At 37.9% G+C, this 144,179-nt stretch overlaps 4 protein-coding genes across 8 annotated transcripts; 2 read left to right on the forward strand and 2 right to left on the reverse strand.

Moving 5' to 3' along the window:
* Window positions 1–12,452: 12,452 nt before the first annotated feature.
* Window positions 12,453–30,050, forward strand: LOC149819352 (3-isopropylmalate dehydratase large subunit, chloroplastic-like). 2 transcript variants are annotated; one of them, XM_089985514.1, is made up of 14 exons: window positions 12,453–12,723; window positions 12,829–12,999; window positions 14,069–14,221; window positions 14,352–14,420; window positions 14,513–14,629; window positions 15,507–15,581; window positions 15,752–15,829; window positions 15,975–16,070; window positions 16,417–16,466; window positions 16,575–16,629; window positions 16,764–16,895; window positions 17,582–17,629; window positions 17,703–17,861; window positions 29,642–30,050. In XM_089985514.1, the coding sequence occupies exons 1-14, from the start codon at window positions 12,580–12,582 to the stop codon at window positions 29,786–29,788; spliced, it is 1,494 nt and encodes a 497-aa protein (XP_089841640.1). In that variant the 5' UTR covers window positions 12,453–12,579; the 3' UTR covers window positions 29,789–30,050. The 2 variants fall into 2 exon arrangements, with proteins under 2 accessions (XP_089841640.1, XP_089841639.1); XM_089985513.1 differs by having other exon boundaries at window positions 12,453–12,999.
* Window positions 30,051–31,476: 1,426 nt separating this feature from the next.
* Window positions 31,477–74,841, reverse strand: LOC149819353 (FAD/NAD(P)-binding oxidoreductase family protein). Of its 3 annotated transcripts, none has more exons than XM_089985515.1 (10): window positions 74,750–74,841; window positions 74,304–74,421; window positions 73,047–73,146; window positions 50,608–50,748; window positions 50,036–50,094; window positions 34,631–34,698; window positions 34,473–34,524; window positions 33,724–33,942; window positions 32,938–33,537; window positions 31,477–31,936 (listed from the first exon to the last, which is right to left on the reverse strand). In XM_089985515.1, the coding sequence occupies exons 1-10, from the start codon at window positions 74,758–74,760 to the stop codon at window positions 31,721–31,723; spliced, it is 1,584 nt and encodes a 527-aa protein (XP_089841641.1). In that variant the 5' UTR covers window positions 74,761–74,841; the 3' UTR covers window positions 31,477–31,720. The 3 variants fall into 3 exon arrangements, with proteins under 3 accessions (XP_089841641.1, XP_089841642.1, XP_089841643.1); XM_089985516.1 differs by lacking the exon at window positions 74,750–74,841 and adding an exon at window positions 74,569–74,676; XM_089985517.1 differs by lacking the exon at window positions 74,750–74,841 and adding an exon at window positions 74,605–74,630.
* A 24,762-nt stretch (window positions 74,842–99,603) lies between these two features.
* On the reverse strand, window positions 99,604–103,741 carry LOC149819354 (uncharacterized). 2 transcript variants are annotated; one of them, XM_089985208.1, is made up of 4 exons: window positions 103,506–103,741; window positions 102,029–102,093; window positions 101,814–101,918; window positions 99,604–99,938 (listed from the first exon to the last, which is right to left on the reverse strand). In XM_089985208.1, the coding sequence occupies exons 1-4, from the start codon at window positions 103,693–103,695 to the stop codon at window positions 99,795–99,797; spliced, it is 504 nt and encodes a 167-aa protein (XP_089841334.1). In that variant the 5' UTR covers window positions 103,696–103,741; the 3' UTR covers window positions 99,604–99,794. The 2 variants fall into 2 exon arrangements, with proteins under 2 accessions (XP_089841334.1, XP_089841335.1); XM_089985209.1 differs by having other exon boundaries at window positions 102,029–102,090; window positions 103,506–103,739.
* Window positions 103,742–123,677: 19,936 nt separating this feature from the next.
* On the forward strand, window positions 123,678–129,467 carry HOT5 (GroES-like zinc-binding dehydrogenase family protein). The gene is made up of 9 exons (XM_089986046.1): window positions 123,678–123,960; window positions 125,100–125,236; window positions 126,437–126,483; window positions 126,588–126,913; window positions 127,941–128,023; window positions 128,110–128,185; window positions 128,488–128,645; window positions 128,730–128,891; window positions 129,009–129,467. The coding sequence occupies exons 1-9, from the start codon at window positions 123,927–123,929 to the stop codon at window positions 129,123–129,125; spliced, it is 1,140 nt and encodes a 379-aa protein (XP_089842172.1). The 5' UTR covers window positions 123,678–123,926; the 3' UTR covers window positions 129,126–129,467.
* The last annotated feature ends 14,712 nt before the right edge of the window (window positions 129,468–144,179 follow it).

The following is a 144,179-nucleotide window of genomic DNA, read 5'->3' on the forward strand; positions in this document are numbered from 1 at the left end:
AGACAACAGAGTAGACGTGAGTAGGCAATACACAAATAGGGCCTCGGTTGGCCAAGTTTGCAAAAAAATCAGGATAGATGGCTAAACCTAATTTAGTCATCCAATAGAGGAAAAAATATTATGGAAAGTAGGAAAAACGTAGGAATGCAGACAGGCCCTCAAACTGTTCATTCTGCGAAAATACCAAGATAGATGGCTAAACCAGTTTACTCGTTCAAAGATAACAATAATATTTTTAGGAGCAGTAAAAATACAGGAATGCAGACAGGCCTTCAGAATGCCCAGCCGACAAAAAAACCAAGATGGATGGCTAAACCTTGTTTAGTCATCCAAAAAAGCAAAAAAAAAAAAAGACTAAAATGTAGGTCTAGCTATGAAATTTTAAAGAAAAATTGTGTCCCATCATACAACAACAACAACAACAACTACGCCTTCATCCCAAAACAATTGGGGTCAGCGATATGAACCAAAAAAGAAATTCATTTTGGGTCTTCCACATGAATCCTTTTCCTCCAATCATTTCTATCCAACGCCATGTCCTCGGTGAGGTTCAAAGCATTCATATCCTTTCCTATCATCTCCATCCAAGTCTTCCTAGGCCTACCCCGACCTCTTTTAACAAATATATTTTCCCATTTCTCCAACCTTTTAACTGGAGCATCATTAGGCCTTCGCCGAATATGTCCAAACCACCGTAAACGATTCTCTCGCATCTTATTTTCAATGGGTGCAACACCTACCTTCTTACGTATCTCTTCGTTCCGAATCTTATCTTTTATTGTATTTCCACACATCCATCTAAGCATCCGCATCTCAGCTACACTCATTTTTTGAATATGATGTCTCTTGGCAGCCCAACATTCCGTACCATATAGTAAAGCGGGTCTAATAGTCGTCCTATAAAACTTTCCCTTCAACCGCAATGACATTCTACGATCGCACAACACTCCAGTAGCACTTTTCCATTTCATCCACCCAACCTTTATCCTATGATTTACATCTCCATCAATTTCTCCATACTTTTGAATGATGGATCCCAAATATTTGAAATAATCATTCACCGGTATATCTTGCTCACCAAGCTTCACTACACTCCCATCACTACTTCGTTGCTTACTAAACCGACATTCCATATATTCAGTCTTACTCTTACTCAACTTAAAACCTCTAGCTTCCAATGTCTGTCTCCATAATTCTAACTTAGCATTAACCCCAGCTCTAGACTCATCAATCAAAACAATATCATCAGCAAACAACATACACCACGGTACATTTTCTTGAATTGATCTCGTAAGCTCATCCATCACTATCGCAAATAGGAAAGGGCTTAAAGCAGATCCTTGATGTAACCCAACCGTTATCGAAAAATTGGTTGTCACCCTTCCACAAGTGCGGACATTGGTTACTACTCCTTCATACATATCTTTAATTATACTAATGTACTTGAGAGAAACACCTTTCTTCATCATTGTCCACCAGAGAACGTCCCTAGGTACTCTATCGTAGGCCTTCTCTAAATCAATAAAAACCATATGCAAATCTTTGTTCCTCTCTCTATATCTTTCAATAAGTTGTCTAAGAAGATGTATAGCTTCCATAGTTGATCTTCCAGGCATAAAACCAAATTGATTCTCCGATACCATGACAACCTTCCTCAACCTAGACTCAATCACCCTCTCCCAAAGTTTCATAGTATGACTCATGAGTTTTATACCACGATAGTTTGTGCAATCTTGTATATCACCCTTATTCTTATATAAAGGCACCAAAGTACTCTTCCTCCACTCATTAGGCATCTTATTTGTTCGCCAAATCAAGTTAAAAAGATTTGTCAACCATTCTAAACCTTTCTCTCCCAAGCATTTCCAAGCCTCGATAGGTATACCATCTGGGCCAACTGCCCTTCTTGATTTCATTTTCTTCAAAGCCTCTGCAATTTCTTTCTTTTGAATCTTGCGCATGAAGTCACGATTTATCTCATGAAAAGGAATGAAGAAGTCTCCAAGATCTTGAGCATGACTATCATTAAATAGCTTATCAAAATAATCTTTCCATCTCTCCTTAATCTCCTCATCTTTGACTAAAACCCTTTGTGTTTCATCTTTGATACATCTAACCATTCCCAAATCCCTCGATTTCCTATCTCTCATCTTTGCAAGCCTATAAATATCCTTCTCGCCCTCTTTGATATCCAACTTGTCATAAACCTCCTTATATACCTTATCTCTCGCGTTTCGAACTACTTTTTTAGCTTCCTTTTTTGCTATCATATAATTCTCCAAATTCTCATTATCACGACTCTTACTTAGATTTCTATAACACTCTCTTTTAACCTTAATAGCTAATTTGACATCCTCGTTCCACCATGATGTATCCTTACCTAGCGGTGCATCGCCTTTAAACTCACCCAATACCTCCTTAGCCACATTTCTCATACCACCCGCTATCTTATTCCACATTGATTCTGAATCCTCCTTGAGAGACCAATCAGCTTCCTTAACTACCTGCTCTACAAACATTCCTTGTTTAGCTCCTTTCAGTGCCTACCATTTAATTTTAGGATCTATCCTATGTCTATCCCTTTTGCGGCATTTTCTAATTCTAAGATCTAAAATTAAGACTCTATGTTATGTAGCTACACTTTCTCCCGGTATAACCTTACAATCGATGCAACAACCCCTATCTCTCTTTCTAAGTAGGAAAAAATCTATCTGACTCGTATTAACCCCACTTTTAAATGTTACTAGGTGAGACTCCCTCTTCCTAAACCAAGTGTTTGCTAAGATCATATCATAGGACAAACAAAAATCTAAAATCCTTTCTCCACTTTCATTTCTTTCTCCTATACCATAGCCTCCATGGATATTCTCAAATCCATCCCTACTAATGCCTACATGTCCATTAAGGTCACCGCCGATGAAAAGCTTTTCTCCATAAGATGTCTCTTGTACTACTCCATCTAAATCTTCCCAAAATTGATGCTTAATGGAATCATCTAAACCTACTTGAGGTGCATAAACACTAATAATATTAATAATATCCGTACCTAATACTAATTTAATAAGTAAAATTCTATCACCCTTCCTACGGACCTCAACTACATTATCTATAAACTGACGACTCATAACAATCCCTACTCCATTCCTATTCCTATTTATTCCTGTATACCAAATCTTATATCCCCAAGGTTCTATCACTTTAGCTTTCTCACCTACCCATTTGGTCTCTTGAAGACATAAAATATCAATCTTTCTCCTACACATAACATCTACTAACTCTACCAACTTACCAGTTAAAGACCCTATGTTCCAAGTGGCTAACCTAATTTTATGGTCTTGGACTAACTTCTTTACCCCCACCCGTCCAACAAAGTGAGGGAACCCTTGCCTATTTGACACCACACCCAGGCGCCGGTGTGACGCGTCGCTTCTGGGCGACGACCTAGCAACCCTTGCACATTTATCACTGCCTCCGGGCCTAGAGAGTACAGCGCGTCGCTCAGTAGGGAACGCCCCAACGAAATTCTCATATTGGTTCATTTTCATAGGATATGACAAAGTTTTTATGCTGGCTGTCACAGGCCTACCACAACCCTCCTCCTTTATCCGGGCTTGGGACCGGCAGTGTATAACTACACAGGCGGAGTTTAAACTATTAATAAAAATTGTGTCCCATCATGATCGCCAAAAACTATTAATAAAAAATTTTGAGACTTACCTTATAAATCACAAAAAATTCTTTTTGAAATATGTGGGGACATCGTTCAAACTTCAATCATCCTTCTCCAAAGGGAAGGTAAAGTCAGAGTACGCCTTTTGATTCTATAGCGCAACTCACACAATGGATAATGTAAATAAACAAACAAAAAATTGTGTAAGTATCTACTCTAAACTAATCCAATTCGCTGACAGATCATACTTTTGCATGGCAAGACATGACTGAATTTCCAAAGAAAACTCAATATAGGGATGACAGTGGACTGGGGTGGGGGCATGCGACAATCTCCACCCCCGCCCCGTCTCAAAGTCCAGCCTTCCATCTCCGTCTCCATCCTTGCACTGGTTTTGATTTTAACCTTCATCCCTGCCTTCATCCCCGTTTCATGTCCTCCATCCCCGGTCCAAGCAGAGCGAGGTGAGGCGGGGCCCCATTTTCCCTTGGTCCACTGGCATCCTTAAAGAAGGATTGGAGACATGGCAGGGTGGGGCAAGGCGGGGATCAGGACAAGGTGGGACAGGGAAAAGCGTAAGTCTATCTCCGCCTCTATCTCCGCACGAGTTTTGATTTTAACCTCCATCCCCGCCTTCATCTCTGTTTCATGTCCTCCATCCCTTGTCCAAACGTGGCGAGGCGGGGATGGAAATTGTGTTTTCATATACACTGATTCTAACCTTTGGTTCCATCCCATAGTTCTTCAGAGAAAGAGAGAGATAGGGGTATGACTAGAGGCTTTGACAAAGCTCCATCAAATGCACCCGTTTAGTCGGACCCGGTTCAGGATGCGTGTCACCTATTGGTTAGACTTTGGAGTTTTACAAAAGTTTGTAAAACGCTGCTTCACCTGATCCTAATCTTTGGTAGATGATGTGATGCATCGTCACTCTTCGTGTTGCACGAGGTATGAACTTGTGTGCGCTTCGTTCTTTTTCATTAATGAAGGTTGGGTGGATGAAATGGAAGAGTGCAACTGGAGTGTTGTGCGATCGTAGAATGCCATTGCGGTTGAAGGGAAAGTTTTATAGGACGACTATTAGGCCCACTTTACTATATAGTACGGAATGTTGGGCTGCCAAGAGACATCATATTCAAAAAATGAGTGTAGCTGAGATGCATATGCTAAGATGGATGTGTGGAAATACAATAAAAGATAAGATTCAGAACGAGGAGATACGTAAGAAGGTAGGCATTGCACCCATTGAAAATAAGATGAGAGAGAATCGTTTACGGTGGTTTGGACATATTCGACGAAGGCCTAATGATGCTCCAGTTAGAAGGATGGAGAAATAGGAAAATATATTAGTTAAAAGAGGTCGGGGTAGGCCTAGGAAGACATGGATGAAGGTGATAAGAAAGGATATGAATGCTTTGAACCTCACCGAGGACATGGCATTGGATAAAAATGAATGGAGGAGAAGGATTCATGTGTAAGACCCATAATGATTTTCTTTGTTGGTTCATATCGCCGACCCCAATTGTTTTAGGATGAAGGCGTAGTTGTTGTTGTTGTTGTTGTTGTTGTTGAAGGTGGTGTGCCCTAAGTATTTTAGGCTATTAAGAAATAGGGATACACCCTGACTTATGCGGACGAGGGCCTCAATGTGGAGTCATGATCTGGTGCAATTACATGGCGCGAAATTTGAGCAGCACATGATTGCCCTCCATCAGTCCTTAGCCCCAGGCCTGTTCCCAAAATAGAGGGTGATCAAGCGCTTAATGTACAAATATTGCACCTGATCTTTTCAGGTCAATTGCGCTACTTGGGTTCCCCATTTTGAAGATCATGTCATATGGGAAAAAAATAAATCTCTTTTGGTGCAGGGATTTTTAGTTTTCTACTGACATCTCTCTCTCTTTTTCTCTCTCTCTCTCTATATATATATATATATAACCGATGATAATGAACGTGTTTCTTCTCTAATGATCAAGTTTTATATTTATCAAACTTTACATGTCTGATTTTTATCATTCATTTTAATGAGCTATATGTTTTGGATTATGAATTTTAGATGTTTAAATGCATTTTTAAAAGCGTTAAAAATCATTGGCAGACAATACTTTATATTGTAAAGTTTTAAATGCATTGTGAGCCGTTCATTTTTCACGTTTTGACAAACATTATTGTATGTGTAAAGTCTTTGTATAAAGTATATTTCTTACTAAATAATTTATAAAGAATAAATATATGAAGTCCAATGATTGAAATGCTCAGGCATTGGAGAATGGGAGCCCGTGCAATTGTCATTGGTTGTATATTTTAGATTTTTCTTTGGTGGGATGGTTCTCTTTTCTTTATATATATATATATATATATATATATATAGAGAGAGAGAGAGAGAGAGAGAGAGGAATGTAGGTGCGAGTGTTTCAGGGTTTTTCATTTTATTTTTAAATTCTAATCATATAGACGTGATCTATGTACAGCAGCTCTTGCAGTATTCGATTTCGACACATGGGTGGGTTTTTACAAGGTTCTAAAAAACAATGGTTCAAAATCTTTTTAAATTTTTGAGGCTCTAAATATCATTTTTTTCTTCAAAAACACACGATGCAGGTGTGGATTCCTTGTAAATCGGTTATGCCCAATACATTTAATGTGTCCGAACTGCAAAAAAAAACACCGAAAGAGCATAAAAACCCATTAATCACGTATCATTATGCACCTACACTCTACTATATATATATATATATATATATATATATATATATATATATATATATATATATATATATATATATATATATATATATGAGAAATCTTTCAATAGTGAACACCAACAACTAAAAAAGTTTTTTTGAAATATCCTCAAATGGTAGAAGCTGTTACTCACTATGTGATTTCAAACTCTGGTCAGTTTTACTGGGTTATAAAGTCAAGATTTACTATTTTATAATAACAAACATTTTTTCTTCTACTCTTATGTACCTTTGGTTGATGGTGGGTACTCTGCAAATAAGATTAACTTTCTAAATATCATGAAAACTCGAATCTCATTAGGTCTCTTGAGACTTTTTAAAACGAAAGGCTAATGAGATTCATTTTCTCATAATGATACTTTTTAGGTTTGGTTGCTTTTGCAAAAAAAAAAAAAACAATTGAGATTCACTTTCTAAAGTATACAAGGAAGTGAAACTTATGTGATAAAACCAAACGTACCCTTAGGGCATGTTTGGTTAAATAACATGAGAATCACTCTCATTCAAATGAGAGAGTGATTCTTACAGGGGCTCAAATCTCGTGCACAACTAAACAAGGGATTTGGGCTCACGTGGATTCAAAATCATGTCAACCTTTGAGATTTTGAATCTCACGGGTAGGAGTGTGATTTCAAATCACATGTATTTCATGGATGAACGTTGATGCCAACGTTCATCTCTCGTCTTTTGCTCTCTCATATATGAAGAAGAATAAAGACGAATGGCTTCATGTGAACCTCCTATAGCTAAAAACTCATTTAAAGTCAAGACGTATGTCCGCAAATGTTTGTATGATATTCACAAATACGTGTTATGAATATCTTTACATTTACATACTTACCGACTAATTGCAGGTTCACATCATACATTTAAATGTCACGACCTTCGCGCAAATACCATGTAAATCTTCTTTAACTAAAACTTGCATAAAGTCTGATGTACGTTCGCAAATGTGTATGACATCCGTAAATATGTGTTGTGAATGCTTTTACAGGATTACATCACACATTTATGAACGTCACGAACTTCACGCAAATACTATATGAATCTTCTCAAACTAAACTCACATAAAGTTTGGACATACATCCACAAATGTGTATCCTGACTTTTACAAATATGTATTGTGGATGTCCTTACCTTTTCATATTTTTTATTGGTATATAGAGTCATTGCTTTTTTTTTCATTTTTTGTTTCTTATTATAACCCTTAACTTTTCCCTTTATAACTCTAACCATTTTTTCTCTCTCAATTTATGTAATCTACCCATGCTTTGTTTGTGTAAATGAATTTACCCATGCTTTGTTTGTGTAATCTACCAGTGTAAAACCCTAAACCCATCTTGCCCATCAGGGAGTAGCCCCCACAGCTCGGGATACTAACCACAGGTTTCAAGCTGGTGACATCTCTTCAAATTGGTGGCATTACCAGCCATCCCTCCTCCCTTCTTGATTTGTTTGTAGTTATGGTATGCTTTTTGTTAGCACATTTACAAGAACACTTTTTTTCCTTTTTTTTAAAGAAAAGAACAATTTAACGGTGCCTTCCTTAAACCTCATTCTTCAAATAGGGATGTTTTGTTTTGTTTTTTTTATGACGAGAAGCTCTTGTTGTGAACCAGGTCACTTAATGGGCCTGCCCCGTGCGAGGTCACCGACACCCAAGCCTTTACGGAGCCCACTAGTTAATGGCACCGGCACACCTGGAAGAAGTCGAACCTTGGATGAAAGGGTCATCAGCTTTTCTGCAGTCACGCTGCCACATGTGCGACCCGACAACTAAAAGTCAAGTTAGAGCACAGAGCATTACCAATTTCCCTTTGTTAGATGGCAACTTGGGATATGAAAAAATGGAAATTACTGGATAATTGTGGAAACAGGAAACCCTTCGTCCCACTCTCACTGGGTAGATGCCTTTAGCTAGTGGGTTCTGTAAAGGTTTGGGTGTTGGTGACTTCACCCATAGATTACGGGCTTCGGGTTTCGGGTTTCGGGCTTCAGCGGGAACTTCCTTAACAAAAAACATGTAGGCTCTGTTTGAGAGCATGTTATCGGAGTATTTGTAGTGTAATCGGAGACAGTTATCTAATGTGGCACTCATCTTACAGATTTAGCTATTGTTTTGGGAGAAAAAGTTAGTGGGAGTCGGCTTCAAAATACCCATTTGAACTTCTCTTAAAAAAAAAGAGGTATTTGCAACTCCTTTAATCACAAGGATTTTGATGGGTTTTGAATGATTAAAATTTTATCCCATTTACCTTAGTAAATCTTATATTCGTCTATTTTACCTCAATAAACAATAAGATTTTACCTTAGTAAATCTTAAATTTTATGTTATACATAAGTAATATATATATATATATATATATATAATATAATATATATACATTCATAATATATATATATATATATATATGTATACATAATATACATGAATACATATTATATATATACATAATGCATATGCATATATAATATATATGTGTATTTATAGTATAATATATATATATATACATAAAGGCTGCGCATAGGCCTAATTTATAAGCTCCAGTGTAGCCCAAATACTATTCTATGAGTTTTCAAACATGGTGAGGAATCAAAAATAGTTACCAGCCCAGCCTGAATCCTTAAACGAGTTGTTTATGCTTAAAAAAAAAAAAAAGAGTCCACAACTACTTTCAAATCAATTTCTCTTGAATTCTGGTAGATCTACTCTTTTAGACTCCTTGCATCTCCCTCCAACACAAATTCCCAAACAGAGGGGGTGTAAAGGCTTGGGTGTTGGTGACTCCACCTATAGATTACCGGCTTCAGCTTCCTTATCAAAAAACATGGAATTGGATAGGCTGAGAACAACTAAGTTATGGTCCGGCGGATACACGGCCGAACTATATCCACTCTCAAGGTTGAAAATATCCCATTTTTTCATCTAATGCACATACATAGTAAATCCCCAAACGACAGAAACTAGTGGTTGAATTGATCCTACTCAAAATCCAAACTCATTACATTTTTTACATGTAAATAGCTTGCTTTTTGTTTTATTTTTCCAAATCCAGTATTACTATTACCATATGTACTGGATTTGGATTCAACTTTCTTCGGATCTATGGTTTACATTTTGTACTCAGGATCCGAAAATATCTAACCCGAGTCCAAACCGTTTGCACCCTATCTACCAGCAACTCAAATTCGGATCCTATTAGGATCCAATCGAGTCCAGTAGAGACCGACCCATTGGCAGCCTCTAATGGGAGAGGTTGGCGGCTATGCTAAACCCTCTCTCTCGAGAGGGTGGTGTATGTTCCCCCCAGATGATTCACTGAATCACATGTCTGTGTTCGGGGCTTTGAATGAGCACCACGTATACAAGCACATGGGGCTCGTATTCCCGTGTATGTTGACATAACTTTGCATCGGACTCTAGTGTTGTTGCAAAGACTTAAGTACCCTTTCTTGTTATTCTTCTCATAAAGTGATGGTTTGAGAAAATGACAAAAATGCTCTTCATTCAAAAAAGAAAAAACAAACAGTTCAAAAAAAGGACAAACATGTCCTCCATCCAGAAAATCGAGGATGATGTTGACTCTTCAAAGTCTTCTTCTTTTTTCTCCGTTCAAAAAAAGGACAAACATGTCCTCCATCCAGAAAGTCGAGGATAGTGTTGACTCTTCAAAGTCTTCTTCTTCTTTCTCCGTTCAAAAAAAGGACAAACATGTCCTCCATCCAGAAAGTCGAGGATGATGTTGACTCTTCAAAGTCTTATTCTTCTTTCTCCGTAAAACACTGTAAAACTCTCTCTCTCTCTCTCTTTACAGAAGAAATCAAGGGAGGCAAAGAGTTCTCCCTGGAGAAGGCCATGAACATCAACCCTCTCACTCTCTCTCCCTTCTCTTTCTACTTCTGTGCACATCCAACAGACGATCCTACATTGCTCCATCAAACACCGACTGACCTGCACACTGACTGTAGCATCGTTCAACTTGAAGAGTTGTGGAGTCTGATTCAGAGTTTTTGCCCTTACAGGAGAAGGGTTTGGGGGCTCCTCCCAGCGTGGGTAGCATTGTTCAACTTGATTCATTGTGGAGCTTGATTTAGAGTTTTTGCCCTTACAGAATGGGGGTCCGGGGGCTCTCCCCGAGCGCGGGCCCCTTGCGGAGGGCTCGGGGGGCAGCGCCTTCAGGACCAATTTTTTTTGGGGGCTTCCAACAATAATTTGTAGTGTTATCGGGCTTTCCTACAGCGATTTGTAGTATTTTCGGGTCTCCAACGAGCCCCACAACGATTTATAGTGTTATCCGGCTTTTCAACAGCGATTTGTAGTGTCTTCCGCAAATCGCTATAGCGATTTATAGTGTTTTTGGATCTTACTATAGCGATTTTTTAGTGTCTTCCGCAAATCGTTATAGCGATTTATAGTGTTTTTGAATCTCACTATAGCGATTTGTAGTGTCTTCCGCAAATCGCTATAGCGATTTATAGTGTTTTTGAATCTCACTATAGCGATTTGTAGTGTCTTCCGCAAATCGCTATAGCGATTTATAGTGTTATTCAGTAAGCAAATCGCTGTAAATCGCTACCCGAATTAGGACCAACTTGTCAGGGCCATATCTCCTTAATCGGAGGTCATATTCCAAATCCGTAAAAAATGGTGTCTTCGTTATTTAGTCAAGTTTATTATTGTAAATTTTAAGCAATTTCTATTGTCATTTCATTCTCCATTTTAACTAAAAATAAGACCCTTATTATTTTGTGTTATTTGAGTTGCACAACACCATTCTCGCTTGACATCCACATCTTGATTCTGGCATGCTCCCTGTTGGATTTTCCATTGATTTCTTCCAACTTTGCTTGAAACAAACATATGTCTTTCTCACCACGACACCCTGTGCATTTTTTGACCACAACACCCGGGACCCGTGCTGAGGGGGAGCCCCCGGACCCCCCTCCTGTAAGGGCAAAAACTCTAAATCAGGCTCCACAACGAATCAAGTTGAACGATGCTACCCACGCTGGGAGGAGCCCCCAAACCCTTCTCGTGTAAGGGCAAAAACTCTGAATCGGGCTCCACAACGAATCAAGTTGAACGATGCTATCCACGTTGGGAGGAGCCCCCAAACGCTCCTCCTATAAGGGTAAAAACTCTGAATCAGACTCCACAACTCATCAAGTTAAGTGATGTTACCCACACTGGGAGGAGCCCTTAGACCCCCCTTCTGTAAGGGTAAAAACTCTGAATCAGACTCCATAACTCATCAAGTTGAATGATGTTACCCACGCTAGGAGGAGCCCTCAGACCCCCCCTTTTGTAAGGGTAAAAACTCTGAATCAGACTCCACAACTCTTCAAGTTGAATGATGCTACCCACGCTGGGAGGAGCCCTCAGACCTCTCTTTTCTGTAAGGATAAAAACTTTGAATCAGACTCCACAACTCTTCAAGTTGAATGATGCTACCCATGTTGGGAGGAGCCCCCAGACCTCTCTCCTGTAAGGGTAAAAACTCTGAATCAGGATCTACAACTCATTTAGTTGAATGATGCTACCCACGTTGGGATGAACCCCCAAACCCTCCTCCTGTAAGGGTAAAAACTCTGAATCAGGCTCCACAACAGTCAATGTGCAGGTCAGTCGGTGCTTAATGGAGCAATGTAAGATCTTCTGTTGGATGTGCATAGAAGCAGAAATAGAAGGGAGAGAGAGAATGAGAGGGTTGATGTTTATGGCCTCTTCCAGGGGAGATTTCTTTTTCAGATAATCCTGCAGTGCAGAGACTGGGTCTTAAATAATCATCTTCGGGACACTTACGTCTTTACAACCACTCATTTTCAAGAATCGTTATTTTTTTTCATCAATAGAAAAGAAGGTACTTAAGTCTTTGCAATCGCATCAAACTCCAACGCTAATTAATGCTGACAAACACACTTACTTACGTACCTGGTGCTTTTTGGGACCCCGAACATGAGATGTAGCTAACTGCCTTGTTCTAAAGAAATAACCTGCTTCTCTCTCTCTTGTTTTATAGAGAGAGAGCCGACCGAGATCAACTTGGGTTCCTCTGCCGTAGCATCAAAGTCTGCTTCCTTCGTCAAGGTTCTCTCTCTCTCTCAGCCTTCATTCTTCTAACCATCGAAATTGTTGCGTGTCCTTCGTTTCTTCCGCAGAGAGAAATGGACCTCTCAGCGCCCCTCTCCTCAACCCCCTCGTTTGGCTTCGGTGTAAAGATGGGTTGCAGCAGGAGAGTCGTAAGGCCCGTCCGTGCCGCCATTGCTCCACCACAACCTCAGCAGCGATCTCCTGCCGCCACCGGCTCGGTGAGATCGACGCTGGTCTTTCGATTATCGCCTGGTTTCATTCTTTTCTTGTTGGGGATCTTGTGTATTGATTGTTTCGATTGGTGGGGACTGGGGAGGGCTCAGGTTAAGCGGGAAATGACGACGACAGAGAAGATACTGGCGAGGGCGTCGGGGCGGGCGATGGTTGAACCTGGGGAGAACGTCTGGGTGAACGTCGACGTGCTGATGACCCACGACGTCTGCGGCCCGGCAACCTTCGGCATCTTCAAGAAGGAATTCGGCGAAAACGCAAGGGTACCTACGCTTCGTCGATAGGGAATTTCAGTTTCTGATCATTCCCATTGTAGTCGTTTTCATTGTTTGGTTGCTTTCTCTTTCGTTAGGACTTGTGGTTTTTGTTTTGGTAATACATGATCACCTTTGTTTCAATTAAACATGATCAAATGCTGAGATATCTGGCATTTCGCAAGAGTGGTTGTGCTTGTTCTGTCTCAATGGAATGAGTTAGTGAGAATAGATGACTCCCACTTGGATGAGTTGTGGATGGAAATATTGCCTGATGATATCTGCAATTTGTTCGAAGCAATCCTATGTCATTATGCATTTGCTTGCAAATATAAAGATGATCTGTGTATATTTTGTTGTTGCTTTCATCTTTATTCTGCTTTTCTTGTGTTGATTGAAACTCTAGCTGCACAATTAAATTAGCTTTGTTAATTAGTTTTTTCCATAAGGACGGGCAAACCACCCCCGAAGGGGTGTAAACCCGGGCGCACCCATCTACCCCAGGGAGCCACCGGCTTCGGCTTAGGCAAGGGGATAACACCCGCAGTAATCGAACCCCGACTGGCCATCTGACATAAGGCCCGTTCCAACTACGCTAACCCCTCGGTCTTAGCTGTGTTAATTAGTTGATATGCAACTTGATGCTGGCTAAGACCTTTTTTTATTTTTATGACGAAGAACCCTCACCGAGAACTGGGTCACTTAATGAGTCCACCCTCCTATTAGGTAAACCCGGGTGGGGTCTACGACCACCCTGCCTTAAGTAGCCTACCTTTGAAAGCTAAAAACACACCTGTGCGCTGGTAGGGCTCAATCGGGCCGTCTTCATCTCAATTCTCAACGCCCTCATACAAACACCATTGACCACACGGCCGACCCCTGCAGCAGTGGCTAAGACCCTTTTCTTGTCTTCATCTTTTTCTCCTTTCCTGTTTGTTCTTATTTTGTATGTTGTTTAGCTTGTGTTCTTTCTTGAGTATTGACAGTTCATGGAGTATAATATCTAAGTTTGTTTAGCCAGTGTTTTATTTTTTCACAAAATGTGATGATTAAATTCATACTCAACCTGCATTCTCAGGTATGGGACCATGAAAAAGTAGTCATCATACCGGATCACTATATCTTCACAAGCGATGAACGTGCAAATCGCAATTTGGATATATTGCGAGACTTCTGTTTAGAACAGAATATCAAGTACTTTTATGACATCAAGGATCGAGGGAATTTTCGGGTATTATTTTCTTTTTATCCAATTGATGTCTATGCTACTTGATAATGAGAATACATATTTTTTTATCTGTGTTTCTCATAAGATGCATTTTTGTCTTTGCTTTGTATATTACATGATCGCTTACTGACAGGCAAATCCAGATTACAGAGGTGTTTGTCATATCGCCCTTGCTGAAGAGGGCCACTGCAGGCCTGGAGAGGTGGTTTCTCTGTCTGCTGTATAATTCCTAATCTATGATTATTTAGAGCTCCTGTGTCATGGTCCCACTTGAGCATTTTAGTTTGCTTCCAGGTCCTGCTTGGAACAGATTCACATACATGCAATGCTGGGGCATTGGGTCAGTTTGCTACTGGTATTGGGATTACAGATGCTGGTTTTGTAATGGGCACTGGGAAGCTCCTTTTGAAGGTATATTCCAGTGTCTTATGGGTTTCAAATTACCAATTTGCCTTTATGTTTAATCTTGTTACAAGAATCATAAGTTTCTGTCTGGCTTTCTGTTTAAATTTAATGGTGTATAGATAGACCCCTCTGATTAAAACATTAGTGATCCCTTCAACATTCAAATCAGGGAAAGTGTTCCATCTCATTATCTGCATGATCATATACGCATGCCTCGGTCCATAGTTATCTGATTTTCTACTTTGGCCAGTTAATTGTGATCCAACACCCAGTCTTCTGAGTGTATCTAAATCTTTCCAGTTCAGATGAAACTATGCCAACATACCAGGGTCTTCGGGGCTTGCCAACCTGGTAACCATGCTTCAGTTAAACTTTTAGCCTTCATTGACTATAAAAGTTTCTTCCACACTATGTTATAAGTTACATGATTTTTTTATATTTTTTAAAGATACCAACCATAACCTACCCTAAGTGACATCTTATTGCACCTTGCTTTGCAACCATACTCACAAGTAGCTATGTTGTAAGTTGTTCACATTATTATTTTTTATTTTTTAAGGATACTAAGTTACTAACCATAACCTATCCCAAGTGACATCTTATTCCACCTTGACCTTGCCCTTGCAACCATACTCATAAGGGTAAATTTTGGCTGGATGAGCTTGAGAAGGTGCTAGTGGACTCAAACCAACTTGTCCTGGTTTTGCTCTTATACAAAAGGCCCCAAATAGGAGGTTTTTGCACCTGACAAGTCCAACACTACCTATTTCTACATTGGAAATGCCTACAGGGAAAAGAATTATGTCTGACTTGATCTGTTACCACACTCAAAAAAAATAAAAAATCAATTTGAACCCCAAACCTATTATGGAATAAATTGCAGGTACCACCAACGTTGAGGTTTGTCCTGGATGGAGAAAAGCCCAGCTTCCTGCTTGCCAAGGACCTGATTTTGCAGGTAACATTAATGTTTTTTTTTCTTTCATTTGTCTATGCCTAGTATACTTTTCTTATTTGATGATGAATTTCTGCTTCCTAGAATAGTCACCATAAATTCCACATAATGATTTTAGTTTTACATGCAGTTTGCTTTAAATTTTTTTCTAAGAGTTGACTTTTCACATGCAGATTATAGATGAAATCACAGTGGCAGGTGCAACATATAGGTCCATGGAATTCACTGGCACAGCTGTTGAAGCATTGACTGTAATTATCCTTCCAAGTACTTTTGTATAGCTATTGGTTACAGCAGCCTTTTGTGCACAAATACACGTGATGATGCTTCATGATCCATGCTTGGGTTTTGTTCTACATAATGAGTCCTTATGGAAATTTGCTTTCCCATTGAAAGATGGAAGAGCGGATGACCCTCTGCAACATGGTAATTGAAGCTGGGGGGAAGAATGGTGTTGTTCCTGCAGACCAAACTACATTTAACTACCTCAAGGTAATCTTTGGAGAATTCCTTCTGTGTATGAGCAGGATGAATACGTCATGCTTAGGAGGGTTCTAATATAGTAAAAAAAGTGTTTCTGTCTGACATTTATTTTTCTGGACAAAATCTTGGTCAATTTAAACAGATAAATTTTGATGCCTTTTTTGTTTCTGGGAGAAACCTTGGGAAAATTTAGTGGCCTTGCAGAAAGATTGGAATATCTATCATGATAAACAAATATGGGACCTTTTTAAGACTTTCTTTATAAAAAACTTGTTGAAAATGTCTCAACAGTTATAGGAGTATGGTTAATACTGTTGGAAATATCTAAAATTCATGTTCTATTTTTGTTGCTCAGGATAAGACTTCAAAGCAGTTTGAACCTGTTTATGGTGACGAAAATGCCAGGTACTAGATACAACTGACTTGCATACTCAAAATTTTATTTGTTATATATAAAATAATTAATGACCTTTTCAGAATCATAACTTCTATCTGATCTTTCTTAATCTGCAGATACCTTCATGAGTACAGATTTGATGTCTCGAAATTGAAACCCTTGGTTGCAAAGGTTATTTAGTCTTTTATCCATATGCTATAAACTCTCTTCTGTTTCCTATGAAAAAAAAGGATTATCTTGTGTTGTATCTCGTGCTTATGAATTTTGGATTCTTTGGACAAGAAATCTTCCCTTTCTCTTTGCAGCCACATTCTCCTGACAATCGTGCACTGGCAAGAGAGTGCAAACATGTCAAAATAGACAGAGTATATATTGGATCCTGTACTGGTGGCAAGACTGAAAACTTTATGGCTGCTGCAAAGGTTTTCTTGGCTTCTGTAAGTGGCAAAAGATTTGGTTATGGCTAGCCGTGGTCGGTTTGAACAAAGATACATTAATTCTATTACAACAATAGATGTATCAAGGAGATTTTGTCATTCTCCATTTCTTTTCTTCTTTCCAGCTTTTCTTTTCTTCTAATCTGTCCAGTTTTTTAATGGATTTTCTTTTTCCAGGACTTTTGCAGTAAGTAGTTACTTTTCCATTCCATGTGCTACTATGAACAACATCACAATAAAGCTTTGTGACACGTGTCATTTTCTACTCAATACTCCCATGCTTATTTCCCTTTTAGGTGCTGTTCTTTTGTTGTCATAATGTCTAAGGTTCATATCTTCTATTTAATAGAATCAACCTCTGAATCAAATGCACGCCTTTGCATTTTAATCTTAACTTGGAGCCATTTTAAACTGGGGAATACTGTTTTTTTAGTGGATTTGCTTAGTTCCCTGCCCCTGCTAGAATATTTGTGACAGTGGGAACCATAATGCATGTTTTGTTCATTTAGCAAGGCTTGAAACTCATGCCCCTTTGCAAGAACTTTGGTTCCCTTTTCACTCTTGGTATTTATTACATGGCGAATATGCTGATGCATGTAGAAATAATATATTTGTACTCTACACATTAGAAATCATTTTCGTATTATTTGTCCTCGTGGTTTAACCATGAAATGTTTTACAAATAGGGCAAAAAGGTTAATGTTCCAACTTTTCTTGTTCCTGCAACTCAAAAGGTTCTCTCTCTCTCTCTCTCTCTCTCTCTCTCTCCAAAAGCTGGTGTGTGTGCCTCTAATATGACACTTGCAGGTTTGGGTGGACATCTATGGCCTTGAAGTTCCAGGTTCCAGTGGTAAGACATGCTCCCAGATATTTGAGGAAGCTGGTTGTGATACTCCAGCTAGTCCTAATTGTGGTGCTTGCTTGGGTGGACCTCGAGATACTTATGCACGGATGAATGAACCCCAGGTCAGTCTTCTTGTTTTATGTAATCTGCAACTTTCCTTGGGTATGGGAGGAATGCATGTGCCTTTTTTTCACTTCTAATCTTGGTTATTTCTTCTTGATGCTGTAGTTGTTATTGATAGTGATAACGATCTTGTTATTATTGTTTGTTCTACCAAAAGGCAGATCCTGTCAATTCATCAAAAATGTTTAGAATCTAAATGGTTGAAATTTATAGACCATTCTGGACTTGTTCTTCCACATACAATCAGAGGCAAGTGTGCCTGTATAGGCTAGATGTTTAAGAAAAGATGAACCCTTAGTCAGGGACCAAAACAAGGGCCCCAAACAGGGTGGGCTGTTGATCCTCCTGCAGGTTTTTTGTTTTTTTTTTCTCTTCCTGACAAATGCGGACCCATTAGGTGATTTGGCTCATTAACATAGTTTATTATTGAGCTAAGTGGTTGAACATGTGAGTCGTTCATTAAATTCAGGGAGAGATCTTGGAACTGACTTCATCTTCTAGCTGAATCCAAAATTCAGTGGTGTATTTTTGCTAATATGTTCTGTTTGATTTGCTGCAAAGTCCTAGAGATGTATGCTTAGATCTCCTCTGCAGATGGATAGAAATGGACGTGCTTCCGTATATATTCCTCCCTTGCACATCATTTTGCATGTTATAATCTGTTGGAGCTGCAGTGGAATCTTTTTACTAATGGAGCTTCATCATGAAGGGTGTAATGAAATACTAGTGCAAAGAGCATCTTCACACAAACAAGAAGCCACTAATGGGCAAAATACAATAAGCCACAAAGAGTTAGGCACCAAACACATTAGAGAGAGAGCTTAAAAATATAAAGAACAATCTATTGAAATGCTCCTAGAAGCCTTGAGAATAAGGGGGAGAAAGACCCCCTTATTTATACACATTATGATATTAAAGGAGTTCCCAATAGAGCTGTTGGGAGCTCCCCAATGGTCACATTTGTGACCGTTGGGGAGGGTGTAATGAAACAATAGTGCACAATTACAATGCGAATGAGAGGCTACACAAGTGCACACGTATAAAATGATCTTTAATGGACCAACAACAATCTCACAAAAGAGACAAAAATATGACTTTCACAATAGAACAAGAGGCACAAAGCCTACAAGAAAAAAAAAGAAATGTATTTCTTACAAAATGCTTTAGAAAGCTTGCATATACAAAAGGGAGTGAGACTCTATTTATAGAGCTTCACTTAAGCATAAAGGGGGCAGTCCATCCGTTGTTGGACTGCCTCCAACGGTCATATTTATAACCATTGGGGGTAGTCCAATGACTAGTTGGATTGACTGCCCCCAATGGCTACAAGATATTGCAAGGTCAAAAAAGAAAAAATAAAAAGACTTCAATCTATAATGGATTGTGTTAAAAATACTTTACATGAAATGATCATAATGCCCTTGATATACATAGTGGGTATATACATAATATTTTAATACTCCTCAAACTTACGGTGAAATCATCGAAAGTTTGTTAAGAAGATACAAGAATCTTGGCAGTGGAAGAGCTTTGGTGAAAAAATCTGCAATCTAAAACTCGTACTGAACATAGGGCAAAGTAATTGTCCCCTTCAAATACTCTTTGCGAACGTAGTGACAATCCATCTCAATATGTTTTGTTTGCTCATGAAATGCGTGATTACTGGTTATATATATGAAACTTTTGTTATCGCAGCATAGTTTTGAAGGTTCTGAAACATCAACACCCATATCTGAAAGTAGTGCTCTCATCCACACGACCTCGGTGGTTGTTGTAACCATTGCCCTATACTCAGCTTTCGTGAAGGATAAGGACACTTTCTATTATTTTTTGCATCGCCAAGAGATGAGGGAATCACCTACAAACATATAAAAAACAGTAATTGAGTGATGGTTATTGGGATCTCCTCCCAAGATAGAATCAATATAAGCAATAAGATTTAAAGATGATGAAGAGGATAAGAATAACTCTTTAAATATAGTTTTCTTGATGTATCAAACTATTCTTAATATTGTTTACGTGTGAACCGATATGGGTGCATGTTGAAATTGACTTGCATTGTGTATTGCATGTGTAATGTCTGGTTTGGTAATAGATAAATACATTAATGATCTGATAAGTTGCCTATAAAGAGTTGAATCATCTAATAACACTCCGTCTTCAGCTTTCATTTTTCCATTTATCACTTCAGGAGTATCGACATACTTTGTGTCAGTGATTCCCGAACGTGCAACAATATCAACTGCAAACTTGATTTGAGACAATATGTACCCTCTTGGCAAATAGTCTACTTCAATTCTTAAAAAATAACTCAAAAAACCAAGGTCAGTCATATCAAAAGAATTTTTAAGCATAATTTTGATTTCTTCAATTTTCTTATGATCATTTTCAGTGATGATCATATCATCAACATACAAAAGAAGAAGAATAAGTGAGTTACATGTAAATCTTACAAAAAGAGCAGTGTCAGTCTAACAAGATTTAAAACCAAAATTCAATACAGTACTACTAAACCGATCATACCATGCTTTAGGAGCTTGTTTAAGCCCATATAAAGTCTTTTGAAGACGAATAAGCATACCATTTTCAATAGTCAAACCAGGGATAGGATCCATGTACACTTTTTCATTTGAATTTTTGTTTAAGAATGTATTCTTAACGTGTAACTGATATATAGGTCATTTTCTAATAAATGCTACTGCAACTAGAGCCCTAACTGTGGTCATATAGGCTACTGAGCAAATGTTTCCTCATAATCTATTCCATATTCCTGAGAGTATCCTTTTGCAACTAATCTTGCTTTATATTTTTCTAGAGACTCGTCACTTTTTGTTTTGATTTTCAAAACTCATCTACACCCTATAGTCTTATTTCTCTTGGGGAGAGGTTGAATTGCTCAGGTATGATTCTTGTATAATGCATCTAATTTTATCTTTATAGCTTCAACCCACTCTTTTATGTTTTTAACTTCATTGTAGTTAGATGGTTTATGATATGAATGAATAGCTAGAAGACATGCCCTATAGTTTGGAGAAAAAAGATTCATAAGAAACAAATCTACTTGAAGGCCTATGTATTTGTTCAGATCTTCTAACTCTAGTTTCTTCAATATTTGTTGATTGATTATATCTTTCAAAAGCACATGGATGCTCCCCATTATCTCGTCTAGAATATTGTAAGAGATCATGAGATAGCTCTCTTTCTTCACTAGTCATTAATATACTCGAAATTTCCAATGTCATTATCATTAATAATTTCATTATTTGATTTAGGTAACAAATCAAATAAGAAGGCATACTCGGATTCTTCCTTAGTTTTTTTCAAAATCAAATCCATTTTCATTTTCAAGAAAAGTTACATTTTTAGAAACATAAAGTTTGTCATTTGTTTGATCATAACATCGATAACCTTTCTTATTTTGGCATATCCAAGAGAAACACATTTTATAGCTTTAGGAGAGAGTTTGTTATATTTTTCAAGAAGCACAAAACATTTACACAGAAGATTTATTTTTCAATATTTAAGAAGGCATTCTATTTATTAGGTGTGGTAAGGGCGACTTTGGCATAAAAAAAATTGGAATTTCTTTTGAAATAAGTGGAGTCCTAGTAGTTTCAATAATGTGACAATGCTTTCTTTCAAAAATATCATTTTGTTGAGGGGTCCTAAGACAAGATTGTTAGTGTACAATACCATGAGTTTTTAAATATGATTAAAATTCATTTGAAAGAAACTCTCCTCTTGAGTCGGAGCGAAAAACTTTAATATTTGTTTTAAATTGATTTTTAACAAGATTATGAAAAATTTTAAAACACGAAAAGACTTTGGATTTGAGTTTGAGGAAGTAAATCTAAGTATGTCTACTAAAATCATATATGAATGTAACATAATATGAATATCCACCTTTTGACATAACGGGAGTAAAACCTCATACATCCGAATACATTAATTCAAAATTTTCATTAGACAAGGAGGTTCTAGATCCAAAAGGGGTCACTTGTATTTTTTCACATACAAAATCTTTATCTTTATAAAAAAAATCAAAAATGAAAAATAAGATAATTTGGATATGTTTGGGTATCCTAATCTTTTATGCCAAAAATCTAAATTAATGTCTTTGACATGATTACAAAAAGAATTTTTGGGTAAACATAAGGAATCCATATAATAAAGATTTCTTCTATGGCCTTGCCCAATCAGCTTTTCTGACTGAAGATCCTGCACTCAACAAGCCTTAGATGTGAAGAAAACTTTACATCCATAATAAAAAATTTAAGAAATTGAAAAAAGATTTAAATCTAATTTTGGAATAACCCTCACATTTGGAACAAAAGAGTTTTTTGAAATATTGTTGAGGTTTTCTATACTTTTGACTTTTAAAAAAGTACCAACGGTGGTTGATACACATGAAAAGTATGAATTAGTGTAATTGAATAATAGAGACTCATCATGAATCATGAAAAAAAAGCTCTCGAATCCAAAATCCAAGACTTACTCGGAGGAGAAGAGGAGGAGGAGATGGCAACACCAGATGTAGAAGGAGTGGCTTTAAGAATATGTGAGACGACCCTCACTATTTAGGCAATTGTCAAATCATTGAAGTTGCCCCCTTTCTTAGTTTCTTGAGGTTCTTCACTTAAGGCTGTCATTTTTTTAAATTTGGGACAATCCGGTCTTATATGCTCGGTTTCTTACATGACAAATGATTTTGCCTTTGTATCATCCTTTGTATCCTCCTCCATTATGTCTTTTCTTATTGAATTTTCTCTCAAAGTGAGGTGGTTTATATGTTTTTACAAAAAATTTGGGTCTTGCCACAGTAAGGACCTCATCATTAGACTTGTGCATTCCAAACCTTGTTTTCTCTTGACAAATTTGAGCAAGAGTCTCACTTGTAGAAGGAGTTGATGTCCTATGAAACAAAGAGGATCTAACTTGCTTAAATTTCGACCGGAGGCCATAAAGGAAAGAAAAAAAATCTCTTTTTATTTGAGATCTTCTCATTTCAATAGCCAAACCTTCTCATTTTGGTTCTAACATGGCTAGTTCATCCCAAATAGGGGATAAAATACTGTAAAAGTCCCTTACACTTTTATCTCCTTATTTTGCATTATGTATCTTGTCTTGAAGATAATATAGCCTAGCCATGTCTTTTTGGATGAAGGTACTCTTTAAAAAGATTCATGCATCACATGCTTTCTTAAACTTGATGATGTTGGTGGTGATTTTGAATTTCATGGTATTCATAAACCATGAGAGAATTTGAGCATTGCTCGCTTCTCAATCTTCCAATCTATGTCACGTGGGTGCGGGTGCGGGTACGGGTGCAACACGGGTGCGAAGCAATTTCAAAAATTTTGGACACAGGGACATGGCTATATATATATATATATATATAAGATTGAAAATTTTAAAGCAAAAATAAAAAAATAAATCTATTGAAGTAACAACACAAACTTACCACAATATAACACATAAAGAAGCTTGTGAGTGGGATAACAACAAAACTTATCATAAATCTGTCCAAATTAATTTTAATAAATGGATAAAAATAGACTCAGTCAAAGTTGACCGAGTCCAAAATGTGGATGAACTCGGCCCCAGTGCATTGACCGAGTCTGACACTTAGTTGACCGTGTTCGTGTCGGGGCGTGTCGACGCGGGTGCGTCAACCTTTTAGCCGAGTCCGTATGACTTAGTTTCCAATTTGTCTTGATCTCCTCTTCTAGTCAATTTGAGTTGTGGTTCATTAGTGGTGTCACTAACAAAACCCAAATTTTTTTTTCTTTGATGTGATTCTCTGTTATCGTCGCCTGCATCAAATAATTGTTTTCATTGAGCTTGTAGGAGATGGAGGAGGCAAAATCTCTCTCCCATAATGGTTACAAGAATTTTTAAGTAGAGTTGGAAGATGACCATGAGTTGAAGAGCACCACCATAAGTAGGATCCCAAGATAGCTTCTACTATTTAAAGAACCTGGTTCTGATACCATATAATGAAATGATAGTGCACAATTACAATGCCAATGAGAGGCTACACAAGGGCACAAGTATAAAATGGTCTCTAATGGACCAACAACAATCTCACAAAAGAGACAAAAATATGACTTTTACAATAGAACAAGAGGCACAAAGCCTATAAGAATTAAAAAATGAATTGTATTTCTCACAAAATGCTTTAGAACGCATGCATATACAAGAGGGAGTGAGCCTCACTTAAGCATAAAGGGGGCAGTCCAACGACTAGTTGGATTGACTGCGCCCAATGGCTACAAGATATTACAAGTTCAAAAAAGACAAAATAAAGAATATAAAAAGATTTTTCAGTCCCTAACGGAGTGTGCTAAAAATATTTACATGAGATGACCATAATGCCTTTTATATATGTATATTTATAAATATATGTATATCAATGGGTATATACATAATATTTTAACAGAGGTTCCCAAGAGCTCTATTGAGAAGACCCTCTTACCCCTAATCAAATAAGAAAAAGAAAAAATTAATAAAAAGATAAAAATTGTCCCTAGTGGACATGTCTATTTACATAGAGAGAGAAAGATTAAATTGCCCCTAGTGGGCATTACAAATGACATTCATATATATATATAAACACCCTCCCTCAAACTAACGATGAAATCACTATGAATTTGCTTAGGAGAAAGTAGAAACGAGGAGATGGCAAAGCTTTGGTAAAAAAATATGCAAGTTGATACTCTAAAGTGACGTATGGCAGTTGAATAGTGCTATGTAGAAATTCATCCCGAACATAATGACAGTCCATCTCAATGCCCTTTGTTTGTTCATAGAAGGTGTGGTTTCTAGCAATGTAGATGGCACTTTTGTTGTAGCAACACAACTTTGAAAGGAGAGAGATGATGACTCATATGTCTTTGAGCAGACTTCTTAACCGGATAAGTTCTGTTGTAGTAGGTCGTATACTCGACTTCGGTAGAAGACGATACATTTTGTTGTTTTTTACATCTCCAAGAAATTAATTATTCTCCAAGAAAATACAATAACCTATAGTAGAAATATGATCATTGGGGTTACTACCCCAATCAGAGTCTGTATAAGCAATTAAAATGAGAGATGAAAAAGAAGATAAGAATAGTGATTTTGTTAGTTTCCTTCGGATACCTGATAATTTGCATAATAGCAACCATGTAAATAGAAGTTGAGGCATTTTGAAATTGACTTGCAGTATGAACGGCATGAGCAATATCTGGCCTGGTAATAGATAAATTTGTTAGTGACCCAATCAATTAATGATAAGGAGTGGGATCTTCTAAAAGAGTTTCATCATCGACTCTCCTTTTAGCATTGATTACTTCTGTAGTCTCTATTTTCTTTTCGTCAGTTAAGCTAGACTTGGCAATAATATCTTATGCAAACTTCATTTGAGATACAACATATCCTCTAGGAGAATATGCAACTTCAATACATAAAAAATACCTTAAAAATTCAAGGTCAGATACATCAAAATTATTTTTAAGAATATTTTTAATAAACTCAATGCCTATTTTGTCATTCCCAGTGATAATCATATCATCAGCATATAACAACAAAATAGTTATGTGATCACCTGCATTTTTAACAAAAAGAGCAGTATCAATATAACAAGTAAATTCACTATCAAGAACAACTTTACTAAAATGGTCATACCAAGCTTTTGGAGCTTGTTTAAGACCATAAGGAGCTTTATTAAACTTATGGATTTTTCTTTCTTCAATCTCAAGACCCGACAGAGGATCCATGTAAACTTCTTTACAAAGGTTCTCATTTAAAAAGGTATTTTTGATATCTAATTGGTAAATAGGTCATTGTCTAATAGATAATGAAGTTATTAAAGTTCTTACACTAGTCATCCTAGCAACCGGAGCAAAAGTCTCATCCTAATCAATTTCATACTCTTGTGCATAACCTTTAGCAACTAACCTAGCTTTATATCTTTCTAATAACCCATCAGTTTTAATTTTGACTTTATAAACCCATCACCCAATAGCCTTTTCTTAAATAAAGATTTAGGAATTTTTAAGTGTTCTTTGTTGAGTGTTTTTAATTCTAGTGTCATAGCTTCTATCCAATGAGAATGTTGCTTAGCTTCTTCAAAGTTGGAAGGCTCATGATAGGGATGAATCATCATTAAACAAATTCTATAATTTGGAGAAAAAGAATCATAAGACAAACTTTTGAGGAGGTCTACTACTCCGAGAGGATCATCTAGGTAAGGATTCCTCTACTTCGTCCTCTAAGGAAAGATTTTGTGAATACATATCAAAAGTGTTTTGTTTATTTCCCTCACGCCGAGTATACACATGAATATCATTAGGATTCTCACTAGGAGAATCATCTATTTGATGAGAATGGTTACCATACACAATTTCATTATCACAAATTGTATCATTAGATTTTTTAGAATTATTTCTAGGTAAGAAGTCAAATCAGAAATAATAATCAACTTCTTCCTTGAGTTGATGTTAAAATCCATTTTGTTCTTCAAGAAAAGTCGCATTTCTTGAAACATAAAGTTTATCATTTTTAACATCATAGCACCTATATCCTTTTTTATTTTCACCATAACCAATAAAAGCACATTCAAGAGCTTTTGGTGAGAGTTTATCTTGTGCTTAAAAAAATACAAAACATTTGCAACCAAATATTTTTAATCTTTCGAAATCCGAAGATATTTTAAATAATCTTTCAAAGGGAGAAATATTTTTTAAAGATGAGGATAACATCCTATTTATAAGATATATTGCGGAAAGAACGACTTCGGCCCAAAAATTCTTTGAAACATTTTTAGAAATGACAAGAGTTATTGTGGTTTCAATAAGATGTCTATGCTTTCTTTCGGCAAGGTCATTTTGTTGAGGAGTTTTGGGACAAGATCTTTGATGAATAATGTTATTTTTTTTAAAATAATTTTGAAATTCTTTTGACATGTATTTTCCTTTAGAATCGGATCTAAAGATGGCTATATTATTTTGAAATTGATTTTGAATAAGGGTGTGAAATTCTTTAAAGATAGAAAAAATATCAAATTTATTTTTAAGTAAACCCAAGTGTATCTAGTGAAATCATCAATAAAAACAACATAATATGAGTATCCTCCTTTAGACATGACGGGTGTCAGTTTTCATACATCCGAATACACTAGCTCAAAAGGTCTTTTCAAAATGAAGTTATGTTGAAAAGATAGAGAATGCATTTTTTCAAGGATACAATCATTGCATGTAAATGCTTTTTCATTACAAAAATTCTCAAAAAGAAGAAAGAGATACATTTTAGAGAGACTATGATGACCAAGCCTTTTGTGCCAAGTGGCAACATCCTTAGTTTGAACATGATTGCAAAAAGACTTAAATGGTAATGACAAAAAAATCATATAGTATAGGTCTCTTCTTTTATGGCCTTGCCCAATCCGCTTCCCGGACAGGAGATCCTGTACATAGCAATTTGAAGATGAAAAAGAGATACTACAACCTAAATCGAAAATTTGAGAAACCAAAAAAAGATTCAAATTTAGAAATAATTCTAATTTTTGAAACAAAGAATTTTTTGTCATTGTTCAAAATTGTTTTAAGAGTTCTTATCCCTTTAATATCCAAGGATATATCATCGGTCGTAGAGACAAAAGATTTAAAAGAGTTAGTGTTTGGTTCAGATAAAAGAGATGCATTTGGTATCATATAAAAGGAAGCACCCGAATCAAGAATCCAAGAAGACATACCGAGAGTTGATGAAATTACAGCATTATAAGTAGGTCTGAAAAAGTTGTTTCTCACAAAGTGTTGAAATGCTTTTGCAAGTTGAGCAATGGTATCCTTGATGTCTCCATCATTTTTTTGATCTTCATTTGATGAGATATCTTTTATAGGACGACTATTAGACCCGCTTTACTATATGGTACAGAATGTTGGGCTGCAAAGAGACATCATATTCAAAAAATGAGTGTAGCTGAGATGCGGATGCTTAGATGGATGTGTGGAAATACAATAAAAGATAAGATTCGGAATGAGGAGATACGTAAGAAGGTAGGCGTTGTACCCATTGAAAATAAGATGCGAGAGAATCGTTTACGGTGGTTTGGACATATTCGGCGAAGGCCTAATGATGCTCCAGTTAGAAGGTTGGAGAAATGGGAACATATATTAGTTAAAAGAGGTCGGGGTAGGCCTAAGAAGACTTGGGTGGAGATGATAGGAAAGGATATGAATGCTTTGAACCTCACCAAGGACATGGCATTGGATAGAAATGATTGGAGGAAAAGGATTCATGTGGAAGACCCAAAATGAATTTCTTTTTTGGTTCATATCGCTGACCCCAATTGTTTTGGGATGAAGGCGTAGTAGTTGTTGTTGTTGTATTTGATGAGATATCTTCAATGGAAGCCACTTTTCTCTTAAACTTAGGACAATTGGGTCTAAGATGTCTCGGTTCATTACAATGATGACACACTATTTTTCTTCCACCACCATTGTTGTTATAGTTATTTTTTCAAAAATGTGAAGGTTTATATGTCCTCATATTGTTGCTCGATTTAGAAACCGCATGCACTTCATCAATATCCTTTTTTAGAGTCAAGCGAGTTTCTTCTTGTCATAGATCGGCAAGCATTTCACTCAGAAAAGTTGAAGCCTTGTGAAGTAGAGATCCTCTTAGTTGTTCAAATTCGAGTTCAAGCCTATGAATAAATTGAAAAAATCTCTTTTTCTATATTTGCTTTTGCCTCATGACAATAACACTTCCTTCCTATTGAGGTTTAAGGAGAGCAAATTCATCCCATAGAGGGGATAAAGTATTATAGTAATCTCTAATACTCATATCTCCTTGCGTGGTAGCTCACTTTTTCTTGCAAAAAAAATGCCTAGCAAGGTCTCTTTGATTTTACATACATTTCATGAAGAACCATGCTTCATTTGAATTTGGCAAGATTAGTACAAATTTTGAGCTTCACATTATTCATGAACCATGCCAAATTCACTTTTTCAATCTTCAACTTTGGATTGGTACTTTTGAATGGCCTTCGCCTTTTCTTCTTTACTCAAGGCTTTTTCTTCGTCTCTTTCCTTCTTGGTGAGCTTAAGTTGAGGTTCTGGAATCGTGCCACGTACATACCTCCAAAGTTTTTTACCTTTGAGGTTGTTCTTCATAGCGGCCGCCTAGGTCAATCTTTGCATCCTTCTCGATCATTGTGGAAGAGAAGAACGAGAGAATACAAGAACAAGTGTGCAAAATACAAGCACACAAAAAATAAAACAAACGAAAGCGAATGACATCTAAGTGCTCTGATACCATGTAATAAAACACTAGTGCAAATAGCAATGTCAGTGACAACAACGAATGCACAAGCACATAAACAAAAAGTCACTAATGGGCAAAATATAATAAGCCACAAAGGGTTAGGCACCAAACACACACAATGTGAGAGAGAGAGAGCTTAAAAATATAAAGAACAATGTATTGAAATGCTCCTAGAAGCTTTGAGAATAAGGGAGAGAAAGACCCCCTATTTATACACATTATGAGATTAAAGGGGGCTCCCATAGAGCTGTTGGGAGCTCCCCAATGGTCACATTTGTGACCGTTGGGGAAGGTCCCAACAGCTCTATTGGAAAGACCATCTTACCCCTAATCAAATGGGGAAAAAAATAAAAGAAAAGAAAGACAAAAAATGTCCCTCTATTTACATAGAGAGAAAAAGACTAAATTTCCCTTAATGGGCATTATATATATATATATAACAGGATAATGATGTGCTAATTTTGTTGAGCAGGTATGTGTATCTACCACTAACCGTAACTTCCCAGGAAGAATGGGGCACAAGGAAGGCCAAATTTACTTGGCTTCACCTTTCACAGCGGCAGCATCAGCATCAGCCTTGACTGGATATGTCACTGATCCTAGAGAGTTCTTGCAATGAGCACCAAGACTATCAGCTAGCCTTTGGAAAGTGGTGCTGAAGGCTAACTGCTTTGTGTGCACTTAATTTCGTCAAAATAGATTATTTTTTTGATAGGCAAGCTGAGGGTTGTTGAAGTACATTTATGAGGTGAAAAGTTGGTAAACTAAGTTTGCAACTGCAATTTGCATGTATGATTGTGTAGGCTGTGCTTGAAACATTGGAATGTCTTTTGGTGACAGCAGCTTGCTACATTCATTTATTTCAAAATGGAAATTTTTTTGATAGTTAGTGTTGGCAAATAATGAATTTTAATAAATTCACCATTACCATTGTCATGAAATTTGATAAATTTGATGCGATGAATCATGCGGAAGCCTGTAGATTAGAAAGATGCAGCAACCCTCTGCTGGTCCAGCTTTGAAGTGAGACCTGCCTGGAAAAAGGGATTTTAATTGTTTTTCTATTGTCTCTCTTTGAGCAAACATCCAGAGAGCATATGATTCTCTTCAAGCAAAACTCTGTGAGGGGGCATTTGTTTCATGCCCTTTCGTATGAAAGAGGGTTCAAACAAACATCTCCATAAGAAATATGTACTGGGTCCACAATAAATGGAAGAAAGCACCTTTCTATCAAAATTGGTTCGCACCACCCCCTATGGGGAAGCACTTTCCCTCCTAAGCATCTCTTTCAATGGAAAGTGGTTTCGCTTGGTGGGAGTGTAACAAACACCCCAAGATTCATTACTTTTTTTTAAGAGGAAATAAATGCACTATATCAAACTGCCACACTGCCTAATTGTGTCTGGCATAGATCTGACATCTGGAGATGAATCAAATTATCAAACCAAATGAACGATACTTTGTATGAGGAATCTGAGAATATTGTACTAATTCAGAAAATAGTACCAGTTCCCAGTTTAAATGTATTCACTAAAAAAAGTTGATCCCTTAGCAGAATTAGTTATCCTCGAACCCAAATTTTCAAGTTTCCAGACGTTTTTCTCCCCTTATGATGCACTCATGGACAAAATGCAATGACAATTTATAGCACTAGAAAGCCCAAATAAGGATATTATATCTCATGACATTAGTGTTAAGGATACAAGTGGGGTCAGTGTTCCAGAGCCAGTCCAACTTAGATCTAAAAATCATAAGATTGTGTACGGATAGCCCCCTTTTGAATATAAATCGGATGAAATACACAAATCAAGTCTTATGGGTCTAAACCCAATATAATTTATTAAAATCTGGTTAAAAGTAAGTCCAATTGGACCAGTTCTAGTCTAACTTGGGTCAAGAATCCCGGATGCTAAAACCATAGTACCACGACCAGATGGCCTCAGTGGCTTTTCGTTGTATCCCTGTATGGCTGGATCAGAGACAGAGAGAGAGAGAGAGAGCAAAAATGATTAGGGGCTGCTGCTGATGGTCGCTTAGAGAACAAGAGAGATGCCAATGACAATGGTGCTGGTTGCTCAGAGACAACAGGGACAATGAAGGTACTGATCACAAGGACAGGAACGACCCATGTGGTGATCGCCCACAGACTAAGAGGGACAACAATGGAGGTGGTAACTGGTAAGTAATCACTATCAGAGAATAGGAAATATGACGGCAATGATAGTGGCTACTTGCAATACTATTAGCACAAGTCTTCTTATGGGATGCTGGATGTTGTCAATTTACCTGTTGCATAAAAAGTGCAGATCACAAAATGAAATGGATAAATATTTCTATTTAAGTTAAATATTTCATGATTTTTATATGGAAACACATACATAAGGCTATTCTACAGAAAATGCATGGACGTACAAGGTAACAGAATTCAACTTTCCCAGCAAGACTTCTCTGCGCATTTTTTTTTACTATCAAACTGAAATAGCTCAGCATATGGAATATGGCAATGTAATTTAGTGAAACTCGCCTGGCAGCAGTATCAGTGACAATACAGTCAAAAGAATAAGGGCAATTTTCTCTCACCACTTGCAAATGAAATTATATTTCTTTTGAGAGGGCCAAAATGTTGAGCACTATGAAATGCAATGGCTCGAAGGATATTTACTGGCGCAATGTCAACTGAGAAAGCCCTCTGGAATCCATCCATGATTGCCATCATTGTGAGATTTGCGAACTTCCTTTCTTTTTCATATTTCTTCAATAAAGAAACCTGCATTGGTCAAGAAACGTCAATTATCTTTTTTTTTAGAGAGATAAAAAGACAATTATCTTAGCTACTTTTGATGAATATACCATGTGGATTGAGAGAACTAGGAAAAGAGTTCTTTTTTTATATTTAGCAAATACATATGTTAGGAATAGTGCCTCCATCTTGACTTGATGTTAGAGTAGGATTAGTAAATGTTCATTGTTTACTGTAAGCGATGTTACTCTTCCACTTTGTATGGCATCAAAACCATGTTGAGGGATCTTTTTTTTTACGGTTCTCAAGTCCTTTTTACATCTAGTCGCACCAGCTCCCTAAAATACTCTCTTAAACAAAACACGAATTGCCAATTAGTGACTTACAGGACTTCAACAAAAAAGTACGATGTCCATTTTTCCAATTGCCAATTAGTGACTAACAGCTCCCTGAAATCCTCTCCTAAATAAGTATTTTCTCTAAACAAGCAACAAAAAAGACCATTTTCCAAATTGTTGCTCCTAGTGTCCACACGTATGCTGTTTTCCTCACGTGTCTTATAGGCTAAATGTGTCTCCTCGTGATGACACGTGGTATGGCGATCAGGCCAGCACACTTAATAAGTGTGATGTCCGGAACCCCCTCTTTAATAGTGGGGGGATTGGGGGGGCAGCCACGTGATGAATATGTATCCACAAAATATGCAAGCTCGTTATTTTATTGCTATTGTCTTCCATATATATCTTGGAACACTTTTTTCTATCGAGTGAACCAATTATATTATTGTCCAAGAACATTTGTATATTACAGCAGACTACCAAAATATATTTACCATAATTCCAAAAGAGATTTTTGTCCTCCCCAAATGAAAACAGAAAAAGAAAATGCAACACAAATAGCAAGCAGACTCAAATATAATGACAAGGAGGTACTTCTAGAATAACATGAAGATGGTTACCAAGCATCAATCAATCAAATAGTACATTAACCAAAAATATTATAGAGGCAAGAAGATAAAGAGTTCATACCGCTCCAATGTCACTGCCTACCAAGATACCTTCAGCAATAACCTTTGACAGTGAATGTGCATCACCAAATCCCAAGTTAACCCCTTGACCAGCCAAAGGATGAATAGTATGAGCTGCATCACCAATAAGTGCTGATCTGTTTGATACATAATCATTGGCATGCATCAAAGATAAAGGAAATGACATCCTCTCAGTAACCAACTTATGAACTTCAGGTGGAACTTTAAAATCAGATAGTATTGATCCTGTCCCTCCAGTAAACCAAGAAAATCTATCCATGTTGATTTCAAAAGCACCAGAGCCCGGATATGGTCCATATCCATGAATTAATGCATTATTCACAGCTTTTACAAAATCATCCTCACTCATAGACTTGTGCATTGATGCTTCATAGGGAGTCATTGACCAAACAATATTGCTGAATCTGTCCCCTATTGGTAAAAGAGCTAGTGGGCCAGAAGGCAGAAACCTTTGCCACGCAGTGTCATTCTCGGTAGCATGTTCAACAGTACATATGACTGCATCCTGAGAATAGTTCCATCCAGTCGTTTTAAAACCAGCTACCTCTCTAACTCGTGACTTGGATCCATCAGCCCCAACCTAGAACAACATCAAGAAAAAATAATGCTCTTTGCAAATGCTAAAACTGACATGCAGGCATAAAGCCTCCTACAAAAATGCACAGAAAAACTAACAATGAACCAATTTTTTAATCACAACTAATGACATAAAGAACATATTCAAAAGAAACAGAGGGAAAATGTTGAGAGGGAGATTTAGTATTACCACCAACTTTGCATAAAGGCTACTCCCATCACTTAAATCCAATTTTGCCAAGTGCACTTGCTGCTTAAATTGCTGCATGTCTTCATGCCCTCTCTTTCCAGACAATTCATTCCTCTGGTCAGGATGGAAAGACTGTGTATCCTCCAAAGATGGAGGAGGAGACTGTGACACCATTGAGGTCAATTTGGCAGGGTATATTGTCCTTTGAAGACCCGAATTCTGGTGAGATTTGATTACATCAGAAAGGCATTATTAAATCAACTAAAAATCACTCAATCCAAAGAAAGAAAATTAGCTATAACAAATAAATAAAGTACAAGCATTATCAACTGCAAAAGGAAAAAGAACAAGAAACATCACAATTTCATGACATGAACATGATATGATGATCATTTTCTGTCTATATGCGTACATATTATGCTGATAAGTATTGCAAGTTGAACATGACTATGTGCCAGTAGTCATTTGGCAAAGAGCCGGCCAGGTAATTTATGATAATAGAATTCAAACCTAGATAGGCTAGATTATGACCGTATAATAATTATTACCCATATCCTTGCTTAGGGGTTAGACAAACAAAGTGTATGGTGAAAGCAAGACAGCTTTAGCAGTAGTTATAAGAAAACATTTTACTATATCCACATAGAGAGTAAATGATGATTATGAACTTCAAGAAGGCATCTCTAAAAACACTTATTCTGGCAGAAACACTCGCACAACCATTCAAGAAATAGTATCACAAGAAGTACCTGTAAACAAGACAAAAGAGAGCCAATAATCACCTTATTCTCCACTACACAACTGCAACATATGCCGAAAATCGAAACAAGCATCAAATTCAAAAGCCAAAACTAGCAAAAAACCCAATTTTTGCCATTGGATGAAGCAAAAGTCAAGGCATTCTTACCCCAATATTTCACTATCCACATCCCTTGCATTGTACCTGGTGTATCCCAATCCAGTGTAATCCCAAACCTGTATAAAGAGGAACTTAGAATAACAAAAGAAGTCCTGCCAAATCTCTTCATAGAAAGAATGAAAGAAAGACAAATACACCATGTAAAGGACAAGAAACTGAGTAAGACTGACAGAAACCACATAAATCAAATGCTAGCAAATAATTTAAAATTCCATCAGGATGACCCAGTGATCTGATGGAGCTTACCAGGTTAACCCACTTGCTTGACCAGGTCAGCATATATCCACCTTCATATTTTCAATTTCTTAGGTTTTGTTTTTTCTTTTGGATAATCAAGCTGGGATTAGGCAGACTCCGCAACATATATCAGGATTATGATAGAGTTTTATGTGTTTTATTTTCACGTAAACCTTAGTTGTCAATGTAAGACCCAAGATTTAAAAAAAATAAATAAATAAAAAATTATGTATCGGATCCAACCCGGATCCGGCTCCCAGCCCCCGTGGGCTATTTAAACCCCTGCAGGGGGGAGGGGGGTCTCTTTACGAAAAGAGGAAACCCCCCTTCACTCTCCCGTCTCTCTCCCCATCGACCTTCCGTCTCTCACTCTCTCTCTCTCCCTCTCCCTCTCCCTCTCCCTTCGTCGGAGCCGGAGCCCCCTTCGCCAGGAGCAGCCGAAGTTCAATTTGAAAAACCTCGTTTTGAATTTATATGGTTTCAATGATTGTACGAAGATTCAAATTCCAATTGGTCCTTCAAAATTCCAATGTTTACATTGTTAGAAAGTGAGTTGGAATACATTGGGTTCAATAATGAACCCATACTTATGCACGTGAAGTGCAAATATACCCATTAAAGGGAAACAACACAAGCACATAATGTGCTAACCCATAAAACCCATAAAAAGGGAAAAATATGACATAAAGTCATAAGTTGCATATCATTGAAGAAACAATGGACAAGGGGTAAAAACCCCATTACAATGGAGCATAAGCTCCCTCAAGAATACAAAATACAAAGGGGAAATCCCCTATTTATAAGCATGAAAAGGGACCACCTTGGGGGCTCCCAAAGGGGACGTTGGAGAGCCCCCAACGGTCACATTTGTGACCGTTGGGGGCTCCCAACGTCACTTTTGGGAGGCCCCCAATGTGGTACGAAACCCAAAAATATAAAAAACAAAAAATAAAAATAAAACAAAAATTACAATGCATATTCCAATTGGAATATGCGTAAAATGCTTATTTACAAGAATACCCTTGAGGGTATTTTAGAAAGATAAAATATATATATTTATATATATATATATAAATAGAGATATGTATACATATATATATATATATATATATATATATGTATACGTATCTTTATATATATATATATATATGTACAATTAAGGATCAACATATTTTAACACCCCCCTCAATCTTTGCGGGGAAACGAAAAGATTGAACAAAGGGCAAGACTCCAAGAGGCTCCGACAAGGATGCAATGGAACTTAAAAAGGTCTTCCTCCTATTGTCTTCAAATTTCCCGAACTATCCAAGGTACTTCTCTTTGTCCTATCTCCAAGATCCTGTGAAATAACAACAAAGAAACAAGTAAAACAAATCTTTGTACTTTTATTCAAATGGAACATTTCTAACTAGCACAGGTTAGAAGAGATGCAAATTATGCAAAAATGACCCTAAAGTTTCAAAATCATATATCATGTTTAAAACAAAATGAGCGGAAGCAAATTATGCAGAAATAAATTACAAGAATGCATAATGCATTCATAAGGTCCAACGTTGGACAAATATAACCCCATAATGGGAAATAACAAAATGGTCCACTAAGGGACACCACAATAAGCCTACGAAGAGGCATGATATACATAAACATTATTGAATGAGGGCCCAAAAAGGCCATAAAGAGCATATGCATATACTTATCATGAAATGAATTAATACTCAAAGAACTCATTAATGAAGTGCCAAACAAGAGAAACAAAGTCTCCAAGCATACTTTAGGCAAAATAAACCCAAGAGTTCACAAGGTTTTAAAATCATTTATGAAAGACATACTTAATACACATTTTGCATATAAGGGTGGCAAAAACCATAAGCACTTAATATATAGATTAAATGCTAAGAAATCAACTTGATATGCATATCAAAATTATGATTTGCTTGAAAAACACAAGTCATGAATGGAATTTTGCAAATTTCAACAATAGTTTATCCATTACAAACATCTTCCTCGTTAGTCCTCCAAAACCCATAAATCAAGTGTATAAGCTACTAAATCAAGAATATAAAGCCATTAAAGGCCAAAGACACACACAAAGGTATGGAAAAGAACCTTTTGTCTACATATAATAATACTTGAAATAAGTGCATCTACGACAAGAACAAGAGAATACATGCCAACATGGACTAAAAAGTATCTTTTGTCTACGTAAAAAAATACACTTAAAACCAAGTATGTTCAGCTACTAGAACAAGAGTAATAAGCCAACCATGGGCTAAAACATAATACATCTCTTGTCTACATATGATAGCACTTGAAATGAGTGAAATAAGCCAACCATGGGCATACATCTTAAGCGACTAGAACAAGGACACAAACGCCAACATAGGCTAAAAATCACACACCATGGTGTGAATCAACGTGCCTTGTCTACATATAAGATCACTCAAGACAAGTGTGTTCAGCTACTAGACCAAGAGAGCAAAAGCCAACAAAGGGCTAAAAACACACGAAGGTGTAATAAAATTCTTGTCTACATATGATGACACTTAGATAATGGGCATAAAAGGAAAAGACTTTTGAGGCAATAAACTTGTAATGAAAATAAACCTCGAATGAAACAATATTCCTTTTAAAAAAGAACTCATAATAACATTTTGGAATAAATGAAGTAAAACGTATCTTCAACAAGATACTACAACCGATAAAACAATATTCTTTAGAACAAATGTGTGAACATACACACCAAGAACACTTGTGAAAAAACACAAGAACACATGTGCACAACAAGCACAACATACAGAATCACAAATGTGCAAATGCACTTATAAAATTCATAAACAAATAAAAGGTTGGGCTATAATCCCAAACCATCTTGATTTTAAAAGTACCTTAAAACATTTAAGGTTTCAAATACCATATGTCCATCACATTTACATATAAGCATCCATAATATCAATGGCACAAGAGAAAAAATGAGTGTCACACTCATAATTAGAGATCAAATAACAAATCATTTTAGAGTCCCAAGGTGCCCATAACTCACCTCAACAACCATCTATAATATGGAAGGTGGACAATCTAAAAATGATACAACACGAGGTGCCCATAACTCACCTCGACAAACATCTCTAATATAACAATACTAAGGCCAAATAAATGATGCATTAAATAACATGTGATGGACAAACATAAATGCCACAAAAGGTCAATAAGCACATAAGGAATCATTTTCCAAATAAAAGTTTTTACAAAGAGGACCGATTAACAAATTGAATCAAAGGTCCAATATAATCCATCAAAACAATTTTGCATAAACACGAATTATGCTTAATCTTCAAAAGAAGTCTTGTACACCAAAAAAAGGCTTACTATGCAACATAACATGAAATATTAAGCAACATCATGTGTATGAACCGATTTGGAACAAACAAGCCTTAACTATGAAAGACATAAGGTGCAATTAAACGATGAAGTTGGTGAAAAAATAACAAACTTAGGCCAATATAGGCATTCTTAAAGATGGTGAAGTTCGAAAAACTTATGAAATCTACTATTGCAACTTAAAAATGATAAACAATCATGAAATCTTCATAAAAGAGTATATACTCACAAGAAGATTATAAGGACCGAAAGGCTCCTTAAGGAGAGTTTGAACAAAAAAACATATACAACTCCCAAAGAAGGAGAAAACTCCATTAAAGTGGAAGAAATCCCAACAAAATAGATTCATTAACAAAACCTTATGATAAATAAGATTGTACTATGGCTTAAATAAAAAGTAAACATTTATTGAGGAAAAATTTAACACTCTTAAGTTTTATCAAAAAAATGACTTAATAGATTATTACCTACTCCTAATGAAATAAGTACACAATAAACATTAGTGAAGACCATAACTTTTGTAATGAAATATGCGGAAAAGCAAAAGAGTGCATTAAGCACTTACAACATTCACTAATGAACAAACAAAAGGGAAAACACCAAAACCCACAAGAGACAATCACAACATAAAAATATAAATGTCTCTTATTGAAAAGAGAGAGAACTCTCTAAATGTTGAAAACATCCTTAAGAGTGTAAAGATGGAAAGAAAATCACCATATTCCATAAGACCATTTTAAAACTTAATTCAACCGGTATTATAAAAAAAAACTTTCTTAATTAAATGTTGCTCATATAAAACGGACACATAATATGGAATTTTTCATATATGCCAAACATTTTTCAAAAAACTACATTTCACAAGCATTTTAATCTTAACATACCTTTCTTTAAAGAATAAACATTCATATAAAGGTATTTTCATAAACAAGGTTAGGTTTAAAATGTAAATTCAAAGCTTTTACCGACCCATTAAAGCAAGTTTTGAGCAATCATATATCTAATTTTTCGCCAAACAAGTTATCATTTAAAGTTTTTCAAAGAAAAACATACGAAAACGATTCAATGGAGTAGCAAGTAACTCAAAAAAGACATAATGACAAAAAGCACACATAAAGAAAAGAACATATTACATTCTTCATACAATACTCAAAGAAATAGAATGCATACCGAATAACTATAAAAAAGACAATAGAGAGAAACGAATACTTCACCATTTTTCTTTAACAAATTCTTGAATACAACGCTTCCCGATGCACCAAAGAGCAACTCGATCTCAACCTTGCTCTGATACCATGTTAGAAAGTGAGTTGGAATACATTGGGTTCAATAATGAACCCATACTTATGCACGTGAAGTGCAAATATACCCATTAAAGGGAAACAACACAAGCACATAATGTGCTAACCCATAAAAAGGGAAAAATATGACATAAAGTCATAAGTTGCATATCATTGAAGAAACAATGGACAAGGGGTAAAAACCCCATTACAATGGAGCATAAGCTCCCTCAAGAATACAAAATACAAAGGGGAAATCCCCTATTTATAAGCATGAAAAGGGACCACCTTGGGGGCTCCCAAAGGGGACGTTGAAGAGCCCCCAACGGTCACATTTGTGACCGTTGGGGGCTCCCAACGTCACTTTTGGGAGGCCCCCAATGTGGTACGAAACCCAAAAATATAAAAAACAAAAAATAAAAATAAAACAAAAATTACAATGCATATTCCAATTGGAATATGCGTAAAATGCTTATTTACAAGAATACCCTTGAGGGTATTTTAGGAAGATAAAATATATATATTTATATATATATAAATAGAGATATGTATACATATATATATGTATACGTATCTTTATATATATATATAAATATATATATGTACAATTAAGGATCAACATATTTTAACATACATTGGTCCTTCAAAATTCCAATTTTCTCAAATTGGTCCTTCAAAATTCCAGTTTTACATAGGTCCTTCAAATTCCAATTGGTCCTTCAAAATTCCAATGTTTACATTGGTCTTTCAAAATTCCAATTTTTTCAAATTGGTCCTTCAAAATTCCAGTTTTACACTGGTCCTTCAAATTCCAATTGGTCTTTCAAAATTCCAATGTTTACATTGGTTTTTCAAAATTCCAATTTTCTCAAAATGGTCTTTCAAAATTTCAATGTTTACATTGGTCCTTCAAAATTCCAATTTTCTCAAATTGGTCCTTCAAAATTCCAATTTTACACTGGTCCTTCAAATTCCAATTGGTCCTTCAAAATTCCAATGTTTACATTGGTCCTTCAAAATTCCAATTTTCTCAAACTGGTCCTTCAAATTCCAGTTTTTACACTGGCCCTTCAAAATTCCAATATTTACATTGGTCCTTCAAAATTCCAATTTTCTCAAATTGGTCCTTCAAATTCCAGTTTAACACTGGTCCTTTACCAAAATCTTTTACCAAAAATCCTAGATCCAAACTCAATTCGAAAAACCTCGTTTTGAATTTATATGGTTTCAATGATTGTACGAAGATTCAAATCAATTGAGTAAAGGAAGGTTCGCCTGTAATGTGCCCAAGGTCCGTCGGCTTGTTATTTCAAATACCATTTTCCGCTGAACTACTATTTTAAAACTCTGAGAAAGGAAAGATTAAAAGGTTTTCAAATTTTTCTTAAAAAGTTACAAGTTCGGGATTTTGGGGCGTTACAGTCAAAAGTGTACGTTGGTGCCCCTATATAAGAATAAGGGTGATATACAAGATTGCACAAACTATCGTGGTATAAAACTCATGAGTCATACTATGAAATTTTGGGAGAGGGTGATTGAGTATAGGTTGAGGAAGGTTGTCATGATATCGGAGAATCAATTTGGTTTTATGCCTGGAAGATCAACTATCGAAGCTATACATCTTCTTAGACAACTTATTAAGAGATATAGAAAGAGGAACAAAGAGTTGCATATGGTTTTTATTGATTTGGAGAAGGCATATGATAGAGTACATAGGGATGTTCTCTGGTGGTCAATGATGAAGAAAGGCGTTTCTCTCAAGTACATTAGTATAATTAAAGATATGTACGACGGAGTAGTAACCAATGTCCGCACTTGTGGAGGGATGACAACCAATTTTCCTATAACGGTTGGGTTACATCAAGGATCTGCATTAAGCCCTTTCCTATTTGCTATAGTGATGGATGAGCTTACGAGATCAATTCAAGAAAATGTACTGTGGTGTATGTTGTTTGCTGATGATATTGTTTTGATTGATGAGACTAGAGCTGGGGTTAATGCTAAGTTAGAATTATGGAAACAGACATTGGAAGCCAGAGGTTTTAAGTTGAGTAAGAGTAAGACAGAATATATGAAATGTCGATTTAGTAAGCAACTAAGTAGTGATGGGAGTGTAGTGAAGCTTGGTAAGCGGGAAATACCGATGCATGATTGTTTCAAATATTTGGGATCTATCATTCAAAAGAATGGAGAAATTGATGGAGATGTAAATCATAGAATAAAAGTTGGGTGGATGAAATGGAAAAGTGCAACTGGAGTGTTGTGCGATCGTAGAATGCCATTGCAGTTGAAGAGAAAGTTTTATAGGACGACAATTAGGCCTGCTTTACTATATGGTACGGAATGTTGGGCTGCCAAGAGACATCATATTCAAAAAATGAGTGTAGCTGAGATGCGTATGCTTAGATGGATGTGTGGAAATACAATAAAAGATAAGATTCGAAACAAGGAGATACGTAAGAAGGTAGGCGCTGCATCCATTGAAAATAAGATGAGAGACAATCGTTTACGGTGGTTTTGACATATCCGGCGAAGGCCTAACGATGCTCCAGTTAGAAGGATGGAGAAATGGGAAAATATATTAGTTAAAAGAGGTCGGGATAGGCCTAAAAAGACTTGGATGGAGATGATAGGAAAGGATATGAATGCTTTGAACCTCACCGAGGACATGGCATTGGATAGAAATGATTGGAGGAGAAGGATTCATGTGGAAGACCCGAAATGATTTTCTTTTTTGGTTCATATCGCCGACCCCATTTTTTTGGGATGAAGACGTAGTTGTTGTTGTTGTTGTACAGTCAAAAGCGTTAGTCAGAACCTAGGAGAAAGACCCCTAACAGGACTAATGGAGGCCTAGGTAGGACTAGTTAGCCTCGACGAGACCAAAAACAAAAAAAAAATCATCAAGAAAAGCAAAAATATTACAATAAATAGTTAAATTTAATTGCAAACATATGTTTGTAACTATGGATGAAGTGTGAGATTCAATGTAACATGTCACAATATATATATATATATATATAGAGAGAGAGAGAGAGAGAATGGGGATTATCCTGCCCTTGTTTCATTAGGTCATTGTTAGGATCCTCCAAAAATCATAGTTTTTAGATGTTTATGCTCGATCTAAACTGTTAGATGTGTTTATGATTGTTGCTGAATAGAGAACATGTAATTGATTAAGCATCGTTATGCTCAAATGTATATTTCAAAGGGGTAAAAAAATCATCAATTAATATTGTACTAAAATTTCATGATAAAATGTTCACATTTTTACATCAAATCAATTTGAAACAAAGTTTGTTTATCAATAAATAAGTATTGATAAACACATTTCAAATTGAACATAAATTACCCAAAACTTTGATATTTGGAGGTTCTTAACGGAGGGGACAGGATGAACGCCGTTCTCATATATATATATATATATATATATATATATATATAACTGAAAAAACAGATTTTGTATATGTCAAAAACACATGCATACATGTAAACAACAAACATAAAAAAGAAGGAAAAAGAAAAAAAGGGAGAAAAAGGAAGAAAGGAAAAAAAAGATAGTGGAGGGGCAAGAGGAAGAAGAAGAAAAAAAATAGGAAGGAAAAAAAAAAGAAAAAGAGAAGGGGAAAAAAGAAGAAAAAGAAGAAGAGAAAGAGGATGAAAAAGAAAAGGCAGAGAGGTGAAAAGAGGAAGAAGAAAAAAAAATAAGGTAAAAAAGAAAAGAAAAAGAAAATGAGAGCAAAAAAAAAGGCTCTCGGGCGAGAGGAAGAAAAAAATGAAAAAAGAAAGAAAGAAAAAAGACAAAAGACAAAAAAAATAATAATCATATCCCTACGGCCTAAGCAGGATAACCTAGGTAGAGAAAGAGGGCCCTATGCCTAGACCCATAAGCCTAGGTGATGGCCTTGCACCTTGCTCGCCTAAGCGTCGCTTGTGACAACTAAGCCATAAACCTCATTTTTACTTGCATCAAGGTATAGAATTCTAGATCCTCTAATTATTATTATTTATTATTTTAGATTTGTAAATATTATTTTGCATTGATCTAGAATCTGTAATGAAACAAGGTACAATAGAACAATAGGGAAACAAACACAATGCCAACAAAGGGCTTTAATAAACTCACTTAAAGTTGGTCACTAATGGACCAAATACAATCCCAAAAGAGATAAAAATACCAAACAGCACAAGAGGCATACAAGCCTATAAGATGGGAAAAAACTCTAGAGAAAACCCTCAAATGCTTCTAAAAGCATTGAGGAATAACAAGGGAGTGAGGCTCCAACACATGGGAGGCAGTCCAGCTCTTTGGACTGCCTTCCAACAGTCATTGTTATGACTGTTGGGTGGCAGTCCAACGTCTAGTTGGACTGCTGCCCAACAGTCATATTTTGACTGTTGTGCCTAAGCTGTATAACAGTTTATTTATTTATTATAATGTTAAATTACATTTCAGTCCCTAGTGGATTGTACTATATGATAAAAGACAAAAATACCCTTATTGGGTATTTGGATACAATTTTATTTTTAACACTCCTCCTCAAACTTATGGGGAAATCACCGAAAGTTTGCTAAGAAGATACAAAAATTGAGGTAGTGGAAGAGCTTTGGTGAAAAAGTCTGCAATCTGAAATTCGGACTGGACATATGGCAATGTAATGGTCCCCTTCAAATATTCTTCGCGAACATAGTGACAATTCATCTCAAATGTGTTTTGTTCGCTCATGAAATGTGTGATTGTTGGCTATATAGATGGCACTTTTATTATCACAGCATAGCTTTGAAGGTTCTGAGACATCAACACCCATATCGGAAAGTAGTGCTCTCATCCACACAACTTTAGTGGTTGTGGTAGTCATTGCCCTGTACTCAGCTTCCGTAGAAGATAAAGACACTTTCTGTTGTTTTTTGCATCGCCAAGAAATGAGAGAATCACCTAAAAATACACAAAAAGCCAGTAGTTGAGTGACAGTTATTGGGATCTCCTCCCCAGTCAGAATCAGTGTAAGAATTAAGACTTAAAGATGAGGAAGAGGATAAGAATAGTCCTTTAGATATAGTTTTCTTGATATATCGAACTATTCTTAATATTGCACTCACGTGGACGGTTGTGGGCGCATGTTGAAATTGACTTGCAGAATGTACGGCATGCGCAATATCTAGCCTTGTAATGGACAGGTACATCAACGATCCAATAAGTTGTCGATAAGGGGTTGGATCATCTAATAATACTCCATCTTCAGCTCGCATTTTCGCATTTATTACTTCAGGAGTATCAGCATATTTTGTGTTCGTGATTCCTGAACGCTCAACAATATCAGCTGCAAACTTAATTTGAGATAAAATATATCCTCTTGGTGAGTAGGCTACTTCAATTCCTAAAAAGTATCTCAAAAAACCAAGATCAGTCATATCAAAAGATTTTTTAAACAAAATTTTAATATCTTCAATTTTCTTTTGATCATTCCCTGTGATGATCATATCATCAACATACAAAAGAAGAATGATCAATGAGGTACCTGTAGATCTCACAAAAAGAGCAGTGTCAGTGTAACAAGATTTAAATCCAAGTTTTAATATCGTACCACTGAACCGATCATACCATGCTTTAGGGGCTTGTTTAAGCCCGTATAGGGCTTTTTGAAGACGAAAGACCATGCCTTTTTCAATAGACAGACCAGGGGGAGGATCCATATATACTTCTTCATTTAAGTTTTCGTTCAAAAATGCATTTTTAACATCTAACTGATATATCGGCCATTTTCGAATGGATGCTAATAGCAACTAGAGTTCTAACTGTAGTCATACGAGCTACTGGGGCAAAGGTTTCTTCATAATCTATACCATATTCTTGAGAATATCCTTTTGCAACAAGTCTTGCTTTATATCTCTCAAGAGACCCGTCACTTTTTGTTTTAATTTTAAACACCCATCTACACCCTATTGTCTTCTTTCCGATAGGAAGAGGTTGAATTGCCCAAGTGTGAGCCTTGTGTAATGCATCTAATTCAATTTTCATGGCTTCAACCCATTCGTTTATATTTTTGGCCTCGTTATAGTTGGATGGTTCATGATAGGAATGAATGGCTAGAAGACATGCCCTGTAGTTTGGTAAGAAGGATTCATATGAGACAAACCTACTTGGAGGCCTATGTGTTCGTTTTGACCTTCTAACACTAGTTTCTTCAGTATTTGTTAATTGATTATATCTGTCAAGGGCACATGGATGCTCCCCATTATTTCGTCTAGAGTATTGAAGAAAATCTTGAGGTGGTTCACTACTTGAGTCATTAATAGACTCGAAGGTTTCAATATCATTACTAATACATTTATTGGGTAACAAATCAAATAAGAAAGCATACTCGGATTCTTTCTTAGGAACTTCAAAATCAAATCCACTGTCATTTTCTAGAAAGGTAACATTTCTAGAAACATAGAGTTTATCATTTGTTTTATCATAACAACGATATCCTTTTTTATTATCAGCATAACCAAGAAAAACACATTTTATGGCTTTAGGAGAGAGTTTGCTATATTTTTCAAGAAGCACGAAGCATTTACAATCAAATACCCTTAGCCTTTTTAAATCAGGAGAAATTTTAAAGAGTTTTTCAATAGGAGACTTGTTTTCCAAAGTTTGAGAAGGCATTCTATTTATCAGATAGACTGCGGTTAGGGCAGCTTCAGCCCAAAATTGCTTTGGAATTTCTTTTGAAATAAGTAGGGTTCTAGTAGTTTTAATGATATGACGATGTTTTCTTTCAGAAATCCCATTTTGTTGAGGTGTCCTAGGGCATGATTTTTGATGCACAATTCCATGATTTTTTAGATATAATTGAAATTCATTTGAAAGAAACTCTCCCCTAGAGTCGGAGCGGAAGACTTTAATATTTGTTTTAAATTGATTTTTAACTAGATTATGAAAGTTTTTAAAACATGAAAAAACTTCGGATTTGAGTTTTAGAAAGTAAATCCAAGTATGTCTACTAAAATCATCTATAAATGTAACATAGTACGAATAACCACCTTTTGACATAACAGGGGCGGGACCCCACACATCCGAATGCACTAATTCAAAAATTTTATGTGTCACAGAGGTTTTAGACCCAAAAGGTATCATTTGCATTTTTCCAAGTATACAATCTTCACATACAAAATTTTTATCTTACAAAATTTTTCCAAAAATGAAAAAAGAGATAATTTGGATATACTTGGGTGTCCTAATCTTTTATGCCAAAGATCTATATAAATGTCTTTGACATGATTACAAAACGAGTATTTTGGTAAACACAGGAAATCCATGTAGTAAAGGTCTCCTCGTCTATGGCCTTGCTCAATCAGCTTCCCTGACTGGAGATCCTGCACCCAACACGCCTTAGATGAGAAGAATACTTTACAACCATAATCAACAATTTGAGAGACCGAAAAAAAATTCAAATCAGTTTGGGAATGACTCTCACTTTTGGAACAAAGAATTTTTTTGAAATATCATCAAGGTTTCCTAAGCTTTTGACTTTTAAAGAGGTACCATCAACAGTTGACACACATGAAAAATATGATTTAGTGCAATCAGATAATAAAGACTCATTATGAGTCATGTGGAAAGAAGCACCTGAGTCTAGAATCCAAGAGGTCTTACCTGGAGGAGACGAGGAAGAGATGGCAGCTACGGATGTAGAAGGTGCAACCTTAAGAAGTTGTGAGACGGCTTCTGCTATTTGAGCAAGATTTAATTCATTGAAGCTGCCCCCTTTTCTTGATTCTTGAGGTTCTTCATTTAAGGCGGCCACCTTTTTAAATTTGGGACATTCCGGTCTTATATGTCCGGGTTCCTTACAATGATGACAAATAATTTTTCCTTTGTATCCTCCTCCATTGTGTCCTTCTCCATTGAACTTCTTCTCAAAGTGAGGTGGTTTATATGTTTTCACAAAATTTCTGGGCCTTGCCATGACAAAGACCTCATCATTAGACTTGTGCATTCCAAGTCTTGTCTCTTCTTGACAAATTTGAGCAAGGGCCTCACTTATAGAAGGAGAAGTGGTGCTATGAAGTAAGGAAGATCTTACTTTCTCAAATTCCGGTCGAAGGCCATAAAGAAAGGAGAAAAGATTTTCTCTTTCGATTTGGGTCCTTCTCATATCAATAGCCGAACCTTCCCATTTTGGTTCCAACATGACTAATTCATCCCAAATAGGAGATAAAATACCGTAAAAATCTCTTACACTTTTATCTCCTTGTTTTGAATTACGTACCTTATCTTGGAGATAATAAAGTCTAGCCATATCCTTTTGGATAAAAGTACTTCTTAGAAAGCTCCATACGTCACATGCCTTCTTGAATTTGATGATATTGGTGGCGATCTTGAACTCCATGGTATTCATAAACCATGAGAGTATTTGTGCATTGCTTGCCTCCCAATCTTCCAATTTATTTTGGAATTCTTCCAAGGCTTTTTCTTTTTCTTCTTCGGACAAGGCTTTGACTTGATCTCCTTCTCTTCTAGTCAATTTGAGTTGTGGTTCACTAGTAGAACCACTAACAAAACCCCACAATTTTTTTCCTTTGATATGATTCTCCATAGTCGTCGCCCATAATGAATACTTGAGTTTAGACTAGAGAAGATAGGAAATGATCAATGATCGAAGAACACTTCCTTCACGAGATTCTCCTTCTTTCAAGAACCTTGCTCTGATACCATGTAATGAAACAAGGTACAATAGAACAATAGGGAAACAAACACAATGCCAACAAAGGGCTTTAATAAACTCACTTAAAGTTGGTCACTAATGGACCAAATACAATCTCAAAAGAGATAAAAATACCAAATAGCACAAGAGGCATACAAGCCTATAAGATGGGAAAAAACTCTAGAGAAAACCCTCAAATGCTTCTAAAAGCATTGAGGAATAACAAGGGAGTGAGGCTCTATTTATAGAGCCTCACTCCAATACATGAGAGGCAGTCCAGCTCTTTGGACTGCCTTCCAACCGTCATTATTATGACTGTTGGGTGGCAGTCCAACGTCTAGTTGAACTGCTGCCCAACAGTCATATTTTGACTATTGTGCACAACAGTCATATTTTTGACTGTTGTGCCCAACAGTCATATTTTGACTGTTGTGTCTAAGCTGTATGACAGTTTATTTATTTATTATAATGTTAAATTATATTTCAGTCCCTAGTGGACTGTACTATATGATAAAAGACAAAAATACCCTTATTGGGTATTTGGATACAATTTTATTTTTAACAGAATCTAGATTAGTTAGAATTTAGTAACAATTGGGTTCTCATTTCATGATAGTTACACAAAGCATTGGACAGTCTATGCAAAGTAATTATTCGACCATGATGCTTGATATGGTAATTAGATAGTCAATATATGTGATGAATTTAAATTATGTGGTTCACTCTTTGATAGTTAGATATTGGTTACATTACTAAATGCCAAATATTACTCAAGGGTCTATCTGGAATCAGGATTCCAGATTTGAGATTCTCGGAATCCTAGATTATAAAGATGCCTTGTTTGGTACACATCTTCAATTTTGTCTGAAAGTTTAAAATTCTCTATAAGCCTTGACTAAAGATGATCATGGGTATGATGTAGATTGGATTATTAGCATCCAATTTTAGTTGGTGGTTGGCGTGTATCTAAGATGAAATACAAGTGAGGTTAGATCCTGGTTGGATAATATTACTCCAGGCAAAATGTGTGACATGAATATGATCTTGACAAGATTTCATCTTCCATGGAAATAGATATAAATGGAATTCAGCTTAGATTTGAATCACATGCATTGGTTTAAACTACCAGCAGCCTGAGAGGCCCATTCTAAAACTAATTTGGGTATGTAAAAGGCTAAAAGCAAACCTAATTTGGATCCACAAGCTATAATGCGAATTAGCAGCAGATCAGTTATCTAACCTTCATTCATTCACCATTGTAAAGGTATTTTTGAAAAATGGCTTTTTATGGCTGAAGAAGTACGATTGTCAATTAATTGGGTCTAGTCAGGACATAGACTTGTAGTAACAAATAGCAGCAAGAAATTGAATTATTAAAACAAATGTAAAATTCCTAATAAAATCACAATCATTTCAATTTTTCATGTTTCTCATATATTCTGATTTCCACATTTTTATATTTTATTTCTTTTATATTTGTGAATTTTTAACATTAAATATGAAGATATTTTCTTAAAGCTTTTTAATTTATCATGAAATTTCCCTTTTCTAGAAAATCCTAATGTCACGGTTGTGACCATGATTTGACTTTGTGGCACCAACCGAGCCTCATTCAGGTCCATCCCTTGGGTTTAAGTCGAGGTAGTTAGAACTTAGAACCAAACCTAGGTTGATCAAGCAAGACACAATTTTAGACCATAAGTACTTCTATGTCACAACAATGGAGATGCATAATTTCCAAATAAAAAAACCAATGAACTACTGTGAAGAAAGAAACTGAGTTAAAAGTAATTGTTGGAAACTTTTACCTGCATCTTATCAAAAAAAGCATGCCTGTGATACTGGATAAAATCCCAGGCACGAATATCTGTAATCAAGCATCCATACAGCTCAACATAAATAAAATGTTTAATCAAAGATAGGTACAGCTCAAGATAAATAAAATGGTTAAACAGAGATAGTCACTTCCATGTTTCCATCAATGAATTTGAAAAAGGCACTAGTAATAGCACTGCGAACACATTCATTGAAGAAACCATCCTAACAATAAATGATATGTTCCTGCTGTTCATGCAATGAGAGAAAATTTGCAGTGTATATCAACAATATAGTGAAACATTCAAAAGAAAATTAATGACATAACAGACTCAGCCTGATACACTTGTGATAACGATCATTCCTCCATTACATTGAGGTTTTCTCACAAAAAAGTTGTAGTTTAATATGCACAATCCTTGGAATTTTCTGCTTTCTCTGACTCATATAATAAACATGTCATGGGACATTTCTAAGTTAAATCAGCTAAAGAGAACAAGGTACATCTTTTAGGGCATTCACTGATTCACCACCAATAAATGAGAAAGAGGCATTAGCAACATACCCTTGAAAAAAGAGATCGTTGCAGGTGTCAATGTACTGACTCTTGGATCAGGAAGATCATTCTTTATAACAGGATTCCTTAACAGGAAAGGATTGCTATCAATGATCGCAATGCGCAAAGATTTTGTCAATGGCATGCTAGCTGCACACCAAGTTGACATAAAATGACAAAAAATATGATTAACAACAAATTATATATTCAAAAAAGAGATACTTCCACTATCTGCCACAAAAAAAGTAGAGAACAGAACAAAATTAGGAAGTAAATCGCTTCTACTATCTGCCACAAAAAAGTAGAGAACAGAATAAAATTAGGAAGCAAATCACTTCTACTATCTGCCACAAAAAAGTAGAGAACACAATAAAATTAGGAAGCAAATCATGTATGTGCACTCATGCCCAGACTGTGAACTCACACCTTCCCACACTTGCACACACACATAAAGGTTTTTGTCCTTATAATTCCATTGGCACCACTTATCTGTAGGAATGCCAAGGTGTATCACTAGTTTGAGATGGACTTTTGTGTATTTCAGATGTGATTTCAACACTAAGCTTCACTGAAATTAGTACTATTGGTTGACAACCAATATATTGCACCAGCAAGATATTTGAAAAGTTTCTAGGGACAAATAAATCTTGCTGAATCCTAACATCCGGTAAAGCCCATGGATATTGGGCACTTTCCTGCAATGTTCGTCACTCCACTTTTCTTTCAATCCCATATTGGTGAGGCCATTTGCTCACACTGGCAGCCAGAAAAGATGAATAGAAAGTAGAAAGCTGGTTACAGAAAAAGGCATTCTGATTGCCATAAATAGACTAGTCTTCCTAAACCCAAGCATTTTACCATATGAAAGATACCAGTTTGGGAGAAAATAATTTTCATGTGGCAAAGAAAAACAGGCGTAAATTACGCCTGAATACATCAAGTGCTACTACCAACATACATATGATGCAGCATACATGGAACATAATATACAATACAAACTAAAACAATGTAACAAGGATAAATTTGTGTTTCCTCTTCACCAATTAGTAGAATATCTCTAGTGCACAAAGGTTCCTTGAAACCCCTTTCACTTTGTTTGGAATTTCCCTGTGCAAAATCTATGAATATAAAACCATAAAAATGTCAAAAGTGTCAGATGTGCAATAAACTTTCACAGTTCGCATCTTGGTAACATCACATTTTATAGTGCATAAATTTATTACTAGATCTCTTAACTTAAGGATTTGATAATCGGCCCCATTGAAAGTGAAAATATAAATACTTGGTAAAGATATAAGATAGCAAAAACCAATAGACTAAGAGCAAGAAATTTCTTAATGTCCTATAGCCAACCAGCGTATTTCAATGGTCTTCTAAGTATACTCCTCCTTAGGCACCAATAATTTAAAGTCATGCTTCAGTTTCTTGTTCAGCCAATCTTAGTTTCATCATAAACATTTTTGCCTGGGTCTACGGATTGAGGTCAATAATCATGACTCATGAGCAGGTTTGTTACCTTAAAGGTTAAAGATTGTCAGTGATGTTGATGACCAGACCTTTGGGTTTAAGACCTGCAATCTCCTCATGAAACTCGAGGTGACTCTCAAGGTGGCAATTAATGCAAATGCATAATGACCAAAAGATAAAAATAAAAATAAAAGTAAATGCTCAAATCTTGAGCAGTATAAACAACCTATTTTTGAGGGGTTATAAGACTTATCTACATCTTGAAGGTGTTAGTATTAAATTATAGTGTTGTATCCATATATATATATATATATATATATTAGTAATGCTACGGTGCTCCAGGAGCACCTACTCCCACCTAGAATCATGTTTTGGATCATGTTTTTTGCATATAAAAATAAGTTTTTTAAGTCATGAAATTTAGGTACATTAAGAACCGCTGATTTTTAAGGATCTTAAATATGACTACTTTCTCATTGTAATAGGTTTGCCCATGTAGGAGCATTTTGTCTTTTTATATGAGTGTAATTAGTGCTGCCCATTAGGGTCTATTCCAAGGTTGTTAAATGCGATGAGGTGAAGCGAGGCGTTGAGCTTGTTATGAAGTGAGGCGTAAGCCTCGAGGCGTTGAAGCGTAAGCTTCATGATCAAAATAATAAAATATATAATATTAATAAAATAATGGAAATTTTAAATAAGAAGCCCATGTAGGAGCATTTTTGTCTTTTTATATGAGTGTAATTAGTGCTGCCCATTAGGGTCTCTTCCAAGGTTGTTAAATGTGATGAGGCGAAGCGAGGCGTTGAGCTTGTTATGAAGCGAGGCGTAAGCCTCGAGGCGTTGAAGCGTAAGCTTCATGATCAAAATAATAAAATATATAATATTAATAAAATAATGGAAATTTTAAATAAGAACTAATAAACGACAGTATAAAATAAATACTATTTTCCTATAATTAACTCGTATTATTCATTTTCTTATATGCATGCACATGTAAACCACAATTAAGTTAGACTCATAGTGCAAGATAAAACAAGTTATATCTACAATCATGAAATCATATTGAATACATGTAGGGCCATCTCCAAATTGACCTGTTCTAGAAATACCTTCTATGCACAAAATTTTTGTTGTAATAATAGAGTTCAAATGCACACTTAATATAAAATAAGTTAATTTCTCAACTATTATACAAAACATTCACAGAATCACAAATGAATAAATAAAATTAAAAATATCTCTTCAAATATTTAACAAAATGTAAACAAGATACCTCTTCAAGTCAAATAACATCAAATATTTAACAAGTCATAAGTGTTAAATGTCTCCTTAAAGGCAAATAACATAAAGTCGAATCTTTTCAACGTCACAAGTTTTAAATAATATCAAATATTTAACAAGTCATAAGCCTTAAACAATACCAAATATTTTCAACAAAATTGTCTTCACTAGAACTAGATAGCTCATCTTCATTTGAATCATCCATATATGGGATAGTTTCTTCTTCATCTTCAGTTTCTTCATTATCCGCACTCTCATTTTCTGAATCTTCTACTTGTTTTCTTTTACCTTCATTCCAAAATTGTCCAGGCAAATGCATATTCTTCGGTTCACATTTTTCCAAAGTTTTAGCTAATTAAATTGAAACATTAGATTACACTCCTAAATAGCTTTGCAGATAACATCATGAGACCAGTTTACATCTAATCCACAACTAAAAACACTACTAGACATCAACGACAATCAACCATGGTAGCACACAATCTAGAGAGCCTGCATATCAGCTATGCCTATACATAACTAATATGCCACTACATAAGCTATGATGTATTCAGAAATAAATAAAAAATAGATGGTTAAATCATAGAATACGATAATGTCATTTCATTTCCATCCTACATAGGCTGAAGTAATTCTCGACCAACCAAAAGCGTTATCTCAAGACTAATATACCACAGAAAACCTATGAGGCTATGACACTTTTCAAAACAAGCTCCTCTAGCATGCATATACAAATGTACAGAAAAAAATGCAATCTTTTTCATCATCAGAACTGACCACAATTTACATTGAGAAATTCCTTATGGTTTTATAGAATAATATAACAAGCTTTGTGTTCAAAGACTCCAGAACACAAACGTAAAGAGTAACATATTCTCTGTTTAGTGAAGTTGCATATTCAATGGCATATTTTATGATTCACACTTTACGCTGACATTTGATAGTACACAGTGTGATTTACTAACTAAATGTAGGCCAACCATGGAAATAAGCAACAAGTAATAAACTCGTATAAGAATAATAACGGACTGCTACTCATAGTAGTAACACTGATAATATATCTAGCAATAGCTCCATCTGGAGACTAAACACAACTTCATCTAATTAAAAATTAAAATAAAAAAGAAGAATGCAAAAGATAGGAAAAACATTACAAAAAATACAAGAGAATAAGTAAGATAATGCATCCATAAAGAAAAGACATTATAAAGGACGCAAAAGAGTGAGATTTACAAGAAATATGCCAATCAGATGACTAACCAAATGGAAATGTAACATATGCCTCAAGCAGAAATCATCAAACATGATGCGTACGCCTTAGAAGCGAAGCGCGCCTCAACGCGAGGCGTGCGCTTCACCCATGTGAAGCGTGCGCTTCGAGCGTGCAAACGCCTCGGTTCCTTGAGCTTGCGCTTCGTCTCTGAGGCGTACGCTTCAGGTACTGAGGCGTTCGCCTCTAACAACACGGGTTTGTTCTGTCATTGCATATATTTTTTGTTTTTTTATTTTCATGTAAGGGCATATTGGACTTTGTCCAATATAGCTGCGGGGATCTCCCCAATGGCTATAATTATAGTCGTTGGGAGCATCCCAATGGCTACAATGGAGTCCAATATGCCTATTTAAAGGGGGTTAAATCCCTTCTCTTGTTATGCTTTCTCGAGCATTGTTCAAGTGAATAAAGATTTATTATTTTTATGTTTTGTGCTGAAAATGCAGTAGGATCGAGGCAACGAGCACTAGAGGGGGGGTGAATAGTGCTTTTAAAAATTGTCTGCGGAATATTGACGGATTTTGCAATTTGTAAAGCAATCACACAAAGAACACAATAATTTATCATGGTTCGGTCTTTCCCGACCTACATTCAGTCCCCAAGAAAAACCAGCTTGAGATTTTCACTATCAACCTTGTGTAACTACAAGATTATACAGACCAAATCCGGTCCCACTTTCAGTAACACACCTACTGAAAGCAAACAACTCCTTTAAACCAAAGAATCCTTCCTTTACAGAAAATTGAAATAAGTAACAACTTATAATACAACTCTAAGCCCTTCTTATGAATGCAAATGAGATGCAATTGGCTTTTGAGGTTGTTGAAATACTCTACTCACAAATTCACTATCTCTCAAAAGAATTTGAGTGAAAAACTGTAGTGAAAAATATCACGTGAGTGAGAAAATGAATATGAGTGAAAAGCAAAGAGTAATTGATTCAAATTGATTGAATTACAGTGCTTTTGAGTGTGGAATGCACTCATATTTATAGTTGAAAGATTTCATACGTTGAGGGTATGAAAGGGTGTCAAAACAGTCCATTTTGAACGATCAAAACGTTTGAAAAATGAAAAAGCACGCATTTTTAAAGTTTCAGGAAAAACGGCAAAATTAGTCGACTGGAACAGTAGTTAGTCGACTGATAGTTAGTTATTAGTAGACTGACTGTTATCGTCGGTCGACTGATCTGTTTATCGAGCCGTTTGAAAATCTGAAGATTTGAAACTTAGTCGATTAGAGAAAAGTTAGTCGACTGATAATATCATTAGTAGACTGAAAAACCTTTTAGTCGACTGCTGCTAAAATCTTCTGAAAAACATACATTTTGTCCGGTCGACTGATAAAAGCATTAGTCGACTACTGCTAAAATTTCAGAAAACAGACATTTTGTCCGGTCGACTGATAAAATCATTAGTCGACTGCTGCTAAAATTTCCAGAAAACAGACATTTTGTCCAGTCGACTGATAAAACCTTTGGTCGACTAATTTGACAAAAATGACTTTTTAGAAAATATGGCGCGAAAGGATTAGTCGACTGGTGAGTCTATTGGTCGACTAATAAACACAAAAATTTAAGAAAAGAGTTTTCTAAAAAGATTTTCATGAAGGGTTCTTTTAGAAAAGTTTTTTTAAAGACTTTTTAAGTAAAATGCAACCTAAATATGCACTATAAGTAAGGCTCTTACAAGAATCTAAGACTTTTAATGAATTTAACATTTGCACACTAGTCTTCAAAGATTCTTCATCGAATTCTTCAATTTCCTCATTGCCTTAGCTGAAATGCAGTTGATTCACTTGCTTATCATCAAAGCCTTGTACTTAAAGTATCATGTACGGCTTCAGTGGCGTAACAATCTCCCCCTTTTTTATGATGACAAACTAATCAAAGATGGAGCATTTAGATGCATAGATGAAGATTTTACTCCCCCTATCAATATGCTGCAAAACATTAAAAGTTAGCATATGCAAAGCACATATATCAAATATTGATTGGTTTGCATTTCCATCATTACTTCATGCATTTTTAAAATTTTTCCATAAATGCAATTTTCAATGTTTTCTTATAATGTAATTTCCATGTCATAATGCAATATCAATTTCTATCTTTTTCTCTTAATTTCTCATTTCTCATGCAAGGTCTATCTTTTGCGCCTGCAATTTCCATGCATGTGTCTAATTCTATCTTTTTCTCTTAATTTCGCATTTCTCATGACAAGTCTATCTTTTTCTTTATTTCTTATGCAAAATTTTATCTTTTTCTCTCCCTTTGTCATAATAAAAAAGAGTAAGGGCAGAAAGAGCATAAGCAAAATGTAAATACAAGTTTAAAATATTACAACCCATAAAGTATCAAAGTTTAGTAAAGACAGAAAACAAAGATCAGAAAAGAGAGTTGAGCAAGTCCTTGATTGCAGTAATATCTTTCTAAATCGAATAAAGTTGTTGAGTCACATCTTCACGAAAAGTGTGTTGATGCAGCTCCAAAGCTTCCAGTCGCTGCAAAACTTCATCATTGTCTTGACTAGTAAAAAATTTCTTTCGTTTTGCTTGAGATGAAGGTGTCGCAGAATATGGTGAGGGTTCAGAAATTGATGGTTCAGTGGGATCAGATGGTTCAGTTTGATCAACATTTAAAGGAGGCAGATATTTGATTTTCATTAGTTATGGAACTTTGAAATGTCTGAAAATACGAGTTAGAAGACAACCATAAGGAAGAAATGGTTTTTGTTTCCACAAATTAGTAAAATACACGTTGGCCCAATTTACAGAAATATTTCCAAATAAGACATAAAGAGCCGTAAAGTAACATACGTAAAGAGTAACATATTCTTTGTTTAGTGAAGTTGCATATTCAATGGCATATTTTATGATTCACACTTTACGCTGACATTTGATAGTACACAGTGTGATTTACTAACTAAATGTAGGCCAACCATGGAAATAAGCAACAAGTAATAAACTCGTATAAGAATAATAACGGACTGCTACTCATAGTAGTAACATTGATAATATATCTAGCAATAGCTCCATCTGGAGACTAAACACAACTTCATCTAATTAAAAATTAAAATAAAATAAAAGAATGCAAAAGATAGAAAAAACATTACAAAAAATACAAGAGAATAAGTAAGATAATGCATCCATAAAGAAAAGACATTATAAAGGACGCAAAAGAGTGAGATTTACAAGAAATATGCTAATCAGATGACTAACCAAATGGAAATGTAACATATGCCTCAAGCAGAAATCATCAAACATGATGCATACGCCTTAGAAGCGAAGCGCGCCTCAACGCGAGGCGTGCGCTTCACCCATGTGAAGCGTGCGCTTCGAGCCTGCAAACGCCTCCCTACAGCGCCTCGGTTCCTTGAGCTTGCGCTTCGCCTCTGAGGCGTACGCTTCAGCTACTGAGGCGTTCGCCTCTAACAACACGGGTTTGTTCTGTCATTGCATATATTTTTTGTTTTTTTGTTTTTTTATTTTCATGTAAGGGCATATTGGACTTTGTCCAATATAGCTGCGGGGATCTCCCCAATGGCTATAATTATAGTCGTTGGGAGCATCCCAATGGCTACAATGGAGTCCAATATGCCTATTTAAAGGGGGTTAAATCCTTTCTCTTGTTATGCTTTCTCGAGCATTGTTCAAGTGAATAAAGATTTATTATTTTTATGTTTTGTGCTGAAAGTGCAGTAGGATCGAGGCAACGAGCACTAGAGGGGGGGTGAATAGTGCTTTTAAAAATTGTCTGCGGAATATTGACGGATTTTGCAATTTGCAAAGCAATCACACAAAGAACACAATAATTTATCCTGGTTCAGCCTTTCCCGACCTACATCCAGTCCCCAAGCAAAACCAGCTTGAGATTTCCACTATCAACCTTGTGTAACTACAAGATCATACAGACCAAATCCGGTCCCACTTTCAGTAACACACCTACTGAAAGCAAACAACTCCTTTAAACCAAAGAGTCCTTCCTTTACAGAAAATTGAAATAAGTAACAACTTATAATACAACTCTAAGCCCTTCTTATGAATGCAAATGAGATGCAATTGGCTTTTGAGGTTGTTGAAATACTCTACTCACGAATTCACTATCTTTCAAAGGAATTTGAGTGAAAAACTGTAGTGAAAAATATCACGTGAGTGAGAAAATGAATATGAGTGAAAAGCAAAGAGTAATTGATTCAAATTGATTGAATTACAGTGCTTTTGAGTGTGGAATGCACTCATATTTATAGTTGAAAGATTTCATACGTTGAGGGTATGAAAGGGTGTCAAAACAGTCCATTTTGAACGATCAAAACGTTTGAAAAATGAAAAAGCACGCATTTTTAAAGTTTCAGGAAAAACGGCAAAATTAGTCGACTGGAACAGTAGTTAGTCGACTGATAGTTAGTTATTAGTAGACTGACAGTTATCGTCGATCGACTGATCTGTTTATCGAGCCGTTTGAAAATCTGAAGATTTGAAACTTAGTCGACTAGAGAAAAGTTAGTCGACTGATAATATCATTAGTAGACTGAAAAACCTTTCAGTCGACTGCTGCTAAAATCTTCTGAAAAACATACATTTTGTCCGGTCGACTGATAAAAGCATTAGTCGACTACTGCTAAAATTCCAGAAAACAGACATTTTGTCCGGTCGACTGATAAAACCTTCGGTCGACTAATTTGACAAAAATGACTTTTTAGAAAATATGACGCGAAAGGATTAGTCGACTAATAAACACAAAAATTTAAGAAAAGAGTTTTCTAAAAAGATTTTCATGAAGGGTTCTTTTAGAAAAGTTTTTCTAAAGACTTTTTAAGTAAAATGCAACCTAAATATGCACTCTAAGTAAGGCTCTTACAAGAATCTACGACTTTTAATGAATTTAACATTTGCACACTAGTCTTCAAAGATTCCTCATCGAATTCTTCAATTTCTTCGTTGCCTTAGCTGAAATGCAGTTGATTCACTTGCTCATCATCAAAACCTTGTACTTGAAGTATCATGTACGGCTTCAGTGGCGTAACAATGTGCTTGTCCATAGTGGCTATTGTTTGCACTTTCGTGCTTTTGTAATTGTTTCTACCTAGTTCTTGTATTCTGCCTTGGTGGACTAGTGCATGTGCACACTTTGTTGTGTTCTTGTATGCCCTCACTGGGTACTCTCTTGTACTTCGGCTTGTTTGATTACATGGTATGAGAGCCATAGGCTCTTGGGATCGTGGAACTTCTCCAAAGATCGTGATTGCGGCAAAGAAGGGATCTTCTTCAAATTCTTGTTTTTTCTTTCAAGATGGGCAAAAAAGAATACATGACAATGATCGCATCCAACTATCTAATGTTGGTCACCGCTGTGGAGAGTCACTTTAAGGAAAAAAATGTGGGGGTATGTTAATGGTACTACATGTGAACCACAACTCATACCAAAAAAAATGGAGATCAAGTTAAAGCTTTTGATGATGATGAAAGAGAAAAAATGCTCAAGGAATACTATGTCAAGGTTGAAGACTGGGAAGCCGAGAATGCCTACATTTTTTTTGTTCCTAAATAGTATGAAACTCAAGATTGCCTCGATCATAGTGAAGTTTAAGAAGGCATGTGATGCATGGATTTTTTTAAAGAATATGTTCGTGCAAAAAGACTTGGCACGACAATATTTTCTTCAAGAGAAGATCCAGACTACAAAACAAGGTGATAAGAGTGATAGATTATTATGGAACTCTTTCACCTCTTTGGGTCAGATCATCTGCCTACGTCCACCATCACGGTACACTGTCCAAGGTCCGCTAGCAAGGCAGCGTCATCGACTACCAGGCAGACTTCGAGAGGTTGAGTAACCTCGTTACCAGTTGGTCCCAAAAATCATTGATTGGAACATTTATTGTGGGTCTCAAGCCAGACCTGTAGATCGAAGTTCAAGCCGCGAGACTCATCTCCTTGATGCAGAGTTTCAAATTGGCATATGTGGTCGAGAAAAAACCCTCTAGGATGAGCTCACGCTAAACCCGTACCAATGGGATGTCCAGCCAGATGTTCACGCCCCAAGTGAACTCGTCCCCTAGCAAAGGACTGTGTCCCGACCCACACGGGAGTCCGTCCCTCAGAGGCCAGCCGATCAGGCCATGGATCACCATCCACAACCAGGGCGTACGTCGAAAGCGCACCCTAAGGTTTAGGGAAAGTGGCTCTCACATGAGCACATGAAGGAATGTCGCAAGAAGGGTCTCTGCTATCACTACGACAAGGTATGGGTATGGGACCATAAGTGTAAGGTCTTGAATCTATACTTGTGCTATAATGAGGCCGAGGATGGCGAGACCATCGATGACGAGTTGTCTAATCCAGGTGATGATGTTCTAGAGGATGTTCCGAAGATTTCATACCACGCATTAGCTGGTGTGGAGGTACCGCAGACGATGAGAGTATCGAGTAGAATCAGTCGGTTATTCATCTCAATGTTGATAGACACTGGTTTAACGCACAAGTTCGTGTGTGCGCAAACGACAAAGAGGGCCAAGTGTACAACTTTCCCTCACCAGCCCTTCGAGGTGGTGGTTGGGAATGGCAACAAACTCAGATGCACTGCCCTTTGCCATGGTGTCCAGATGGAGATCCAAGGAACAATCCTGACCACAGACATGTACGTACTGATGATCAAGGGTGCAAATGTAGCGTTAGGGATGCAGTGGCTTCAGTCCTTGAGTTTTGTATGGTGGAACTTCAATGACATGATTATAGAGTTCGACTATGAAGGCCATCACGTGTCGATCTAAGCCCTTCCATGGAGACCTGCTTCTCTGGCTGAGTCTAAACCATGGTTGTCAGTCGAGGAAGCAAGAGCGGAAAGCGATACGGAAAGCGGAAGCGGGAAGCGAGGACTTTCAAAATTTTAGAAAGCGGAAAGTGTGGGATGACTTAGTAGTGAATCAAGAAGTGTCTCGGAAGCGAACCGGAAGCGACCTAGGAAGCGAGGGAGAAGCAAAAAAGAGAAAAAAATAAAAATACAAAAAAAAAATGAAAAAAAATGGGGGAAGCGAGGGGGAAGCGCGCTTCCCATAAAAGGGAAATGTGCTCCCCATAAAAGGGAAGTGTGCTTCCCAAAAAAAAAGTGTGCCTCCCAGTGCGTTTCGGAAGCGCGACGTTTCACGCTTCCAAAACACGCTTCGGGGAAGCGCACTTCCCCACTTACCTAGGCGTTTTCGATAACTCTGGTCTAAATAGCTCGCCATGGTGATTTGAAAGGGTGTATCACAGATATTCGTGATGATGGCAGTGGATGGGGTGCTCACGACCCTAGCAGATATGTGAAGCGATTTGGAAGCGTTGCTCCAAGAGTTTGGCACACTATTCGATGAGCCAAAGGGCCTTCCCCCATCTCGATCTCATGACCATGTGATCCCGACTGAGCCAAAGGCCAAGCCGGCTAATATTCGGCCCTACAAATATGCACACGCTCAGAAATTAGAGATTGAGCTCTCGGACGGGATCTTCAGAGCTAGCAAGAGTCTGTATTCTTCTCCGGTTTTGTTGAAGTACCGATCTTGGTGGTTCTTTATTGATTATCAAGTCCTTAATTAGATTACGATGAAAGACAAGTATCTGATCCCAGTGATCAATGAGTTGTTGGATGAACTGCTTGGGGTGCACTATTTTTCGAAGATGGATCTTAGATCCGACTACTACCAAATCTGAATGACCCCAGACGTTGTCCAGAAGACCGCGTTTCGGACTTATGACGACAACTACAAGATTTTGGTGATGTCGTTTGGTCTCACCAATGTTCCAGCAACTTTCTAGGGTCTGATGAATTACGTATTTCAACACTACCCTTGGTAGTTCATACTGGTCTTCTTCGACAACATTCTGAGTTATAACCCCTCTTGGGAAGACCATATGTGCCACCTGCGGATTGCCCTAGAGACTCTCGCGGAGTATTGGTTGTATGCCAAACGAGCCAAATGCAGTTTTGGCCAGTCTTGTGTCCATTACTTGGGGCACGTTATATCAAGCCAAGGCGTGGAGGTGGACCTCGATAAGATCGAGGCAATAAAGAGTTGGCCAGTGCCCCACGCTCAAGGGACTACGGGGATTCCTTGGCCTTACCAGGTACTACCGGAAGTTCGTACAGAGGTATGATCAGATCAACCACCCCTTGTCCGCTCAAATCACGCAAGGGACTGCGGGGATTCCTTGGCCTTACCGGGTACTACCAAAAGTTCATACAGGAGTATTCAAATTTATTCTAGAACTGTTGAAAATCTTCCATGTGCACTTGATAGGTATTCTCAAAACTAAAATCTTGAAGAAATTAGTGTTAGAAAATGCAGTAGAACTTGTAAACCCCGTGACAGGTTTGTGTCCTATGAGTTTTTTTCACCTAGATATAGAGCTTGTCTTATGTCTATCCGCTCATTTTATGAACCTTCAACCTACAATGAGGCTAAAGATATTCTCAAATGGGTTGATGCCATGAATCTAGAACTAAGAGCCCTTGAAAAGGCCAAGACTTGAGAAATTCAATTGTTACCTATAGGAAAAAAGACCATAGAATGTAGGTGCGTTTATAAAGTCAAGACCAAAGGGAATGGGATGGATCCTTAGAAAAATATAAAGCTAGGTTAGTGGCCAAAGGTTATTCCCAAGAATATGGTATTTATTATAAAGAGACCTTTGCTCTCGTAACTCGTATGACCAGTGACACTCATTGCCTTAGCATCCATTAGAAAGTGGCATATTTTCCAACTTAATGTCAAAAATGTTTTTTTAAATGGTGACCCAGTGTTGTAAAAAGTGTTGAGGCGTAGCGAGGTGCTCCACCAAAAACCAAGGTGAGGCGTAAAGCATAAGCCTCAAAATATTTTTTTGAAAACTTTAAAAAAATTATAAAAAAATATCTAAAAATACAAATAAATAAAGAAATGTTTTATTGATTAAATAACAACCAATAAGAAATAGAAAATCTCAAATAAGTACTAAAAAATATGAGATTAACATATAAAAGTAACTAAAAACTGATTATACAACTGGAAAATATATGAGATTAACCAAAAAAAAAGTTAAAATATACTAAGAAACTGATTACATAACTGAAATAACTGAAAAATATATGAGATTAACCTACAAAAGTTAAAATATATGAGATTATTCTAAAAAATATGAGATTAAAGAGTTACCAGTCGAGGAAGCGGGAGCGGGGAAGCGATACGGGAAGCGGAAGCGGGAAGCGAGGCACTTTCAAAATTTTAGGAAGCGGGAAGCGTGAAACTACTTATACCATGTAATAAACCCAAATATTAAAACAGAAAATTTTTTGAACTTCAAAGTACCACACAAATATTAAAACAGAAAACTTTTTGAACTTCAAAGTACCACTGCATGAGGACTCAGATCCCTACCAGTCATACAACTATACCATTAGATTTTGTGCAGCTTCCATATGAAATAAGAAAGATGACCAAATAAACTCAGTTAAAACACAAAATGTGAAATGCTTCTCAACCAATATACTGTTCTTTTCTTTCATGGGACTCACATAAGAATATAAATCACCATCGTATTGATAACACAAAAGATAAAGATCACCATGTTATTGCAACAGGAAAATGAAACAAATAGTCTCTAACAATCCCCTATTCCCTAAATGTACCTTCTAGAGAGAATGAAGGGATCAAAAATGCAACACAAACCTCTACTCACGAGTTGAACCTCACACAGGTCAGACACCAACCCTATATCACTTGAAAACTCTTCATCAACGCGAAATACGGGCCCACCATTTGGGGGAAACAATTTGGATGGGTCGAAATAGGTCTAAAGTCTAAACTCATTGACTGACCTTATTTCCCCACCTTAACGCCCTCTGAGTAGCCACACAAATCTCAGATTTTCAGAAAGTGCACCAAAATAAAATTAAGTTAGACAATGATGTCCCAAACCCTAGGTAGAGAATCGGATCTCCAAGGACCAAAACTTTCAGAAAATAAAACTGATAAGCTTTCCGTTTTCAGAAGATCAAGGTTACGGTTACAAGGCAACGGTAAGCTATAAGCAACCCAATAAATAATGATAAACATAGATAAAATAAATTGTTTCCAACAGCATGCACATGAATAAGCAATTCTGCAGAACTGACAAAGAGTGTAAAACATATTCTCATTTCGTCATGTTATTCATAACCTAAATGTCATATTGTATGACTGAAGAAGGATTGCTTGTTCCCTGGAAACGAAAGGGAGAACAGAGATGGAGGGAAGAGATGGAAAGAGAGAAGTCGTGGGAGATACAGAGAGAAGAGATGGAGGGAAGAGATGGAAAGAGAGAGGTCGTGGGAGATACAGAGAGAAGAGATGGAGAGAGGAGAGTACGTACCTGAATGGATTCATCGCCGTGGAGGTCGCCGGATGTCAGTGAAGGTCGCCGGATTCTGGGTTCCGCCGATCGGTTGCCAGAGAGACGAGAGAAGAAGGGAGGAGACTCGGATTGAGCTGCGTGAAAAAACCCTAAAGCCCTTTCGGGTTTTGTTTTCACGGGTTTTTCAAAATCTCTTTTTTGCCCTTTTTAAAAAACTCGTTCTTTTAATTTTTTTTGGAAAAAAAGTTTAAAAAAAAGACAAATATGTAAATTCGCCCCTTCGTACTCCTTTAATGGGGGTGCGCGTACCCCTTTAATGGGGTATGTGCACCCCATTAAAGGGGTATGCGCACCCCATTAAAGGGGTACACGCTTCCCATTTAAAATGTGCGCTTCCCCACGCGTTTCGGAAGTGCAACGTTTCGCGCTTTCGAAGTGCGACGTTTCGCGCTTTCAAAGCGCGACGTTTCGCGCTTTCGAAGCGCGTATCGGGGAAGCGCGCTTCTCCTTCTATAGGGGCGCTTCCGGTAACTCTTAACATATAAAAGTAACTAAAAATGATTACATAACTGGAAAATATATGAGATTAACCAACAAAAGATAAAATATACTAAGAAACTGATTACATAACTGAAAAATATATGAAATTAACCAACAAAAGTTAAAATATATGAGATTATTCTAAAAAATATGAGATTAACATATAAAAGTAACTAAAAAACTGATTACATAACTGGAAAATATATGAGATTATTCTAAAAAATATGAGATTAACATATAAAAGTAACTAAAAACTGATTACATAACTGGAAAATATATGAAATTAACCAACAAAAGTCAAAATATAATAAGAAACTGATTACATAACTGCAATAACTGAAAAATATATGAGATTAACCTACAAAAGTTAAAATATATGAGATTATTCTAAAACATATGAGATTAACATATAAAAGTAACTAAAAACTGATTACATAACTGGAAAATATATGAGATTAACCAACAAAAGTTAAAATATATTAAGAAACTAATTACATGACTGAAATAACTGAAAAATATATGAGATTAACCAACAAAAGTTAAAATATAGTAATATACTAAGAAACTGATTACATAACTGAAATAACTGAAAATATATGAGATTAACCTACAAAAATCTTGTTGATTATGTCTCAGAAATCTTGTTGTAAAAAAAAATGTTCTCTGAGGCACAAAGGGCCGTGCCTCAAGTCAATACTCATTTTTTATAACACTGTGGTGACCTAAATGGCCCAAAGGGAATTCGTGTAGTGGGGTGAGGCCTTGGTTGCTAGACGGGCAATCAATATTCAATTCCCATAGAAGTTGCCCCTCTGCACAAGCCAACATGTGGCATAGGCCCCAGGGGCAAGGATCCTAGCCTTGGAGTTTTATGTTGCCGTCACGACAACCGTAGGTATGGCAGGTTGAGTCAACGTGACCAAGACTTCGTGTCAGGTGCAGTTTCTTTGGGTTATAAATAAATAAAAAATGGTGACCTAAATGATGAAGTGTACATGGATCCTCCTCCTGACCTTAAGATCGAGCGAAGAAAAGTTCTTTGTTTAAGAAAAGCTTTATATAGGCTTAAAAAAGTCATCAAAGCTTGTTGTGATAGGTTCAACAATGTTATGTTAAACTTGGGTTATAGATCATGATATACTGACACTGCTCTTTTTGTTAATGATACGATACCGACATTGTTATTCTTTTGTTATACATAGATAGTATGATTATTACAGGGAGTGACAAAAAAGATGGTTGATGAAATTAAAACTATTCTCAAAAATCATTTTGATATGTTTGACCTTGGTTTTTTAAAATATTTTCTAGGTATCGAAGTGGCTTATTCACCTATAGGATATATCTTATCCCAAATGAAGTTGGTTGTAGGTATTTGTCAAATCTAGAATTTTTTATGATAAGAAGGTTGACATGCCGAAGGTCGTCAATGCAAAATTAATATTGAAAGATAGAACTCTTGAAGATCCAACTCCATACTGGCAACTGATTGAATCTTTGACCTACTTATCTGTTACAAGACCAAACATTGATCATGTTGTGCATTCAACCAGTCAGTTTTAACATGTAACAACTACGGTGCATATGAGTATCGTATTAAGAATTGTTAGATATATCAAAAATTTTATATCCAAAGGGTTATTGTTATCCTTCTCTGCTTCTTTATATTTAATTGCTTATATTAATGCATATTGAAGAGGTAATCCTAATAATAGAGTCTCAACTACTGTTTTTGTGTCTTTTTAAGAAACACACTTTATCTTGGAGGTGTAAGAAATAACATAATGTATTTTTATCATCAACTGAAGCTAAATAACGAGTCATGGCAATAACTATGAAAATTATCTAGCTGAGGAGTCTTCTCAAAAATATGAGTTTAATCATCTCTAGTCCTTCGAAGACGTGTTACGACAATAAAAGTGTTATCTACGTTACAAGCAACCGCACCTTCCACGAACAAACCAAGCATATAGAGATGAACTACCACAATGTCAGAGAAGAACACTCGAGAGAAACGATTGAGTTGCCCTATGTGACTTCAGAATGTCTGCTAACGAACTTTTTCACTAAGATCTTGCCTTTACCATGTTTTGTATCTCTTCTCGGCAAACTTTCGATGATCACACCGTAAGTTTGAGAGGAAGTGTTAAATTATAGTGTTGTACATATATATCAGTATATATATGTATATATAATTTATATATATGACTTTTTCTCATTGTAATAGGTTTGTCCATTTAGGGGCATTTTTTGTTTTTTTACATGATTGTAATTAGTATTGCCCATTATGGGCAATTTTGTCATTATATATTTTTTGTTTCTTGTCTTTTTTATTTTCATGTAAGGGCATATTGGATTTTGTTCAATATAGCTGTTGGGATCTCCCCAACGGCTATAATTATAGTTGTTGGGAGCATTCCAACGGCTACATTGGAGTCCAATGTGCCTAATTAAAGGGAGTTAAACCCCTTCTCTTGTTTTGCTTTCTTGAGCATTGTTCAAGTGAATAAAGATTTATTATTTTTATGTTTTGTGCTTGCCCATAGTGGCTATTGTTTGCACTTTTGTGCTTTTGTAATTGTTTTTACTTAGTTCTTTGTATTGTCCCTTGGTGGACTAGTGCATGTGCACACTTTATTGTGTTCTTGTATGCCCTTAGTGGGTCCTCTCTTGTACTTCCGCTTGTTTCATTAGAGTTAGTAATGTTAGAGCAAGGCCCTTCCTGTGAGGAAAAAACACATACATTACACTTAGCTTGAGGATGAAAAATACCCCTGAGAACCATGCAAAATGACAACTATGTACAGTTAGGTACAAATTTGCAACAATACTCCTATACAGTGTGTGTATATTAGTATGATTCTCAACATTTTGATATTCCACTTACACCTCCTTCACGTTCTGAAAATTGTGCAAAATCATACTGTAAGGATTTTCAATGTTTGGAAAGGTTCATAGGATTCTAGTGGCTTCAGTAAAACTAATAGACTTTTTCTCTTTGTGGAGCCTCTCAAACTACATATCACATTTATTGGTGAAGCTCATCATCAAGCATTTTGTCAATAGGATACCTGCCACTATGGAGCAACGATCTCATTGATTTAGTGAAAAAGTAATTTGGTCTTAGGGTTGTCTCCAATATAATGTAGATATATAGATAATGTAGTTGATGTCCGTAGGAAGGGTGATAGGATTTTACTTATTAAATCAGTATTAAGTACGGATATTATTAATATTATTAGTGTTTATGCACCTCAAGTAGGTTTAGATGATTCCATTAAGCGTCAATTTTGGGAAGATTTAGATGGAGTAGTACAAGGGATATCTTATGGAGAAGGCATTAGTAGGGATGGATTTGAGAGTATCCATGGAGGCTATGGTATAGGAGAAAGGATTTTAGATTTTGGTTTGTCCTTTTAGGAAGAGGGAGTCTCACCTAGTAACATTTAAAAGTCAGATAGATTTTTTCCTACTTAGAAAGAGAGATAGGGGTTGTTGCATCGATTGTAAGGTTATACCGGGAGAAAGTGTAGCTACATAACATAGAGTCTTAATTTTAGATCTTAGAATTAAAAAATGCCGCAAAAGGGATAGACATAGGATAGATCCTAGAATTAAATGGTGGGCACTGAAAGGAGCTAAACAAGGAATGTTTGTAGAGCAAGTAGTTAAGGAAGCTGATTGGTCTCTCGAGGAGGATTCAGAATCAATGTGGAATAAGATAGCGGGTGGTATGAGAAATGTGGCTAAGGAGGTATTGGGTGAGTTTAAAGGCGATGCACCGCTAGGTAAGGATACATCATGGTGGAACGAGGATGTCAAATTAGCTATTAAGGTTAAAAGAGAGTGTTATAGAAATCTAAGTAAGAGTCGTGATAATGAGAATTTGGAGAAGTATATGATAGCAAAGAAAGAAGCTAAAAAAGTAGTTCGAAACGCGAGAGCTAAGGTATATAAGGAGGTTTATGACAAGTTGGATACCAAAGAAGGCGAGAAGGATATTTATAGGCTTGCAAAGATGAGAGATAGGAAATCGAGGGATTTGGGAATGGTTAGATGTATCAAAGATGAAACACAAAGGGTTTTAGTCAAAGATGAGGAGATTAAGGAGAGATGGAAAGATTATTTTGATAAGCTATTTAATGATAGTCATGCTCAAGATCTTGGAGACTTCTTCATTCCTTTTCATGAGATAAATCGTGACTTCATGCGCAAGATTCAAAAGCAAGAAATTGCAGAGGCTTTGAAGAAAATGAAATCAAGAAGGGCAGTTGGCTCAGATGGTATACCTATCGAGGCTTGGAAATGCTTGGGAGAGAAAGGTTTAGAATGGTTGACAAATCTTTTTAACTTGATTTGGCGAACAAATAAAATGCCTAATGAGTGAAGGAAGAGTACTTTGGTGCCTTTATATAAGAATAAGGGTGATATACAAGATTGCACAAATTATCGTGGTATAAAACTCATGAGTCATACTATGAAACTTTGGGAGAGGGTGATTGAGTCTAGGTTGAGTAAGGTTGTCATGATATCGGAGAATCAATTTGGTTTTATGCCTGGAAGATCAACTATGGAAGCTATATATCTTCTTAGACAACTTATTGAAAGATATAGAGAGAGGAACAAAGATTTGCATATGGTTTTTATTGATTTGGAGAAGGCATACGATAGAGTACCTAGGGATGTTCTCTGGTGGACAATGATGAAGAAAGGTGTTTCTCTTAAGTACATTAATATAATTAAAGATATGTACGAAGGAGTAGTAACCAATGTCCGCACTTGTGGAGGGGTGACAACCAATTTTCCTATAACGGTTGGGTTACATCAAGGATCTGCATTAAGCCCTTTCCTATTTGTTATAGTGATGGATGAGCTTACAAGATCAATTCAAGAAAATGTGTTGTGGTGTATGTTGTTTGTTGATGATATTGTTTTGATTGATGAGTCTAGAGTTGGGGTTAATGCTAAGCTATGTCACAGGGATTCGGCTAGCAGGGTGCCGCACCCGCGTCGACGCGACTCGACGCGGGTGCGAGTGCGGGTGCGGCACCGGGTGCGGTCAACCCGATCCTGGGTGCGTTGACCGCACCCAGGATCATTTAGGTCCATTTTATTTTTTGGATTTTTTTTAAAAAAACTTTGCCCAAATGGGCTGCGATTTTTTTTTTTTTTAAATATGCTGACAGCAGCTGTCAGCTGCTGACAACAGCTGTCTGTCAGCTGCAGCAGCTGTTGTCTGTCAGCTGCAGCAGCTGCTGTCTGTCAGCTGCTGACAGCAGCTGTTCTGTCAGTAGCCGCTGTGAAATTTGAAAAAAACCCGCCGACCCCCTTTATATATATATATATATATATTACATTTTTGCCCCTGCAGCACCCCCGCACCCGGGTTTTTTGGAAGTGCCGAATCCCCGCGACCGCACCCGCACCCGCACCCGCACCCATGTGACGTAGATGCTAAGTTAGAATTATGGAGACAGACATTGGAAGCAAGAGGTTTTAAGTTGAGTAAGAGTAAGACAGAATATATGGAATGTCGGTTTAGTAAGCAACGAAGTAGTGATGGGAGTGTAGTGAAGCTTGGTGAGCAAGAAATATTGGTGGATGACTATTTCAAATATTTGGGATCTATCATACAAAAGAATGGAGAAATTGATGGAGATGTAAATCATAGAATAAAAGTTGGGTGGATGAAATGGAAAAGTGCAACTGGAGTGTTGTGCGATCGTAGAATGCCATTGCAGTTGAAGAGAAAGTTTTATAGGACGACAATTAGGCCTGCTTTACTATATGGTACGGAATGTTGGGCTGCCAAGAGACATCATATTCAAAAAATGAGTGTAGCTGAGATGCGTATGCTTAGATGGATGTGTGGAAATACAATAAAAGATAAGATTCGAAACAAGGAGATACGTAAGAAGGTAGGCGCTGCATCCATTGAAAATAAGATGAGAGACAATCGTTTACGGTGGTTTTGACATATCCGGCGAAGGCCTAACGATGCTCCAGTTAGAAGGATGGAGAAATGGGAAAATATATTAGTTAAAAGAGGTCGGGGTAGGCCTAAAAAGACTTGGATGGAGATGATAGGAAAGGATATGAATGCTTTGAACATCACCGAGGACATGGCATTGGATAGAAATGATTGAAGGAGAAGGATTCATGTGGAAGACCCAGAATGATTTTCTTTTTTGGTTCATATCGCCGACCCCAATTGTTTTGGGATGAAGGCGTAGTTGTTGTTGTTGTTGTTGTTGGTTGTCTCCAAGAGCAAGGCAAACTGAAGCTAAACTTCAGTAAAGGAGATGCATTTTATCTAGCAAATTCCCTCCCTGTAAAGGTGCTCAATTGATTATCTATTCAAGAGTGACGTTACTATATGGAGTTTTGTCCTTTGCATGGCAAGAGGATATGAGATTATGAGTTTCTTTTGTTATGATTGCTTATAGGGCATGGGCTACAAGGAGGAAGTTTTTGGTGATTCTGAGCTAGTAGTTCTTTTCATCCAATTTGTTTACATAGCTGGAGAGTATGCTCCCATTTGCAGTGATTTGTAGCCCCTAGTGAACGTAGTTCATAAAATGTTGAAGCAGAGTTACCGGAAGCGCCATAGGGAGTGGGGAAGCGCGCTTCCCCGAAACGCATTTCGAAAGTGCTTCCGAAACAAAAAAAAAAAGGGAAGTGTGCCTCCCCCTTTTTCATTTTTTTTTGTATTTTTATTTTAATTTTTATTTTTTTCTCTTTTTCGCTTCCCCCTCGCTTCTTAGGTCGCTTCCGGTTCGCTTTTTAGGTCACTTCCGAGACGATTTCTGATTCGCTTCTAAGTCGTCCCATGCTTCTCGCTTCCTAAAATTTTGAAAGTGCCTCGCTTCCCGCTTCCTTGACTGGCAACTCTTTGTTGAAGGCACCATCAAGATTTTACCATTGTCAAAGAAGCAAAGTACGGATTATCGTGGATTTTGGAGTGTGAGATTATATTCTGGACTGCTACTGAAACTTGATCATTGATCGGCTTGCCTTTTGATGCCTCGTTGCCTTCTATTCGGTTTTATTGTCAATTTCCTTTTTTCCTGCTTTAAAAAGATGTACTGTAAATAATTATTTGAAATGGTTATGTTCCAAGGTGTCAAATATTCTAAATCAGCAAAACTTCTTATGCTTCACATGCCAAAAAAAAAACAAATAAAAGAAAATTATGAAACTAAGAAAAAACTTCACTACTTCCAAACAACATCCTCATGACTAATGGAATATTCTGCTGTTCAAATTCAGTTGTGTCCCATTCCAAATGAGGAATCAGAGACATTTCTATGGTTGACACAGATTTTAAATAAGCAAGCAAACGCAAAAGTAAGAGACCAAAAAAACTTCACCTTCTCCACAATCCAGATAGCACAGACACAATTATCAAGGCAAACAGATAAGAAAAATACATTATAACCTGAGAAGATTTTATATAAATAACAAGAATGATTCGTACATAAGGGACCGAAAAGCAGAAACTAACTTGACACATCAAATGTCATAAACTAATAGTAATACATACAGATTGCACAGGCTAGAGCCAAGCCAACCATGCCACCTCCAACAATAGCAATGTCAAAAGAGTCAACATGATCTACACTGCATGGTCTTGGTCCTCCCTCCTGGACAGGAAGAGAAAAAGGCACAAATTATGATATAAACAGAAAGTAAAGGGATCACACAAGAGAAGAAATGACCAAAGATGAACAGCACTATAAATCTATGAAACAAGATGAACAAGCACAACCACTAACTAGTAAGATGTCTTCTACGGTTTCATTAGAGTATTGGAAACTGTGTAATGATTACCCTCCGTTCATTTACACAATAGATTTCTTCTTTCTCACTTTATCTTTGGATTCCTATCCAATGACCCTCCAGAACACGAGGAATAAAGAGCTCCTCTTCATGCATATTTATTTAGGTAAAGGTCGCAATTTTACAATCTCATTATCAGCAAAGAGGTCTTCATAAATTATGAAAGATTTATAAGACCAGTGCCAGAAATAGCTAAATGTTCCCCACTATAATTTCTATCTAGCAGTTGCTGCAAGACATGTTGTGAGAAAGTCTTACGCAAGCCTATATATTTCAGTCTTTCGCCCGGATGTGTTCATGCAGCACAACCAATTTTAGAGGGCACATGTGAAGACAAATCATTTAATCTTGCACACACTGGAGGGGCATTACATCCAAAAGAATAGTTATTGCAAGCATCATCACCAGTTACCATGTCAATGAACCAGCTTAACTTTTTTTCTTTTAGCTGAATTTGGCAATTCGATTTTGTGTAGCAACTTCAGATTATCAAAGTATAATTAAAATTACCACTTGAATGCCAAACGCATAATAGGAACCAGAAAACTTTTGTAGATACGTTTGATCATAGCTTCCATCCAAAGACGCACGCATGCACAAGTATATGGGTTTTACCGTATGGATATGGGTTATATCTGAATAAGCATGCAAGATACAGGAATTTTTGAGGTGAACTCCTGGCTTGATTGTCAAAAAGAAGCTTCTGGTTTTACCCACTTATCCAGGAATTTGATAAAAGTTGGGAAATTCCGTTGTGGAACAACTACGATATCGCGTGAATCGCAAACATCCCCAACTGTAATTTGGCACGACTTAGACTCAGAAATCTGGGTAAGTGATTCATACAAAACGGTCACCAAATTTGAAGATCAAACACAAGAACCAAATAATCAAGAAGACTAAAAGAGCACAATACCAAACAAAACAGCAGAAAAAACAGGTAGAAGTGATTCATCATTACATGATCATCTCGAGCTTGAGGAGCCGGACTCGGCCCGACGACAGCGCCATCCGACGTAAACGCCCTCTTCTGAACGTCCCAACCACGAATAGCTGCTACCAACCTTCTGGAGGCAAGCCTATACCAGACAAGTCGATGCATAAAGCATCAACACACCAAAGAGAAAAAATCAATCACAACCCAAATCGAAAAGGGGTCGACAATAAGACAGCCAACACACAAAAATCTAGACCCCAATTCGACAAAACAGAAGAACTGCACCGACTCGATTCCGTCGAGCAACGAGGGTACTCTCACGAACCCAAGTTATTGAACGGCCGGAAACCCGTCAAGAAGAGCACAGAACGCGTCGAATTTCCGGTCGTCCGGCGGAGATGAACCTCTGTTAAGCCGTGAAGGGTGCATCGAATGAATCGTAGAGGATGGTGCAGATTAAATTGGCGTACCTGCGCATCATCTCCACAAGCAGAATTTAGCAAACCAGAGAGAGAGAGAAGGGTTTTCTCCGCTGTAGCTATGCTCGACCTGGGGGTGTAAGTGGATCGGATTCGACCAGACATCTGATCCGGAACTTATTAATTAGATTGGGTAAGCCCAAGTGCAAAACTTGTCCAATAATGGGACAGCTCGTGCATGCATTATATGAAAATTGAGCAAGTTTTGGAGTTTATGTTCATTGATCCTGAAAATGGTATTACCCATTGTGGTCTGGTTCTCATGTTTTTTCCAAACCAATTTAATAAAGTTATTTTTATGAAGAAAAACCTCGACGAGAACCGGGTCACACTTAATGGACATGCTTCTTTGCAAGGTAAAACTTCTAGTTGAGGACGTGACCACCCAGCCTTACCAGAACAAGTTGAATTAGGGATGGCAGTGGATGGGGGAAAGCGGAGCCTCACAGATTAACAATGTTGTGGTATCGGCCATATATCATTTAGCCAATGATTCAGGTGAATCTGCCCATACTGATACTCAAGTGAATCGAAATAATTTTAAAATATTAAGTGCCGTGTGTTAAAATCATTAAAATAATATTAAATGTTTTTATATTTATTAAAAAACAGCCGATTCATGTATGAAGCGTATCCATTTTCTCTCAATACAATACTTATCGGCCGATACGGTATTTTTCAATGTGATAAAGTTACAGCCGATAAGCACTGACAACTTTGGGTGAGAACGAAGAATCACAGCTGAGAAAGTAAGAGTTTTGATTGTTGGTTGTAAAAGTAGAGGTTTTGATTGTTGTTCACAAGGTTAATGGTATCATCAATTTTTACAAAGTTCAAGGAAAACAGTTACATGTAGTAATCACAATCATGCGTAAACTTTACCAATGAGGGTTCAGCTTCTCTGGTAGGAGCGGCTGGTGCACGTCACCTTGTGTTGGGACGTCGCAAGTTCAAATCCCAATAATATCGTTGTATAATAGGGTGACTAACCTCAGCTTGCCTTTCAAAAAAACATAATTTATGCGTGCACTTTTCTCATGTTTTCACTAACCTACCAACTTTGACCTTGGCCTAGCGGTAAAGGCCTTATGACAAATATTGACTTTCAACAATTAGTCCAAGGTTCAATGCTTGGTATCCTCCTCTCATTTTTCACTTAGGAAAAGTATTGCAATTGTTGCAAACACTCAAGTGTGGCATGTCATACTGCCATGTCTCGCGTGCACGATCGTGGCACGATCGTGGCACGTGCGTGCTTGTGGTACAACCATGCAATCTTTTTCGTTTGTTTAAGCCTTTTATAGCCTTACCTAAACCCTGCATAGCTCACACGGGCCATGATAGCCTTTAAATAACTTGGGAGGAGACGTAGTGCTAAGAGTATTATGCCAACGAGTGCCCATGTTGTCTCCCCATGGCTAGGGGTATCCTCTTGAAATTTTTATGGTTTCTCAAGTGTTTTTGGGGTTTCTCCTATCCTTGGAGAGTCAGGACCCATAACACCTTTAGAGGAGGACTCGTTGGTAGGTAGAGCTCTCCTCAAAGGCTCATTCTTGTGCAGCCTCACATTGCCCCACAGTAAGTCTACTGTGCGGCCTCGTATGCCGCGCCTGTAAGTGCCGCTTGGCCAACTTATGAATAGAAGTTGCATTAGTTGGACATTGTGTCTTTGTCCCCTTTGGTTGCTTGCTTGGTGCCTTACCACACCACCTTGTTTGCTTGTTTATTTGCCTGCAGATTGTTCATGCTCCTTGGTGATTACTTGTTACACTGTTTGCCTTTGTAGCTTCGCGTGTGGTCGTCCCTCTCAAGATTTTTGTTTGCCCACGAGACTCTAGCTTCATTGGGGCTCCCAAGTACTGTGAGCACTAATTGGGCATCTGCTCCTACGTGATGACCCTCAATAACTGTCTCTCAAGTGTTGTGAGCATTGATTGGGCATCTGCTCCCATATGGTGGTCTTAAAGAGTTGCCTCCCAAGTACTATGAGCATTGATTGGGCATTTACTCCTATGTAGTGGCCCTCAATAACTGCCTCTCAAGTGTTGTGAGCATTGATTGAGCATCTACTCCCATACAGTGGTCTCAAATAGTTGCCTCACATGTGTCGCTTCTGCTCATCGGTGTCATCTCTTGATGCATTGCCTTGTGTTGCTCCGGGTCACTTTCACGTGCCGCTTTTGCTCCACATTCTTGCCTAGTCCGCGTCTTAGGTGTCACACGGTTCTTAGCAAAAAGGTTATGAAAATTGGTACCAAAGCCATCGTCCATTGACGCCATGTCCTCAGATGAAGGTTTCATCTCTGTCAAGCGAAGTAAGAAAAATGGTGCATCCTCTAGCTCCTCGGGAGTAACTCAAAGCTCACAACTCTTTCTGATACCTCCTCCTATAACTAGTCCTCTGAATCCCTCTATTGAGTTCATGACAGAGGCCTCACTCGAAGGTCGCATGACACACGTAGAAGCGACCATTGCTTGCATCGATGGTACTCTCAACGTGGTTGTAAGAACCATTACTAACATTGAGGAACAACATGAAATCTTGAAACATGATGTACAACCCAACCTCAATGCATTACAGGAGGTGTAAGCCAGAGTGACGGAACTTATGCCTATCCATAACTAAGAGAGTTACTCTCCATGCTCACTATTTGAGAACAAGTGAGTGATCTCATGTCGTTGCTTAAAGAAGTGTCCCAATTGCAGGGACGTGTCACCAAGGTGAAAGAGACGAATATCCATCTCTTTGCTATCATGGGTGCCTTCGAATGCCTCTTGCCAGGTGGAGTTGTTGTCCACCAAGAAGGTCACCAAAGAAAGCTCTCTGACCCTCAAAAGTATGATGTTGCTCATAATGTGAAAGAGTTTGAAAGCTTCGTTTGGGAAGTGAAACATTACATGAAAATGACTCAAATCTGAAATGACAAAGTTAAGATCGACATTGTTGTGTCGTTCTTCTCAAGTGACATCACTCTCTGGTGGTGCCGACGTAACAAAGACATTGACCGTGGGCTAACCAAGATTGATACTTGGGAAGACTTCAAAGCAGAGTTGACAAAAAAAAATTTGCCCACTAATGCAACGTTCGAGTCACATGCCAAGTTGATGGCCCTTCGATACACTGGCATTGTTCATGACCATGTTAAGGCTTTCACTAGCCTTATGTTAGAAATCGTTGATATGCCAGAAAATGATCGATTATTTCATTTCATACACGGCTTGCAGCCTTAGGCGAAGCAAGAGACCCAGAGGCAACGATTGCAGAGCTACAGAATGTGGCAGACGCCGTCACTACCGCATAGCAACTTATTGACTACCACAATAATGAACATTAGAATGAGAACAGCGGTAAGTTAAATGTGTACTGCTATCAACATAATGACAAATGTTCTCACGAGCACAAAAATGAGGATGGAGTGAAGCATGAGGGACCTAAACAGGATGCTAAGAAAGAGTTCTACCGACCTCCTCATAAGTATGATGATGGTCATCACTCTAAAGGCAAGTCCAATCACTCATAACGTCCACAATGCCCTAATTCTCATTGTCTTATTTATGATGCCATGCATTGAATGGTTGAGTGCCCTAAGTGCTTCGATCGCTGAGCCAATGTCAATGCAGCTTAGATCGAAGAAGGAGACCAAGATAAAGAACTGAAGATAAGGGGCCTTCAGATGCTGAATGCACTTCGAGGAGTCGTGCCTCCTCCTCAGCCTCCTGACAGCAAGGAACTAATATACATGGATGTATACATAATTGGCAAAACCACCAGGGTGATGGTGGACACTAGTGCTACTCACAACTTCATTTCTCCCAACGAAGCTAACTGGCTCGACCTCAAGGCTGAAAGAAAGGAAAGCATCATGAAAAGCAAAGGATGTGGCAATTCAAATTAGCACATGAAAAGGCTTCACCAACTTCTCAGTGTCGCCCCTCAATGACTTTAGGGCCATCCTCGAGATGGAGTTTATGCTTTCCCACAAGGTTGTTCCCATGTCATACTTGGACTCAGTAAGCATAATGATGGAGTCATCCTCCTGCATGGTCCCGACTTACTCCTCAAGTAGTGGCAAGATGCCTATGGTGTCAGCTCTACAATTGAAAAAAGGCCTCAAGAAGGGGGATGAGACCTTCTTAGTGGCCATTAAGAAAGAAACTTCGCATATACCAGAGGCAAACATCCCTCCATAACTGGTGCCCATCTTAAAGCAATCAGGCGATGTCATGCTCGTCGAACTTCAAAAGTGTCTCCCCCCCCCCGTCGTGAAGTCGACCATCAAATTGAGTTGGTTCCAGGCTCTAAGCCTCTTGTTGTTATACCCTACCACATGGCTCCTTCATAACTCAAAGAGTTGCATTGTCAGCTAGATGAGATGCTCGAAGTCGGCATCATCCATCCCTCCAAAGCTCCTTTTAGTGCTCCCATGTTCTTTCAGCTTAAGCACGATGGATCAAAATGACTATCTGTGGACTATCAGGCACTAAATAAGATTATTGTAAAGAACAAGTATTTGTTGTCTCTCATTGCAAACTTGTTTGACCAGATGAGAAGTGCATGTGTATTCTCGAACCTTGACCTTCAGTTCAGGTACTGGCAGGTTCGTATTTGATGTCTTCTTTTAAATCGTTGAAATTTTGAAAAGATTTTTATATGAAAAATATGTGAAAACCAGACATCAAATAATAAAAACTGGTTCTCACTAGTGGATGAGACCGGGTCGAACTCAGGAAACGGGAATATTTTGTATTCAAGTACACAAATCTAAACTAATCTTTATTGCCGAATTATTTGAAATGTAAAATGTTCAAGAAAAGTAAAACAACTAACTATTACAACAAATGAATACCCTTCGCAGAGGGCGTAAAGTGCAATATTTACAAACCCAATTAAAATTCTAAGTCTAAACTGAAAAGTAAAAATCTTCTATCTTCGTACTTCGTGTCACGTAGTCTCTTCTGCTCCAATCTCGTGCAATCCTGCACAAGTCAAACGAAACACGAGCAGTACCAGAGAAAGAAGAAATAGAATGTACTAAAATATACTACTAATCGCTAAGAATACGAAAGAAATCATTAAAGAAATCTAAATGACAATTTTAAATGCAAATGATATATATATTTTTTTTTATTGAGTCTAGCTAACTACTTGCAACTATTTTTAATATCAAAGAATCAATCAATCAACTAAGTAGCCTAATATCAAAATACTAAGTAATCTAAGTACTAAGTAATATCTAAAAAAAAATCAGCTTAATCCTTATCATCAGATAATTCGATATCTCAAACTGAATCCAGATATCCAATTAAATCGGTCCAGCATCATATCATTCTTGCCGGAAAAACAAATAGCAAAGTGATAATTCTGATAGACTGAAATTTTATTCAAAGTTCAACTATTTGATAAAATCAGAAATCAAAGTCAATCAGCTTTGGAAAACAGTAGTCAGATTCAAAAATCGGTAATTTCCCCCTTCATATGATATTCAGACATCCGATCAAATTTTAAAACAAAACATTTACTGTTATTTCCAACAGAAGTAATGTTTACCGGAAGATGTAATGAACAGTAGCCACCAGAAAAATGTAATTATTTCCGATTCTCAATCGTGAATGAGGAATATCAAAATCATTGAATCAGTTTATTTTCACTCAGCAAAATCATTCACCAAAAGAAAAATGCATCGACCAGCAATGGACACAACATCATATACGTTTACTTTCAGATGATAAAATTTGAAATCCACCGGAATAAATCTGCCGGATAGATATTACGGCAGATCAAGATTTATTTTATCGTGGAATTTCCAGTGTCTTGCAGATGATCCAGATGATCTGGATCCAGATAATCTCAGATGAACCAAAAACAGAACAATTAATTGATCCAGATCCAGATGATCTGGATCATCTATACTTGCGATGCTGTATGAAATCCGGCGATAGATTCAGATCAGAGTAAACCCAACGCATGGTTCCGTTGCTATGATGATGCACATTTTTTCTGTTGTTTTTTTCTTTTTGCGTTTTCTCTTTTTTTTAGTTTTAGTTTTTCACAGGAAATCAATATCAATTGAATATAAAGAAACAAATGAAGAAAATCTGAAGATGAAAGAAGAATAAGAATGAAGATCAGAGGAAGAAAAAGAAGAAGAAGAAGAAGAGGATGACGACTTACCGTGAACCGGAGGGGTTAGAGGAGAAGCTGGCCATCCACCTACACGCCGCCGCCGGACTGAAGTTCCACCACCACCGGCTGCCGGATATTGACAGAGAAAGAGGGAGAAGGAGAAGTTAGGGAAGAGGAGTAGCCACCGGCGATGGTGGAGGAAGTGAGAAGAGAGGGAAGAGAGGGAAAGAGGGGAAAGAGGGAATGGGTTTGGCGTACAGGGGAGACGCCTTATTTTTTTTGTTTTGGGGGTTTTAAAAACAAGCAAACCTTTCAAACCGGCTGGAACCGGTTTGAAACCGATTTTTTTTCAGTTTTTAAAAAAAACGCAAACCGGTTCCAGCTGGTTTTAGTTTTTTTTTAAATTCAAAAACCTTGTAAACCGGTTTATTAGAATTTTTTTCAAAAAGTTACAAACAAAACTTTATTTTTATTTTTATTTTTATTTTTAAAAAAAAACTAAAACTAAACTACTATGATTATAACAAAAACTAAAATATGTATAAAAATGTAAAATAAAACAATTTTTCATGCATTTTCTATTTTTAAATCATTTTAGCACATTTACTCGAAAACTAACATAAAATTGGGTTTTTGAAACATTATTTTATAAAATCATGCATATTTTAATGTTAATAAACCCTGAATTATATGCATGATCAAATACCCCCATGCTTATGTTTTGCTAGTCCTCGAGCAAACTAGAAAAATGCAAGAAATCAAACTATCACCTAACTCACTTTCGTAGAAATCACGGTTGCATTTAGCTTATGCAACAAGCCCTTTCAACCCCTAGGTTACCCCAGTGGACGAGTAAGGTCTCGTGAGGGTTTGCAGTGATGCTACCCACAAACATCTCTGTCATGTATGCATAATATTACACATCCTCACAATCAGTAGGTAATCAAAGACTTTATTTTCACAAATATTTCCTGTTATCTCAAAATCAAAATATAATTAGATTCTTTTATATACCACCACAGAAAAGAATTTCTTTCACTTTTCTAAATATCACAATTATTTATGTTTTATTCTTAGAAAATCCAATAAAAACATATTATTATTTACTTATCCTCACTCATATGTTTTCTGCACAAGTTTTCTCAATCATACTTCTAAGCACTGAACTTTTCTCTCTTTTTCAGCTCTTTTCTCGATTTTTTCATTTTTTTTTCACGCTTTTTCTTTTTGCGCACTTATTTTTCTCTTATAGCTTGCGTGTGGTCTGCTTTTATGTCTTGTGCAATGTCAATATCTTCTATATATTTTTTCAATGCATACCAAAAGATATCAACTAAGACATAAAAGTGACTTTCTTCGTTCACCCTTATAACATGAGAGTCAAACATTTCAACTTGTATCTGTTCTCAGTTACTTAGGATCACGAAGTTTTCCACTCTCCTTTACGAAAATGGACTTAAAAGTTTCAACTTACATCTAAGTTCCATCTACTAAGGATTGTGGAATTATCCAAACAACCTAACACATGCTTTTTCTCACTTTTTGAGCTCATTTTTTACGCTTTTGTTCATTTGCTTAGTTTTTCAAAAATAAAACTATGCATATTCATATTTATGATTCAAAATAAACTCTAACATGTATCTATCATCATTTCCTCGAAATCCGCATAAACAACCATAATTTTTAGATTTATGTCAGAAAAATTTTTCGTGGGGCTTAAAAATCCTCTAAAAACATCAGATTTGAAATAACATTCATATAAGTTCAAACTCTTTCTTTAAAAATCTACTTTTCATGAGATATATGTAAACATGTGCAAGAACGTAAACAGAAATATCAAGGTGTGCAAACTACACCCTCCCCCATGCTTGAATGACACTGTCCCAGTGGCACTCCCCCATGCTTATATGAAACTAAGTGAATGCACATGAGAGAAAATAAATGAGGGAAAAGAGTAGAATAACCTGACATGAATTAAAAATACACGTTCTATGAATGTAATGAATGCAATGTATACATGACAAAACATAAAACTCATGAATGAAACAAAAACAACATGAAAAACTCATGAAAAAGTAAAAACAAAATAAAATCTATAAATTCTAAGCAAATCTAATAATATACAAGATATGGGTTGTCTCCCATAAAGCGCTAAGTTTCACGTCCCCAGCCAGACGGATCCCTAGAAAAATTCTTCATCGTCCATGAGATCAATGGACATGAAGTCAGACTCAACCGGGCTATATGAAGAAAAGAGTGTCATCTGTGACACTACGCATTGTGTTTCCATCCCTTCTACCTCCAAATGTAGTATCATGACTCTCTTGACATGAAGAACGGAGATTAGTCTCATCTGAGAGACTGGTCAAGAATCGAGAGTCTAGGACCGACCGAGTATCAATGAATGCAACTTCAAACAAGTGGTGAATATGATCTGGCTTGACTTGGTCAAGCACCTTCTGCATCTGTACCTCTTGCTTACTAAAAACAATTGGTGATCCTACAGGCTGAGAAAATGGGGCTTTATATGATGATAATGCATGCTGTGAGTAAGGCCCCTTCTGTTGAGGTATCATGGTGATCGACTCGTTAGTAGAAATGATATGAGGTTCATGAGACGATTCCTGAGTGGAGTGACATGCCTTCCCATACTGAAGGGATGTAACAGATTTGACTTGCTCATGATGTGAATCGGTGGGTTGCAAGTCAAATGACATGGAATCCTCTCCCTTTGAGACAACAGACTGACTATGAAGGTTCCCCAGGCTTTGTCTACTCAATGTCTGAGCTAACTGTCCCATTTGAGTCTCTAGCTTGGCTATTGACTGCGTATGGGAACAAAGAGTAGCCTTGATATCAGAAAAGGCTTCTAACATCTTCTCTTGAAATGATGAACTTGGAATGGGCTCCTGAGGAGAAGGTAGACAATACTGGGGATGAACATGTGGAAATATAGGATGTGAGTAACCTTGTGAAGGGTTACTAGGTCTATACTGTGTCTGGGAGGGCTGATGGGATGGGGAAATAAACTGGTTTCGCCAACCTGAGTGATATGAGGATGTAAATGAATCGGGCATGGGTTTAGCGAAACCTTGGGCAACATTCACCTGCTCCTGAACGAATTCAGGATATAATGGTGCTGCCGGACAATCCGCAACACAGTGTGCAGGGCTAGCACATATCTCGCACACTCTTTCTACGGGTTTTCTCGAGGAATTGGCTAGGAATTGATCTAACTTCCTAGTCAACTGGTCAACCTTGGTACGCAATTCTAACTCGGACCCAACTTCGGAAATCCCTATTTTCCTAGGACCACTAGACAGAGATGTAGTCCTATCGAGCCGTGAAGACAAAGCATGATGCATCGTGTTTTCACTCAAGGTCTCGAATAGAGACCACGCCTCGTCCTCACTTTTTAGCATAAAAGTGCCCCCACAAGACGAATCTACCATTTGACGATGCTTTTCAGTAAGCCCGTCATAAAAATACTGCACCAACTGCCAACGAGGCACCTGGTGATGGGGACACTTGCGGAGAAGATCTTTCAATCTCTCCCAAGACTCGTGAAACTGTTCTCCCTCAATTTGAGAAAAACTGGTTATAGCTTTACGAAACTGGTTTGTCTTACCAATTGGGAAATATTTTTTTAAAAATTCTTTTTGCATTCCTTCCCAAGTAGTAATACTAACCGTTTCAAGAGATTTTAGCCAGTGCTTGGCTTTATCTTTGAGAGAGAACAGAAACAAAGTCAACCGCATAGCATCATCCCCAAAGTTATTGATTCGCACAGTCGAGCAAATCTTAAGGAATTCGTCGAGATGACGATATGGGTCTTCATTGCTAAGGCCATAAAACGAAGGTAACATTTGAATCACACTGGGCTTAATCTCAAAATGACTCGCTCTTACATCAGGTCTCGTGATGCAGGAGGTGAAAGTATACGTATTTGGCATGAAGTACTCCCTCAAAGGACGCATCAATTGATGATCGTCAGCCATTGCGTACACCTTGGAGTAGACCAGTGTAGCACACGTCCTAACTTTGGGTTTTCTACCTAACTAACGCACTAAGCGGCCAAACCACGCAAACCACAAAGCGAGTAAACTAAAAACAACAAAAACTAAACAAACACCACGCAGTTACACATAACAGAGATTATGCAAAGAAATATAAAATCTATGTGTACGGTACCAATCGTACACAGTCACCTCTAAGGGGATCCTAATAGGTGGGCTGTGCAGAAAAGTAAGCTCTTCTCTAAGATATGCACAAACGTGGTTCTAAACCTAAATGCAACACAAACACTAGGCAATAAAGTGAATACTAATATTACGCCGTTCCCCGGCAACGACGCCAAAAATTTGATGTCTTCTTTTAAATCATTGTAATTTTGAAAAGATTTTTATATGAAAAACATGTGAAAACCAGACATCAAATAATAAAAACTGGTTCTCACTAGTGGATGAGACCGGGTCGAACTCAGGGAACGGGAATATTTTGTATTCAAGTACACAAATCTAAACTAATCTTTATTGCCAAATTATTTGAAATGTAAAATGTTCAAGAAAAGTAAAACAACTAACTATTACAGCAAATGAATACCCTTCGCAGAGGGCGTAAAGTGCAATATTTACAAACCCAATTAAAATTCTAAGTCTAAACTGAAAAGTAAAAATCTTCTATCTTCGTACTTCGTGTCACGTAGTCTCTTCTGCTCCAATCTCGTGCAATCCTGCACAAGTCAAACGAAACACGAGCAGTACCAGAGAAAGAAGAAATAGAATATACTAAAATATACTACTAATCGCTAAGAATACGAAAGAAATCATTAAAGAAATCTAAATGACAATTTTAAATGCAAATGATATATATTTTTATTTTTATTGAGTCTAGCTAACTACTTGCAACTATTTTTAATATCAAAGAATCAATCAATCAACTAAGTAGCCTAATATCAAAATACTAAGTAATCTAAGTACTAAGTAATATCTAAAAAAAAAGCAGCTTAATCCTTATCATCAGATAATTCGATATCTCAAACTGAATCCAGATATCCAATTAAATCGGTCCAGCATCATATCATTCTTGCCGGAAAAACAAATAGCAAAGTGATAATTCTGATAGACTGAAATTTTATTCAAAGTTCAACTATTTGATAAAATCAGAAATCAAAGTCAATCAGCTTTGGAAAACAGTAGTCAGATTCAAAAATCGTTAATTTCCCCCTTCATATGATATTCAGACATCCGATCAAATTTTAAAACAAAACATTTACTGTTATTTCCAACAGAAGTAATGTTTACCGGAAGATGTAATGAACAATAGCCACCAGAAAAATGTAATTATTTCCGATTCTCAATCGTGAATGAGGAATATCAATATCATTGAATCCGTTTATTTTCACTCAGCTAAATCATTCACCAAAAGAAAAATGCATCGACCAGCAATGGACACAGCATCATATACGTTTACTTTCAGATGATAAAATTTGAAATCCACCGGAATAAATCTGCCAGATAGATATTACGGCAGATCAAGATTTATTTTATCGTGGAATTTCCAGTGTCTTGCAGATGATCCAGATGATCTGGATCCAGATAATCTCAGATGAACCAAAAACAGAACAATTAATTGATCCAGATCCAGATGATCTGGATCATCTATACTTGCGATGCTGTATGAAATCCGGCGATAGATTCAGATCAGAGTAAACCCAACGCATGGTTCCGTTGCTATGATGATGCATATTTTTTCTGTTGTTTTTTTCTTTTTGCGTTTTGTCTTTTTTTTAGTTTTAGTTTTTCACAGGAAATCAATATCAATTGAATATAAAGAAACAAATGAAGAAAATCTGAAGATGAAAGAAGAATAAGAATGAAGATCAGAGGAAGAAAAAGAAGAAGAAGAAGAAGAAAAGAGGATGACGACTTACCGTGAACCGGAGGGGTTAGAGGAGAAGCTGGCCATCCACCTACACGCCGCCGCCGGACTGAAGTTCCACCACCACAGGCTGCCGGATATTGACAGAGAAAGAGGGAGAAGGAGAAGTTAGGGAAGAGGAGTAGCCACCGACGATGGTGGAGGAAGTGAGAAGAGAGGGAAGAGAGGGAAAGAGGGGAAAGAGGGAATGGGTTTGGCGTATAGGGGAGACGCCTTATTTTTTCTGTTTTGGGGGTTTTAAAAACAAGCAAACCTTTCAAACCGGCTGGAACCGGTTTGAAACCGATTTTTTTTCAGTTTTTAAAAAAAACGCAAACCGGTTCTAGCCGGTTTTAGTTTTTTTTAAAATTCAAAAACCTTGTAAACCGGTTTATTAGAAAATTTTTCAAAAAGTTACAAACAAAACTTTATTTTTATTTTATTTTTATTTTTATTTAAAAAAAAACTAAAACTAAACTACTATGATTATAACAAAAACTAAAATATGTATAAAAATGTAAAATAAAACAATTTTTCATGCATTTTCTATTTTTAAATCATTTTAGCACATTTACTCGAAAACTAACATAAAATTGGGTTTTTGAAACATTATTTTATAAAATCATGCATATTTTAATGTTAATAAACCCTGAATTATATGCATGATCAGTATTGCCGAAGGAGATGAGCCAATGATGACTCGTGTGACTTGATATGATGCTTATGAATTTCTAATAATGTCTTTTGGCTTAACCAACGTGCCAACCACTACGCCAATAACATAGTTATCTAAAACAAGAGTCAGGAAGAGCATGCTTAACATCTATGCCTTGTCTTTCAGCTTCTATGAGACAATGTGAAAAAGGAGAAGTGCATGTTGGTCAAAGAAGAGATTGAGTTATTTGTGTGTTTTGTTGGCAAGGGTCAATTGTGCATGGACTCTTGAAAGATACAAGCCATCTAGAATTGGGATCCTTCCGCCAAGATTCATGACCTGCGGTCTTTCCTTGGCTTAGTCAACTACTAAGTCAACTACTAATGATGCTTCATCTTGGGGTACTCGCTCGCAGCCGCAGCATTCACTGACCTTACCAAAAAGGATCAGAAGTAAGTTTAGACAACAAAATGTCAGACCACCTTTGACAAGCTTAAAGCGATTGTCATAAGTGAGCCAATTTTACAGTTGTCGAACCACTTCAAACCATTTAAAGTGGGCACCAATGCCTCAGACTTCGCCATTGGGGGTGTTCTTATGCAGGAAGGCCACCCCATTGCCTTCAAGAGAAGGAAGCTAAATGACACAGAGCATCACTATACAGTGCATGAACTTGAAATGGCGACCATAATTCATTGCCTCAGGATATGCATCACTATCTGTTGGGATCTTCTTTCATGGTCTACATTGACAATGTGGCCACAAGCTATTTCTGGACTCAAAAGAAGTTGAGTCCCAAGCAGGCTCTATGGCAAGAGTTCCTTGCCGAATTCGACATGACGCTACTCTATAAGCTTGGAGTACCAATTATGTCGATGATGCACTATGCAGGAGGGGCGAGCCGGTGACCCTGAGTGAAGGAGAGCCCTCTCATGTTCAATTGACCAGTGGCCTCATTGATTGAATTCGTGAAGGAATGCACTATGACCCCATGGTATCTCAACTTCGTGATCTGATCAAGGTCGATAATACATCAAAGTACATCATCGAAGATGGTTTGATTTTGAAGAAGGGGCGAATCTTTGTTCCCAATTGAAACTCGCTGAGGAAGATGCTCATTAAAGAGTGCCATGATACCAAGTGGGCTGGACACAACAACCAACACCACAATCTTGCTCTCATCGAAAGGGCTTACTAGTGGCCACATATGCACAACGACATTAAGGAATATGTGAGGACTTGCCTCATATATGAGTAGGACAAGTCTAACAATAAGAAACCTGTGGGTTTCCTTCAGCCTTTGTCGATCCCCAACCGTCTATGGCAAAGCATCTCCATGGACTTTATCTTAGTGCTTTCAGTTGTTGACGAATTCAGCTCAATCTTCATAGTGGTGGACCGGTTCTCGAAACATGGTATCTTCATCTATGCTCCACCTACGTGCACCACATACCACATTTTTCAATTGTCAAGAATGTGGTCAAGTATTGAGGACTACCAGAGGATATAGTCAAGCGATCATGATCATCGCCTCACTGGCACGTTATGGGCTAAGGTGTTCAAGCTATTGGGGTTTGAACTCCATTTCTCCAATGCCCTCCATATGCAGATAAATGGGAAAACCGAGAGGATGAATATGCTGCTTGAAGATTATCTTAGGCACTTTGTCAGTGTCAATCAAAGTGACCAGGTGAAACCGCTAGATATTGCCCAGTTCAGATTCAACTTGCACAAAAGCAAATATACAGACTACAACCCCTTTGAACTCGCTACATGCTAGCAGCCCCTGACACCTTACACTGTAGATGTTCGCTATTCAGGCAAGACACCCCTTGGCCATCAGTTTGTTTGTGACTTGCAGGAAAGAACAGAACTTGCGAAGGAATTCTTGCAGAAGGCAGCTACAAGCATGAAGAAGTGGGTAGATCCTAAACGTCAACCTCTGGCTTTTGACGTTGGCGACCAAGTGATGGTCAAGTTCAACATGCAAATAACATGTGTCTTTTGGAATCTCCATAAGAGCCTTGTCTGCAAGTACGAAGACTCGTTCACTATTTTGAAGAAGGTTGGCAACCTTGCTTACAGGGTGGAACTGCCCACACATTTTCAATTGCATCTAGTCTTTCATGATAGTCAGCTCAAGCCTCATCATCCTAATGGTGAAAACCCTAGTAGAGGCCAGCCAACACATCCTTCGATGTCACTCCAGACCACTAACAATTGAGAAGTCGATTATATTCTCAACCATCACAAGAACTCACACAATGGCTATAGAGATTTTCTTGTCAAGTTGAAGGGCCTTTTTGAAGTTGAAACAACATGAGAGGACACCAGAAAGCTCTCCCAATTTCAATCAAAGATCAAAGAGTACCTTAATTGGCTTCAGTAGTCATCGAAGACGATGACGTTTTTTGGCAAGAGAGAATGTCACGCCCTGCGTGCATGACCATGGCATGTGTGTGCCATGGCACAACCATGCACTCTTTTTTTACTTGTTTAAGCTTTGTACAACCTTACTTAAAGCCCTGTGTATCTCACACGGGGCCATGATGGCATTTAAATAGATTAGGGGAAGACATGATGCCAAGAGTTTTGTGCCAACAAGTGCCCATATTGCCTTCCCATGGCTAGAGAGAACCTCTTGGAATTTTTATGGTTCTCCAAGTATTTTAGGGTTCATTCTCATTACTTTTTTCAAAGTGAGGGGCTTATAAGCCCTTGTGTGATTTACAAGCCTTGATATAGCAAGCACAAATTCTTCTTCTTTTGAAGATGATTTTTTCAACCTATTTTCCTCCCTAGTTAATTCTTCATGTGTTTCAACTATGGTAGGTACATCTCTTCTATGAAGAAGCGTTGATTTAGTCCCTTCAAATTTGGGTCTAAGCCCATTAACAAATTGGTAGAAATGTTCTGTTCTAATTTATTTTTCACCAAATTCTATGTCTTGGAGGAATGTCACTTTGGCTCTAGAAGAATTAATTCATCTTAAAGAAAAGAGGGCATTGCAATATTCCCTAATGCTCATCTTGGGTCATAGTTATTACCTTATTTTGCACTTTGCATATGTGAGCAATATCCTCGCGACTATACATATCTTTAAGATACTTCCATGCATCAATAGCAAAATCAAGTTTTGCTAGGCTAAAGCATTTTTTGATATCAACACTATTGATAAATCATCCAATTATATTGGAATGACCCATCCTCCATTCTTTTCATTTTTCTTATATTTAGTGATGATCCTAGACATCTCATTTCCTTGAAGAACCATTTTCTTTCTTTCTTCCATCTTGGTAAATATAAGTTTGGGCTCTCTTTCGGTGCCATCAAACAAACCCTATAGACCCTTTTTCCATATTTTATCTTTTACTATGGATGCCCACATCACATAATTATTATTATTGAGTCTCACGGGAATGATGATGACCACTTCTCTTTCATCCTCCATTTTTACAATAATAAGAGAGAGAGAGGGATATAGAGAGATAAGAGAAGAGAAAAGAAGGTAGCAAAAATTTTGTTAAAGAGAACTTTGATGGTGTGTTTTCCAATGAAATGATCTCACAAATCGATGCTCCACCAATCTCACAATCCTCCTCTTGGCCTTTCTGAATGAATCACAACCCAAGAGCACCAATACTCTGATACCATGTAATGAAATAAAAGCAAAAGCAAATGAAAACCTCTTGTGGGCTTACAAGAACACAACCAACCCACAAAGAAGCACTTATGAATCAATCCACACCACCCAAACAAAGGCCAAGAGAATACAATATAAATGCTTTTGTATTACAAAATGTTTGAGAAAGCATTGAGGAGTTACAAGGGGAGAACCTCTATTTATAACGAGGGAGAATGGGGCAGCCCAAATAGTTGTTGGGTTGGCTCCTAACGGTCACATTTGTGACCATTGGGAGCAGCTCAATAGCTAGTTGTTTGCAAAAGTTCATTGTGATTTATGGGGACCTGCCCCTGTTACTTCTCATCAAAAAATTAGATTTTATGTCATTTTTATTGATGAATATTCTCATTTTTCTTGGATATTTCCTTTAAGACATAAATCTAAGTTGTGCAACAAATTTATTGATTTTCATAAATGCGTTCAAACTCAGTTTGAAAAATAAATAAAGATTTTTCAAACCAATGAAGGGGCAAATTTGGGTGTTGCACTCGGGACTTATTTGAAGACAAATGAGATTGTCCACTATAAAAGTTGTTCAAAAACTCCATAACAAAATGGGATGGCTGAACGAAAGTATTGGCTCATCACCGAACTAGGGTTAACTATGCTCTTTCATGCTCAAATTTTGACTCATTTCTGAGTGGGAGCCTTCTTAATGACAATTTGGATCATAAATAGATTACCTATGCCTAGCTTATCTATAAAAACTCCTTATGAGAAGGTGTTTAGAAAGAAATCGAATTATACCAGTTTGAGAGTCTTTGGATGCCGCTGTTTTCCATATCTATGAGACTATGCTACAAATAAATTTGACCTAAAAACATTACCATGTGTCTTTTTGAGCTATAGTGATTATCACAAAGGCTACCAATGTCTTTACCTTCCTACTAGGCGTGTTTATACATCAAGACATATTGTCTTTGATGAAAATGTCTTCCCTTACCATAAGCCTAGCCTCCTCTTACGTACCAACCAACACAAAAGTGAGCTCATCAGTCTAAAAGAGTGGTCCACTCAGACCAAGTCCAACTTGCTTGAGTCTAATGACCCAAAGGATCCAAGAAACGTCACTTGTGAGTCATCTTATGACACTGCTATGCAACGTGAACCCACTCCACACGACTTGATCAATATTGTCTCCGAAGGTTCGCACTCTTGTGATCCCTCTCCTGCCAGCATTAGCCAGTCTACTGTTATCAGAGACAATGTTGACAACACCAATGCCAACTCTTCCTCTCGTATCCATCCTATGGTTACTCGTATGCAGAATGACATAATAAAGCCTATTAATCCGAATTATTTTATTGCTCTCTTTGTGTCGCTTGAACCCAAAGAGTTTCAAGGTTGAGCTTGCCCACAAGGGGTGACGTGATGCTATGCACGAGGAGATGCATGCTCTTCATATCAATGATACATGGGAACTTGTTCCTAAGGAGCCTGACATGCATATCATCGATGTAAATGAATTTATAAAACTAAACTCAAAAGTGATGGCTTTGTTGAACGACTAAAAGCTCATCTTGTTGCTAAGAAATTTGATCAAATCTCAGGTATTGACTTCCTGAAAACCTTCTCTCCCGTAATCAAGATTGCCACCTTACGTATTGTTCTCTCTCTTGCCTTGGCCTACAACTGAGATATTCGTTAATTGGATGTCAAGAATTCATTCTTACATGTCGTTTGAATGAAACTGTGTTCCTTGAACGCATTATATGAACTCAAGCAGGTTCCTCAGGCGTGGTTTGATCGGTTTGGAACTTTTCTTCTCTCCCTTGGTTTCTTCTCAAGCATTGTTGATCCATCTTTACTTATCTGTAAAAATGGATCTATGATAATTATTGTTCTATTCTATGTTGATGATATTATTCTGACTGACAATGATCCTTAGTTTTTTAGACAGTTTATCCACACTATCAGTAAAGAGTTTGCTATGAAAGATCTTAGATTCTTGCATTATTTTTTTTAGGCATTGAAGTTCACAGGTCCTCAAAGGGCTTATTCCTAAATTAAAAGCGCTATGTGTATGAACTTCTTGATAAGGCTCAAATGGTTGGCACTAAGCCAATCTCTACACCCATGGTGATCTATGCTTTGAGCACTACTGATGGTGATATGCCTTTTAGGGATGCTACTTTTTATCGGAGTCTGGTTGGTGGTCTACAATATCACACTATGACTCACCCTGATATTTTATTTAGTGTTAATTTTGTCAGCCAGTTCATGCAAAATCCAACCAATACCTTCTTTCAGATAGTGAAACATATTCTTCATTTTGTTCACGACACTATTGATCACGGGATTCGGTTGCTTTCAAATACATCTTTGTTCTTGTATGTCTTCTCATATGCCAATTGGGTTGGATGTCCTATTACCCGACACTCTACCTTGGGAACAATTGCATTTTTTGGAGTGCCAAAAAACAACCTACTGTTGCCAGATCCAGCTCAGAAATCGACTACCGCTCGATGGCATCTACTACTGCTGAACTTATGTGGCTTACGTTTCTACTACACGACTTGGGAGTCTTCTTTTATCACTCCCCTGTTCTTTTTTGTGATAATATTTCAGCACTCCAGACTACTATCAAGCCTGCATTCCATTTTCATTTGAAACATGTTGAAATCGACTATCATTTTGTTCAAAAAAAAGTTGTCCTAGCTACTCTCATCACTCGTTATGTGCTATCGTCCAAACAACTTGCCGACATTTTTACTAAGCCCCTTACCGTGCACTTATTTTCTTGATCTTCATGTCAAACTGGGTCTCTGCGTTTTGCCTGTGGCCAGTTTGAGGGGGACTGTTAACAGTAGGGATCGTGATCACGATAAGCTTGAACGTGCTAATATGACTCTACCAGGTGGTTACAATGAAGATCATGATAAAGATGGACCTCATGGACATGGTTACAATGAAGATCACGATAAAGATGAACCTCATGGACACTGTTACAATGAAGATCACGATAAAGATGAACCTCATGGACCTCGGACTCTACCAGGCGGTTACCATGAGGATAACGATAAGATTGGAACTCTAACAGTCGGTTATGATAGAACCAAATGTGATGCCAATCATATGGAGTCCAAGATTATCAATAATACCAAGATTATCGATAATCTCAATCACATAAAAGAAAGAGACAAGTGTGAGGCCAATAGACGTGGAAAAGATCAAGATAATATCAAATGTAACGATGTTCATAATGTTATCAAATGTAACAAAGAGAAAAATGTAGAGGACCGACTAAGATTAGTTGATAATCATATAATATCTTTAAATAGTGAAAAACTCCACCCGTAAATTGTTGAGTGGAGTATCGTGGATGTAGGTGATAGTTCACCGAACCACGTTAAAATTTTGGTTCATATCTTTTATTTTTAGCTAAGACCATATTAGCATTGTGCTAGTAAAACATTAGATATTTTACAATCTGCTACTTTTTTTCTTGTTTATTACATGGAGAAACTGGCATCAGGTCGGGAGGCCTACTGCGCTTGTTAGTCCTGCCGAACTATGGCCGTCATGCCCCGTGGTGTAAAACCTCAAGGTCACCCCCACCTCCCTCACCTATCAAGTGGCCTTGCAGCAAGGAACTGGGCATCGAACTCTCAATGTCCTTCAGCTTGAAGGTCTTAAGCTGGCACACCTCCATGTGAGCAAAGCTCTTGTGGACTACAATCTGCTATATATTCCAAATAAAGTGAGAACATGAATCTCTCTCTCATCGGCTTTCGATCAACCCGATCTCATCCCTTGGCTTCCTGCGAGTACTCACTCCTTCAGGCCCCTCTTTGCTCTGTTCGGAAACCCAACTTGGGTATCAGCCATCCTGCACATCTTCTGGCTAGCTTGGCTGGTGCCCTCCATGATGCTAATGCTGGTTTTATGAACAGCAAGCCTTAGCAAATCACACTCGGCCCTCACATGGGTGGTCAATAAAGAATTGTAAACTTTGCATGTTCATGGTGCAATGTCTGTTTTTTTTTCCTTGAGCTGGGCTAGTTACTTGCACCGATGGTGGTGCTCATGCTCCCCTTCCCAGCCCAAGGCCACCGGAACCAGTGCCTTCGTCTCCCTCTGCAGCCTCCTTGTCGTCTTCCTCCGATCCGCGACCCACAACCGGCAGGCAAGGCTTCGCTCCAAGGCTGGGACTTGTGTTCCTTCCCTGTCATATCATTCCTTGACCTCCCACTCTCTCCTTGTTCTATACCAGACCCGGAGTCCACTAGATTCCCTGCACATCCCCAACCAACTTTTATCGTCTCTGATCAGCTCCAGGACCCACTTGACCTTCTACTGGGCTCACTCTTGGCCTCCTGCAGGTGCATGGCGATCATTCATGACATGCTCATGTCTCTCGTGCAAACCTTGCATCAAACTATCCAAAGGTCGAGGCCTTTGCGTTTAGGTGTGTTGGTGCGTTCTCTTCCCTTTGTTTCCAAATAAATCAAAAGAATGAACAAAAACGGATCAAGCCAAATCTGGATCTTGTTTCAATCAAAGGCTGTTTCACAGATGAATTTTATGATTTCGTGCCCCGTCGTCACCGTTGTATCCCATTAAGCAAAGCTGAAGAACTCTTCACCACCTTTGATGAGATTGTAGGGGAGTTCCTAGAGAGAATTTCCATGAGGCCACTGTACCAAAACCGAAGGATATGGGACATAGGACCCATCATTCCTCTCCATTTGGAAAAAGGTTGCATAGGTTCTTTACATCTTGTTCGTGTCGAGCTCGGCCAGCTAACCATTGGGCTTGAGCGGAGCGGAGCGGTGAAAGATTCTTGTGGGCTCTTCATGGCGTGGATCGGGGCGACATCTTCACGGAGGGTGCTGACCCTGAGATCCAGTTGCCTGAAGGGTTCCAGAAGCAGGTCGCTGGGCTGGGTCTGGTGGTGAGAGGGTGGGCCTCATAACTGGAGATTCTGAGCCATGATGCGGTAGGTGTGTCCTTGAGCCACTGTGGGTGGAACTCTTGCATGGAGAGCCTGAGCCTGGCACGACTCTTGCAACCTGGCCAATGTACTCAGACCAGCCAGCAAACACGCAGCTGGTGACCGAGGTCTTGAATGTGGGTGTGGTGGTCAGAGAATGGGGGAGAGAAGAGCCAAGCTGCGAGATGCGGCTCGGCGCGCATGTGCTCAAGCCAGATCATCCCATGCAGCCTTAGACTCATTTGTGGAGTCAATAACTAGGCCGTAGACCTTGACCAGGCACATGGTCACTTCTAGCTATTCACAAATTTATGTTTGATCTTGAGGTTCCATTCTCAAAAGCTTTCAACTCATTATTTCTGAGCCCTTCTTCTGTCGATAATTTGTTGTATGGCACCATTGCAAGCTATGAGATTTTAAATGTAACCAGAAAATGACAATGCTATGATGCATACATGTAGAAAGCCATTGAATTAATGGGTATTAGGGCTGTCAATGGGGAGGTTAAAATCAAAACCCATGTGGGGATGGAGGCGGGGAAGGACTTAGGTTTTCCCCTCTCCGCCCCGTCCCCGTCTCCAATCCTCGGCTTACCCAGTCCCCTATCCTTCTTTAGGGATGGCAGTGGACCGAGGAGAAATGGGGCCCTGCCCTTCCCCGCCTCGCTCCGTTTGGATCAGGGGTAAAGGACATGAAACGGGGATGGAGGTGAGGATGAAAGTTAAAATCAAAACCCATGCGAGGATGGAGGGCAGGATTTAGAGACGGGTCCCCTGCCCCTGCCCTTGTCCACTGCCATCCCTACTTAACGGTTTGGGGTTCAATGGCTGTGCATGAGAGTGATCAAATGCTGTTGTACATGGGTTGAAAAACAGAAACAGTTGAAACACACCAAATTAAATAAAACTAATTAAGAAATTACTGCATGCATAAACTGCAGGATAATTACAAATACGATAAATCTCAAACTTAAATTCACATAATTTAACAGGTTTATTTTCACTCAGATACACATAAAAGTCGGGTCAAGCCAGGTTGGGTCGGATATCATAACAAAATCATAACGCAACCCGACCCACATATTACTCGGGTTGGGTTCCGGTAGACTGAAAATATTCAGGTAGGCATTTCCTATGCCCAAACCCAAGAATTTGGGTTCGGGTCTGGTCAGGTACCTGATACAAAACCCGAACCATTGTCAGCCCTAGTGAACACCCAACCTTGGAGGTCACCAGAAATAGTGTGTTCCTTTAGGGATGCACCTGTTTTTTTTTAACCCCCTCCCCCAAACACCTCTGGAAAGATGTAGACGGGGACAGGGGACTGTTATTCAGAAAAATAAATAAGTAATAAATAAAAATGTTTCGTGAAATAGTGTGTCCTGGACAATAACAATGTCTTGCCTGTAACACCTCAGAGTATTTTACCATGCATTTTTTTTTAACCTTTGTTAAATAGACCTATCTCCAAATTTCTGGGCATGTCCTTTGTTCAAAATACCCACCGTCTCTTCCAAAAGTGGCGATTTTGCCCCTCAATAGCTACGGATCGGATTCAAACCCAAATTTTAACCAGTTTGAGATCCAGATCCACGAGAAACAAATATTTATCAAAAATAAATCATTCATCACGAAAATCCTCATATTAAATTGAAATATTATCATATTACGGTGTCTGAAAAAGTTGGGTTGTTACATTGCGTGTGCTGGACAGTGTGTTCTTTCCAAACCTGGACAAGCAGTCAAACACCCTCTTTGAATTTGTTTTCATCGTCACCCCACCAGCTCCTACAATTTTTGTGTTGAAAAAGATCTAAATACCCTCCAATTTACGTGGGTTGGGTTTTAGGTTCTAATTGTTGACCCGACAAAACCCAAACCTGAGTGCTTGTTATTTTATTGGATTTTAGGTGCACCTTGATGGACCGGATACCCGACCCATTGACTGCCCTAGGTGTACGGGTTAGAATCAAGCGTCCCTGTTTCTTGTGATAAGAATGATATGAGGATTTTAACACAACAGCCACACCGTTGAACTAGTTCTTTCAAAGAAAAGAATTCCCGCAACATAGTTTGTCTAAAACAGTGACACTTTGGACCAATTGCAATATTTTCACGCAGTCGAAAACCTGTAGGAAGATCCAGTGATCTCTCCACATAAACATATTCTGAAACGTGGATAGGTGATCGGCCCGAGTACTTTAGAAATTATTTGAGCCACATAAAAGCATAAAAAATAACCAAGGCATGTAGCAATTTTCTGTGTAAAACACAAACAGAAATCGATAAGCCGGCAGCGATTTTCTGTGTAAAACATAAAACACAGAAAATCACTACACGCATAGCGATTTTATGTGTTTTGTGTGGATCAGCTCTGCTTGTTTCTTGGCCCTAATAATATCTTTGCTTAGCTGAAAGCCTGAACCTTTCTTTCATTAGGGACGCTTTGTCTCACAGGAGGACACCACCTGTGTTTCATAGGAAACATGGTTTTTTCTGGCAGTGTCACACAGGGATGCATACGAGCCGAGTTCGAACGGAGCCTGGGCTGTTTGAACTCGGCGTAGTTCAAAATCACTTTGTCCAAGCTTGACTCGAGCTTGTAAGGCGTTGTCCGAACTTGGTTCGGTTCCAAACTCAAGCTGAGCCGAGCTTAAACAAGTTTTACTAAAAAAAAAAATTTGCGTAGGGATTTGATCTCCCAGCCTGTTTAAGATTAACTAAGGGACTTACCATTAAGTCAAAACATGTCTTTTAATTATTATTACTGAAAAACTTTTATACAAATTAAAAATTCTTAGCAAAAAAAGGGAGGATTCAAACCTAACAAGTTCTTAATAAAGACTACGCCCATTTCAATAACAATGTAGTTATGATTTTTCTTTTGCAAAGATATTATATATATGGGGTTTCCAACGAACCGAGCCTTATCAGGTGTGTCGAGGGGGCTCAACAAGTCATTCAAGCTCGGCTCGATAGCTCGGTATGCATCCCTAGCGTCAGATGAGATTTTGTCTTGCGTGTCTAGCAGCTACTCGAGAAAGAAATGTAACCATAAGGTCACGTTTGCGTGCCACAGAAAGTAGGGATTTCCATAGAAATGCACGAGGCCCCAAGTGTTTCCCCAGGCCCCACAACCTCTCGTTGAAACACGGGATTCTCTTTCAGCGGAAACAAAGTCCGACAGGGTGGGTCGGACTTCGTTTCCGTGTCCTTTCTTTGACACACAAACGTGTGCCCTAAGTGATAGGGGACGAAGAAATGGACAGCACACATTTAATATGACTTGGAGGGAGGGCGGGGAAGCCCTTTCTTGGAAAAAAAACAAGCCCTGGTGGTTTTTCCCAAGGGCCTTGCCATTTCCCCACGATAGGACCGGCGTCCTGGAACAAATGGGCCCTTGGTAAATACAGTGACAAAGAAGGTAAAAAAAAATGAACAGTTCGCTTAACACTCAAATGCATGTTTCTGTAGTCTATACCGTTCTGCCAGTGCACTAATCCAATAAAACATTGCCTAGATACAGTATGGCCATAGAATGTTATTGCTATTAGCCACTAACATCTTTGATAAACCATGAAAAATTGATCGTTATTATACACAATCTCATTAGACAATTCAGAAGATCTTATGTTATACCTCTCAACAAGCAGTACAATTCAGTTGGGTCTGGAAGTTGGCAGTCTAGGAAGCTCAAAACCTATATTCACCAAAGGAAACATTACTTGTATTTCTCCATTATCCTCCTTGCTTCTTCCAGTGCCTCATCTGTAGGCCGTTCACCACCATTGCCACCCCCACCGCCGCCTGGGCCGTCACCCTTGTTTACAGCTAGGAATACGAAATATATGAACCCCATCATGGCCTACATTGAAAGCATTGTTAGAATTCCATCATCTTCTGTCAACAGAGATGCTCTGGGTGCAACAATAGGTACGTCATGCTTTTGGGGGGGAAGGGTCTACTTTTGATGCATAACGTTAGATATCAATTATTCCATGCTCGAAAAGCAGCTCCTTCTAGTTCTCAATCACTTGGGGATGCCACTTACGAGTGGAGGCAGAAAAGAGCAGAGAGAGAGACAATTTCTTGACAAAGATTCAGGGCATCAAAAAATAAAATTCACAAAAATCCACAAAATAGATACTATACCACGAGGCATTATATAAGGCTGATCAGTTTGAGATGACACAATCTTATGGATATCATGAGAATGGATAGAACTGCTGATTGAAGGCCAGAAAAACATGATGTGCTGTCAAAGCAGCACAGTTTTATTATGTTCCCTCAGATTGTTTTGATGCTTGCAACAGACCACAGGCATGTGAAAAGCATGTCCAAGTTAAGAAGGTATCAAGGATCCAACCGTAGATAACGCTGTGCCAGGACGGCAACTGCTACTCACCACGATGTCTGTAGCACTCATGACAGGGTTGAACTCGTGGGCAAATACTCATGGCTGCTGCATTCGTTGAGTACTGCCTGTTATTGGTTGGATCATGATGATGGGGCCAAGCATGACAACCATGTTTGAGTCCTCTAGTGCTAATCCAATCAAAGTTTAACTTGGAAGCAACACAAACTAGCAGCTAAATCATTCGACATTAACTGATATACCAACTAAACATCCAAACATTCTGACCAGAAAAGAAAAAGGTCAGCAAATTGAATCATGCCTTCTCCTTCAATACCGTCAAACCCTTGTAATGAAACAAGTGTGCACAAATATAAGAAGCCGCTTATGGGCAAGATACAAGTTCACAATGAATAGCACAAGCACAAGCCACTAACGGGCAACAAGTACATAAAAAAAAAGATTTTATTAACATAAAATGCCTAAGAGAAGCATAGTTACAATATGGAAGATATCCCATATATATAGAGAAAGAAGAGAGCGAAAAGGCTAGTCCAACGGCTAGAGTGAAAAAAATAATAACAAAAACAAAAAACAAAAAACAAAAAACAAAAACAAAAACAAAAATAAAATTACAAAACTGCCCCTAATGTGCAGGGCCTATTACAGAAAGTAAAAAAGATAATAATGAACCTAGAGTGCATGACCTATTACATATACAACATAATAAAAAGAATATATATATATAGATATACATAATGTATAAACAAAACATATTAATGTTAATATATATGTATATACATATTTATTATATAAATTAACAAACTTAACATTAATATTGCAATAAAAAAGTAGGCATCATTCGGTAGATTGCTAATCAAGACTTTAGGGAATTGGTGAACAAGTTGAAAATAATAGGTGACAAAGATGACTTGTAAAATACTAAAATTAAAGGGGCTTTGTAACATGTGCAGAAGGAAAGACAACCATAATTACAGGGTTCCACAAAAGGGAACTTATGTGTTCCTGCAGTTAAGTTTCCATCTCCATAGAAAGCACAAAAGGTTCAGTGTCCTGGGAAATGGGATACAACACACATGGCTATAGAAAAGTAATCTTCAGGCTCAGGACAAGATAACACAGACAACACATGCACATACACAGAGGCATCTGCAAATGCAGCTCACATCGAACACATAGGCATGCTATACACATACAACAGATTAAAAGAAATATTACACACCAGAGAAAGGCAACCAACAGCATTTCAATGAACATAAAATATGCTTGAGCATCAAAATATGTATCTGGTATGAAAGAAATGCTACACAGTGAGAGAAGAAATAGGATTTCACATCTACTGAAAGTATATGTAAGTGCTCATACCAGAACGAAAAAGGCTGTGGAGATGAATGATTTCAAAACAAAGAGAGTAACCACTACGGCAAGGCCACCAACACCAACCCTGGCTACAGGTCTTGGAACTGAATCCTGAAATCAGAGAAGCTGAAGAAAGTGTCACAATGAAGCAAATAACTTCAGAAAAAGGAGTTGGGTGAGGTAAATGCTGATAGTTGCATCTCTGAGTAAAGAAAACCTACAGGCACAAATTTAATTCCTGCCTCGATCCCATCCTTGCCAACCCTCAACGCAGTTGACAGAACTGCTTCAAAGGAATTACATGTAAAGTTAGGCCTATACATATAAATGAAATTAGTTAGCTAATAATATAGCCATTTTAACAACTAGAAGCATAGATGACAAGAACATTATTTAACCGGTGCTCTGTATGCATGATTAAGAGGTGAAACCTATCTCTTTCATAAACAAACATGTGCATGTGTACATGTGAAGTGTACTTGTAGAGCAAAAAAAAATTCCTAAAAAATCATAGGGGTTCAGCATTTACACACAAGAACAACATATGGCAATGTGGTCCAGTGAATGCTGAAACTAACCCAGTCAAGCTTTAGGTGACAAAAAGAGGTTTACTTTACAAGCTTCGCTCCTGTAAACTTCATGAAAAAGGCACCTTCAACTTGAAACAACAGACTCCTAGGAGCGAGATAACACCAAATTCTTGAAACTGCAGTGTAAAAGTCTAAATGGATACATCTACGTGTTGAGCTGGTCATAGTTGTTCTAGCTCAGACTGATGCCAATACACAAGATTGAAATGGGCATTTTCTTCTAGAAAGAGTTCAGAGTTCTCTTCTTTGATGTTTTAACATTGATCAAAGCAGAACCTGCTATTGTAACACTGGGGAATGTGTGGAAGGAGCCTAGTTATTAGATTATCTAGAAAATAAAAACCAACATCAGAAAACATGGCTTTTAATCAGTTCCATAGTTGGTATTCAATAGATCAACCACTCAATGAAATTTCCCATAGACAACCCCAAAACACCACTAACCATTCAAATTAACTGGAGAAACACATTGGTCATCTTAAACTTAACAAAGTAACAAAATCAAAGGAGAGATGTCAGAGCAGGCACAGTCGGCCCTCTTGCGTGTACGAACAAAGCCATACCACATGCATAACAGATGTTAATGTTACCTCAACGAAACAAAATGATGGTCCATCAAACTTCGCCCAAGAATATGGTTTTTCCCCAAAAACCAGACACTCTTTCGACGCGACCCACTACCCAGTTTTTCTTTCCCATTCCTGTATATCGTAACAACCATTTAGAACTTACGGACTGTTTATTAGGTTTAGGCGTCGATGAAATCAGCATCTTCCAGAAACTCGTCGCGGATTCAGCTCAACACAGAACACGATCGGGAAAAACCGACACTTGCAATAGCCACTATAACGTCAAAACAAACTAAAATGAAGCCAAGTACTCGATTTCAAGACAAGGTATTGCGTACCATCTTTGTTTAGTTGCCGATGTATAGAAAAAAAAAACATCTTTGTTTGTTTTTACCTCACCCCTTTATTTCGGACTCGTTTACGAAAACAATCGACGCTGAATCGAACTTTCGAGACAATCCCAACTCTCAAAACACCACCATCTCCAGGAAATGAGGGAGTTTGACGCGATATCGAAGAGATGGACCATATGGGCGTACCTCGAAGAAGGTCGAGTTGCGCTACGACGGGAGCAGCGCGTCTGGGCATCGCCTTCTTCGTCAATGGCGTCGTCTTCCGAGGCATAGAGAGGGAAAGAGGGGGAGTGTAGAGAGGAGAGAGAAGTGGACGGAGGGGGATAAGGCGTTGGTGGGAGTGGAGAAGGAAGGAGAGGGTGGTGACGGACGCCATAGGTGGGAGAGTTGCAGGAAATCTTCTGGCTGAAACGCTTCGCGTGATCTCTCTGGTTATTATGGACCCCTTGGGCGGGTCGGGTCTCACATAATCTGGATACTGTTTGGATACGAAACGAGTCTCGCATCGTATGCCCAACTGGTCAGATTTGGTTAATCCAACCAAATCGGAATGGGAGTCAGCAGAGAAAAAAAGCAATATTCAGTCCAGATCCAACCGTCGGATTCAAATTATCCGGGTCAGGTTTGGGTGTGCATACCGAGTCTGAATCCAATTATTAATAGCGTGGTATTTGATCTACTGAATCTGGTAAAATGGATTTGGACTTGGTTAGATATCCAAACCAAATTCGACCCCACCCCCCACCCCCCGACTCTACATCCTTATCCAATGGCTTCTCTGAAAGGCAGATAATTTGGTCTGTTCACCTGTCTTAGTCTTGAAATCCGATTCGATCATTGGCATTGATGTGGACTTAGACCATTGGGCATTGATGATTTATTACCGTTGTGTGCTTTAGTGGTCTTGTAACTCAGGAAAAGCCTTTGGGATGCTGAGACTTGGTATGCTTTAGTGGGATGACAGCCTATTTCCCGAGGCAGGCGGTCTAGGTTCAAATTTTATAGGTGTCTGTCACCTCTTGTGCAAGCCAAAGCGCGTGGTGACTCTCTGAGGAAGGGGGTATGCCCACTGAGTTTTATGTTGTCAGGACAATGATCATAAGAAAGACTGACAGAGCCTAAGCCCCTTGTCCTGATAGCGGTTTTCTCCATGAAAATATCAAAAAAAAAAAAATGTTGAGACTTGAGCTCCTGTTTAGGGTCCTAAGCCAAAAGGTAGGTTTCGACTAACTTTATGTCCCAAGCCAACGCAAAACAACCTCCAGTGTGCAGGAGAGTACTAAGTGGAGTTTTATGCTAAAATTAGATTTCATAGACGTGAAGATGGAGTTTTTTTTCATGAACGGTAAACCACCCTCGAGATCGTAGCCCTAGTCGCACTGGCTAAGTTTACCGTACTTACAATCTCTGTAAACCCGTGGTACACTCCTTGCACTCTAAGGGTATGTTTGATGCGCCGTTCCCAGTGTGATTCGGACGAAAATCACATTGGGAACGGCGATTTTCAACAAACGTTGGACGCGGCGGACGACGTTCCGCGCGTCCGCCGCGTCCTTATACCTATGTTATTTTCGTTCCACCCTCCCCCCCTGTTACAAAAGTAACAGGAACGAGAGGAACAAAATCGACGGAGGTGCTCTCCCATCCTCCGTCTCTCTCTCCCCTCGACTCTCTCCTCTCTCACCTCGACCCTCTCTCATCCCCGACCTCAATTCCCATCTCGCCTCTCTCAGCCTCGACTTCAGACCTCTCTCACCCTTGACTCCGGCGATCCCTCCTCGGAACCTCCGTCTGGTCCCTCCGGTGAACCTCTCTTCACCATTGTTTTATGTTTCAATTTTTTTTAACTTTCACCACTGCTGCCTCTCTTCCAGCATTCATTCTGGTCACTCCGGTGGGTCGACCAGCGGAGGGCTGGCTTCGCCTCCTCTGCAACTCGTAACGCCGGCAGCAAGGGAGCCATATCCGTCAACAGTCAGGGAGACGAATTCCATCCACCATTGATGGAGTTGTTCCCTTCACTACCTGATGTTGGCAGCAGGGCCTTTCTGCTCCCTGTGATGCGGCCTCACACTGGAGGCATAACCGATCGGTGATGATCGACCGTCCGATGCCAGCAACACTGGTGTACGATGATCGATTCCTCTCCAGAAGGTCACGATAATCTATCTTCGATGATCTCTCGCTCTCTACCTATACACGTGCAACACCAACAGAGAGAAACCCTCACACTGTTCCCCTTCCTCTCAAACCCCACATGCTATACCTCCATCGTTCTCCTTCCCTCACATAAACCCTACATGCTCCTCAAACAATCGCCCCCCTGATTACCTTTAAATCAGACCCATCTCTCAAACCCTTCTTTATTTTTGGTTTTTTGGTTTTTGGTTTTTTTCTGCACTGAAATGCATTACCATAATCAAATCGTGTTTTTTAGGTTTATGCTTCTATTTTGGATTAATAACACAACATTCTCCTTGGATTCTTGTGTGAATACGAACTATAGAGGTAAGTCTAGGACTTTTGAAATGATGCATCATGTTAAGGTTTTAAGTGGATCCTTTTTAGCCCAAAATTAATTTTGGCTCCGTGGTGATTAGCTGCCTTCATATTTCTGTCCTCTGAATTGCTATAAAAACCATGATAAGTAATGACCTTGAGGCTTAAGTTCTTCTCTTTATTATATACTAATGGAGATTGTGCTCCATCTGTGAGTTATACTAATTATCTACTCAGCAGTATCAAAGCACAACCTGGTTTGGAAAATTCAGACTTGAAATATATGATGTTTTATTATCAGGTGAATAAATCGAGCAAGAGGTTTTCTTTAGATATGCATATGCACTTTTTGGGCTTGTATAAGTGACATGCCTTCAAAATATTGGAGCTAATGATTGCAATTTTGGGCTTCTACCATATGATGTATGGGCTTTAGAAAACCGAATGCATTGATTCTCAAGGCCTTTGATGAGCATGTATTCTAACATCTGATTTGTAGTTGTGAGCTTCTTAAGAGCTTGAAGTTTGACATTTGCAGCGACTTGCATTGACTTGATGTTAGGTCCCCCCTTTAGAGTGGTTCAATTATAGAAAGTTGGGGTACAACAATCTAGATTTTATCGTACTTGGTTACACTTATGATTATTACTAAGATGGTGGTACCAATGACAGATTTACTTCAAGTTAAAGAGTATTAGCTTGTGCTTTGTTCCTACCCAAAATTTTGGCTATGTATCATCTCACAAGGCTTCCAAGCAAGAACTTGCCTTTCTGTTTGTTTAATTAAATTGCAAAATTTATTCTTTAGTTTTTTTGTTGAATCTAGCTATATCTCTATTGCATGTTGATCTGCCAAGATAGGTCAGTATCCTGATTCTTCATGTAATTGAGGAAAACTGTATAGAAAGACATACCCTGTCCGCTCAAGTAAGATGGAGGAAACCACATCACTTCATCTGTTTAGCATTTATTAGTTGAAAGAGGATGACAAACATTTTCTAGAATACCTATCAATTATCAGTTGTAGTCAAGACCTATTTGAGACCAAATTCAAGCTCCAATGCTTAAAGAAGCAAACATCTAATCTAGTTTTTGTAGAATATGTTGGACCTCCCACCTCATCTGAAACCAAAATTTTACCTAAATGGTTCAGGGCATGGCTCATTGATCATGGGCTAGAAAGTTGCAACACTCTGTTCAGATCTGTTAATTCTCTAGTTTGTCTTGTGAGAGAGTTGTTGATTGAAGTGCAATCAAACTTATTAGCAGTTCACAGTAGAAGAATGCTCAATGTCAGTGATAAGGACAGTTCAAGCTGATTGGAATTGCATAAATGCAATGCCTCTAATAGGTTTAATACAATGCACTAAGGATAAAGTTCTGCAACACAAGTATAACAAATTGTAAAGCTCTACCTACTAAGAGAGATTGTTGTGAGACAATGACTCAAAATTTGAAGATACAATAGTTGCAGCAATTTCATTCACATTCTTTGATTCGCAGGCTATTGGGGCCGTAAATACGATTATTAAACATGAAGGGAAGCTGCCTCAGGCATCAATTAATAAGACTCCCAGCTCTAAATCAATAGAGATTCTAAACAGCTTATGTAGAGACCCAAGTAATGTGGTATTTCTTTTAGTGTCAATGACAAAAATACTCCCAGCGAATGGTTTTTCCCTTGTGAAAAGCTTGGAGTTGTTGTAGAACACAGATACTTTCTAAGGTACTTACCTTTCAATATTTTTTGCCTCGTTTGTTTGTTTTTGTTTTGAGGACTTTAGCTACAATATAGCATGTACACTCGATTACCTCTTGATGGTCCTTAAAGCATTGTTTAGTATTTTTTATTGGTCTTCTTGTGTATTATTATGTTATACTTATTTTCAGGTTGTTTTCATCTCTTGATGCACATGCTATACTTGTTTTCAGGTTGAAGCATGATGAAAAATGGGAAACATGTGTGCCCATGACAGACTTTGATTGGAAACAAATTACAGAGCCTGTGATGAAGTTATACATTGAAGGTCTTCTTGATGTCCACATTTACAATAATATATTGCTTGTTCTAAGCAGAATCACCAAATCATTCAAAGGTGTTGTCATCCCATCCACAATGATGTACTTTTCTTAGGAATAGGAGGTTTGGAGACTTTTACTCTGTTAGATACAGAATCATTTAGACTTTAATAGAACCATACAATTTCAGTTTCCACTCTGTGGTATCTATTGAGATTTTTTTTGTGTTTCTAGATTTTGGCAACTGGGATTTGTGTGTGTGATTACAAGTTATCCCTTAATTGACGCAATCAGTAAAGTGGGTTCTTGACCCTGGGAAAATAAACTGAGACACAAAGGCTTGAAAAAGGACAAAAGTGTCATTTGAATGGGCTGAGACTGAGAGAGATGTTGATCATGAATGATGTAAGTGGAAATTTTAGAATAAACATACTTGGTCAAAATTCCAATTCGAGTCAAAAAATCATATTTGGGCCAAAAATCCAGATCCATATTCGGGGCAAATATCCAATTTGAGATCCTTATTCGGAGCAAAATCTATATTCAGGACAAAAATGCCATTTAAGGTCTATTCGGAAAAAAAAATCATATTTGAGGTAAAAATTCAATTCCAAATCCATATTCATGGCAAAAAATCATGATTTTAGATATAATTTTGTAATTGGATCCATATCCGAGCAAAAAACCATAATAATTTTGTTAAAACATGTAAAATGGTGAATGGATCGGGTCATACGATCCAAAATGAAGTAATTTGACCCATTATCCATGACTGTCCAAGTTGTCTCCACATCGTCATCAAACATCGGACATTTGGAACATAGCATTTGAGTACGGTCCAAACAAACGTTGAACTTGGGACAGTTGTTACGGAACGAACAGAACCAATGTTTCTGTTCTGTTCTTTTTGTTCATTTCGTCCAACCCTGGACAAACCATCAAACATACCCTAAAGAGTCACCTTGCTCCTGCAAGAGCTGCCCTTGCCACTTCTTATATACAAGAGGCTGACATCTAAGAGAATGGAACCCTGACTACCGGCCTAGCAACCAAGGCCCCTCCCAATATGCCAAATCCCTTGGGGCTGTAAAGATGGACTTGACAGTCAAGTATACAAGATTAAGTTGCTTTGTGATCCTTGTGACTTGTAAATCCACGGCAATCCAAAAGAGCCCTGGCCGATTTTTTGAATTTCTGAAGTGTTTTAGGATTTGCTGTTGTTGGCTTGATAAGTCAGCCTTATCTTCTATCTAAACCAAGGTTGTTAAATGCGATGAGGCGAAGCGAGGCGTTGAGCCTGCGCTTCGCCTCTGAGGCGTATGCCTCAGGTACTGAGGCGTACGCCTCTCACAACATAAGACTCTCAAGTATCCGTGGTATTATCTAAAATATCGTAAAAATATGTGGCATCACACTCAACGCCTCTCACTAGTGATCTTACTTCTCTTGGAGGGCTTCGTATGTGATCTTACTTCTCAAGTATCCGTGGTACTTTTTTTTATATTTACTTTAAGCGCATCACAGCAACGCCTCAGTACCTTGAGCGTGCGCCTCACCTCTGAGGCGTACGCTTCAGGTACTGAGGCCACCTCTGAGGCGTACGCTTCAGGTACTGAGGCGTACGCTTCAGGTACTGAGGCGTACTCCTCTCACAACACTGATCTAATCCTCTAATGATGACTTCATTGCATATAGGAATAAACTTGTAGAATTCACGAGCATGCATGGCACGTGAGGATGCAAAAGGTTGAGCAAGGAGAAAGAGTTCATGCTAATGGTGAAATTTTTTAAATAATTTTTTAAAAATAATTTAGCAGTATAAAGTAGTGACCATGTAAATTTGGTTAACGTGTGATTACATTTCTGTTTGGCCTCATTGGAAGCCAATTGATTTGTTCTCTTAAAAATTTCTACCATCTTCCACTGTCGGGATGAAAGGGATAGAAGATAAGCTATGAGGTATTATTGTAATAGGCGCTGGTGGTTTCACGCCCCTTGGATAGCCATTAGGGATCAAATGATTTTTTTTAATAAGAGAAAATTGGTAACTACTTCACATCATGCTTATTCAAATAAAGCAGGTTCAAATGTGTTTTATTTGGATAAACCTCGCTACTGGGCAGTTTCATGCATTGTAGAAAGAGTGGCTCACCTCTCTCCTCAACGCGTGAAACATGACCTTGATCATGTGTATATATGACCAACATCCACTTGGTTAGGGATTCCTGTTTTGCAGGTAAACAAAAAAAGAGAGCACCAATGAATCCAAACTATTCAAAGGCACTGACTTTATCAATTTAATTGACCAATAAAAAGTACTTTATATTTTTTCATTTTTAGACTTATATAGTGATTTTATCTTCATCTTCTATCATGTGGTTTCTTATACAACCTTATGAAACACCATTACACACTTGAGAGGTGTCCCTAAAATCACACAATTGTAGACACTGTCCAAATACAACGTCCTCAAACGTTAATGTCAAACCCTACTATTATTTTTCATCAAAATCAAACGGACCAAACCCAGGCAAACATGCTAAGTTGGTATCTTGCACTGAATCCAAAAATTTTCATCTAAGCATAAACATGCTGACCCAAATATCAATTGGGCAACTCGACCTAGATAATGTAGGAGTTGGGTTTGAGCTTTGATTTAATGTCAAACCCTACTATACTAGTAAGTAATTTTAGCTAAGAATGTATATTTTAGAGATTCTTTAAACTGGATTGGTTATGGGCTCTCCTTTTTTTTTTGGACCTGATAACTTGAATCCAACTACATGCATCGGGTTGGTTCAAGTGCCCCATTTTCTTGACGTGTGTTCTTAACGAGTGGTCTCCCCCATGATTCATGGCATGTATCTTTGGGCGTTGTGAAACTGTTTGATAGGAGGGTTCCAGGATTAGGGCTGCACAACGAGCTGAGCTAGCTCGGGCCCAACCCCTATACCTAAGCTTAGGTCGACTCATTTAAAAAAATAAATGAGTTGAGCTTGAACATTGGTTTAGGCTTGATAGTTATACACGACCCAAGCTTGAACAGGCAATCAAGCTCGGTGAAGCACAACAAGCTTCGTTCAAGCTCGAAAAAAACTCGAACAGCTAGTTTTTTTACGAGCCAAGTTTGAGCCAGCCTAAGCTCAGCTCGAACCTAGCTCATGTGCAGCCCCAAACCGTGTGCTTTAGATGGAGTCAGGAGAGTGCATCTTATTCAATCTGCATGTTTGGATGTATACCTGACCTGGATCCACCACATTGCAGTTTTTTTTTTTTTAAGTTATCATTTAGAGAAAACTAGTGAAACCAGATTAAAATGTTGCACTGTAAATACATGGATCTAGGCCGGATGTTATTTACGGGGTCAAGATATGAAGTAGGGGTGGGCAATGGGCCTGCCCGGCCCGTTGGCAAAGTTTTGGCCCACGGCCCTCCCATTAGGCCCATGGGTTTATTTGGGCTGGCCCTCTCATTTATGTGGCAAAACAAACTGAGTTCGAGCTCAGCCAGAACGCATGTACGTTGTGACAGAGTTTCACATTGCTAATATCGCCTACCATTTGATACGATTCACTCTCAGTTTTAACCAACTTGGTTGCCTGCCACAACTCGGTATTTATATCAAATTTCCATCTGGATTCAGAATGGATCTGATTCATTTACACTTTTACATGCAACAACCTTGTTTTATCGTTTTCTTATAAGATTCAGTAAACGATCATATCAAACTCGAATCTAGCACATCAGATCTAATTCAGATTAGGATCCAGCCGCGGATGTGTTAAATTTTGGATTCGGATCTGTATAATCCAACCTGCATCGAACCCATTTCTCGTGGGTTTGCTGACTTTGCACGTCTTTATTTATCCCTTTAGTTTGATATGAATGATCCAACATAGCCCCTTTGACCTTGGTCAAACCAAGGTTTTAACACAGATCCGACTCCCACTGCACCCAGTACCCGTTCCCGTGTCGACACGGGTATGGCGACATCCCAGGCGTGTCTCTGTGACATAGGATTTTGCATCTTGGAACAAGAAAACCCCCAAAAAAATCTGCAAACTATGATTGCACCTTTTGTCTCTCCTTAAATTCTCTCAAATTACATAATGTGGGAGCAGTGCGTATCAAATAGTTCCATCAGTTGCTCGTACAAATAACTTTGTTTGCACCAGGCATTTGCTTTACACTCAGATACCCTTGATGGAAGGCTTGTATTCTGGGTGGTTCACTCTTTTTCTGTTTTAATGAAAGTTTGGCTTCCACAAACAAACCTGGCTGGAAGGATCAGAAATTTTTAAGGAAAAGAGATGGTGGCCTTGGAGTTGCAATTGCAATGATGAATATTGGCTTTGATCCCACCAAAATATCATGATAATTACTTTTTGCATTGATATAAAAGTCATTATGTTTTGAAAATACTTCATTATGTTCATTTGTACTAAAATATTGTGTGATAAAATTGCAATATTTGAAAACTATCAAGATCATACGGTTTCTTCTTTTTGTTATTAGTTATTGTTGGGTTGGGTACGGGTCCGCCCATGATGGGCGAGATCCGAACCCGGCCCACCATTTAAGGAGGGGACGGTTTTGGAAACCGACTCTTCCCTTTCTTTTATGGGTCTCTCTCTCATTTGAATATACAGGAAGAAAAAGAGGGAAACAGAGTGAGAGAGAAGGGTTGTGCACGTTGGCTGTGAATGTACACAGTGATTGAATGTGCACAGTGGAAGAAAGAAGAAGAAGACAGTGATATTAGTGAATCGGTGGGCATTTGGTCTGTGAATCATCGTCCTTTCCAAGTGGGAGCACGCATCCGTTGAGCAAAAAAAAAAAAAACGAGCATCATCGATCCGCTGTTTTCCGCTTCCGCAACAACGTGAAAGGTATGTTTTCGTATCTCTTCATTGGTATCAGAGCAACGGGTTTTAGATGCCGTTTTTGCTTGCAGTAAATTTTTTTTGTTGTTTCATGGCCGGATGTTTGAGAAAGGGCGTCATATGAGATCGTCCGGTATTAATGTCCGGGCCAGATCATTTTTTTGCCGGCCCAACTGTAGCCAGACCGCAGGCCTGGTCGGTGGGCTTGTTTTTTTGCCACCGGCCCTGCGGCTAGGACGTTGGTCTGGCCTCCTACAGCCGCAGGTTCTGCGACTAGGTCGCAGACCTGGGCCGCAGCAAACCCTGTTACAGGGCAGGCCCGACCATGGGCCAGACCCTGCGGCACAGGCCGCAGGCCTGCCCAGGTCCTGCGGCAGCACTGGACGCAAAATTTTTTTTTGCTCCCACCCTGTGGCATAAGCCGCAGGCTCAGTCTGGCCTAACCTTGCCCAGCGGCACATGCCACATGCTTTTATGCTTCCAGCCTTGCGGCATAGGCCGCAGGCTTAGTCATCCCGCCTGACCCGCCTGCGGCTCAGGCTGCAGACTTTTTTGCTCTCTGCCTTGTGGCATAGGCCGCAGACCTAGCCCGGCCTGACAGGCCTTGCGGCATAGGCCGCATGCCGAGTTCCTGGAACTACGGCACGGGCTGGAAACAAATTTTTTTGGCTGAACCCTGGCAGGGCCAGGGTCCATGTGGGTTGAGGCATATTGACTAGTAATTGGAACCATATGTTTGTTTATGCCACGGATAAGCCTGGGATTCATGAATCCATTTTATTATATATTTTATTCATGTATGTGAATGAATATGATATAATCATATTGATTATGCGATGAATTTTTAAGTACTTTGGAAGTACTTATTCTATGAATTAATATCTTATTCAAACAGTCATAATACAGTTTAGATGAATATAATTATCTTAGGGAAAGTGGGAGATGATTATGAACGTAGTGATCTTTCGATTCCACACCCTATGAAAAATTATATGTTATCTAATCGTGTGATTATAACTGCATATATATGTGCTAATGATTAGATCATAACATGCTTGAATAACATTATTTTTTGCGCATTTCTTTATTCTTATCTAAAAGGACATGGCTGCACCAAGTAAATCAATAATGGACTTGGCACGAATTGAAAAACTGAATGGTGATAATTATGATATATGGCATAGAAAGATTCAGTTTACACTGGAGAAGGCTGGGGCCTTGGAGGCTCTCAACCATACTGTGGAACGACCTGAAATTGGTACTGGGGCACAATCTCGTAAGGATATGGAAACCTATGAGAAATGGAAGCGCATGAATACTGTTGCGCGTGTCACCATGTTATGTTCTATGCAGGATGACATCATGTGCCAATTTGAGCATTATAAGACTGCTCAACAGATGTGGATGGCCCTTAAAGATAAGTTTGGGGGAACATCAGCCACAAAACTAAGGAGGCTGACCATCAGGTTCGATTCATACAGAAAGTCCCCTCAACACACTATGAGCCAGCATCTCAGGGAGATGGCAAACATGATTAGAGAGCTCAATAGTGCAGGGCATACCCTTACAGATGAACAACAGGTCCAGGCTGTGATTCGTTCTCTGCCACACAGTTGGGAACATATGAAAATTAATATGACTCATAATGAAAGTATTAAGACTTTCGATGATATCGCTTGTCATGTAGAGCTGAAAAATGATCGCCTTGAAGCGACTCAACAATCTGGCATGAGGGCATATGTGGCAGAAAGTTCGAAAAAGCAAAAATCTTTTAAGAAGAAATTCTATGCACCAAGAAGGTTCAAGAAGGGTAATAAGAAGGGACAAGACAAAGAGCAAGAAAAGAAGCCTTATCAGCGCTCTGGGAAGCGTGGAAGCAAGAAAAATAAGGCAAATGCAAAATGCTTTAAGTGTGGAAATTTGGGTCACTATGCTCGTGAATATCATGAGCAGGAGAAGGTACATTTTCTTATGACTCCTATTTTTTGTGCAAATGTTTGTAGTTGTGCACTAATTATTGAATCTAATCCTATGTGGATTGTAGACTCAAGAGCCACTGACCATGTGACCAAAGACCGCACAAACTTCGTCGAATATAGGAAGATGCCATCTGGTTCGAAGTGGTTGTTCCTGGGGAATAACACTAGAGCAAAAGTCAAGGGAATCGGGACTTGCAAATTGGATTTGCGAGGAAGACGATCTTTATTATTATATGATGTTCTGCATGTTCCAGAGATTCGACGAAATTTGATTTCAGTTTCTGCTTTGTCAATGTTAAACTATAAACTTGTGTTTGGGGATGTCAATGTTGACATCATTTGTGGACAAAATTTAGTTGCTTCTGGTTTCTTGATGAATGATTTCTATGTGTTGGACACAGAACTTATTAATTTGAATGTTAATGATGAATATTTTTCACTTGTTTCAACTGCTAATAATATGGATGTGGATGTATCTGTATGGCATGCTCGGTTTGGACATATAGGGCAAAAGAGAATGGATAGGCTCGCACGAGAGGGTCTTTTGGGATCTCATGCGAAGATTGAAATGCCTATATGTGAGCATTGTCTTGCTGGAAAAGCAACTCGATTACCTTTTGGAAAGGCAATTAGAGCAACCTATCCTCTTCAATTAATTCATTCAGATATATGTGGGCCAATGAATATGGCAACGAGGCATGGAGCTTCATATTTCATCACTTTTATTGATGATTATACACGATTTAGCCATGTGTATTTAATTACGCATAAATCTGAAGCATTGGATTGCTTTAGATTTTTTATAAACATGGTAGAGAATCAACTTGATCGTAGGATCAAGGCTTTGAGAACAGATCGTGGACGTGAATATCTATCTGAATAATTCAAGGAATTGTGTGATGATAAAGGGATAGATAGACAATTAACTACTCCTCGAACTCCACAACAAAATGGTGTTGCAGAAAGGAGGAATAGGACCCTCTTAGAGATGGTCAGGTCCATGATGGCGCAGGCAAATTTACCTATTTCCTTTTGGGGTGATTGCTTATTAACTGCCGCTCATGTATTAAATCGTGTACCATCTAAATCTATTTCTTCAACTCCCTATGAATTGTGGAAAGGCAGAAAGCCAGAATTGGCTTATCTCAGGCCCTGGGGGTCTGCTGCATATGTCCATAATCTTTCCCATCAATATGGAAAATTGGGTCCTAGGGGAAAGAAGTGTATCTTTATAAGATACTGTGAACATTCAAAAGAATATGTATTCTTAGGAGAGAATACTGATGGGAGTATTTCTGAAATAGATTCTAGAGATGCCACATTTATTGAAAGTGAATTTTCTAAAAGGGGAGAGATAGAGCGTCACTTCCAGTTCTATGAATTGGATGATGAAGATCAATCTAAAGAGATTGATCATCATGTTTTAGAGACACAAGAGGATGTGTCTATACCACTATTGGATAGTGGGAGTAACACTCAAGTGAATATTGATTTTGATGAAGATCTGACAACTCGAAAGAGTCTGAGGAAGAGAATTCCTCGTCGGAGATTCCAAATCGAAGGGGAAGCCTTTGTGGTTTTGCCCCAAGATGATAATATACCTAAGAGTGTTAGAGATGATCTATCTTGTCCTAAAAGGAATGAATGGCACAAGGCAATGGAAGAGGAAATGAAATCCATGGCATCCAACGAGGTCTGGGATCTTGTTAATCTTCCAAAAGGAAGAAAACCTATTGGGAGCAAATGGGTTCTCAATATTAAAAGAAATGCTGATGGATCTATCGAGCGATATAAAGCTCGTTTGGTTGCTAAAGGATACATACAAATGGCAGGGATAGACTATGATGAAACATTCTCACCTGTGGTCAAATTGACCTCTATTCGCCTTTTGTTAGCCATAGTGTCACATATGGATTTAGAATTACATCAGATGGATGTTAAAACTTCATTCCTTAATGGAAAACTGGATGAAGAAATATATATGGAACAACCCGAGGGGTTTGTTACTGCTGGTTTTGAGCGCAAAGTGTGCAAGCTCAAACGATCCATTTATGGATTAAAGCAGTCATCCAGACAGTGGTATTTAAGGTTTCATGAAACTATCATGAGCAATAACTTTGCTATGATTGATGAGGATCACTGTGTTTATCTTAAGCGTCAAGGTCAAAAATTTGTGATTCTAACTCTATATGTGGATGATATTTTATTGGCTAGTAATCATTTGGAGTTTCTAAAAACCATTAAAGAATGGTTGTCCATTCATTTTGAAATGAAAGACATGGGTGAAGCATGCTTTATGCTAGGCATAGAGATAAAAAGAGACCGTTCAAAAAGACTTCTTTCTCTTTCACAAGAGTCATATATAAAGAAGGTCTTAGAACGATTTCATATGCAAGATAGTAAACCCATAGATACTCCTGTTGCAAAAGGGAATGATTTAAGTCTTAAGATGTGTCCAAAGGAATCTAAAGAAATAGAAGCTATGTCCAAAGTCCCTTACTCCAGTGCAGTAGGCAGCCTTATGTACCTTATGATGTGCACCCGCCTGACATATGTTATGCAGTAGGGTTGGTGAGTAGATATCAAGTTAATCCAGGACAAGCCCATTGGAAGGCTGTCAAGAGGATTATGAGATATCTTAAAGACACATCGGATTCAGTTCTTTGTTACCATGGTGGTAACATGCGTGTGGTAGGCTATACTGACGCAGATTGGGGTGGGGACCCTGATGAGCGTAAGTCTACGTCTGGCTATGTGTTCTTGATGAACAATGGTGCTATATCTTGGTGTAGCAAGAAGCAGACGTGTGTAGCCTTGTCCACAATGGAAGCTGAATTTGTTGCAGGATCGTTCGCAGTGCAGGAATGTGTTTGGTTAAGGAGATTCATCAAACATTTGGGACTCTCTTCTGAAGCAAAACTGCCAGTGACTTTATTTTGTGATAATCAAGCGGCAATTGCGTTTGCTAAGGATCCCAAGTTTCACAATAGAACCAAACATATTGATACGAGATGCAAGTATATGCGCGATATTGTATCTAAAGGCAAGGTTGCCTTGGCATATGTTAATACCCAAGATATGGTGGCAGATCCCTTTACTAAGCCAATCTATAGGGATTCTTATGTTAAACATGTAAAATCTATGGGTATTTGTAAGATTTGATATGCTAATGTTATTCATATTTTCTTTCTATGATCATTGTATAGCATGTTGCACATCTATATGAGTATGCTACCAGGTTTGAGATAAATCTTCTCACACGGATTTATCGCCTCAGACGCTGCTTGTGGGCGGGCTGAGATGAGATGTAACAAAATCCAGGAACGGATTTTGGGGATATTATGTGATAATAACTCAAAAGAGTGGGAGTACAATGAGTTATGATATCCACCATACATATGTATATGGGATACATCGCCCTAACCGGGTTAGGATGAGATCTTGTGTATATTTAACTATATGGAAAGACCGACCTTGATATCTAAATGTCAAGAGTAACTTGGTTGATCAGATCTGAGGACTTGGATAGACATTACATGGGAATGTGCATCCTGAAAGACTCAAGTTAGTTTCTCGAGGAGAAACTGAACTAATAAAGATCTGTATGACAAAGAATTTATGGTGTATGCATACACTCACTGGAATGAGAAAGTCTTGCCGTAATACGTGAGTCATACCACGTATGTCGCACCATGACTATAAGTCGACCACAAAAGGAAATGAAGAATGATCCTTGCTTCTTCATTGTGTATCCTTAATATATATATATATATATATATATATATATATATATATATATATATATATATATATATATATATATATAGATATATATATTGATGTCCTTATTGACTTTTAACCTTATTTGAAGAAGAAAGATGAGTGTTGCTACTTTAGCATGTTGCTTACGACCATGTATGATTCGGTCTAAAAGAACATGTCTGAGAAAGCAACTTATCTTGATTCAAAGAATAAGAGTTGGAAAGGAAGATCATTTGACATTTTCAGATTATGCACATGTTAAAAGCTAGCTTATTTTACTGCATCCTGGGGATGTTTGAGTTTATGATGAAACATGTGGCATAATGAAAGGCCTTGTCTAGCATAGCTTAGCACTATAATATGTGCAGAGGGATTCAGTATGCTAGAATATGAAAAAATGTATTTGATCTAGAACACAGTGAGCTTCTTACTTGGCTTGTGCAGGTATACCTTGTGTTATCTTATTGTTTGCAAGTTTAGACTATTATGTTACACTAACCGGTACATAATATGTCTCCACTCCCTAAGCTCACGGGTCGCACGGTTCATTTGCCAGTATGAATACCTGATGTTATTCACCATATGAACACCTTTGGTGTTCTTTCTTCTTATATCTCTTCCCATCATGTGCGAGTGGGAGAATGTTGGGTTGGGTACCGGGTCCGCCCATGATGGGCGAGATCCGAACCCGGCCCACCATTTAAGGAGGGGACGGTTTTGGAAACCGACTCTTCCCTTTCTTTTCTGGGTCTCTCTCTCATTTGAATATACAGGAAGAAAAAGAGGGAAACAGAGTGAGAGAGAAGGGCTGTGCACGTTGGTTGTGAATGTACACAGTGATTGAATGTGCACAGTGGAAGAAAGAAGAAGAAGACAGTGATATTAGTGAATCGGTGGGCATTTGGTCTGCGAATCATCGTCCTCTCCAAGTGGGAGCACGCATCCGTTGAGCAAAAAACGAGCATCATCGATCCGTTGTTTTCCGCTTCCGCAACAACGTGAAAGGTATGTTTTCGTATCTCTTCAGTTATATTCACAAGTTAAATCCACATGGTCATTTCAATCACTGGCAATGAAAAAGAGGCTCACTGGTGCTGAAATGGAATTCTCTCTCTTGAGATTCATCTGGCGAACGTGGTTGCTTACTTCTTGGTGGTTTGTTTGGATGGCACGAAACAACGCTCATTTTCGTCAAATTCCGGTTAACATCCAAAACCTGGTGCATAAAATCTTGGTAGATGTTTATACGATCTTGCGTATGCATCTTAGTGATCTTCCGCTCCCTCCTGCTGACGCTACCTCTCTTTTGCCACAATTTGGGCAAGCGGCTCCGGCGTGAGCCTGTTTTATCTGTCAGATGTTCTTTTTCTCTTATGCTTTCTTTATTTGTTTTGACTTTGCTCTTGTTCAGTTCATGAGTTCAACATTTTGTTGCTCTCTCTCTCTCTCTCTCTCTCTCTCTCTCACAGGAGGTAAGGATAGAGGTATTGTAATTTTATTATGATCTGTCGATAGAGATTATAATTCTTGTTCTTGTGAATGGATGAAGGAGAAGAAAGGGGAAGAGAAGAGGACTAGAGGAGATTGTAGGGAAAGATAGCCACCCCCTCTTACTTTCTTTTATTTGAGTGTGTGGCTCCTGTATTGTATCTTTATTAATATAGGGCCACCCTAGTAGAGTAAGTTACAGGAGGTCCTTATGTTTTACAATATTGTGATATGCCATACTTAATGAAAAACACAAAGACATAATATAACAAAGAATTTGCATGACTGCCGTACATTTAGGATCAGCAGGTGAAAATAACAATTCTGCCTTTCAGACTCAGTGCTTTTGCCCCTGTGGTAAAATTGCCATTGTGCCCTGGACTTCATCCTCCTTTCTCAACAATAAAATCCTAGGGATTTGAGATAAGGGAAGAGAAGGTCATTGCTTCCACCAGTCATAAGAAGAAAAAAGATGGAAAATGAGTGTGTGTGTGTGTGTGCGCGCGCGTGCGCGTGCGTGTTCAGATATGGATATATGCCACCAGAGACACTAGTGCTGCATCTTGTGTAACCTTCACAGAAGGGATTGGAAACTTACAATTCTGGGGTAGGATGACCTTTATAACAACCGAAACCTTGTCTAGAACTCAAACATGCCGATCTTTGGATTTGTGACCTTGCATGACATGGTAATATTACATAACATGATAATGCGATCAAGAGATGCAAGCCTAAAGTTGTTGATAAATCCTAAAGGTTTAGAGATTTATGTTATTTTAATGTTTTCTTTGTTTGCTTTTGGGAACTTATCCCATTTTGTATATTTTTCACTCGTCTCTTTTATTCAAAGCTAATTAAGTTTTTCCTTTTTCAGATTGGCAGATTTTTATGTGGTTGAGATTTTGGTAGTTGATACTTTTCCTTGCTGTGTGCTGTCTTTCAGGCGGGCATGTCAACCTCTTCTTCAGCAGCAGTTAAGGGAATTATCTTTCAAGAAACAGGTAGACAACAAGCTGGTGAATCCGAAGGGGTGGAGAAGACAAAAAATTGTGGTTATTGGCCGTGATTGTGTTGAGCCTCTACAGGAACTTCAGAAGACTAGAACTTTATAACATTGCTTTGTTTTTCTTGCAGTAAGTGTTGGTCTTACCCTGATGCGTTTTAGTTTCTTCTGGATGTTCTCTTTTGAACGATGCCAATCTGGTGGTCGATCCTACCAATTACAATTAAAATTTTATTGATTGCTTAGAGCATCGAAAGTAGGTATTTATTTTGTAAATGAACCCATTTGAGCTTCGCTCATAGGTTTAGAGGCCAATTTTTAGTATGATTAGTTTTGGAAAATGTATTTCTTATGTAAACAAGCTAGCTACTCATGCTTGTTTAACTTGGGCTCAGCTCGCTTAAAAAACAAGCCAAGTTTGAACACCTATTTGGTTTGTTAGACTCATTTACCGGTCCTAATTGGAGTAGAATCCACGTTTCTTGTTTTTGTATTTGGGTACCGGTTTCTTTTTTTGTTTTTGATAAGCAAGCTGGGGTTAGGCCTAGTTATACAACCATATCATTTAGATTTGAACTTGCAGCATCCCAACCAAGGTTACTAGACTAGGAATTGGAAATTGGAAACCATAGGTGAAGCAAAAGCTAAAAGCAAGGTATTTTAAAATTTATACAAAACGATGAGTAATCAATTTGAAAGCAAAACATGAATTGAATGATAGGAAGCAAATAAATACAAAATAAAAATGACTATTCTTATATTTCATGATTTTTTAGTATTAGAATTATTTTTTTATTAAAACTTAACAATGATGGTTATCAATTTAGAAAAAGCACATGAGAAGTGAGGGGAAGCATATAAAAACATTAAAAGAAATGTAAGAGAAGCATATAAGGCATGAGAGAACTATAAAGTTTTTAAAGTGAGAAGTATCTTACTTCCAAAGAGAGTTTTTGAAAAGCGTGCTTCTTGTAAAAAAAAAAAAGATCATGTACACATAAGTTGCATACTTGCCCAAACCCTCAAACACCCATCCCAATCCTTATGGTTAGGACTCACTCTAGATCCAAGATAAACAGCCTTATGGCTCTAGAATTCTTGTCCATAAGCCTAAAGGGTCGGCACAGACTCAGCCTTATACTCTGGAGAGATTTGATGTCTCAACAAAGTTGCTTCAAATACAGACTTGAATCCATAGAAGTGCTTCTCAATGGCAGGTGTTGAAGACCCTTTCAGTATAAATCTGCAGCCCAGGTGAAGGGGAATATACTGATACTAGGGTACACAATGATACATCATTTAGGCCTTGTTTGGAAACTAGAGAGGTAGCCAGAGTGGGAAGTGGGGTTTGCCTAGCGCCACCTTGAGACCAAATTGGTTATTGGGCTAATTCTAATGAAAGGGTGATCTCAAATCGGTTTATTTTCAGCGTCATATACATAGTTAGCACATTCGGCATAGTTAGCAGCTCCCTATCAAGGTCATCATAGATACTATCATCGATATCAAACTCATCAAAAAAAGGTCTTTTCTTCTGCCTGCTAATTATATTGGTGACTTATTTTTACTATCATAAATGACCCTCATTTGGGATGAATGCAATTGTAAGAAATGATGGACTCCAGTTTTTACATTTCACTTTCCACCTAGATGAGGTGGTAGTTGCCAAATACTGCACCAATTCCCACACCAGTGACTGCTCTGACAACCTTCCCAACACTCTTCCAATATTAATTTCAACTTTTCAGCTGCATTCCAAACAGTTGCATAAGTGAAAAAAGAAGCAGTTTTCTGGGGTAACCCAACATAAGTTTTTTATAAGCAAGCCCTCAAAGAACTTGAAAATGTCTTCAGGTAAAAAAGCATATAACCACCTGTTCTTCCATCCAAGTCATCGAATTTAACGAACCAAGAGGCATGATCCACCATATTGGATCGTGAAAAAATTTAGTTTTCATTTGAATCCATATCTGTATTGCATGTTATACGTAAAATGGGTATGGTTGGCCCATGTCTGATTCATTTTCATCCTTATTGTTGGCTACTTCTTTACATCACTGGTTCATGGATATGTATAACTTGCTAAAAACCAACTCAAAAATACCCGTTCACTCATGGTAAGTTGACGATAGGCTAGAAAAGTGGTAGGTCCTAAGATGCTGATGCCAAGGGCTTCACTCATCTGATAGGGGTTACTTGGGAATGTCTCCTGGATTTTAAACTTACAGGTGATGTTCCTTGTTGCAAAGTAAAAGCTGGATGTACTTTTGGATAAGGGGGACCTCAAGGGTTTTGCAACGGAAGGAGTGATGGAGAGTTTTTTCTTTGGATTATCCAAAAAAAAAAAGAAAGATGCTAAGGGAGAAGACTGGGCAAGAATTTATATCTTTACTAGTTCAAGAATTTATAACTTTATTAGTGTCAACACATTGGGATGCCGGCTTGTTTTATAAACTCGACTTGTGTAGGGCAATGTTCTCAGTATCATTGCGAATCAGCTTGAATCGGCTGATTCGTATCGTATTGATTCACATTTGGTTCGATTCTATTTTTTAAAATAAATAAAACGTGTTAGAAAATAGTTATTTTAAAATTTTATATTGTTTTAATATTTGTGTGACATGTGTCATCTGTTAGTTAAAAGTTGGCCCATTCACTTGTGAATTGGTATCGACCGATTCACCAGAATAGTTTTTTTTGGATAACCCAAGAAAAAACCCATCACCGACTGCACATTGGCTGGCCTTTAGTCAAGAAAACCCTTGAGATCCCTACTCTCCAGTTTCGACCCCCATGAGTTTGGAACTTGTGACGTCCCGTCAACTTGGTGCATACGTATAAAACTTCGTCGTTAGCCGGCATTAGTTTATTAAGGAGTGCCACTTCTTCTCCAGGCCTCATCCTACCCCCACCCTCTCTCTCTCTCTCTCTCTCTCTCTCTCTCTCTCTCTCTCTCTCTCTCTCTCTCAGGATCATGGCTACTCAAGGTCAAGTCATCACCTGCAAAGGTTCTCTCTCAATCTCTCACGTTCTTTTAGCATTTCTATTGTATATCGTTCAGTCTGCTCCTATCGGTGAAGATACCATTCGTTACTCGGAAAACAAAGGGGGTGAGAAAACCCAATTCGCAATACGTTAGCTTCTCGATGCCGTACATTTTTTTGGGGTCTTCCTCCTTTTTTTATGATTTCTTTTTTGGGTATATCTGAATTGATGAAGAAATTCTCAATAAGCATCAATGGCTTAATACCCACATTAGATCCTTGTTTGTTGGTTGTCGATTTTTTGCTTCCGTTTTGGTGGGTGTGTCAATTCTTTTTGCTTTGGTCTATAAGTTGTGTAGATTACTCGCAGTCATGGTTGTTCTGTTACTGTTGTGCTGAAAATATTGGTGTTGCCTACAAGGGCTCCGCTCATCCGGTAGGGGCAACTTGTGAATGTCGTCCCTTGCTGCAAGGTAGAAGCTGGGCCCACTCCCTGGTGGGCAGGGAGGACCTCATGGGTTTTAGAGGGTTACCGAAAGCTTCTTATATAGGTGGGAAGCTCTTGAGAAACTCGCCCTTCTAAAGGGCCATACTCCTAGCTTCTGAAACTTGATGAGAATCTTGATTCTCCCACGTTTCTCTTATGCTTCACATACACTTCATTAGTGTTTTTGCATGATTCTTATGTGTCTTCTCACGCCTCTTTTCATGTTTTCATAGCATGGTTGTACTCACTTCCCATGTGCTTTCTCTAGATATGTAACCATCATTTTTAGATTTTGACAAAAGTTATTCTTACAATAAAAAATCATGAAACTTAAGAATAGTCATTTTTATTTTTATTTGTATTCGCTTCCCATTTGATTCCCGTTTCACTTCCCATTCCATTCTAATATCCCTTCCTGTTCAATTCTCATTTTTTTTTCAAATTGATTCCTTGCTTCCTGCTTCTTATAAATTTCAAAATGTCTCATTTCTCGCCGCCACTTCCCTTATCTTTCCTGTTTCCTCTTTCTAGTCTGACAACTTTGGGTTTTTACCAACTGAGACCAGCCAATGTGTGGTCGGTGATGGGGGTGTTCCCTTGGACTTTCCCAAAAAAGAAAAAGAAAATGTTGGAGTTGGAATGATAACCTTACTCATTGTTGTTGTATTCTCTGAAGCTGCTGTTGCTTGGGAGGCCAACAAGCCCCTGGTGATTGAAGATGTTCAAGTTGCCCCACCACAAGCCGGGGAGGTTCGGATCAAGATATTTTATACTGCTCTCTGCCACACTGATGCGTACACCTGGGGTGGAAAGGTCTGCTTACAAGTCTCACATTTATATACGTTGTTGTTTCGCCTATTATTGATGCTAAGCATGCAAGAATTTCGTTCTGAAATTGAATGTGTGTGTTGCAATGCAGGTGGTTACGATATCAAATGAAGTGTGTTTTCTTAGAATCCTTTGAATTGAATTGTTTTCATGTGTTTGTTTTTCATCTTTTAAAACAGAACATGATTTAATTTGTCATGTTTGTTTATATACTGTCAAATATTATGGTCAACTGATTTGAAACATTATATAAATAAAATAGGCCAAACACAATATCATTTTGATACTTTAAATTAGATTGAAATCTAAATGCATCATATCCAAATTTAAATATGTTTAGATTGAGTGATACTTGATCCAAGACCATTAAAGGAATATCTGTGTGCACATGTGGGTGTTGGTGTGCGTGCAGAGAGAGAAAGAGAGATTTACCATTATCTGTTTTGCATTGACTTCAGAAAGTTGATCCTATGTTTGGTTCAGATTTAGTGTTATATAAGAAGGCAATTCATCTTCAAACGGGCCCATTTTCAACATGAACATCGTGCACTAAGACACATAATGCATGTCAAGTCAAGGTCATGTAAATACACACGTTCAGATCCATCATGCTGAGCCTCTGTATCTGATGGTCTATGATTATGGTGGCCAAGGATGAAAAGAATCAGGGATGGTTTATGCAAGATGGAGCTTGTGCTTGGTTGATACCAAACCATGCATTGAGTTGTATCAAAGTTTTATCACCTCAGTTAATCCATGCATGCAAACAAATACACAGACAACACAAGCACATTAGCGTATATATGTGAAAAAACTCTGAATGGATTATGTGGGAGTAGAAATAATTTTACCATCTATGCCTGATGGGCACATAAATATACAATTGCACACACTCGAACATGTATGCGTGTCCACATGCATGCTTACATTTACAGACATCAGCAGCTACTCGTGCAGTACCTCTTTTCCAAATATCAACATCATGTAGTGGTTATTAACAAATTCGCAGAGCGTTTCTGCCCTTGGCATCCACTGATATCTCCATGTTGGTGCCTTGAAGTTTATACATTACAGTTGCTTTGGTAATTTTGATAAAACTTTTAGCATGTTTATGGCGTTTCAATGAATCATATTACACGTGTTTCTTGGTTCTTTGATCTGAGAACAGGCTTTTCTTCCATGCAGGATCCTGAGGGATTGTTCCCTTGCATTCTTGGTCATGAGGCTGCTGGGTACGTGATATTATGCACTTCCAAATTTTAGAAAGAGAGGAAGCTTGAATTTTTTCTATGTAATCCCTAGGTTCACATTTATTTTGTGTAATTTGCATGCTCAGAATTGTTGAAAGTGTTGGTGAGGGTGTCACAGAGGTACAACCTGGAGACCATGTCATACCTTGTTACCAGGCTGAATGTAGAGAATGCAAATTTTGCAAATCAGGCAAAACAAATCTGTGTGGAAAAGTTCGGGGAGCTACAGGTGTTGGAATAATGATGAATGACCGGAAGAGTCGATTCTCTATAAATGGAAAGCCTATCTATCACTTCATGGGAACATCAACTTTTAGTCAATACACAGTGGTACATGATGTTAGTGTTGCTAAAGTTGATCCAAATGCTCCTCTAGATAAGATCTGTCTGCTTGGCTGTGGAGTTCCAACAGGTGAAGAGCTTTATCTGTCTTAAATTTTTCCTTCCATGAAATTCTTTGAAGTACCACAAAAGTACTTTTCTCTTTCCAGTCCATAATTGCTGAATTATTGGTTACTGACTTTCACCATGTTTCTTGTGTGTACAAGTTATTGTTGAAACTTTTTATCGTGTTTATGGTTTGATGTGTTTTTACCTCTATGTTTCATGTTTTGGCCTTCTGCTATTGGTCCTCATGGCAACTGTTGGTAAAATTTCTATATTGCCTCCCCAGTGATTGAAGCTTGCTTCTTGATGAGAACCTTGTATACAAAGATACACTTTAGGAATTTACCCACGTTAGTTATTTGGTTTAATTTGTGTCATATCAATTTTGAAGTGGCTTTAATAGATACTCTGATTTTAAACTGCACAATGGTATGTTTCAGCTTTATTGTGAAGTAATTGAGTGACTGTTTCCTTTGGTAGAGGCCTGAACCCAAACAGCTATTTTCAGATGACTAATATAAAGAATGCTCTTTTTTCTTTTTGTTTTGTAACAAATGAAGCAGCCAAATTGTTGTAACCACATCTATGATGATTTCTGTGGATGTCAATGTGTTCATATTGCTGTAATAGATGAAAAACAAATATAAGGAAAGTTGAAATCATGGGTTGTGAAAATGAAAATGTACAAGCAAGTTAAAGTTACGCAGGTCTAATAGGACTGTGTTTCTCAATGTCCCTTGGTGGATGTTGGTTATCATTTATGGTTAATGCATTTCCTCTGCATTTATTGTTTTCTTAAAAGAATATCCTCACATGCAGAATTATCAGTTGATTGACTTCTCCCATGCAACAATGAGTCTGCCAATGAGAGCTTCCTGTTTTGCTTGTGCCATGCGTACACTTTTTCTTTTCTTTTTTCCCCCTTGAAGCCACTACACATACACATGTATGCATATGGGATGTTCGTGCTAACCTGCTTGCTTCTCTTCTTTTTTTCTATTGTGTGTTTCATATATTCTGCAGATTTGCTGATTTGGTGCTTATATGATTAGGACTTGGAGCAGTTTGGAATACTGCAAAAGTGGAACCAGGTTCTACAGTAGCTGTGTTTGGACTTGGAACAGTTGGTCTTGCAGTAAGTTGTTTGAAAATTGAACCTCTGCATTTCCACAGATAGGCACTCTTTGGCATGTTGTTCAGTTGTTAGTCATTACTGAATAGGTTGCGGAGGGTGCAAAGGCAGCTGGGGCCTCACGCATTATTGGAATTGATCTTGACAGCAAAAAATTCGAAATTGGTATGAATTTGAACCTTTTTTTGCCAGAACTTATCTGTGCTAGCTCTCGCGAAGCACTTGACAGTCATATCTACCTCTTATTTAATAACAAATACTCGAGAATTAAATGCTATGCAAAATATCTTAATTGCAATAGTCGTTTCCTTGCAAACATGAGACTGTTTGTGGGCAATAGTTCATGGTTGATTTTTCAATGCTACAAGAAAAGCTCTATGTGCATTAGACTGTGATTACCTAAATTCTTCTTCAAATGACGACATTTGTGAATTGCTTGTGATGAGTTTAAATGATCTGGATGGCAGCAAAGAACTTCGGAGCCACAGAGTTTCTTAACCCAAAAGACCATGATAAGCCCATACAGCAAGTAATCGTGGATCTGACAGATGGAGGGGTTGACTACAGCTTTGAGTGCATTGGAAATGTCTCCGTGATGAGGTCTGCTTTAGAATGCTGTCACAAGGTAAGGATTCTTTGGATTGAAGGCCTTTGTACTAATTTGAGTATCGAGAGTCTTCAGTGTTGTGCTGACTTTTGCTCGATTCAGGGGTGGGGTACATCTGTTATTGTTGGTGTTGCTGCTTCTGGTCAGGAAATATCTACTCGGCCATTTCAACTTGTGACTGGCCGTGTTTGGAAGGGAACAGCATTTGGTGGTTTCAAGAGCCGCTCTCAAGTACCATGGCTTGTGGACAAGTACATGAAGAAGGTGGGTGGGTTGGTGTGTGCGTGCACATGTGTGTGTGTGTGTGTGCATGATCTTATTTATTATGAAGAATTTGGAAAACCCAAGCTAGTACTGAGCTAAATTAGTACAATTTGGCAGGAAATCAAGGTGGATGAATACATCACTCACAAGTTGAAGCTTGGAGAGATCAATAAAGCATTTGATTTGATGCATGAGGGAGGCTGTCTTAGATGTGTGCTTGAGATGCATCCTTGATGGTATTGCATCTCTTTCTTTTAGACTTCCCTACATCAGGCTTGACCATTTGTTCATGATCGGTTGCTTGCTTCGTATGAACCCTTTTGGACTCACTTTTTATAAGTGATGTTATTAGTTATGGAGTCATTTGAAAGATAGAGTAAAGACTCTCTGGCCATAAACTGGAACTGCATTGTTGGGTCCATGTCTGTTTTGAAACATGGTCGTTCAAATGGCTGATCAGAGTATATGAATTTGCTGAAAATTTTGTTTGTCTTGTCAACTCGTATGTGGTATCGGCCGTATATATCTGCATGGACGTATTATCTTGATCTAATGAGTAGGTTGTGACCTTTGGCACTTAAGGTGTTTGATGCTTCTGATTGGCTTCTATGGATTGTCATTCTTAAACTATGTTTATCATTGGCAGCTAGCTTTGTTTATGAGCAATTTTTGTTTTCATGAGAACTATGGTCACAGTGCTCTCTCTCTCTATCTCTTTCTCTCTGTGTGTGTGGCGCAAATTACAAGTGTTATAGTTGTAACTTTTTCAAGTCTCAATTTTTTGTGTTGATTTTGCTAATTACCCCTTGACATAGTTGGGACATGGCAGAACAATGATGTTTGCTATGATGTTTTTTAGTGAGCATAGTACATCTTATCACATGGGCAATGTGCTTGTGTTGTCAACGTTGAATATTTGATGGTTCATAGATTTCTTAATCTTGGTGGGCCTTGTTAATGCATGAAATGTGGTTGTAGTATAGACATATATGGCTCTTGGTTTTTTTGATGGACGGGCTGGTGGCCTCGTCCATTGAATGATTGTGGACTTTTCTGGTAGTGATATCATTTTTTTTTGGACGAGGAACCCTCGCCCAACCAAGGAAAACCCTGGGTGTGGCCCCACGACCACCCTGCCTTACCTGGCCCACTTCTGAAAGCCACGCACACACCTGTGTGCCAGTGGGGTTTGGTAGTGATATCAGTTATGAAGTTGTGGAGGGGTGACAACCAATTTTCCGATAACGGTTGGGTTACATCAAGGATCTGCTTTAAGCCCTTTCCTATTTGCGATAGTGATGGATGAACTTACGAGATCAATTCAAGAAAATGTACCGTGGTGTATGTTGTTTGCTGATGATATTGTTTTGATTGATGAGTCTAGAGCTGGGGTTAATGCTAAGTTAGAATTATGGAGACAGACATTGGAAGCTAGAGGTTTTAAGTTGAGTAAGAGTAAGACTGAATATATGGAATGTCGGTTTAGTAAGCAACGAAGTAGTGATGGGAGTGTAGTGAAGCTTGGTGAGCAAGATATACCGGTGAATGATTATTTCAAATATTTGGGATCCATCATTCAAAAGTATGGAGAAATTGATGGAGATGTAAATCATAGGATAAAGGTTGGGTGGATGAAATGGAAAAGTGCTACTGGAGTGCTGTGCGATCGTAGAATGCCATTGCGGTTGAAGGGAAAGTTTTATAGGACGACTATTAGACCCGCTTTACTATATGGTACGGAATGTTGGGCTGCCAAGAGACATCATATTCAAAAAATGAGTGTAGCTGAGATGCGGATGCTTAGATGGATGTGTGGAAATACAATAAAAGATAAGATTCGGAACGAAGAGATACGTAAGAAGGTAGGTGTTGCACCCATTGAAAATAAGATGCGAGAGAATCGTTTACGGTGGTTTGGACATATTCGGCGAAGGCCTAATGATGCTCCAGTTAGAAGGTTGGAGAAATGGGAAAATATATTAGTTAAAAGAGGTCGGGGTAGGCCTAGGAAGACTTGGATGGAGATGATAGGAAAGGATATGAATGCTTTGAACCTCACCGAGGACATGGCGTTGGATAGAAATGATTGGAGGAAAAGGATTCATGTGGAAGACCCAAAATGAATTTCTTTTTGGTTCATATCGCTGACCCCAATTGTTTTGGGATGAAGGCGTAGTTGTTGTTGTTGTTGTTGTTGTATCAGTTATGAAGTTGGTCTATGAATCCCTCCTTCTGGCACATCACTCTGCATGTGCAGTCATTCTTTGAATTTTTTGAGAAAAAATCCAAAACTTTTTGTATTTTTTACCTACCTTTATTCTTCAGAAAAACCATTTTTTTTAAGGGAGCGTTAGGATATGGTGGAAAGGGAAGGAATGTGAATTCCTGTTTCTTGCCACATCAATTTCCCATGTTTGGAGTGAAGGGAGGAGGATATTGAGAATTCTCACTGTCATGAAATTCTCAACTTTTGAATTACCACCCCCCTATGTGATATTTTTTATTCTGAGAATTTTAGGGCTCTCCATTTTCCTCTCTTATCAGGCTCCCCATTTCCTCCCCTATGTCTCCTCCATCAAGCTTCTTGATCATGCAGGAGATCGCCACAACTCTGATGACAACAAGCTTCCGGCAACATTCTTCAACCAAGCTCTTTCTCTCTCTGTGTGCATGCACAATCACCGTATCTTAATGTTCTTTTTCTTCTTCCTCTAACAGAATTCTAGTCTCATTTTTTTCTCAAACTCTGCTTCCAATTGCTTCATCTCAGGGTTCTTTCTTCTTCTCCTCTAACGGAGATTAGGTATCTTTCACTTCACTCCCAATTGCTTCATCTCTGCAGCAACCCTAATGATAGCCCTATTTTACTACTAGAAACTGGGAATTTTCTATAGCATTTCTCAATTAATCTAAACAGGGGACTGGAAATTCTCAATATACTTCCAAGGAAACCCAAACAAAACAAAAAGAAATCTATGAATCAAGAATTCTCAATCCTGTGAGAAGTCTCTGGAATTTATCCAATTATAATCAATGCAGATATGGTTTTGAGTTTTTGTAACTGAATCCGACAAATATCCAGATTTGATGGATATCTGAATTTGTTTACATGTAAAAATTCGGATCTAGCATGAGCTTTTCACCATCTGAATCCATGTCCGTTCAGAACCGATTAGTATTGGCCACATCCATTCCCAATCTGAACCATTTACATCCCTAATCTCAACCATCACAATTTGAACCTACCCAAGTGATTAAAAATGCACAAGGGCAAATCTTAGCTTCAAAGAAATGTGGCTATATGGTATATCAATGACCTATCGTCCTTTATAGATATTCTCACGGAAATTATCTTTGGAATTGTAGAAAACTGTTTTTTTTTTCTAACCATGCTGTTTGGCTGATGTAAGAAAGTGTTTTAATGAGAAAAAAAAAGCTTTTCAAAACGTTTATTTAGGGGAAAAGAATGATTTTGAAGAAAAGAGGGGAGAGATTGTTTTGAAATCAATTTTTCATATCTGACTCTGTTGTGCTCCTCAAGTTTCTCCCAGAGAGCGCAGATCAAGTGCAATCACATTGGACAGAAAAATGTGCTAACCTGTCTGGACGCACAACGTGTCCCAAACAGCCATGGGTCCACTAACTTTTTTTTTTCTCGATAAACCAGCTGGGCTTGGGCAGACCCCTACCAGTGTATTCATGAATTATGAACCAACATACAAAATGTACAAAATTACATCCTCTCGATGATCGCCGGGTACCAATCAGTTTGCATATCATGCCAAAACCAGTCCTCAGAAGAATAGGCTAGATGAGCCAGCATACATGCCAATTCATTGCTAAACTTCAGTTTAGTTACACTCATGCCCGCAGTCATAGCCCATGTGGGATTAGAGTTGTTTTGATCAAATCTGACTTCATAGATGGATTCAGCATGGTCAATTTGATAGGAATCAACCTTTGGATTGTACTTCTTTGACAAAAAAATATGATTTTTTAAATCAACAAATTTTGACATGTTTATAACCATTGATTCTTAATCACCTTAAAATCATACACAAAGGTTGGATTCTTGCTATTTAAAGTGTTGATATTCACTAAATGAACCGTGTAGATCACAGCTATGAGGTCAGATTTAATCAAAACAACTTGCATCAGTGAGATCCTCAAGATAGGGTATGAAGATAAGGATGACATAGGGGATATATAAGTGGAACTGATTGTGGTAAAATGAATCTGAAACCTAGCAAAACTTATCAGCTCATGAGTCACTGGCTCAGCTCGTCCTCTCCCTTCCAGATGCTGATTTAAGGGCGTGCACGAGGTCTCTTCTTGATGACTTAAACACAGAGCTCCCAAAACCCCACCCAGCTAGGATAAACACAACTCTATGGTCCCTAACTGTAAACCCAGTCTCCAATGGTTAATAAACAGGCCGAATACATTAATTTTCAACCAACCTTCCCATGGCCTTACCCATTGCTTGAAGAATCTCTAATGGGCCCCCACTGACTTTTAACGAGCTCATTGCAAGTCCATGGTCCATCAAAATGGAGGGAGGATCCAGTGATTGGACCGAGTTCTTACGAAAGGTATTAGGCCCTTTTTCAGGAGGGGAAAGTTGTGGGACTCCCTTTTGAAGGAGTGGGGAAGTGTGGGATGTGGTAGTCAGTGATTGGGTTCAGTAATTATGCAGAACACTTGCTGATTAGTGAATCTGCTTTTATCAAAATGTTTCTTGCCTTCATTTAGGACTGTGAATAGGTCAGATTTGTGTCAGATATCCGGCCTGATCTTACATGAAAAGTTCTGATATGATATTATTATATGTGTGGACCCAAACCCGACCTGAGCAATGTGTGGGCTGGGTTCGGGATGTATTTTGTCTTGATATCCAACCCAATCTGACTTTTCGCCCCTAAGGGGAACATATCTACAACTGCCCAGCAATTGATTAGGTTCCTCGCCGAAGGTGCTTGGCAAGACCTTCCTATGGATTTTATAGAATCTTTACCACCTTCCAATCACAACGTGGTTGCTATTTATGGTTGTAGACACTTACAAAGTATGACATTTTCTCTCTCAACCAGCAAGCTAGCCTAAGCCAAAAACGTAGGAACGAAGTGACGGGACCGCAGAGTGGCTTTCTATTTGGTTGTAAAGGCAAACATTTCTCCTCTATTATTAATGTATGCACAACTTGCTTGCCGTTGAGACGGCCTTGCAATGCCTGCAACTGCTTAAGGGTTTTCAAAGTTTGAATATTTTGGATGACCTTCTATCTTAACAGGTTGCCACCCACTTCGAAACCTCCATACCAAAGCCGGGGGCAGCCAAAGCCGGGGACTCAATGGGTATTATTATTATTATTATTGTACATCTATCTATGGGTCGACAAAAAGATCACCCTAAGATGATCATCTCATAGCTATTGAAAAGGAATCATATAGGTTGATGATTAATAGGTGTGGGGTTATGCCATAAGGCTTTGTCATTTGAAAAACCTTGAGTTGGCGTCCCTGAGAGAATGGGTTAGAAAATAGCTGAAATACTGTCAATAGTACTAGGGTGGTAGCAAAGGGAAGCCCTTCCCCTTGAAAGAAACCAATTCCAGCTTGCCTCATAGTAGGACATGCGAAACATGGGTAGGCATCATAGCAGAGACATCTATTCTTAAGACTAAGCATAGCAGGTGACTTGTCAGTAAAATTCCGGGGAGGGTAGGCCCTTTCATTGGTAATGACAACAAACAAAAAGATGCTCAAATTGCCTTTCATAGTCAGAAGAGCCAATTCCTCTCCTCTGTAGAGAGCTTGAACCATCTCCGTTACGCTAAGTCTGTCACTAGAAGTAATACTGATGCCGATACTTGTGACCGATGACAGGCCATCACCGATTGAATTAGTGACAGCTCCAATCATCTTCAGTCACTGTTTCCTAGTTATGGTGTAGTGAGTAGATCTAGTACTAAGCCCCACGCAAAACACAAAATCCCTTAATGCAATGGGTGCGAGTTGCATGCATCAATTTTCACTGTTTCATGCAGTGATTTTTCATGTTTTGTGTGGGCCGAATACTTAACGTAGTACTTGGCCAAAGTACTGGATTTGCTCTCCTATCCCCACATGGTTATCTCCCTCTCTCTTGTTTCCTCCTCTTTCACTATAGCTAGCAGAGGTTACGCCCTTTTGCAGTACCTGCTTTCTAATGGGTTAATCAGGACATAGAGCGAAGGTGCTTATGTAAGGCTGACCAGAAAAAGCCAAGCAGCTCATGGCTCAGCTTGTTAACCAACACCGAGTGCATGGTAGCATGATGAGATATGACAAGCTGGTGCGTGGTGATAAGGATAAGAATAATGAGGATGGTAAGGTCAACAAGGATGCCATTTGTACTAAAGATAAATGTAGCATGAAACAAATTTATCTAACTGATTGTAACAGTCATATCCCTAATGAAGGAAAGGTTGATCGTGATCCCTGTAATCATGTATCTTAGTATATATTGGTGAGAGGTAACATGAATAAAATAATAGAGAATGAGTGAGGTTTTTCCTTGGTGGATGTAGGTCATTTGATCGATCGAACCACGTAAATACTATGTTATTTGCGTCTCTCCTCCTTTTGGTTGCTTGCATGGTATCAGAGCCTTGAGGAGGCTTTTCTATTGCTGTCCAGATATTCTTATTTGCAGTTCTCGCAGTCTGCAGATCATGGCTTAATCGATCAGGAATCTCACTCCGAATACAGGATCCAGTCTGCCCAATCCTGCTGAAACTGGTATGAATAACTCAATCTTCTTACTGCAGTATCCTAGCAATTTATAGCATTTTCTCTCAATTAAGCTCAACGTTGAGAATTATCTCATATGAGAATCACAATTTACTCTCATCCTAATTTGTTTTGATTTGATGAGATTCGTCGATGGAAGCAAACTTGCTCCTCCCATGCTCAAGACTGGATCTAGCGAGATCAGTCAAGAATATATTGATTGGCTTAGACGAGACCAACTTCTGTTGAGTTGGATCAAGTCGTCTCTTTCATAATCAATCCATACACAGATTATTGGTCTTAAGACATCCGCAAAAGTTTGGAATGCTCTCAAGCTATCCTACACCACACACTCAACATCTGGTGTGATGCAATTGAAATCACAACTTCAAGATTTAAAGGGGTCTAGTTCTATGAACACATACATAAACAAAGCAAAGGCCATTGCTTCAAAACCAGTGGATGATGATGACTTAATTCTTCAGATTCTTTGAGGATTGCCGAGTGAGTATTTAGCTTTTAAAATAAGTATGGAAACTCAGAAGGAGCCCATATCTTTGGCCGAGTTGCATGGACTCTTGTTAATGCAAGAGGCAAATTTTAAAGATCATGAAGAGCAAGTTGTTGATCAAGTTATGCTGACAACCAACGTTGTTTCAACATCAAATTTTAATAGGCAGCAAAACTATCGGGGGCATGAAATAAACAATTATTAGAACAAGAATAAGTATGGTAGGAAAAATGATTCATATCAAGGAAGGAAAAAATCGGTCTATCAGATTTGTAACAAGGTTGACCATGTTGCAAAAAATTGTTACTCATATATAAATCTCCTTAAAAAAAAGGAACCCACCTCTCAAGTATATCAAGTTGCCCAAGGAAGTGCTTCAAATTAAAGTTATGGTGATGATAATCGGTATCCTGATTCTAGAGCTACACATCATATTACTAATGACATCAATAATCTATTGATACATTCAGAGTATCAGGGAGGAGACACCTTGAAAATTGGTGACGACTCAGGTTTGTGCATTCTTAACATTGGCTCTTCTAATCTTTCTCAAAATTTAAAGTTGAATGAAGTGCTTCATGTGCCAAGGATTATAAGGAACTTATTGTCTGTGCAATACTTTTCTAAAGATAATAATGTCGATTTTGAATTTCTCACCCCAATGTTTGTTATGTTAAGGATCAAGCAACAGGGAAAGTGCTATGCCAAGGATTAAGCAGTGATGAACTCTACAAAATAAATTTTTGTGACAAGAATAAAGAGGTCTTCAACATGTTTTAGACATTTTCAATTTATCTTATGATGATGTTTATTCAAATAATTTGTGTGAAGCTTGTTAAAGAGGAAAAAACCATAGATTACCTTTTTGAAATGCTTCTAACCATATATAGGCCCCACTTGAGATTGTCTAGTCAGACCTATGAGGACCAACTCCCGTTATGAGTAACAATGGTTTTAGATATTATGTGATTTTTGTAGATGCTTTTTCTAAGTATATTTGGCTTTATTTGTTGAAAAATAAGTTTGATGTTAGTCAAGTGTTCAAGGCTTTTAGTGCTCTTGCTGAAAATCTTACATGGCACAAAATTAAATTTACATTCTGATTGGGGTGGAGAATTTCAGGCTTTACTATCCTACCTTGTTGAAAATGGTATTAGACATAGAATCTCATGTCCACATACCCCTTAACAAACGAGGTTGGTGAAAAAAGGCACATACACATAATTGAAACTAGTTTGTCTTTCATAGCTGAAGCAAATATTCCAAAAAAAAATTGGACATATGCTTTTTGCACTGCAGTTTATCTTATTAATTGAATGCCTACTAAGGTTCTTGATTGTATTTCTCCTTTACAAAAATTGTTCAAAGATATACCTGATTATAATTTTCTAAAAAAATTTAGATGTGAATGTTTCCGTGTCTAAGAGCCTACCAAAAACATAAATTGGATTTCAGATATGAAAGAAGTATATTTTTAGGTTATGCTCCTCAACACAAAGGGTATTACTGTATGAGTTTGAAATTTGATTTTTTTTATCTCCCAACACATAATTTTCAATGAGAAAAGTTTTCCTTTCAAGGCACAAAAAAAAGTTTCTCTAAATCGTGAACCTCCTAATTAGGTCATTGTCTTGTCCAATTCTGATTTTACCCTAAACCAATCCACTAGCCACTCCAAAAATTATGATGGATCCATTCCCAATAGAGATCATCAAACCGTAGATAATCATATTGAATTCATCGAGAGTCATAAAGATCCCATAACTGAACCGAATCCTGACTCTCCTTTGGTTCCAAATCAACCCATGATCCAATCCAAAATTCAAGTTGAACCAAATCATGCTCAGATCCATCCTATGACTACCCGTTCTCAAGATAGAACACTTAGACTAAACCCCTAATGCAATGATTTCTAGACCTTTATTTCTAGCAAACATTCTCTTCATAAGGCCTTAGTTGTTACCCTTCTACCAGACACTGAACCTACCGATTTTAGAGAGGCATACAAACATGAGAAATGGAGAGAAGCCATGAAGGCTGAATACAGTGCCCTTATGAGGAATAACACTTGGAGACTTGTTCCTATTGAAGAGGCTAAGCACGTTGTAGGATGTAATTGGGTATTCAAGATAAAGAGAAAGGCAGATGAAACTTTGGAGCGATACAAGGCCAAATTAGTAGCTAAAGGGTATAGTAAAAAAGAAGGGATTAACTGCACAAAAACTTTTTACCCAATTATAAAACCTACAACCATCCAGACCGTTTTATCTATCTCGCTAAGCCAAAGATGATAAATTCGTCAGTTAGATATTCAGAATGCTTTCTTACATGGTCATCTTTAAGAAGAAGTATATATGATACAACCTTCAGGTTTTGAAGATTCAAATTTTCTAAATCATATTTGTAAGTTACAAAGAGCTTTTTACGGACTAAAACAAGCTCCAAGAGCATGGTTTGCTCGCCTGAGTATTTTCCTTCTCAATCTGGGATTTACTCAGCCAAAATTGATACCTCTCTCTTCATTCTCAAAAAGAAAAATCTAATTATCTATGTGCTTGTTTATGTGGATGATATAATCGTCACAGGAAGCTCACATTCCTATATACAAAGACTTATTTCTCAATTCAGGGTTGAATTTGCTATTAAGGATTTGGGTGAACTTCATTACTTTTTGGACATAGGGGCAAATTTTTCTAAAGAAGGGTTAATTCTCTCTCAGTAAAAATATATTTTTGACCATCTTAAAAGAACAGGAATGACATGAGCTAAGCCAATCTCTACACCTATGGTGAGTTCACCACTTGTTACTACAGATTCTAGATCAAAGTTTCATGACCTTACATTGTACAGAAACATCGTAGGAGCACTCCAATACTTTACAATGACAAGGCCAAACATATCATATGCTGTCAACAAAGTGTGCCAATTTATGCACAGACCCACAGATGTCCATTGGAGTGTTGTTAAATGAATCCTGAGGTATCTTAAACACACTCTTGAGTATGGACTTCTCATCAAATTAGATCCAATTTTGAATGTATCAGCTTTTAGTGATGTCAATTGGGCTGGATGCCTAGATGACAGAACATCCACTAGAGGATATGTAGTTTTTCTTGGACTAAACCTAATATCATGGAACTCAAAGAAACAAGCAATTGTGTCTCGATCAAGTACAAAGGCAGAATACAAATCTTTAGTTAATGCTACTGCTGAAGTTAATGTGGATTCAATTCCTGTTGACAAAACTCAAAAATTTTCATACAAGAAGCCCAATACTGTGGTGTGATAATGTTGGCACATCTTATTTGGCAACACACCCTATATATCATAATCGATGTAAACATGTTGAGATCGATTTACATTTTATTTGAGAGAAAATCGCCAAAGGAGACCTCGTGATTAAATATATTTCAACCAATGATCAGGTAGCCCATATTCTAACCAAGCCATTGATGAAGCTACAACACACTACTATGGTTAACAAGCTCAATCTTATTCATGATAAGATGAGATTGAGGGGGGATGTTAACCAACACCGAGTGCATGGCTGCATGATGAGCGATGACAGGCTAGTGCATGGTAATAAGGATAAGAACAATTAGGATGGTAAGGTCGACAAGGAGGCTATTTGTACTAAAGATAAATGTAGCATGAAACAAATTTGTCTAGCTTATTGTAAGAGTCATATCCCTAATGAAGTATAGGCTGATTGTGATCCTTGTAATCATGTATCTCAGTATATATTGGTGGGAGGTAACATGAATAAAATAATAGAGAATGAGTGAGATTTTTCCTTCATCGATATAGGTTATTTTATCCACCGAACCACGTAAATACTAGTAAATACTACGTTATTTGTGTCTCTCTTTCTCATTTCGGTTGCTTGCACAGCTCACGGTTGATTCATAAAGAGCTTGTTCAAACTCATAAAATAGGTTCGGCAAGCTAAGTATAAACAATAGGTATTCAGTATTCAGTATTCAGTATTCAGTTCGGTTTGACCAGTATGAGCTAGTCAAGTAGTAAAAAATATATTATAGTTTACATCTTGTAAAACATATGAGTGAACTATTTGGTTTAACAAAAAATATGTTCAGTGCTAAAATCATATTAGTTCTAACCCTGAAACCATGCACGTCTTTGTAATCCTATTTCTTTAAGCTCCAAAACAATGTATTTTTTTTGTAAACATGACAGGTCGAACTCGGCTCCTTTAACTCGATCTCATTATGAGCTTGAACTCGGATTGGCTCATAACTCGATCACGAGGTTGGAAAGTAGGGCTGGAATACAGTCGGAAAGTCAGGCTATGACCTAGCACAGCAACCATGTGTTGGTCATAGAATGGCCAAAAATGGTAGATTTTGGGTATTGTGTGACCAAAAAAAAAGAAAGGGGAATGTGTTGTTTTTTGAATGCTGAGAGAGGTGGATGCTTTATTGGATGATTGATGAAACAGAATGATTCAAACGATGGGTTTTTCTCTTTTTAAAAGAAATGATCCACGCATTGATAATAGTGACGGTGGTAGCGGTGTGGCATGATGGTGGTGACGATAATGATGATGGAGGTGGCAGGAGTAATAGTGGTGGCGGTGGTAGCAGTGATCCGTAAGGATGACTGAAACGGTGGTCATGATAATGATGATCATGATGGCAGTGATGGTGATGATGTGATAATGGTGGTGGTGATAGGAAAGACTAAAGAAGGTTGATGGAAAGGTGACGATGTGAATGACAATCATGGTAACAATTTGTGACGGTGGCACAAGAAATTAAAAAAAAAAAAAATTGCACTGTTAGTGTGCTGCTGCACCTTGATCACCTACCAAAGATTTTTTTTTTTTTAAGTCGCAGATCCCTACCAAATATCTCTTAAGGTTCATGTGGTAGAGGGATTCGCAACTGGTTAGCTTGGCACAGGACCCGTTTACCACATGGGATTACCAGAGAGGATTGGGTGCCACATGATTGTACAAAAATTATGCATTAAGCACCCCCCATCGCCTTGCCATCCATCAGGTCATGGGCCCCATACCTGACAGGCCCTCTCCCCAAGATGAAGAAGGGTGATCAGGTGCTTAATGCACAAATATTTTTACAATCATATGGTGGAAAAATCTACACAAAAAATGGTGGAAAAATCTACAGAAAAAATTTGCAATCATATTGCACCTGATATGAAGAGAGAGAGAGAGAGAGAGAGAGAGAGAGAGAGAGTTTAATCTGGTGATCTAAACACCAGCCGAGATGACGATGGTGATAATTCTGCCACGGGGGGTATGGTCGTACTACTGTCAGTCCGAAGCTTGAATGAAGAAAGAGAGTTGACGTCAGTGGCAAAGCCTGTGAAACTCTGGCCACATCCTATGAAAATGATCCCTAAGGTTATCTGGGCCAATGCTGAGAACATTCAGGTGGATCCGCCGGTACCTTTTTTCAAGTGAATCGTTCTGATTCAGCTAAAAAATAATTAAAAATATTTTGAAAATATTTTGTGTCGATCAGAACGTGACATGTGTTACAACCATTAAAATAGTATTAAAAAATGTAATCTTAAATATTTTTTATATTTATTAAAAAATAACCGATATACATGCCCATACTGACAACATTGAACTAGGCACCATTTCAGTTGGGAAACCAGATGAGACACTGGTGGTTTCGTTCATGCTCAACTCTTAAAACTGTTCAACTCATAAACTGCTCTTTCAAACTTGTAAATTGGGATCAACAAGTCGAACGTGAACAGTAGCTGTTCGGCTCTACTTGGCTGGATTTTATATTCAATAATATATGTAAAATAAATAATAAAAATATTTGGCTTGCAAGCAATAGATTAATTTAGAGTTCAAATTCTGTTGCTTTCAACTTTGAAACAATGAACTAACGGCTTGTGTGGCAGGCGCAGTTAGTTCAGGTCACCTTTTGTTGGGACGTTGCAAGTTCAAATCCCTATGGTATAGTTGTATCACTGGTAGTGGCAGTGTGACAAATATCGTGAGATTTATGAAAAAACATAAATACCACGATTTAAACGCGATATTTACATTTTAAACGGCTATTTATCACGAAAAAAATCATGTACTTTTATTTTTAAATATTTTTTATTAATATTTTTTTATAAAAATTATTTTTTTATATTTTTTAATTACATTTTTTATTGCCGACATTTTGCCAAAAAAATGCGAGATTTATGGATTTTTTTTTAATTTCTCACGAGTTCTTGAAAAACGAGAAATTGCCCATAAAAAACGTTTGTCACTATGGGTAGGGGTCTGCGTAGCCCCAGCTTTCTCAGTCAAAAAAAAAAAAACTTTGAAACAATGGTCTTTTCTATAAAAAAAAAAAGTCAGCTTGGGTTAATGGGTTCAGGAGTTGAAGTCCTACTACTTCTAGCTTTGGGACAATAATTTTTTTAAATGAAAAAATAATAAGTGCACTTGAGAAATTGAAAATCTTTTATTTTTTATTGGTTTTTACAATCAGTCAAATAAAAAAGAAGATAGAACAAAAGTATTAACAAAAACAACAAAAACATAAAAAGCACATTATTTGTTAGCCACTTAAAGCGGTTGTGAAAAAAACATGATATTTTCATTAAAATGATACTATCATGATATTTTAGGCATTTAAAATGGCTTGTTGAAAATGTGAGAGGACGCAAAATTAAATACCTCCAAAGTGAGTGGAAAGGTGAATATCGCAACGTTTTCTGGCTATCTCACTGAATGTTGAATAGGTCGTCATCTTAGCAGTCCTCTCTCTCGTGAGCAAAATGAGACAGTAGAAAGAAAACATAGACATATAGGGCATGTTTGATGACTTGTTCAAGATTGGACGGAAACAAATGAACAAAACCGACACAATACATATTCTGTCTGTTATGTAACATTAATTCTAATTTGTCTAATGTTTGTTTCAGTTGTACATGAAAGTTGTTCCTTATGTCAGTTGTTTGATTTATGTTGTGCAGACAACTTGGATACACATAGATAATGGGTTTTGGATCTTACGACCCAATCCGCCCAACCATATGTGTGTTTTGACATGTTCATTATAGATTTTAGCCCCGGATATGGATCTCGAATTAGAACTAAAAACTAAAAAAAAACTAATTGAAATTTGAGTAATTTGAGAAAAAATAAAAATTGATATTTTTTTATATATAAATGCTTTAATTGATGTCATATTGGATCTAATTATGAAAATTATGGATTTTAGCACAAATATGGATCTCAAAATGGATTCAAGTATGAAAAAAATGTTCAAATTTTTGGTATTTGAGAAAAAATAAAAATTCATAATTTTTTATATACAAATGCAAAAACCATAAATAAAATATAAAACCCTAAAATGTAAGAAAATAAATCATAAATAAACCAAACTAAAAGAAAAATAAGCTATAAATAAGCCATAAAATCAAGAAACTATAAATAAACTATAATAAAAATATAAAAAAAAAACTAATTCAAACCCTAATAAAAGAAAGTTAAAAACAGCCATAATCAAATTAACTATAAAAACCTTAATTTAAGAAATTTGATACAAAGCCTTAATCAAGAAAAATAAAAAAAATCAAATAAAATAAAATCCCTAATCAAATTAAATATTAAAATCTCTAATTAAAGATATTTGATTCAAAGCCCTAATAAAAAAAATCCTAATCAAACTAAATTGAAAATACTCCAATTAAAAAAATTGATTCAAAGCACTAATCAAAGAAATTTTTTATTGAGTTCCATAATCAAAACCCTAATAAAAGGGAAGGAGAGAGAGATACCTAGGTGTCGTCACCAGTGGCTTCATTATCCGACCATTCCATAAAGGTGAAAGAGAGAAGGAGAAGAAAGAAAAGAGATAGAGAGTTGGGTATCGCGTCAGCCATCGTATCCTCTTCGACCACCGGTGGCCTTGCCCAACCGAAGCTTAGGGGTGAGAGTGAGAGAGAGAGAGAGGGTCCCCCTCTGCCTGGATTTTTTTTTAGTGATCCACCTGTCTTGTTCTC

The sequence above is a fragment of the Nuphar pumila genome, chromosome 13, assembly GCF_984573655.1.
Source record: "Nuphar pumila chromosome 13, dmNupPumi1.hap1.1, whole genome shotgun sequence".
NCBI lineage: Eukaryota > Viridiplantae > Streptophyta > Magnoliopsida > Nymphaeales > Nymphaeaceae > Nuphar > Nuphar pumila.

Coding starts and splice junctions, on each gene's coding strand:
- LOC149819352 (XM_089985513.1), top strand. CDS start 12,580: ATGGACCTCTCAGCGCCCCTCTCCTCAACCCCCTCGTTTGGCTTCGGT. Junction 15,830..15,974: donor CAGCTGTTGAAGCATTGACT/GTAATTATCCTT, acceptor TCCCATTGAAAG/ATGGAAGAGCGGATGACCCT. Junction 17,630..17,702: donor TTGTTCCTGCAACTCAAAAG/GTTCTCTCTCTC, acceptor TGACACTTGCAG/GTTTGGGTGGACATCTATGG.
- LOC149819353 (XM_089985515.1), bottom strand. Junction 73,147..74,303: donor CTCAAGCTCGAGATGATCAT/GTAATGATGAAT, acceptor CTTCCTGTCCAG/GAGGGAGGACCAAGACCATG. Junction 50,749..73,046: donor GGCTCTAGCCTGTGCAATCT/GTATGTATTACT, acceptor CTTGGTGTGCAG/CTAGCATGCCATTGACAAAA.
- LOC149819354 (XM_089985208.1), bottom strand. CDS start 103,695: ATGGCGTCCGTCACCACCCTCTCCTTCCTTCTCCACTCCCACCAACGC. Junction 102,094..103,505: donor GCAACTCGACCTTCTTCGAG/GTACGCCCATAT, acceptor ATTCCTTTGAAG/CAGTTCTGTCAACTGCGTTG. Junction 99,939..101,813: donor CCACAGCCTTTTTCGTTCTG/GTATGAGCACTT, acceptor CTTTCAATGTAG/GCCATGATGGGGTTCATATA.
- HOT5 (XM_089986046.1), top strand. CDS start 123,927: ATGGCTACTCAAGGTCAAGTCATCACCTGCAAAG. Junction 126,484..126,587: donor CTTGGTCATGAGGCTGCTGG/GTACGTGATATT, acceptor TTGCATGCTCAG/AATTGTTGAAAGTGTTGGTG. Junction 126,914..127,940: donor TGGCTGTGGAGTTCCAACAG/GTGAAGAGCTTT, acceptor TTATATGATTAG/GACTTGGAGCAGTTTGGAAT.